Below are 138,238 nucleotides of genomic sequence, written 5' to 3'. Positions count from 1 at the left end.
TCATTGTCACTGCCTTGGGGACAGCGCCATCAGTGCCATCCCCCATTGGGGACAGTGCCACCCCCCCTTGGGGACAGTGCCATCCCCCCCGTGTCATTGTCACCCCCTTGGGGACACGGCCAACAGTGCCATCCCCCATTGGGGACAGTGCCACCCCCCCTTGGGGACAGTGCCATCCCCCCCGTGTCATTGTCACCCCCTTGGGGACACGGCCAACAGTGCCACCACCTTGGGGACAGTGCCACTGCCTTGGGGACAGCGCCACCGCCTCCGTGTCATTGTCACCCCCTTGGGGACAGGGGACAGGGCCACCCCCCCCGTGTCCTCCTTTTGGGGACATTGTCACCCCCCTGGTGTCCCCATTGCTGTCCCCTGTGCTCGTCCGTCTGTCCCGTCCCCAAGTCTGTCCCCAAGTCTGTCCCCATCCTTGTCACTGTCCCTGTCCCCATTCTCGTCCCTCTGTCCCCAAATCTGTCCCCGTCCTTCTGTCCCCTCCCTGTCGCCATCGCTGTCACTGTCACCATCCCTGCCACCATCGGTGCCACCATCGGTGCCACCATCGCTGTCACATCCCTGCCGCCATCGGTGCCACCACCATTGTCACATCAGTGCCACCATCGCTGTCACATCCGTGTCCCCATCAATGTCACCATTGGTGCCACCATCGCTGTCACATCCCTGTCCCCATCGGTGCCACACCAGTGTCACATCACTGCCACCATCGGTGTCCCCACTGCTGTCACACCAGTGCCACCATCAGTGCCACCATCGCTGCCACATCCGTGTCACATCTGTGTCCCCATCAGTGTCACATCCCTGTCACATCAGTGCCACCATTGGTGTCCCCACTGCTGTCACATCAATGCCACCATTGGTGCCACGTCCCTGTCACATCAATGTCACCATCCCTGTCACACCAGTGCCACCATCCCTGTCACATCCGTGTCCCCATCAATGTCACCATCACTGCCACCATCGCTGTCACATCCCTGTCACATCAGTGCCACCATTGGTGCCACCATCAGTGTCACATCCCTGTCACATCAGTGTCACATCCGTGTCCCCATCAGTGTCACATCCCTGTCACATCAGTGCCACCATCGCTGTCACATCCCTGTCACACCAGTGTCCCCATCAGTGTCACCACCGCTGTCCCTCTCATTGTCCCCACCACTGTCCCCAGCAGTGTCACACCAATGTCCCTCTCGTTGTCCCCATCAGTGCCACCATCCCTGTCACACCAATGTCCCCATCCCTGTCACACCAATGTCCCCATCAGTGCCACCCTCAGTGTCCCCATCCGTGTCCCCGCCGCTGTCCCCATCAGTGTCCCACCAATGTCCCTCTCGTTGTCCCCTCAGTGTCCCCATCCCTGTCCCACCAATGTCCCCATCAGTGTCCCCATCCCTGTCACACCAATGTCCCTCTCGTTGTCCCCATCAGTGCCACCATCCCTGTCCCCTCAGTGTCCCCATCCCTGTCCCACCAATGTCCCCATCAGTGTCCTCATCCCTGTCACACCAATGTCCCTCTCGTTGTCCCCATCAGTGCCACCATCCCTGTCCCCTCAGTGTCCCCGCCACTGTCACCATCCCTGTCACACCAATGTCCCCATCAGTGCCACACCAATGTCCCCATCCCTGTCCCACCAATGTCCCCATCAGTGCCACCCTCAGTGTCCCCATCCCTGTCACACCAATGTCCCCTCAGTGTCCCCATCCCTGTCCCCATCAGTGTCCCCATCCCTGTCCCCTCATTGTCCCCATCAGTGTCCCCATCCCTGTCCCCTCATTGTCCCCATCCCTGTCACACCAATGTCCCCATCAGTGCCACACCAATGTCCCATCAGTGTCCCCATCCCTGTCCCCATCCCTGTCCCACCGCTGTCCCTCTCGTTGTCCCCATCAGTGTCCCACCAATGTCCCCATCAGTGTCCCCATCCCTGTCCCCATCAGTGTCCCCATCCCTGTCCCCTCAGTGTCCCCTCATTGTCCCCATCCCTGTCCCCTCAGTGTCCCCGCCGCTGTCCCCCCCCCGCTCCAGCCGGCGCCACCCCAAGGCCACCGCGCGGCGCCGCCGCTGTCGCTGTCGCCGTCCCCCGGCGCCACCGCCCCCGAGGCCACCGCGGTGTCCGCGATGTCCCCGAGGCCACCGCGTCCCCCCCCGGGGCTGTCCCCTCCCGATGTCCCCGATGTCCCCTCCTCGTTCCCGGTGTCCCCAAGGCCACCGCGTCGTCCCCCCCCCCCCCCCGCGATGTCCCCGATGTCCCCTCCCGATGTCCCCGTCAGCGGCGACAGAGCGGCGCCACCGCCGCCACCCCCCCCCTTTGGGGACATTGCCACCCCCCCATGTCATTGTCACCCCCCCCCCCTTTGGGGACATTGTCACCCCCCCGATGTCATTGTCACCCCCCCCTTTGGGGACATTGCCACCCCCCCTCCATTTGGGGACATTGCCACCCCCCCGATGTCATTGTCACCCCCCCTTTGGGGACATTGCCACCCCCCCCTTTGGGGACATTGCCACCCCCCCGATGTCATTGTCACCCCCCCCTTTGGGGACATTGCCACCCCCCCTCCATTTGGGGACATTGCCACCCCCCCGATGTCATTGTCACCCCCCCTTTGGGGACATTGCCACCCCCCCCTTTGGGGACATTGCCACCCCCCCGATGTCATTGTCACCCCCCCCCTTTGGGGACATTGCCACCCCCCCTCCATTTGGGGACATTGCCACCCCCCCCCATGTCATTGTCACCCCCCCCCCTTTGGGGACATTGCCACCCCCCCGATGTCATTGTCACCCCCCCTTTGGGGACATTGTCACCCCCCCCTTTGGGGACATTGCCACCCCCCCCGGTGTCACCTTGCCCCCAGCGCGATGTCCCCCCGCAAATGTCCCCAAATGTCCCCAAACCCCTCAATGTCCCCAATGTCCCCCCCTTGTCCCCAATGTCCCCTCAATGTCCCCAAATCCCATTTACCCCCATTTTTCCCCAGTGTCCCCCTCAGTGTCCCCAATGTCCCCGCCTTGTCCCCTTGTTGTCCCCATTGTCTCCAAGTGTCCCCGATGCCCCCAATGTCCCCCAATGTCCCCTCAGGTCCCTGGTGTCCCTCCCGTCTCCCTGTCCCCAATGTCCCCAATGTCCCCCCCTTGTCCCCTCTGTCCCCAATGTCCCCAATGTCCCCCTCAGGTCCCCCAAGGTCCCTCCTGTCTCCCTGTCCCCAATGTCCCCAAATGTCCCCAAATGTCCCCAATGTCCCCAAACCCCTCAATGTCCCCGATGTCCCCTCCCTGTCCCCCCCGTTGCAATGCCCCCCCTTCCTTGATGTCCCCAATGTCCCCCCAATGTCCCCAAATGTCCCCAAATCCCATTTACCCCCATTTTTCCCCACTGTCCCCAATGTCCCCAGATGTCCCCCCTGTCCTCAGTGTCCCCCTCAGTGTCCCCCAAGGTCCCTCCTGTCTCCCTGTCCCCAATGTCCCCAATGTCCCCAAATGTCCCGTGTCCCCCCAATGTCCCCCCGTACTCAATGCCCCCAATGTCCCCTCCAGTGTCCCAATCCCTCCCTGTCCCCAATGTCCCCACTGTCCCAGCGTCCCCAATGTCTCCCCCTTGTCCCCAGTGTCCCCAAGCCCCTCAATGTCCCCAAATGTCCCCAGTGTCCCCCCAATGTCCCCAAATCCCATTTACCCCCATTTGTCCCCAATGTCCCCCAGTGTCCCAAAGCCCCTCAATGTCCCCAAATGTCCCCAGTGTCCCCCTCAGGTCCCCCATGTCCCTCCTGTCTCCCTGTCCCCAATGTCCCCAAATGTCCCCATGTCCCCAAACCCCTCAATGTCCCCCCTGTCCCCAATGTCCCCCTCAGTGTCCCCTCAGGTCCCCCAATGCCCCCCCTTGTCCCCCCTTGTCCCCTCTGTCCCCAAATGTCCCCAAGCCCCTCCATGTCCCTCTTGTCCCCAGTGTCCCCAAATGTCCCCCCTGTCCCCAGTGTCCCCCTCAGGTCCCCCAATGTCCCTCCTGTCTCCCTGTCCCAAATGTCCCAAATGTCCCCAAATGTCCCCAAATGTGCCCAAATGTCCCCAAATGTGCCCAAATGTCCCCATTGTCCCCAATGTTCCCAAGCCCCTCAATGTCCTCAGTGTCCCCCCAGTGTCCCCAAATCCCATTTACCCCCATTTTTCTCCAATGTCCCCAAATGTCCCCAATGTCCCCAGTGTCCCCCTCAGGTCCCCCAAGGTCCCTCCTGTCTCCCTGTCCCAAATGTCCCCAAATGTCCCCAAATGTGCCCAAATGTCCCCATTGTCCCCAATGTCCCCAAGCCCCTCAATGTCCCCAGTGTCCCCCCAGTGTCCCCAAATCCCATTTACCCCCATTTTTCTCCAATGTCCCCAAATGTCCCCAAATGTCCCCTTTGTCCCCAAGCCCCACAATGTCCCCAAAGTCCTCAATCCCCCCCTTGTCCCCTTGTTGTCCCCTCCCTGTCCCTGATGTCCCCAAATGTCCCCCAGTGTCCACTCAGGTTCCCCATGTTCCTCCTGTCTCCCTGTCCCCAAATGTCCCCAGTGTCCCCTCGTTGTCCCCAATGTCCCCAGGTGTCTCCAAATGTCCCCAATGTCCCCAGGTGTCCCCCGGTGTCCCCCAGTGTTCCCTGTCCCCCTCCCCAGGTGACCCCGGGGCCAGCGAGGGGACAGGGGGGGGATTGGGGACATTTGGGGACAATTTGGGGACATTGGGGACAACGAGGGGACGTGGGGGAAAAACGGGAGGGAAAAGGAGAAAAATGGGATTGGGGACATTTGGGGACATTTGGGGACAAGGGGGGACATTGGGGGGCGTGGGGACATTGGGGGACATTTGGAGACAGGGAGACAGGAGGGACTTTGGGGACATTTGGGGACACTTGGGGACATTGGGGGGCTTGGGGACATTTGGGGACATTTGGGGACACTTGGGGACATTGGGGGGCTTGGGGACATTTGGGGACATTTGGGGACATTGGGGACAAGAGGGACATGGAGGGGGACATTGAGACCCCCCCCTGGACACACCTGGACACACCTGGGGACCCCTGAACCCCCCTGACCCCCCCCCCCAAACCGCGAACCGGGGGGGAGGCGTGGCCTGACCGTTATGGGCGTGTCCTCATCCCTCTGTGGGCGTGTCCTCGTCCCCTTTGTGGGCGTGGCCTGACCGTTATGGGCGTGTCCTCGCCCCTCTGTGGGCGTGCCCGGCCGCGTGGGCGTGGCCCTCGGGGCCCATTAAAAGGCGCGCGGGGGCCGCGACCCCCGCAGGACGCGATGAGGCCGCGGCCCCTCCCCCACCCTCACCTGGGGCTGCCCCTCCCCCACCCTCGGCAGGTGCGGCCGCCCCTCCCCCACCTGGCGCTGCTGCTGCTGCTGCTGAGCCCCGCGGGGGGAGGGGCCGCGCACCTGGCGCAGGTGGGGGGGAACAGCTGGAGAGGGGCGGGGCCGCAGCTGGAGCCGGGGGGTGCGCACCTGGGACAGGTGAGGAGGCACAGCTGGATCGAGGCCGGAGCACAGCTGGAGCCGGGGGATGCGCACCTGGGACAGGTGAGGAGGCACAGCTGGAATGGGGGGAGGGGCTCACAGCTGGATTTTTGGGGGGTTCACACCTGGGACAGGTGCGGCACAGCTGGATTTGGAGTGAGGTTCACAGCTGGATTGGCGGGGTTTTGGGGGGTTCACACCTGGGACAGGTGAGACGGGTGAGGCACATCTGGATTAGGGCGGGATTGACACCTGGGACAGGTGAGGCACAGCTGGATCGGGGGGAGGGGCTCACAGCTGGATTTTTGGGGGTGATTCACACCTGGGACAGGTGAGACAGGTGAAGCACATCTGGATTAGGGGGGATTCACACCTGGGACAGGTGAGGCACAGCTGGATCAGGGGGAGGGGCTCACAGCTGGATTTTTGGGGGTGATTCACATCTGGGACAGGTGAGACAGGTGAGGCACATCTGGATTGGGCGGGATTGACACCTGGGACAGGTGAGGCACATCTGGATTAGGGGGGGAATTCACACCTGGGACAGGTGAAGCACAGCTGGATTTTTGGGGGGGATTCACACCTGGCACAGGTGAAGCACACCTGGATTAAACATCCCCAGGTGCATTTTTGGGGTCCCCAGGTGCATTTTGGGGTGTCCCAGGTGCATTTTGGGGTGTTCCAGGTGCATTTTGGGGCTCCCCAGGTGCCCTCACCCCCTCACCTGTCCCCTCCCCCCCCCTCCAGGTGACCCCGGAGGCGCCGCTGGAGCCAAAACCCCCGGCCCTGGTGGGGGAGGGGCAGGTGAGTCACACCTGGGGGGGGCCTCACCTGGAATTTGGGGGTCACACCTGAGATTTGGGGGTCACACCTGAGATTTGGAGGTTCCCAGGTAACCGCACCTGGGATTTGGGGTTCACAGCTGAGATTTGGGGTGTCCAGGTGAGGCCACACCTGGGATTTGGGGGTCACACCTGAGATTTGGGGGTTCCCAGGTAACCGCACCTGGGATTTGGGGTGTCCAGGTGAGGCCACACCTGGAATTTGGGGTTCACAGCTGAGATTTGGGGTGTCCAGGTAGCCACACCTGCAATTTGGGGGTTCACAGCTGGAATTTGGGGGTTCACAGCTGGAATTTGGGGTTCCCAGGTGAGGCCACACCTGGACACCCCAATTTGGGGTTCACACCTGGGATTTGGGTGTTGCCAGGTGAGGCCACACCTGAGATTTGGGGTTCACACCTGGGATTTGGGGGTTCTCAGGCAACCGCACCTGGGATTTTGGGTTCACACCTGGAATTTGGGGTTCCCAGGTAACCACACCTGGAATTTGGGGTTCACAGCTGAGATTTGGGGTGTCCAGGTGAGGCCACACCTGGAATTTGGGGTCCACACCTGAGATTTGGGGTGTCCAGGTAACCTCACCTGGAATTTGGGGTTCACACCTGGAATTTGGGGTCCTCACCTGAGATTTGGGGGTCCCAGGTGAGGCCTCACCTGGGATTTGGGGGTTCCCCAGGTGTGACCGCACCTGGCCCCGCCCCCTGAGCTGTGGCCCCGCCCCCTGACGCGTGGCCCCGCCCCTCGCCCGCAGCGCACCTGGCGGCGGCCCCGGCACAGCCCCCACTTCCCGCTCTGCTCCTTCTGCTGCAACTGCTGCAAGAACCGCGGCTGCGGCTTCTGCTGCCGCACCTGAGACACACCTGGGACACAGCTGGGACACAGCTGGGACACAGCTGGGACACACCTGAAAGACACCTGGGACACACGTGGGACACACCTGGACACACCTGGGCACAGCTGGGCACAGCTGGGACACAGCTGGACACACCTGGGACACACCTGGGCACAGCTGGGACACCTGAGACACACCTGGACACACCTGAGACACACCTGGGCACACCTGGGACACAGCTGGGGACAGCTGGGACACACCTGGATACACCTGGGACACACCTGGACACACCTGGGCACAGCTGGGGACAGCTGAGAGACACCTGGGACACACCTGGATACATCCGAGAGAACCTGAGACACACCTGGGACACACCTGGGACACAGCTGGGGACACCTGAGAGACACCTGGGCACAGCTGGGGACACACCTGGATATACCTGAGAGACCTGGGACACAGCTGGGAGAGACCTGGATATACCTGAGAGACCCCTGAGACACACCTGGATATAGCTGGGCCCACCTGGGCCCCACTTTGATCTCACCTGGGCACATCTGGACACACCTGAGCTCACCTGAACCCCACTTTGACCTCAGCTGGACACATCTGGACACACCCAGACACACCTGAGCCACACCTGGTCTCACCTGAGCCCCACTTTGACCTCAGCTGGACACATCTGGACACACCTGAGCCACACTTGGTCCCATCTGAGCCCAGCTGAACCCAACTTTGACCTCACCTGGTCCCATCTGGACACACCTGGAGTCACCTGAGCCCACCTGGTCCCCACTTTGACCTCACCTGAGCCACACCTGGTCCCACCTGAGGTCCCCTGAACCCAACTTTGACCTCACCTGGTCCCACCTGGGTCCCACTTTGACCTCACCTGAGCACATCTGGACACACCTGGGGTTACCTGAACCCCACTTTGACCTCACCTGGGCACCTCTGGACACACCCAGACACACCTGGACCTCACCTGGGCCCCACTTTGACCTCACCTGGGCACATCTGGACACACCTGGGCCCCACTTCGACCTCACCTGGACACACCTGAGCCCACCTGGTCCCACCTGAGCCACACCTGAACCCAACTTTGACCTCACCTGAGCCACACCTGGGCACATCTGGACACACCTGGAGTCACCTGAGCCCACCTGGGCCTCACTTTGACCTCACCTGGGCACATCTGAACCCACCTGAGCCTCACCTGGACCCACCTGCGCACATCTGGACACACCTGGTCCCACCTGGGTCCCACCTTGACCTCACCTGGTCCCACCTGAGCCACACCTGAACCCAACTTTGACCTCACCTGGGCACATCTGGGCACATCTGGACACACCTGGGCCCACCTGAGCTCCCCCCCCCCACCCTATTTATTACCTGTGCCCCTCCCCCGCCATTAAACTGCTGGTTTTTAAAAGCCTCGCCTGATTTTGGGGGGAATCCGGGGGAATTTGGGGCTCCCGGGTGGAATTTGGGTGGAATTTGAGGGAATTTGGGAAACTCAGGTGAACCTTGGGTGGAATTTGGGGGGTCCCAGGTGAATTTGGGGCAAATTTGGGCGAATTTGGGGCTCCCAGGTCAATTTTGGGGAGAATTTGGGGGTCCCAGGTCAATTTTGGGGCTCCCAGGTGGATTTTGAGGAGAATTTGAGGGAATTTGGGGCTCCCAGGTGGATTTTGGGGAGAATTTGGGCGAATTTGGGGCTCCCAGGGGGATTTTGGGGAGAATTTGAGGGAATTTGGGGCTCCCAGGTGGAATTTGGGTGGAATTTTGGGGCTCCCGGGTGGATTTTGGGGCGAATTTGGGGGAATTTGGGGGTCCCAGGTGGAATTTGGGGGAAATTCAGGGGAATTTGGGGCTCCCAGGTGAACTTTGAGGGGTCCCAGGTGAATTTGGGGCAAATTTGGGCGAATTTGGGGCTCCCAGGTGAATTTGGGGAGAATTTGGGGGAATCTGGGGGTCCCAGGTGGATTTTGGGGGGAATTTGGGGGTCCCAGGTGGATTTTGAGGAGAATTTGAGGGAATTTGGGGCTCCCAGGTGGATTTTGGGGAGAATTTGGGCGAATTTGGGGCTCCCAGGGGGATTTTGGGGAGAATTTGAGGGAATTTGGGGCTCCCAGGTGAACTTTGGGGGGAATTTGGGGAGAATTTGTGGGAATTTTGGGGCTCCCAGGTGAATTTGGGGAGAATTTGAGGGAATTTGGGGCTCCCAGGTGGAATTTGGGTGGAATTTTGGGGCTCCCGGGTGGATTTTGGGGCGAATTTGGGGGAATTTGGGGGTCCCAGGTGGAATTTGGGGGAAATTCAGGGGAATTTGGGGCTCCCAGGTGAACTTTGAGGGGTCCCAGGTGAATTTGGGGCAAATTTGGGCGAATTTGGGGCTCCCAGGTGAATTTGGGGAGAATTTGGGGGAATTTGGGGCTCCCAGGTGGAATTTGGGGCGAATTCAGGGGAATTTGGGGGGTCCCAGGTGGATTTTGGGGGGAATTTGGGGGTCCCAGGTGGATTTTGAGGAGAATTTGAGGGAATCTGGGGGTCCCAGGTGGATTTTGGGGGAATCTGGGGGTCCCAGGTGGATTTTGCGGCGAATTTGGGGGAATTTGGGGCTCCCAGATGGAATTTGGGGAGAATTTGGGGGAATTTGGGGCTCCCAGGTGGAATTTGGGGCTCCCAGGTGGAATTTGGGGGGTCCCAGGTGGATTTTGCGGCGAATTTGGGAAATTTGGGGCTCCCAGGTGAATTTGGGGGGTCCCGGGTGGATTTTGGGAGGAATTTGGGAAATTTGGGGCTCCCAGGTGAATTTGGGGAGAATTTGGGGGAATTTGGGCCTCCCAGGTGGATTTTGAGGGGTCCCAGGTGAATTTTTGGGGGGCTTCCCACCCCATTTTTCACCATTCCCACCCCCATTTTTTGACTGATTTTCCTCATTTTTTGATGTTTTCCACCCCCATTTTTCCACCATTTTCACCCCCATTTTTTGATTTATTTTCCTCATTTTTTCATCTTTCTCAGCCCCATTTTTTTACCATTTTTTCGCCCCATTTTTTTACCATTTTTTCACCCCATTTTTTCACCTTTCCCACCCCCATTTTTTAATTTATTTTCCTCATTTTTTGATGTTTTTCACCCCCATATTTTCACCATTTCCCACCCCATTTTTTTCCTTTTTTTACCCCATTTTTTTTACCTTTCCCACCCCCATTTTTTGGGTTATTTCGCTCATTTCTGGAGTATTTTTCCACTCCATTTTTTTTCCTTTTTTTACCCCCATTTTTCACCATTTCCACCCCATTTTTTGATTTATTTTCCTCATTTTTTGATGGTATTCACCCCAATATTTTTACCATTTTTCCACCTTTTCCAACCCCATTTTTTACCATTTTCACCCCATTTTTTCCACCCATTTTTCACCATTTCCCCCCCATTTTTCCACCATTCCCTCCCCATTTTTTTCCTTTTTTCCCCCATTTTCCACCCCATTTTTTACCATTTTTTCACCATTTTCCACCCCATTTTTCACCTTTCCCACCCCCATTTTTTGACTGATTTCCCTCATTTTTTGATGTTTTTCACCCCCATTTTTCCACCATTTCCACCCCATTTTTCCACCATTTTCCACCCCCATTTTTTACCTTTCCCACCCCATTTTTTGAGTTATTTTCCTCATTTTTTGATGTTTTTCCACTCCATTTTTTTCCTTTTTTCCCCCCATTTTTCACCATTTCCCTCCCCATTTTTCCACCATTTCCACCCCATTTTTTACCATTTTCCATCCCATTTTTTCCTTTTTTCACCCCATTTTTTACCATTTTCCACCCCATTTTTCACCATTTTCCCCCCATTTTTCACCATTTCCCCCCCCATTTTCCACCATTTTCCACCCCATTTTTTCCTTTTTTCACCCCATTTTTCACCATTTTCCCCCCCATTTTTTCACCATTTCCCCCCCCATTTTTCCACCATTCCCTCCCCATTTTTTTCCTTTTTTCCCCCATTTTCCACCATTTCCAACCCCATTTTTTACCATTTTTTCACCATTTTCCACCCCATTTTTCACCTTTCCCACCCCCATTTTTTGACTGATTTCCCTCATTTTTTGATGTTTTTCACCCCCATTTTTCCACCATTTCCAACCCATTTTTCACCATTTTCCACCCCATTTTTTTTGCTTTTTCCCCCATTTTCCACCTTTTCCACCCCATTTTTTTCCTTTTTTCCCCCCATTTTTCACCATTTTCACCCCCATTTTTACCATTTCCACCCCATTTTTCACCATTTTCCACCCCATTTTTTCCTTTTTTCACCCCATTTTTCACCATTTCCACCCCATTTTTCCACCTTTTCCACCCCATTTTTTACCATTTCCACCCCATTTTTTACCATTTTCCACCCCATATTTTTTCCTTTTTTCACCCCATTTTTCACCATTTCCACCCCATTTTTCACCATTTCCACCCCATTTTTTTCCTTTTTTTACCCCCATTTTTCACCATTTTCACCCCCATTTTTACCATTTTCCACCCCATTTTTTTCCTTTTTTCACCCCATTTTTTTTCCTTTTTTCCCCCCATTTTTTACCATTTTCCACCCCATTTTTTTTGCTTTTTTACCCCCATTTTTTCACCATTTTCCCCCCCATTTTCCACCATTCCCTCCCCATTTTTTTTCCTTTTTTCACCCCATTTTCACCCCCATTTTTCACCATTTCCACCCCATTTTTCACCATTTTTCCACCCCATTTTTCACCATTTTCCACCCCATTTTCCACCATTTCCCTCCCCATTTTTTCCCTTTTTTCCCTCATTTTTCCACCTTTTTCACCCCAATTTTTTTTATTTTCACACCGACACCCCCGGCTCTTTCCCCCCCCCCGGATTTTGGGGTTTCCCCCCAAATTTTGGGGCGATTTCGGGCGATTTTGGGGTCACTGCTCCCCCTGCCACCAATGGTAGAGCTGATCCGTCAGGATCCCGCTGTAGGTCACGGCCGCCGTCACCCCCTGCTCGTAGGCGGTTCTGGGGAAAAAAACCCCAATTTTGGGAAAAAAACCCCAATTTTGGGAAAAAAACCCCAATTTTGGGAAAAAATCCCAGTTTAGGGGAAAAAAAAACAATTTTGGGGGAAAAAATCCCGATTTTAGGGGGGTTTGGGGGGAAAAAAACCTCAATTTTGGGGGAAAAAATCGGATTTTTTTTGGGTTTTTTTTGAGGAGGTTTTGATTTTTTGGGGGTTTTTGGGGGGGTTTTTTGGGGGTTTTTTGGGTTTTTTTTTGGAGGGAAGATTTTAAAAATTTTTTATAAATTTATTTTTAATTAATTAATTTTAACTTTTTTTTTAATTAAAAAAAATAATTAATTTTTAAAGTTTTTTTTAAAATTAATTTTTTACTTAATTTTTAAAATTTCTTTTAATTTTTAAATTATTTCCAAGTTCATTTTTTAATTAAATGTTTTTAATTAATATTTTTAAAATAATTTAAATTTTTTTTAATTTTTACATTGTTTTAAAATTAATTTTTTTAATTAATTTTTAAAAATTAAATGGTTTTTAATTAATTTTTAAAATCAATTTTAAAATCAATTTTTAAATTGATTTTTAAATTAATTTTTAAATTAATTTTTAAAATTATATGGGTTTTATTAATTTTTCTAAATTAATTTTTTTCAAATTAATTTTTAACTAAATTTTTAATTAATTTTTTAAAATTAAAATTTTATATTAATTTTTTAAATTAATTTTAAAAATTAATTTTTAAAATTAATTTTTAAAATTAATTTTTAATTAATTTTTTAAATTAAATGTTTTTCTAATTAATTTTTTATATTAATTTTGAATTCATTTTTAAAATTAATTTTTAAAACTAAATCTTATTTAAATGAGATTTTTTAAAATTAGATTTTTTAAAATTAGATTTTTTAAACTTATTTTTAATCAATTAAATTAAATAAAATTAATTTTTAATTAATTAATTAAATTAATTTTTAATTAATCTTTTGAAATTAAATTTTTTAATCAATTTTTGAAATCAATTTTTTTAAAAAAAAAATCATTTTGAAATGAATTTTTTTATTAAATTAATTTTTTAAAATTAATTTCGAATCAATTTTTTAAATTAATTTCAAACCAATTTTCGAAATCAATTTTTTTTTTTTGTAAAATCATTTCGAAATGAATTTTTTTGTTAAATTTTTTTATTAAATTAATTTCTGAAATCAATTTGAAATCAATTTTTGAAATCAATTTTTTTTTTTAAATCATTTTGAAATAAATTTTTTTATTAAATTAATTTTTTAAAATTAATTTCGAATCAATTTTTTAAATTAATTTCAAATCAATTTTTAAAATCAATTTTTTAAAATCATTTTTAAATGAATTTTTTAATTAATTTTTTTATTAAATTAATTTTTAAAATGAATTTCAAATCCATTTTTTAAATTAATTTCAAACCAATTTTTAAAATTAATTTCAAATCAATTTTTGAAATAAATTTTTTTTAATAATTTTGAAATGAATTTTTTATTAAATTTTTTTATTAAATTAATTTTTTAAAATTAATTTCAAACCAATTTTTGAAATCAATTTCAAACCAATTTTTGAAATCAATTTTTTTTTAAAAAAATCATTTCGAAATGAATTTTTTTATTCAATTTTTTTTATTAAATTAAATTTTTTTAAATTAATTTTTTTAAATTAATTTCAAACCGATTTTTTAAATTAATTTCAAATCAATTTTTGAAATAAATTTTTTTTAATAATTTTGAAATGAATTTTTTATTAAATTTTTTTATTAAATTAATTTTTTTAAATTAATTTCAAATCAATTTTTAAAATCAATTTTTTAAAAATCATTTTGAAATGAATTTTTTTTATTAAATTTTTTATAAAATCTTTTTATTAAATTTTTTTATTAAATTAATTTTTTTAAATTAATTTTTTAAAAATTAATTTCGAATCGATTTTTTAAAATTAATTTCAAACCAATTTTTGAAATCAATTTCAAACCAATTTTTGAAATCAATTTTTTTTTAAAAAAATCATTTCGAAATGAATTTTTTTATTCAATTTTTTTTATTAAATTAAATTTTTTTAAATTAATTTTTTTAAATTAATTTCAAATCGATTTTTTAAATTAATTTCAAACCAATTTCTGAAATCAATTTGAAATCAATTTTTGAAATAAATTTTTTTTTTTTTGGTAAAATCATTTCGAAATGAATTTTTTATTTTTTTTTATTAAATTAATTTTTTAAAATTAATTTCGAATCAGTTTTTTAAATTAATGTCAAATCAATTTTTAAAATCAATTTTTTAAAAAAATCATTTTGAAATGAATTTTTTATTAAATTTTTTTATTAAATTATTTTTTTAAAATTAATTTCAAATCAATTTTTTAAATTAATTTCAAACCAATTTTTGAAATAATTTTTTTAAATCATTTTGAAATGAATTTTTTTATTGAATTTTTTTATTAAATTAATTTTTTTAAATAAATTTTTTAAAAAATTAATTTCAAATCGATTTTTAAGATAAATTTCAAACCAATTTTCGAAATCAATTTTTTTTTGGTAAAATCATTTCGAAATGAATTTTTTTATTAAATTTTTTTATTAAATTAATTTTTTAAATTATTTTTTTAAAATTAATTTCAAATCGATTTTTTAAATTAATTTCAAACCAATTTTTGAAATCAAATTTTTTTTAATCATTTCGAAATGAATTTTTAAATTAATTTTTTAAATTAAATTAATTTTTTAAAATTATTTTTTTAAATGAATTTCAAATCCATTTTTAAAATTAATTTCAAACCAATTTCTGAAATCAATTTGAAACCAATTTTTGAAATCAATTTTTTTTTAATAAAAACTTTTTATTAAATTTTTTTATTAAATTAATTTTTTTAATTAATTTTTTTAAATGAATTTCAAATCGATTTTTTAAATTAATTTCAAACCAATTTCTGAAATCAATTTGAAATCAATTTTTGAAATCAATTTTTTTTTTGGTAAAATCATTTGGAAATGAATTTTTTAATTCAATTTTTTTATTAAATTAATTTTTTTAAATTAATTTTTTAAAAAATTAATTTCGAATCGATTTTTTAAAATTAATTTCAAACCAATTTTTGAAATCAATTTCAAACCAATTTTTAAAATCAATTTTTTTTTTGGTAAAATCATTTCGAAATGAATTTTTTTATTCAATTTTTTTTATTAAATTAAATTTTTTTAAATTAATTTTTTTAAATTAATTTCAAACCGATTTTTTAAATTAATTTCAAATCAATTTTTGAAATAAATTTTTTTTAATAATTTTGAAATGAATTTTTTATTAAATTTTTTTATTAAATTAATTTTTTTAAATTAATTTCAAATCAATTTTTAAAATCAATTTTTTTAAAATCATTTTGAAATGAATTTTTTTTATTAAATTTTTTATAAAATCTTTTTATTAAATTTTTTTATTAAATTAATTTTTTTAAATTAATTTTTTTAAAAATTAATTTCGAATCGATTTTTTAAATTAATTTCAAACCAATTTCTGAAATCAATTTGAAATCAATTTTTGAAATAAATTTTTTTTTTTTGGTAAAATCATTTCGAAATGAATTTTTTATTTTTTTTATTAAATTAATTTTTTAAAATTAATTTCGAATCAGTTTTTTAAATTAATGTCTAATCAATTTTTAAAATCAATTTTTTAAAAAAATCATTTTGAAATGAATTTTTTATTAAATTTTTTTATTAAATTATTTTTTTAAAATTAATTTCAAATCAATTTTTTAAATTAATTTCAAACCAATTTTTGAAATAATTTTTTTAAATCATTTTGAAATGAATTTTTTTATTGAATTTTTTTATTAAATTAATTTTTTTAAATAAATTTTTTAAAAAATTAATTTCAAATCGATTTTTAAGATAAATTTCAAACCAATTTTCGAAATCAATTTTTTTTGGTAAAATCATTTCGAAATGAATTTTTTTATTAAATTTTTTTATTAAATTAATTTTTTAAAATTAATTTTTTTAAATTAATTTCAAATCGATTTTTTAAATTAATTTCAAACCAATTTCTGAAATCAACTTGAAATCAATTTTTGAAATCAATTTTTTTTATATAAAATCTTTTTATTAAATTTTTTAATTAAATTAATTTTTTTAAATTAATTTTTTTAAAAATTAATTTCAAATCAATTTTTTAAAATAATTTCAAACCAATTTTTGAAATAAATTTTTTTTAATGTAAAATCATTTCGAAATGAATTTTTTTATTAAATTTTTTATTAAATTAAATTTTTTTTATTAATTTTTAAAATTAATTTCGAATCGATTTTTTTAAATTAATTTCAAACCAATTTTTGAAATCAATTTCAAACCAATTTTCGAAATAAATTTTTTTTAATGTAAAATCATTTCGAAATGAAATTTTTTTATTCAATTTTTTTATTAAATCAAAATTTTTTTAATTAATTAATTAATTTTTTTAATAATTAATTCATTAATTTTCCATCAATCCCCCCCTCTCCCCTCACCTCAGTCTCTGCGGGGCCGCCGGCATTTGCAGCCCCCCCAGGAGGGTCCCGGCTGCCGAACCCGCCCGGCCCAGGAGCCCCCGGAGCTGCCCCAGAGCCCCCGGCCCGGGGGGGGGAGGGGCCGCCGAGGGGGGGGGAGGGGCCGAGGTCGCTGTGGGGGGAGGGGCCGAGAGTCAGGGGGGGAAAATTTGGGGTTTTTTGGGGGGAAATTTGGGGTTTTTGGGGGGGATTTGGGGCGGATATCGGCGGGGATTTGTGAGGGAAATGGGGGGGAAAATGGCGGAAACTGGGGGGTTTTTAAGGGGGGATTTTGGGGTTTTTTGAGGGGTTTGGGGGGGATATTTGGGAGGAATTGGGGGAGATTTGGGGGGAAATTGGGGGAAAATTGGGGGAAAATTGGGAGAATTTGGGGTTTTTGGGGGGGGATTTTGAGGGGTTTGGGGGGGATTTGGGGCGGATTTCGGCGGGGATTTGTGAGGGAAATGGGGGGGAAAATGGCGGAAATTGGGGGGGATTTGGGAGAGATTTGGGGTTTTTGGGGGGGATTTGGGGTTTCTAGGGGGAAATTTGGGGTTTTTGGGGGGGATTTGGGGCGGATTTCGGCGGGGATTTGTGAGGGAAATGGGGGGGGAAATGGCGGAAATTGGGGGGGATTTGGGAGAGATTTGGGGTTTTTGGGGGGGATTTGGGGTTTCTAGGGGGAAATTTGGGGTTTTTGAGGGAAATTTGGGGTTTTTGGGGGGGATTTGGGGCGGATTTCGGCGGGGATTTGTGAGGGAAATGGGGGGGAAAATGGCGGAAATTGGGGGGGATTTGGGAGAGATTTTGGGGTTTCTAGGGGGAAATTTGGGGTTTTTGAGGGGAAATTTGGGGTTTTTGGGGGAAATTTGGGGTTTTTGGGGGGGATTTGGGGCGGATTTCGGCGGGGATTTGTGAGGGAAATGGGGGGAAAATGGCGGAAATTGGGGGGGATTTGGGGGGGGATTTAGGGGGGAAATTGGGGGAGATTTGAGGGGATTTGGGGGGATTTGGGGTTTCTAAGGGGGGATTTGGGGGTTTGGGGGAGATTTGGGGGGAAATTGGGGGAGAAATTGAGGGAAAATTGGGGGGGATTTGGCGGAAAATGGGGAAATCGGGGGGGTTCGGGGGGGTTTGGGGGGGGTTTGGGGTTTTTGGGGGGAATTTTGGGGGGGAAATTGGGGGAAATTGGGGGGAATTTGGGGGGAAATTGGGGTAGATTTGAGGGGAATTTGGGGTTTTTGGGGGGGATTTGGGGGTTTTTGAGGCGTTTTGGGGGGGATTATTTGGGGGGGATTTGTGAGGGAAATGGGGGGAAAAATGGCGGAAATTGGGGGAAATTTGGGGTTTTTGGGGGGGATTTGGGGCGGATTTCGGGGGGGATTTGTGAGGGAAATGGGGGGAAAATGGCGGAAATTGGGGGGGATTTGGGGTTTTGGGGGGGATTTGTGAGGGAAATTGGGGGGGGAAATGGCGGAAATTGGGGGGGATTTGGGGTTTTGGGGGGGATTTGTGAGGGAAATGGGGGGAAAATGGCGGAAATTGGGGGGGATTTGGGGTTTTGGGGGATTTGGGGCGGATTTCGGCGGGGATTTGTGAGGGAAATGGGGGGGAAAATGGCGGAAATTGGGGGGGATTTGGGAGAGATTTGGGGTTTTTGGGGGGGATTTGGGGTTTCTAGGGGGAAATTTGGGGTTTTTGAGGGAAATTTGGGGTTTTTGGGGGGGATTTGGGGCGGATTTCGGCGGGGATTTGTGAGGGAAATGGGGGAAAATGGCGGAAATTGGGGGAAATTTGGGGTTTTTTGGGGGGGATTTGGGGCGGATTTCGGGGGGATTTGTGAGGGAAATGTGGGGGGAGAAAATGGCGGAAATTGGGGGGGATTTGGGGTTTTGGGGGGGATTTGTGAGGGAAATGGGGGGAAAATGGCGGAACTTGGGGGGAATTGGGGTTTTGGGGGGCATTTGTGAGGGAAATGGGGGGAAAATGGCGGAAATTGGGGGAAATTGGGGTTTTTGTGGGGGATTTGGGGCGGATTTCGGCGGGGATTTGTGAGGGAAATGGGGGGGAAAATGGGCGGAAATTGGGGGGTTTTTAAGGGGGGATTTGGGGGTTTTTTGAGGGGTTTGGGGGGGATATTTGGGAGGAATTGGGGAGATTTGGGGGGAAATTGGGGGGAAAATTGTGGGAAAATTTGGAGAATTTGGGGTGTTTGGGGGGGGATTTTGAGGGGTTTGGGGGGGGATTTGGGGCGGATTTCGGCGGGGATTTGTGAGGGAAATGGGGGGGGAATGGCGGAAATTGGGGGGGATTTGGGAGAGATTTGGGGGTTTTTTGGGGGGGATTTGGGGTTTCTAGGGGGAAATTTGGGGTTTTTGAGGGAAATTTGGGTTTTTGGGGGGGGATTTGGGGCGGATTTCGGCGGGGATTTGTGAGGGAAATGGGGGGAAAATGGCGGAAATGGGGGGGATTTGGGAGAGATTTGGGGTTTTTGGGGGGGGATTTGGGGTTTCTAGGGGGAAATTTGGGTTTTTGAGGGGAAATTTGAGTTTTTGGGGGAAATTTGGGGTTTTTGGGGGGGATTTGGGGCGGATTTCGGCGGGGATTTGTGAGGGAAATGGGGGGAAAATGGCGGAAATTGGGGGGATTTGGGGGGGGATTTAGGGGGGAAATTGGGGGAGATTTGAGGGATTTGGGGGGGATTTGGGGTTTCTAAGGGGGGATTTGGGGGTTTGGGGGAGATTTGGGGGGAAATTGGGGAGAAATTGAGGGAAAATTGGGGGGGATTTGGCGGAAAATGGGGAAATCGGGGGGGTTCGGGGGGTTTGGGGGGGGGTTTGGGGTTTTTGTGGGAATTTTGGGGGGAAATTGGGGGAAATTGGGGGGAATTTGGGGGGAAATTGGGGTAGATTTGAGGGGAATTTGGAGTTTTTGGGGGGGGATTTGGGGGTTTTTGAGGCGTTTTGGGGGGGATATTTGGGGGGGATTTGTGAGGGAAATGGGGGGGGAAAATGGCGGAAATTGGGGGGAAATTTGGGGTTTTTGGGGGGGATTTGGAGCGGATTTCGGGGGGGATTTGTGAGGGAAATGGGGGGAAAATGGCGGAAATTGGGGGGATTTGGAGGTTTTGGGGGGGGATTTGTGAGGGAAATGGGGGAGGAAAATGCGGAAATTGGGGGGGATTTGGGGTTTTGGGGGGATTTGTGAGGGAAAATGGGGGAAATTGGGGGGGATTTGGGGGAAATTGGGGGAGATTTGAGGGGAATTTGGGGTTTTTGGGGGGATTTGGGGGTTTTGGAGGGGTTTTGGGTGGGATATTTGGGAGGGTTTGGGAGGGATTTGGGGGAAATTGTGGAAAATTGGGGATTTTGGGGGTTTTGGGGGGAAAATGGTGGGAATTGGGGGGGGATTTGGGGGTTTTGGGGGAGGGATTTTGGGGTGATTTTGGGATTTGGGGGAGATTTGAGGGAATTCAGGGGGGATTTGGGGTTTGGAGGGCTTGGGGTGAGATTTGGGGGAAATTGGGGGGGAATTTGGGGTTCTTGGGGGAGATTTGGGTTTTTTTTGAGGGGGTTTTTGGGGGATTTGGGGGATTTTTGGGGGTTAGCGGGCATTTTGGGGGAATTTAGGGGGGAATTTGGGGGGGATTTTGGGGGGGATTTGGGATTTTGGGGGGCGATTTAGGGGGGATTTGGGACCGATTTGGGGATTTAGGGGAGTTTGGGGGTGGATTTTGGGGTTTGGGCTTGGAAATTTGGGATTTAGGGAGGGTTTGGGTTGAGATTTGGGGGTGGGGGTTTGGGTGGGATTTGAGGTTTTTTTGGGTTTTTTTGGGGTTTTTTGGGGGTTTTTGGGTGGATTTGGGGGGGCTGGGGTCAGAATCTCCCCAAAATTGGGAGAAACGACCCCAAAATTGGGGGAAAACGACCCCAAAATTGGGGCGGGGTCTCACCCGAGCTCAGCAGCAGCAGCAGCAGCAGCAGCGCCCCCATCAGCCCGGGGGGAGCCCCGGCCATGCTGCGTCCTGGGGACCCCAAAATTCCCGCATTTCACCCCAAAAAACCCCCAGGATTTCAGCCCCAAATCCCAGAATTTTCCCCCCAAAAAATTCCCGAATTTTCCCCCCAAAATTTCCAGGATTTTTCCCCAAAAATTCCTGAATTTCCCTCCCACAAAAATCCAGATTTTTCCCCCGAAAATTGCAGAATTTTCCCCCAAAATCCCAAAATTTACCCCCTCAAAATTCCCGAATTTTCCCCCAAAATTCCACAATTGTCAGCCCCCCAAAATTCGAGGATTTTCCCCAAATTCCAAAATTTCCCCCCTCAAAATCCCGGAATTTCCCGATTTTTCCCCCAAAATTTCCAGGATTTTTCCCCCAAAAATTCCTGAATTTCCCTCCCCAAAAATCCAGAATTTTCCCCCAAAATTCCAAAATTTCCCCCCTCAAAATCCCGGAATTTCCCCCCAAAATTTCCAGAGTTTTACCCAATAAAATTCCAGGATTTCACCTCCGAAAATTCCCACATTTCACCCAAAAAAGCCCCCACGATTTCAGCCCCAAAATCCCAGAATTTCCCCCCCCCAAAAAATTCCAAATTTTTCCCCCCCAAAATTGCAGAATTTTCCCCCAAAAGCCCAGGATTTCACCCCCAAAAATTCCCGAATTTCCCCCAAATTTCCAAAATTTATCCCCAAAAAATTCCAGAATTTACCCTCAAAAATTCCTGAATTTAACCCCCGAAAATTCCAGATGTTTCCCCAAAATTCCAAAATTTCCCCCCTCAAAAATCCCGGAATTTTCCCCAAATTTCCAAAATTTGTCTCCCCAAAATTCCAGAATTTACCCTCAAAAATTCCTGAATTTTCCCCCAAAATTTCCAGGATTTTTCACCCCGAAAATTCCAGGATTTTTCCCCAAAATTCCAAAATTTCCCCCTCAAAAATCCCGGAATTTCCCCCCAAAAATTCCTGAATTTTCCCAATAAAATTCCAGGATTTTACCCCTTAAAATTCCCACATTTGACCTGAAAAATCCCAGGATTTATGCTCCAAAAAATCCAGAATTTCCCCCAAAATCCCAGAATTTCACCCCCCAAAATTCCACGATTTGACCCCAAAATTTCAGGATTTCCCCCCAAAACCTTTCCCAAATTTCCCGATTTCCCCCAAATCTTTGCAGGAATCCAAAATTTGGGATTTTTCTGCCCCCCAAATTTGAATTCCCTCCCCAAAATTCGAATTTTCCCACCCAAAATTTGCATTTCCCTCCAAAATTCCGATTTTTCTCCCCAAATTTAGATTTCCCCCACACACACAAAATTTTGCTTTTCTCCCCCAAAAAAACCCCTGGGACCCCAAAATTCGGATTTTTCTCCCCAAAATTTGGATTTTTCCCCCTCAGAATTGGAATTTTCCACCCCAAATTTGGATTTTCTCCCAAGAATTAGAATTTTCCCCTCAAAATTTGAATTTTTCCCCCCAAAATTGGAATTTTTGCCCCCAAAATTCGGATTTTTCTCCCCAAAAATTTGAATTTTCCACCCAAAATTTGGACTTTTCCCCCTCAGAACTTAAAATTTCCACCCAAAATTTGGATTTTCCCCCCAAAAATTGGAATTTCCCCCCCAAAATTTGAATTTTTTCCCCTCAGAATTGGAATTTTTGCCCCCAAATTTGGATTTTCCACCCAAAATTTGGATTTTTCCCCCCAAAAATTGGAATTTTCCCCCCCAAATTTGGATTTTTTCCCCCTCAGAATTGGAATTTTGCCCCCCCCAAATTTGGATTTTTTTGTCCCCAGAATTTGAATTTTCCCCCTCAGAATTGGAATTTTTGCCCCCCCCAAATTTGGATTTTCCCCCCCGGATTCGGGGTCCCCCCCCCCCCCCCCCCCCCCCCGCACCCACCGTTGGTCGCGGCCGCTCCGTTCCCCTCCCCCCCTTGGGGCCGCACCATTTATGGGGGCGGGGGGGGGCAAAGTCCGGGCAAACAGCGCGGGGGGAGGGGCAGGGGGAGGGGAAAAGGGGAGGCGACCCCAAAATTCGGAAAATCCCCCAAAACAAACCCCCAAAAAATCCCAAAATCCCCCAAAAAATCCCCAAAAAAATCCCGAAAATCCCTCAAAAAAGTCCCCCAAAAATGCCTCAAAATTCGCTGAAAATCCCACAAAAATTCTACAAAAATTTCCCCCCAAATCCCCCAAAAATTTCAAAAAAGTGCCACAAAATTCACCGAAAAATGCCCAAAAAAGTCTCAAAAATCCCCCCCAAAAAATCCAAAAAATCCCAAAAAATCCCCCCAAAAATCCCTCAAAAAAGTCCCCCAAAAAATGCCTCAAAATTCGCTGAAAATCCCCGAAAAATTTCTACCAAAAATTCCCCCGAAAATTCATCCGAAATCCCGAAAATTTCCCACAAAAATCCCCCAAAAATTTCCCCCCAAAATCCTGAAAATTTCCCAGGAAAATCCCCCCAAAAATCCTGAAAATTTCCCACAAAAATTCCCCAAAAATTTCCCCCTCAAAATCCCGAAAATTCCCCCAAATCCCCCAAAAATTTCAAAAAAGTGCCACAAAATTCACCCCAAAATCCCCCAAAAAATCCCCAAAAATCCCTCAAAAAAGTCACCCCAAAAAGCCTCAAAATTCGCTGAAATCCCCGAAAAATTCTACAAAAATTTGCCCCAAAATTCTCAAAAAACGCCTCGAAATTCACCCCAAAATCCCGAAAATTTCCCACAAAAATTCCCCCAAAAATTCCCCCAAAATCCCAAAAATCCCTAAAAAAAATCCCCCAAAAATGCCTCAAAATTCGCTGAAAATCCCCGAAAAATTCTACCAAAAATTCCCCCCCCAAATTCTCAAAATTCATCCAAAATCCTGAAAATTTCCCACAAAAAATCCCCAAAAATTTCCCCCCAAAAAATCCTGAAAATTTCCCACAAAAATTCCCCCAAAATTCCCCGAAAATTCCCCAAAATCCCCAAAAAATTTCAAAAAAGTGCCACAAAATTCACCCAAAATCCCCCCAAAAAAGTCTCAAAAATTCCCCCAAAAAATCCCCCAAAATCCCGAAATCCCTCAAAAAAGTCCCCCAAAAATGCCTCAAAATTCGCTGAAAATCCCCGAAAATTTCTACCAAAAATTCCCCCGAAAATTCATCCAAAATCCCGAAAATTTCCCACAAAAATCCCCCAAAAATTTCTCCCCAAAATCCTGAAAATTTCCCAGGAAAATCCCCCAAAAATCCTGAAAATTTCCCACAAAAATTCCCCAAAATTCCCCGAAAATTCCCCAAAATCCCCAAAAAATTTCAAAAAAGTGCCACAAAATTCACCCAAAATCCCCCAAAAAAGTCTCAGAAATTCCCCCAAAAAATCCCCAAAAATCCCTCAAAAAAATCCCCCAAAATGCCTCAAAATTCGCTGAAAATCCCCGAAAAATTCTACAAAAATTTCCCCCCAAAATTCTCAAAAAACGCCTCAAAATTCACCCCAAAATCCCGAAAATTTCCCACAAAAATTCCCCAAAATTTCCCCTCAAAATCCTAGAAAATTCCCCAAAATCCCCAAAAAATTTCAAAAAAGTGCCACAAAATTCACCAAAAAATCCCCCAAAAAAGTCTCAAAAATTCCCCCAAAAAATCCGAAAATCCCTCAAAAAGTCCCCCAAAAATGCCTCAAAATTCGCTGAAAATCCCTGAAAAATTCTACCAAAAATTCCCCCCAAAATTCTCAAATTCATCCAAAATCCCGAAAATTTCCCACAAAAATTCCCGCAAAATTCCCAGAAAATTCCCCAAAAAATTTCAAAAAAGTGCCACAAAATTCACCCCAAAATCCCCCAAAAAGTCTCAAAAATCCCCCCAAAAAATCCCCAAAAATCCCCAAAAAATCCCGAAAATCCTTCAAAAAAGTCCCCCAAAAATGCCTCAAAATTCGCTGAAAATCCCCGAAAAAATTCTACAAAAATTCCCCCCAAAATGCTCAAAAAACGCCTCAAAATTCACCCCAAAATCCCGAAAATTTCCCTCAAAAATTCCCCAAAAATTTCCCCCCCAAAATCCCAGAAAATTCCCCAAAATCCCCAAAAAATTTCAAAAAAGTGCCACAAAATTCACCAAAAACCCCAAAAAAAGTCTCAAAAATCCCCCAAAAATTCCCTCCAATAATCCTGGAAAATTTCCCCCAAAATACCAAAAAAAATTTCCCCAAAAGCACCAAAAAATTCCCCCCAAAATCCTGAAAATTAAAAAAAAAATCCCCAAAAATCTCTGAAATTCCCTCAAAATCCCTGGAAAATTCCCCCAAAATGTCTCAAAATTCCCGGAAATTTCCCACCAAATTCCTCAAAATGTGTCCAAAATCCCCTAAAATCCCCCAAATTTCCCCTTTTTCTTCCCATATTTTGGGGGCATTTTTAAAAATTTCCAAGGATTTTGGGGAATTTCCTGGGATTTTAAAGGTTTGGGTTTTTAAAAAATTATTATTTCCTGGGATTTCGGGGCATTTCCAAGGATTTTTGGGGTGAATTTCCCATAATTTTGGGGAATTTGGACTGAATTTCCGGCATTTTCCCGGCAAATTTCCCGGAATTTTGTGGAATTTTGAGTGAATTCCCCACAATTTCGGGCGAATTTCCCGGAATTTTGGGGATTTTTGGGGGAATTTTCAACAATTTTTTAGGACTTTCCCCGGATTTCCGGTGAATTTTGTGGAATTTTGGGTAAATTTCTCGCGATTTCGGCTGAATTTCCTGGAATTTTAGGGGATTTTGAGTAAATTTCCCTCAATTTCGCTTGAATTTCAGGAATTTTGGGGATTTTTGGGCGGATTTTCGGAGTTTTCGAGCGATTTTCCCGCCATTTCCGCTCCCCGGCCGCCATTTTCCCCATCTGTGGGCGTGGCCTCCACAAACCCCACCCCCATTACATCACCCCCAATTCGGAAGCGCCACCGGAAGTGAGCTCGGCCTCGCTTTCCCATCACCCCTTGCGGCCTCACAGAACCCGGAAGAGCCACCGGAAGTGGGCGAGGCCTCGCTTTCCCATCACCCCCCGCGGCCGTCAGGCCCCGGAAGCGCCAAAAATTCCCCCCAAAAATTCAATAATCGCTAAAAATAGCCCCAAAAATTCGGGAATTTCACCTAAAATCCCCTCGGGGGGACCCCCCGGAGCGGCCATGACGCTTTTTCACTTCGGGAATTGCTTCGCGCTCGCGTATTTCCCGTATTTCATCACCTACAAATGCAGCGGCCTGTGAGCAACTGGGACAAACTGGGACGAACTGGGAGGGGACTGGGAGGGGATGGGAAAGGGTTAAAGAGGGGGTTTGGGGTTACTGGTTTGGACTGGGAGGGAGCTGGGAGGGGGTTTTGGGGGTGTACTGGTTTATACTGGTTTGTACTGGTTTTTACTGGTTTATACTGGTTTGTACTGGTGGCAGGTCCGAGTACAGCGCGTTCTGGCGCTGCGTCCAGGCTGGAGCCACCTACGTACTGGTGCAACTGGGAAAGGTGGGGGAAGGGACTGGGAGGGAACTGGAAGGGACTGGGAACCCCAAAGTGGCCAAAGTCACCCCAAAATCGAAACTGGGAACCCCCAAAACCAAACTGGGAGGGACTGGGACAAACTGGGAACCCTCAAAAGCAAACTGGGAACCCCCAAAATGCCCAAAATTCACCCCAAAACCAAACTGGGAGGGACTGGGAACCCGAAAATCCAAACTGGGAAGCCCCAAAAAATTGAACTGGGAGGGACTGGGAGGGAACTGGGAGGGACTGGGAGGGACTGGAAGCCCCAAAATTCCCCGAATTTACCCCAAAATTCCCCTCCCCCCCAGATGCTGTTCTTGGCCACTTTTTTCCCAACCTGGGAAGGACCCTCGGGAGGCTACGACCTGGTGGGGGTGAGTGACCCAAAATCGCCAAAATTCAGCCCAAAAACGACCAAAAAATGGCCCAAAATGGCCCCAAATTCACCCCAAAAATCCCTGAAAATTCGCCTCAAAAATGGCCTAAAATTGCCCCAAAATCAATCCAAAAGTGGCCCAAAAATTGCTGAAAAATTCCTCCCAAAATCCTCCAAATTCACCCCAAAAATGACTCAAAAAATGTCCCAAATTCAGCCCAAAAATAGCAAAAAAATGTCCCAAAAATACCTGCAAAAATACAAAAAAAAAAAATTCTCTAAAATTCACCCCAAAATCAGCCCAAAAATGCCCCAAAAATTCAACCCAAAAATCCCTGAAAATTCACCCCAAAATCAGCCCCAAAATGCCCAAAATCAACCTAAAAATACCCAAAAATTCCCTAAAAATCCCTCCCAAAAATCAGCCCAATTTTACCTCAAAATCAGCCCATTTTTTCCCAAATTTCTGTTTTTTCAGGAATTTCTCCGTGCCACAGTCGACGTTGCTGATCTGGGGGGGGCTGCAGTTGGTGCTGGGCCGGGGCCCAAAAATCCCCTCAAAAAATCCCCAAAAAATCTCAAAAAATCCCCAAAAAATTCCCCCAAAAAATATCCAAAAAAATTCCCCAAAATCCTCAAAAAATCCCCCAAAAAATCCTTCAAAAACTCCCCAAAAACCCCAATTTCCCCCCATTTTCTGCCATTTTGTCCCCATTTTCCGCCATTTTGTTTCCCATTTTTTCACCGTTTTTCCCCATTTTTTCACCATTTTCCCCAAATTTCTGTTGTTTCAGGAATTTCTCCATTCCACAGTCAACATTGCTGATCTGGGGGGGCTGCAGTTGGCGCTGGGCCGGGGCCCAAAAATCCCCTCAAAAAATCCCAAAAAAATCCCCCAAAAAATTTCCAAAAAGTCCCCCCAAAAATCTCCAAAAAAATTCCCCAAAATATCCCCAAAAAACTCCCCAAAAAACTCCCCAAAAACCCCAATTTCCCCCCATTTTCCGCCATTTTGTCCCCATTTTCCGCCATTTTGTCCCCATTTTCCGCCATTTTGTTTCCCATTTTTTCACCGTTTTTCGCCATTTTTTCACCGTTTTTCCCCATTTTTTCACCATTTTTTCCCAAATTTCTGTTTTTTTCAGGAATTTCTGCGGGCCACAGTCGACGTTGCTGATCTGGGGGGGCTGCAGTTGGCACTGGGTCGGGGCCCAAAAATCCCCTCAAAAAATCCCAAAAAAATCTCAAAAAATCCCCAAAAAATTCCCCCCAAATCCCCCAAAAAATCTCCAAAAAAATTCCCCAAAATCCTCAAAAAATCCCCAAAAAATCCCCAAAAAACTCCCCAAAAACCCCAATTTTCCCCCCATTTTCCGCCATTTTCCCCCCATTTTCCGCCATTTTGTTTCCCATTTTTTCACCGTTTTTCGCCATTTTTTCACCGTTCTTCCCCATTTTTTCCCCATTTTTTCCCAAATTTCTGTTTTTTCAGGAATTTCTCCATTCCACAGTCGACGTTGCTGACCTGGGGGGGCTGCAGTTGGTGCTGGGTCGGGGCCCAAAAATCCCCTCAAAAAATCCCAAAAAAATCTCAAAAAATCCCCAAAAAATTCCCCCCAAATCCCCCAAAAAATCTCCAAAAAAATTCCCCAAAATCCTCAAAAAATCCCCAAAAAATCCCCAAAAAACTCCCCAAAAACCCCAATTTTCCCCCCATTTTCCGCCATTTTCCCCCCATTTTCCGCCATTTTGTTTCCCATTTTTTCACCGTTTTTCGCCATTTTTTCACCGTTCTTCCCCATTTTTTCCCCATTTTTTCCCAAATTTCTGTTTTTTCAGGAATTTCTCCATTCCACAGTCGACGTTGCTGACCTGGGGGGGCTGCAGTTGGTGCTGGGCCGGGGTCCAAAAATCCCCTCAAAAAATCCCCAAAAAATCTCAAAAAATCCCCAAAAAATTCCCCCAAAATACCCCCAAAAATCTCCAAAAAAATTCCCCAAAATCCTCAAAAAATCCCCCAAAAAATCCCCAAAAAACTCCCCAAAAACCCCAATTTCCCCCCATTTTCCGCCATTTTGTCCCCATTTTCCGCCATTTTGTTTCCCATTTTTTCACCGTTTTCCCACTGTTTTTCGCCATTTTTTCACCGTTTTTCCCCATTTTTTCACCATTTTTCCCAAATTTCTGTTTTTTCAGGAATTTCTCCGTGCCACAGTCGACGTTGCTGATCTGGGGGGGCTGCAGTTGGCGCTGGGCCGGGGCGGGGGCCGGGGCGAGCTCCGGATCCTCGTGGCCGCTCTGGGCTGGGCCAGCGCCGAGCTCCTCACGGCCAGGTGGGAATTTGGGGCAAAAATTGGGGATTTTGGGAAAATTCGGGAATTTGGGGCAATTTCAGGGCTTCTTGGGGGGGTTTGGGGAAATTTTAGGGCAAAAAACGGGGAAAAAATTGAATTTTTTTTGAATTTTTGGGGGATTTTTCGTGGGATTTTGGGGGATTTGCTGGGGAAATTAGGGAATTTTTCGGGTTTTATTCAGGAATTTTTGGGGTAAAAAAAGGAAAAAAAAGGAATTTTTTTGGAATTTTTTTGGGGAATTTTTTTGGAATTTTGGGGGAATTTTTTGGGAATTTTTGTGGGAATTTTCAGGGGAATTTTGGGGGGATTTTTCTGACTTTTGCAGGCGATTTTCGGGGAATTTTGGGGGCAAATTTTAGGATTTTTGCGGAATTTTGATGGAATTTTTTGGGGATTTTTCTTGGAATTTTGTTGGGATTTTTGGGGGAATTTTTCTGGGAATTTTGGAGATTTTTTAAAAATTTTTTCCGAAAAAAAATCGGGGATTTTGGGAAAATTCCGGAATTTGGGGCAATTTCAGGGCTTTTGGGGGGGGGGGGTTGGGACAAAAAATGGGGAAAAATTTGAATTTTTATGGAATTTTTGGGGGATTTTTGTTCGAATTTTGGGGGGAATTTTGGGAATTTTTCAGGTTTTATTCAGGAATTTTGGGGCATTTTTTGGGTTTTGGGGTAAAAATAGGGAAAAATTTATTCAGGATTTTTTTTAAATTTTTTGGGGAATTTTTCGTGGGATTTTGGGGGGATTTGCAGGGAAATTTTGGAATTTTTTGGGTTTTATTCAGGAATTTTGGGGGAATTTTTTGGGAATTTTTTTGGCATTTTGGGGGGAATTTTCAGGGAAATTTGGGGGAATTTTTGGGGGATTTTGGGGAAATTTTCAGGGAATTTTGGGGGAATTTTTGGGGGATTTTTTTTGAGTTTTGCAGGCGATTTTCAGGGATTTTTTGGGGGAATTTTTTGGGAATTTTGGGGGAATTTTTGGGAGAATTTTCAGGGAAATTTGGGGGAATTTTGGGGGGATTTTGGGGAAATTTTCAGGGAATTTTTTTGGAATTTTGCGGGAATTTTCAGGGAATTTTGGGGTAAATTTTGGGGGATTTTTTGTTTTGTTTTGCAGGCGATTTTCGGGGAATTTGGGGGGGTTTTCAGTTAATTTTGGGGGGATTTTTTGGGAATTTTGGGGAAATTTGGGGGAATTTTTGAGAGAATTTTCAGGGAAATTTGGGGGAATTTTTGGGGGATTTTGGGAGAATTTTCAGGGAATTTGGGGAGGGTTTGGGGGATGAAAGCTTGAGGGGAAAATGAATTTTTGGGGAAATTCAAGGCGGTTTTGGGGGAGTTTTGGGATTTTTTGAGGATTTTGGAGCAAATTTTGGAAATTTTGGGAGGAAATTTGGGAACTTTTGTGGAATTTTGGGGGGAAATCTGGGATTTTTTTGGGGAGGAAAAAAATGAGGAAAAAATTGGGAATTTTGAGGAATTTTTGGGATTTTTTGGGGAATTTTGGGATTTTTTTGGGGGGAATTTTTGGGGAATTTTGGGATTTTTTGGTTTTTTTGGGGTGAATTTGGGGAATTTGGGGGAATTTGGGGATTTTTGACCCCTCCCCTCCCCCCCCTTCAGGTGTGTCCCCCTCTGGGTGGGGGCGCGGGGGGTGGAGTTCGACTGGAGGCACCTCCAGATGGGGCTGGACTCCAACATCAGCCTGGTGAGTTATACTGGTTTGTACTGGTTTGTACTGGGAGGGACTGGGAAAGGGTTAAAGGGGGATTTGGGGTTACTGGTTTATACTGGTTTGGACTGGGAGGGACTGGAGGCACCTCCAGATGGGGCTGGACTCCAACATCAGCCTGGTGAGTTATACTGGTTTGTACTGGTTTGTACTGGGAGGGACTGGGAATGGACTGGGAGGGACTGGGAAAGGGTTAAAGGGGGATTTGGGGTTACTGGTTTATACTGGTTTGGACTGGGAGGGACTGGGAGGCACCTCCAGATGGGGCTGGACTCCAACATCAGCCTGGTGAGTTATACTGGTTTGTACTGGTTTGTACTGGGAATGGACTGGGAGGGACTGGGAATGGACTGGGAGGGGATTTGGGGTTACTGGTTTGGACTGGGAGGGACTGGGAGGGGATTTGGGGTTACTGGTTTGGACTGGGAGGGACTGGGAAAGGGTTAAAGGGGGATTTGGGGTTACTGGTTTATACTGGGAGGGACTGGGAATGGACTGGGAATGGACTGGGAGGGACTGGGAGGGACTGGGAAAGGGTTAAAGGGGGATTTTGGGTTACTTGTTTATACTGGGAGGGACTGGGAGGGACTGGGAATGGACTGGGAAAGGGTTAAAGGGGGATTTGGGGTTACTGGTTTGGACTGGGAATGGACTGGGAAAGGGTTAAAGGGGGATTTGGGGTTACTGGTTTATACTGGGAGGGACTGGGAATGGACTGGGTTATACTGGGAGGGACTGGGAAAGGGTTAAAGGGGGATTTGGGGTTACTGGTTTGTACTGGTCCATACTGGTTTATACTGGTCCGTACTGGTCCATACTGGTCCGTACTGGTTCCAGGTGCGCCACGTGGCCGCGGCCGCTCTCCTTTGGGCCTCGGGGCACTGGTCCATACTGGTTTATACTGGTTTATACTGGTCTATATTAATTTCTATGGGTTTCTATGGGTCCATACTGGTCTGTACTGGTTCATACTGGTTTATACTGGTCCGTACTGGTTCCAGGTGCGCCACGTGGCCGCGGCCACTCTCCTTTGGGCCTCGGGGCACTGGTCCATACTGGTTTATACTGGTTTATACTGGTCTATATTAATTTCTATGGGTTTCTATGGGTCCGTACTGGTCCATACTGGTCCATACTGGTTTATACTGGTTTCTATTTATTTCTATGGGTTTCTATGGGTCCATACTGGTCCATACTGGTCCGTACTGGTCTGTACTGGTTTATACTGGTCCATACTGGTTTCTATTCATTTCTATGGGTTTCTATGGGTCCATACTGGTTTATACTGGTCCATACTGGTCCATACTGGTCCGTACTGGTTCCAGGTGCGCCACGTGGCCGCGGCCGCTCTCCTTTGGGCCTCGGGGCACTGGTTTATACTGGTTTATACTGGTCTATATTAATTTCTATGGGTTTCTATGGGTCCATACTGGTCCGTACTGGTCCGTACTGGTTCATACTGGTTTATACTGGTCCGTACTGGTTCCAGGTGCGCCACGTGGCCGCGGCCGCTCTCCTTTGGGCCTCGGGGCGCCACGACCTCCCCTCCCCCCTGCGGCTGCCCCTGGGGGGGCTCCTGGCGGCCGCCGCCTACGAGGGATTCCTGATCGGGTAATTAATCCATTAATAACCAATTAATCGGTTTAATTATTCATTTATCGTTAATTAATGGGGGTGGGAACGGGAGATGGAACCTGGGGGCTTTGTGGTTCGTTAATTATTCGTGAGGTAATTAAGGGATTCAAGGTGGGAAGGGGTTTGTGAAGAGTTTCTGATTGGGGTAATGAGCTAATTAATTAATTAATTAATTAGGTAATTATTGATGGGGAGGAGGCTACAAGGGGTTCCTCATTGGGTAATTAGCTAAGTAATTAATTAACTTGTTATTATTACTTCCTGTAGCTAATTAATATACAGGAATAATTTTATATATATATACAAATATATGAAATAATAATTATAATTGATTAATAATTCATTATTAATATAATTAATGCTAATATAAATAATGTTAGAATTCGAATTAATTGATTTACTAATTAATTAACTAATTGATTTACTAATTAGCTAATTAATTAGTTCATTAACATTGCTTTTATAGCTATTCATTATTATTCTTTATTTGTAGTATTAATGATTAATATTATAGTTAATTAACAAATTAATTATAGAAATAATAATAATTATTGTTCATTATTATTACTAATATTATTACTATTACTATTTTATTATTTTTTCTATTATTCTTCTTATTATTCTTCCTATTACTATTCTATTATTACTATTATTATAATTAATATTATTACTATTATTATTACTAATATTATTACTATCAGTATTTTATTATTTTTACTATTATTATTCCTATTATAATTATTATTATTCCTGTTATTATAACTATTATTATTCCTATTATTATTTCTATTGTTATAATTATTATTATTACTATTATTGTAACTATTATTATTCCTATTATTATTAATTTATCTACTTTTTATTAGCAGTATTAATACTTATAAATAATAAATAATTAATATTTTAATATATTTATATATAATATATAATTATTTATATATAATTAATAATTACTCATGTATTTATTATATTTATATATTATTATATATAATAATTAATAATAAATAATACTTAATAAATAATTAATCAGCTAATTAATTCTGGGGACGGCGCCTCCAAGGGCTTCCCGATCACAGACCTAATTAACAATCAATTAACTAATTAACCAAGGAGGCTTCCACGAGGAGGGTTCTTAATGGGGATAATTCATTAATTATTCCTTAATGAATAATTATTATTCATGAATAATAATTAAGCAATTAATGGGGCGGGAGGGGGGGTCTAGGAGGGGATTGAATTGGGTGGTTCATTAATGGGTTAATTTAGAATTAATTAATGATTAATTAAATTTCTTTTGGCTCCTCCCACAGGTGGGCGGGGCAAGCGCTGGGCCTGGGCCCCTGGGGGGCGCTGGGGCTGCGGGCGCTGGGGGCGGCGGCGCTGGGGCTGGGGGCCATGAGGCTGCTGGTGCCCCTGCTGCCGCCCCCCTGAGCCACCTGGGCACGCCTGGGGGCACGAAAACGGGGAAAGACGACGAAAATTTGGGGAAAAACGGCGAAAATTTGGTGAAAATCGGTGAAAATTTGAGCAAAAGCCGCGAAAATTTGAGGAAAATCCGCGAAAATTGGAGCGTTTGGGGGCACCTGGGCACACCTGGGAGGGGTAAAACGGTGAAAATTAAAGGGTTTGGGCACACCTGGGCACACCTGGGGGCTCCGAAATGGCGAGAAACCGAAAATTTGGGGAAATTTGGTGAAAATTTGGGGAAAATCGGTGAAAATTTGCTGAAAATCCGCGAAAATTTGAGGATTTGGGGACACCTGGGGGCAGAAAAATGGGGGAAATCGGTGAAAATTTGAGGGAAATCGGTGAAAATTGGAGAGTTTGGGGCCACCTGAGATACACCTGGGCACACCTTGGAGGGGAAAAATGGTGAAAATTTGAGGGAAATTGGTGAAAATTTGGGGAAAAACTGTGAAAATTTGAGGATTTGGGGGCACAAAAATGGGGAAAAATGGTGAAAATTTGAGGGAAATCGGTGAAAATTGGAGAGTTTGGGGGCACCTGAGCTGCACCTGGGCACACCTGGGAGGGGAAAAATGGTGAAAATTTGAGGGAAATTGGTGAAAATTTGAGGATCTGAGGGCACAAAAATGGGAGGAAATGGTGAAAATTTGAGGGAAATTGGTGAAAATTGGAGAGTTTGGAGGCACCTGGGCACACCTGGGGGCACCAAAATGGGGAAAAATGGCGAAAATTTGGGAAAAATCGGTGAAAATTTGAGGGAAATTGGTGAAAATTGGAGAGTTTGGGGGCACCTGGGCACACCTGGGGGCACCAAAATGGGGAAAAACGGCGAAAATTTGGGGGAAATCGGTGAAAATTTGGGGAAAATCGGTGAAAATTTGAGGGAAATTGGTGAAAATTGGAGAGTTTGGGTGTGATGTGGGTGTGGCCCAGGTATGCAAATGACCCCCAGGTGTGAATGGGCGTGGCCTGAGGATGTAAATTACCCCAGGTGTGAATGGGCCTGGTCCAGGTATGCAAATGATCCCGACGTGTGCAGTGGGCGTGGTCCAGGTGTGACTGGGCGTGGCCCAGGTATGTAAATGAGCAAATTACCCCCAGGTGTGCAATGGGCGTGGCCTAAGTATGTAAATGATCCCCAGGTGTGAAATGGGAGTGGTCAACGTATGTAAATGACCCCCAGGTGTGAAAATGGGCGTGGCCTATGTATGTAAATGACCCCCAGGTTTGCAGTGGGTGTGGCCCAGGTATGCAAATGATCCCCAGGTGTGCAGTGGGCGTGGCCCAGGTGTGAATGGGCGTGGCCCAGGTATGTAAATGAGCAAATGACCCCTAGGTGTGAATGGGCGTGGTCCAGGTATGCAAATAATCCCCAGGTGTGAATGGGCGTGGTCCAGGTATGCAAATAATCCCCAGGTGTGGAGTGGGCATGGTCCAGGTATGTAAATGACCCCCAGGTGTGAAAATGGGTGTGGCCTAAGTATGTAAATGACTCCCAGGTGTGAATGGGTGTGGCCTAAGTATGTAAATGAACCCCAGGTGTGAATGGGTGTGGTCCAGATATGCAAATGATCCCAACGTGTGCAGTGGGCGTGGTCCAGGTGTGAATGGGCGTGGCCCAGGTATGGAAATGACACCCAGGTCTGCAAGGGGCGTGGCCCAGATATGTAAATGACCCCAGGTGTGCAGTGGGCGTGCACCAGGTATGCAAATGATCCCAACGTGTGCAGTGGGCGTGGCCCAGGTATGCAAATGACCCTCAGGTGTTCAGTGGGCGTGTCCCAGTTGTGAATGGGCGTGGCCTAGGTATGTAAATGACCCCAGGTGTGCAGTGGGCGTGGCCCGGATATGCAAATGTGGCCCCTCCCCCTTCCCCGAGCAATAAACACACCTGGACACCCCGGAATGAGTCGCCTGTGCCTTTATTTCCTCTTTTAATTTAATTTGAATTTTAAATTTTATTTAAATTTCATTTTCTCCTCCCCAATTCCTCAGAATTCCCCAAAAATTTTGCCACAAAATTCCCAATTTTCCCCCCCAAAATTCCCAATTTTTCCCCCCAAAATTTCCAATTTTTCCCCCTAAAATTCCCAATTTCCCCCCCCAAAATTCCCCAAATTTTCCCCCAAATTCCCAAATTTTTCTTCTGAAAATTCCCTCCCAAATTTCCCAATTTCCTGCCCCAAAATTCCCAAGTTTTTCCCCGAAAATTTCCTTTTCTCCTCCAAATTTTCCGCCCCAAAAATTCCTTTTAGTCCCCAAAATTTCCCAGATTTTCCCCCTGAAATTCCCAATTTCCTGCCCCCAAATTCCCAAAAATTTTCCCCCAAAATTTTCCCCAAAATTCCCCAAAATTTTCCCCCCAAAAAATTCCAACTTTTCCCCTCAAATTTCTGCTTTTTTTCCCCAAAATTTCCCAATTTTTCCCCCAAAAATTCCCAAATTTTCTACCAAAATTTCTAAATTTCCCCTCCATTAATCTCCCATTAATCACTAATGAATCATTAATTAATGCTGGCATTAATCAGTCGTTAATGCTGTAATTAAACATTAATTGTTAATTAATGCCATCATCAATGTCCCATTCACTGCTCATTAATCATTAATAAAGCCGGCATTAATCGCCCATTAATTGCTAATTAACAATTCATTAATGTTGTCATTAACCGCTAATTAATCATTAACGCTGTAATCAATTGCTAATAAATCAGCAATTAACGCCTTTGTTAATTGCTACTTAATCCTTAATTAACGCCATTAATCCCTAATTAATCACCAATTAACGCCGCTATTAATCACTAATAAATCACCAATTAATGTTGCCATTAATCGCTAATAAATCACCAATTAACGCCGCCATTAATATCTAAATAATCATTAATTAATGCCGCCATCAATCGCTAATTAATCCTTCATTAACGCTGCCATTAATCACTAATAAATCACCAAGTTATGCGGCCATTAATCTCTAAATAATCCTTAATTAACGCTGCTATTAATCGCTAATTAATCTTTAATTAACGCCGCTATTAATCGCTAAAAAAACATTAATTAACGCTGCTATTAATCGCTAATAAATCTCCAATTAACGCCGCCATTAATCCCTAATAAATCACCCATTATCGCCTTCGTTAATCGCTAATTAATCCTTAATTAACGCCGCCATTAATAGCTAATAAATCACCAATTAACGCCGCCATCAATCCCTAATAAATCTTTAATTAACGCCGCTATTAATCGCTAATTAATCACCAATTAACGCCGCTAATAATCGCTAATAAATCCTTAAATTACGCCGCTATTAATAGCTAATAAATCACCAATTAACGCCGCCATTAATCACTTATAAATCACCAATTAACGCCGCCATTAATCGCTAATTAATCGTTAATTAACGCTGCCATTAATCGCTAATAACCGGGACCGGCCTCACCAAAGCTGCGGCCAAAGCAACGAGGAGGGGATGGCGGCGGGGCCGCGCAGATCGAACTGCGCATGCGCATTGCTGATCCCGGAAACGGCGCTGCGGGTTGTAGCAACCGCGCATGCGCGGTTGCGTCGAGGCGTCATCATGGCGGGGGGCGCATGGCGGGCGGGCAGCGCGGGAGGCGGCGGAGCTGCGGGAACGGGCGCCGGGGCCGCGGCTGCGGCCGTGGAAGGGAACGCCGCGCCGTCCAGCGGCTCTGAAGCGGGAGGGCCGCGGGGGGAAAGGCGCGGCTCGGCCGCCATGGAGCGGCGGCGGCGGCAGGAGCGGGGAAGCGACCACGGGCGGCGGCGGCGGCGGCGGGGCGGCCGCGTCAGCGGGAGATGATCCCGGAAGGGTGGCGGGAGGCGGGAGGAGCGGCGGGAGGGGCCGCAGCCGCCGATGCGGACGCCGCGGTGCCGGCACGGGGTGGCTGGGCGGGCTGGAGCACCCCGGTGCTGTGGCGAAACGGCGGCAGGGACGGGGTTAACTGGGGCCGTCTGCCCTGCCCGGGGCCCGTGGGCAGCTCGGAATGCCCGGGTTGGGGGGGCGGCAACGCGCACAGGGGGCGCCGGGGACGCGGCGCGGCCGCGCTAGGCGCGCTCGGCGCCGCAGAGCCGGGAGCCGCAGGGAACTGCAAAGACGCAGCAGCAGCGGCGGGACCGGGGCCGGCACCGGCGCCGCTGGGTCCGCAAAGGGGGCGAGGGGGACGGGGGGGGCGGCAGGAGCGGCCGCAATCGCGGGGAGCGGGGGGAATGGGCGGGGCCGCGGGTACAGAAGCCGCGCGGTGCCAAGAGGAGGTGGGGGCGGGGCCGCGGCTACGGAAGCCGCGCGGTGCCAAGGGGAGGTGGGGGCGGGTCCCGCTGCAGACTCACGGCAGGGGCGAGGGCGGAGTCGCGGGAGGGGCGGGGCGGCGGCTGCGGGCAGCGCCCGTGCAGCAAACGGGGCTCGAGCAGCGCCCGGGGGCTGGGAGCAGCCCCGCGGCAGCCACGGCCCGGCGGGAGAGGCCATTAAAGTGCTTTAAACACCCGTGTCCAAACGCTCTGATAAACACGGCTGAACGGCGGCGCTGGGGAAATGCAATAAAATCCATTGCGGGAGGCTGAGCGGCCATTTTGCAACAGTCGCGATATGCGAGCCCTTTTACGGCAGTCGCGCTTTACGGCACCTTTTGCGACAGTCGCGCTTTACACCCCCCTTTACGACAGTCGCGATTTACGGTAGTTTTGCGACAGTCGCGCATCACGGCACCTTTTACGACAGTCGCGCTTTACGGCCCCTTTTACGTCAGTCGCGCTTTATGGCACCTTTACGACAGTCGCGCTTTACGGCCGCATTCGCGACAGTGGCGTTTTACGGCAGTCGCGCTTTACGGCCCCTTTTACGACAGTCGCGCTTTACGGCACCTTTTACGGCAGTCGCCCTTTACGGCCCCTTTTACGACAGTCGCGCTTTACGGCACCTTTTACGACAGTCGCGCTTTACGGCCGTAATCGCGACAGTCGCGCTTTACGGCACCTTTTACGACAGTCGCGCTTTACGGCCGCTTTTACGACAGTCGCGATTTACGGCCATTTTTGCGACAGTTGCGCTTTACGGCCGCATTCACGACAGTCGCGCTTTACGGCCCCGTTTGCGACAGTCGTGCTTTACGGCCGTTTTGCGACCGTCGCGCTTTACGGCACCATTTGCGGCAGTCGCGCTTTACGGCCCCGTTTGCGACAGTGGCGCTTTCCGGCCCCCTTTACGGCAGTCGCGCTTTACGGCCCCTTTTGCGACAGTCGCCATTTTCGGCCATTTTGCGACAGTCGCCATTTTCGGCTTTTTTGGGGCTTTTTGCGCTTTTTGTGTTTTGGGGAATTTCTTTTGGGTTTTTTGGGATTTTTCGCGCCATTTTTTGGGGAGATTTTTAAAATATTTTGAGCGGATTTGGGGATTTTTTTTGTGCATTTTTTTTACTTTTTTGGATTTTTGGGGGTTTTTTTAAGTTTTTCGGTTTTCTGGGGGATTTTTTTTAAATTATTAGGGGATTTTTTTAGGATTTCGGGGTATTTTTTTTAAATTTTTTGGTTTTGTTGGGATTTTGGGAGGGATTTTTTGGGGTATTTTGTGCAAATTTTTGGGGTTTTTTTTAATTTTTGGCGGGATTTTTTTGTAATTTTTTTGGGTTTTTTAGGAATTTGGGGTATTTTTTGGTTGAAATTTTTTTAAATGTTTTGCGATTTTGAGGGGATTTTTTTTTTTATTTTTAGGGTATTTTTTCCAATTTTTCGGGGTATTTTTTTTTAATTTTCGGTGGGATTTCTTTTTATTTTTATATTTTTTTTTTTAGGAATTTGGGGCATTTTTTTGTTGAATTTTTTATCTATTTTTGGGGATTTTGGGTGGGGTTTTTTTTGGATTTTTAGGGTATTTTGTCCAATTTTTGGGGGGTATTTTTTTATTTTTGGCGGGATTTTTTTTTTTTTTTTTAGGAATTTGGGGTATTTTTTCGTTAAATTTTTTTTTAATTTTTTGGGATTTTGGGGGGATTTCGTGCAAATTTTTTGGGTTTTTTTTTTTCATTTTTGGCGGAATTTTTTTTTTTTTTTTTTTTTTTTTTTAGGAATTTGGGGTATTTTTTCGTTGAATTTTTTTTTACTTTTTTGGGATTTTGGGGGGATTTTTGGGGTATTTTGTGCAATTTTTGTTTTTTTTTTAATTTTTGGTGGGATTTTTTATTTTTATTTTTATTTATTTAAGTTTTGCCAGCATTTTTTGTCCAAATTTTTAAAAATTTTTGGGGTGTTTTTTTTTATTTTGCGAGACTTTTTGGGATTTTTTGGGGGATTTTGTGCAATTTTTTGTGGTTTTTTGGGGGGATTTTTTTTAATTTTTCACAGAATTTTTAAAAAATTTTTTTACGTTTTGTGGGCATTTTTTGTCCAAATTTTTAAAAAATTTTGGGGTGTTTTTTTTATTTTGGGAGATTTTTTGGGATTTTTTTTTGGGGGGGGCGGTTTGCATTTTTTGGGTTTTGTTGAGGGGATTTTTGGGGGGATTTTGTGCAATTTTTTGGGGGTATTTTTTTTTAATTTTTTTTTTTTTTTAAGTTTTGGGGGCATTTTTTGTGCGATATTCAAAAGATTTTTTTGGTTTTTTTTTATTTTGGGGTATGGTTTTGGATTTTTTTAGGGATTTTGGCGATTTTTTGGTGCAATTTTTTTTTTATTTTTTTGGGTGACTTTTTTATTTTGGGAGATACTTTTGGGGATTTTTTTATTTTTATTTTGGGGGGGTTTTGCATTTCTTTGGGTTTTGTTTGGGGGATTCTTTTGGGGGGGATTTTTTTGGGGTATTTTGTGCAATTTTTTGGTTTTTTTTTTTAATTTTTGGCGGGATTTTTAAAAATTTTTTTAAAGTTTTGGGGGCATTTTTTTGTTCAATTTTTTAAAATTTTTTTGGGTGGTTTTTTATTTTGGGAGATTTTTTTGGATTTTTTGGGTTTTTTTTTTTATTTTGGGGTATGTTTTTGCATTTTTTGGGGATTTTGGCAATTTTTGGGTGCAATTTTTTTAATAAAATTTTTGGGGTTTTTTTTATTTTGGGAGATTTTTTGGGGTATTTTAGGGGGGTTTTGCATTTCTTTGGGTTTTGTTGGGGAGATTCTTTTGGGGGGGATTTTTGGGGTATTTTGTGCAATTTTATGGGTTTTTTTTTTTTTTAATTTTTGGAGGGATTTTTTTTTTTTTTTAAGATTTGGGGGCATTTTTTGTGTAATTTTTTAAAAATTTTTTTTTGTCCTTTTTTTTTATTTTGGGAGATTTTTGGGGGAGATTTTTTTTTTTTTTTTTTTGGGGGGGGTTTTGCATTTTTTTGGGTTTTGTTGGGGGCATTTTTTGGGGGGGGGATTTTTTTTGTGCAATGTTTTTTGTAATATTTTTTGGATTTTTAAATTTTTCGGGGGAGGGTTTTGGGAGGATTTTCCTGAACTTTCTTTCAAAATTTTTGGAGATTTTTTTTTTTTTTATTTCAGGGGTTTTTTTGGGGAAGATTCTGTTGGGGCGGGGCTTGTGCAATTTTTGTGGATTTTTTTTTATTTTTTGGAGATGATTTTGGGGGCGTTTCTCCAAGCAATAAACGCACCTGAACACACCTGAACACACCTGAACAACACCCAAACACACCTGAACACAACTGAATGCACACGAACACACCTGAACAGAACTGAATGCACACGAACACACCTGAACACATCTGAACACACCTGAACACACCTGAACAACACCCAAACACACCTGAACACACCTGAATGCACCTGAACGCAGCTGAACACACCTGAACGCACCTGAACACACCTGAACAGCCCTGAACACACCTGAACGCACCTGAACACACCCAAACACGCCTGAATGCACCTGAACGAACCTGAACGCACCCGAACACAACTGAACACACCTGAACAGCCCTGAACACACCTGAACGCACCCGAACACAACCGAACACACCTGAACACACCTGAACACACCTGAGCAGCCCTGAACACACCTGAACACACCTGAAAGCACCCGAACACACCTGAACACAGCTGAACACACCTGAACGCGCCTGAATACACCTGAACGCACCCGAACACAACTGAACACACCTGAACGCGCCTGAACAGCCCTGAGCACACCTGAATGCACCTGAATACACCTGAACACAACTGAATGCACATGAACACACCTGAACGCGCCTGAACACACCTGAACACAACTGAACACACCTGAATGCACCTGAATACACCCAAACACGCCTGAACACACCTGAACGCACCCAAACATGCCTGAACGCACCTGAATGCACATGAACACACCTGAACGCACCTGAACACAACCGAACACACCTGAACACACCTGAACACAACTGAATGCACACGAACACACCTGAACACACCTGAACGCACCTGAACACAGCTGAACACACCCGAACACGCCTGAACACACCTTAATGCACCTGAACACACCTGAACGCACCTGAACACAACTGAACACACCTGAACACACCTGGCGGGGTCACCTGTGCCTTTATTGGGGGGGAAAGGGGGGAAGGGAGGGGATCGAGTGCAGGGGGGGGCTGGGCCTGCTCCAGGGGCTGGGCCTGGGCTGTCCCTGTGCTCACCTGGGCAGGTGAGGCTCTCCCCTGTGTCTCCCCTGTCCCACCTGTGCTCACTGGGGCTGTACCTGGACAGGTGAGGAGCTCACCTGGGCTGTCCCTGGGTTGTACCTGTGCTCACCTGGGCTGTCCCTGTGCTGTCCCTGTGCTCACCTGGGCTGTACCTGGGCTGTCCCTGTGCTCACCTGGGCATTACCTGGGTGTTCCCTGTGCTCACCTGGGCTGTCCCTGTGCTGTCCCTGTGCTCACCTGGGCTGTCCCTGGGCTGTACCTGTGTTCCCCTGTGCTCACCTGGGCAGTACCTGGGTGTTCCCTGTGCTCACCTGGGCAGGTGAGGCTCTCCCCTGTGTCTCCCCTGTCCCACCAGGTGCTCACCTGGGCGTTACCTGCTCCAGGGGCAGGTGAGGGTCTCACCTGTGCTCCCCTGTGCCCACCTGGGTTCTACCTGTGCCCACCTGGGTTCTACCTGTCCTCACTTGGACTGTACCTGGACAGGTGAGGTTCTCACCTGGGTGTTCCCTGTGCTCACCTGGGCAGGTGAGGCTCTCACCTGTGCCCACCTGGGCGTTACCTGTGTTTACCTGGGCTGTACCTGTGCCCACCTGGGCAGGTGAGGCTCTAACCTGGGCTGTACGTGTCCCACCAGGTGCTCACTTGGGCTGTACCTGGACAGGTGAGGTGCTCACCTGGACATTACCTGGGCTCACCTGTGCTGTCCCTGTGCTCACCTGTGCTGTCCCTGGGCTGTCCCTGTGCTCACCTGGGCTCCCCTGTGCTCACCTGTGCTCACCTGTGCTGTCCCTGGGCTGTCCCTAGGCTGTCCCTGTGCTCACCTGTGCTGTCCCTGTGCTCACCTGTGCTCACCTGTGCTGTCCCTGTGCTCACCTGTGCTCACCTGTGCTCACCTGTGCTGTCCCTGGGTTGTACCTGTGCTCACCTGTGCTCACCTGTGCTCACCTGGGCTGTCCCTGGGCTGTCCCTGTGCTCACCTGTGCTCACCTGTGCTGTCCCTGTGCTCACCTGTGCTCACCTGGGCTGTCCCTGCCCCACGATGCCCTCGGCCGTCACCCGGTGGTCACCGGTCCCCATTGATCACCTGGGGACGGTGACGGGGGGGGGGACGGGACACACCTGGATCACCTGCAGGACTCACCTGAAAGCCCCGGAATTGTCCCCAAATCGCCCCAAATGTCCCCAAATTCTCATTCTCACCAATGGCCCCAAATCGCCCCAAATGTCCCCAAATTCTCCTGGTCCCAAATGACCCCAAATCACCCCAAATGTCCTCGAATTCTCATTGTCACCAAGATCCTCGTTGTCCTCAAATTGTCCCCAAATGGCCCCAAATCCCGCCCAATTTGGGATTTGGGAACATTTTGGGGGTCCCAAGGGGGATTTGGAGGGGATTCAGGGACATTGAAGGGATGGGGGAGGGGATTTGGGGACATTGGGGAGATTTGGGGACATTTTGGGGGGATTTGGGGACATTTCGGGGGGGGTCTCAAGAGGGATTTGTGGACATTTGGGGGGATCTTGGGACATTTTTGGGGAGATTTTGGGGACATTTGGGGGGATCTGGGAACATTTTTGGGGAGATTTTGGGGTCCCTGAGGGGATTTGGGGGTACATGGGACGCATCCCCGTGCTCCCAGTTTGATCCCAGTCACTCCCAGTTTGATCCTAAGGATTCCCAGCCCCTCCCAGTGCAGTTGGGGCGTGGCCTGAGCTGGGGGCGGGGCCTGAGCTGGGGGCGTGGCTGGGCCGGGGCCGTTTGGGTCCAGCCCCCCCCCCCCCCCCCCCCCCGAGGGCTCCGAGGCTGTGGAGAGAAAAGAGAAAAAATTGGGGTGAATTTGGGGTTTAAGGGGTTAATTTGGGGTTAATTTGGGGATTTTTGGGGATAATTTGGGGTTTAAGGGGTTAATTTGGGGTTCCAGGGTAAATTATTGGGGTTTTCGGGGTGGATTTTTGGGAATTTTGGGGTTTTTGGGGTAGATTTTGAGGTTTTTGGGGGTGGATTTTTGGCGTTCGGAATGGATTTTTGGGGGGATTTCTGGGGTGAATTTTGGGGTCCCAAAGGTGATTCTTGTGGTTTTGGGAGTGGATTTTTGGGGTTTTTTGAGGTTTTGGGGGGGAGGGGCTCTCCTGCAGCCGTGCTTGATCCGGGGGGACCCCTGGGAAATTATTTGGGGCAATTTTTGGGAGTTTTTGGGAGTCAGGGGCACCCCCAGAGCCCCAAACCCCCCCCCAAAAAAATCCCCAAATTCCTGTGAAAATGCAGAGCCTGAAATGAGCCCAAATCCCACCCAAAATCCCTCCCCCCAAAAAACCCTCAAAATTCCCCCCAAAATCCCCTCAGGACCCCCTAAATCCCCCCCCCCAGTTCCCCTCAGGATCCCCCAAATCCCCTCAGGACCCTCCAGACTCCCCCAAAACCTCCTCAGGACCCCCAAAATCCCCTCAGGACCCTCCAATTCCACCCTCACCCCCTCAGGACCCCCAAAATCCCCCCCAAATCCCCTCAGAATCCCCCAAAACCCCTCAGGATCCCCCCAAATTCCCCCCAAAATTCACCTCAGGACCCCCCAAATCCTCTCAGAACCCCCCAAAATCCCCCCAAAACCCCCCAAATCCCCCTAAATCCCCTCAGGACCCCCCAAAACCTCCTCAGGAACCTGCAAAATCCCCCAAATCCTCTCAGAACCCCCCTAAATTCCCCCCAAATCTCCTCAGGACCCCCCAAAATCCCCTCAGAACCCCCCTAAATTCCCCCCAGTTCCCCTCAGGATCCCCCAAACTCCCCCAAATCCTCTCAGGACCCTCCAGACTCCCCCAAAATATCCTCAAACTCCCGCAAATCCCCTCAGGACCCCCAAAATCCCCCCCAAATCCCCTCAGGACCCCCCAAATCCCCCCCAAATCCCCTCAGGACCCCCCAAATCCCCCTAAATCCCCTCAGAACCCCTCAAATCCCCTCAGGACCCTCCAATTCCACCCTCACCCCCTCAGGACCCCCAAAATCCCCCCAAAACCCCTCAGGATCCCCCCAAATTCCCCCCAAAATTCACCTCAGGACCCCCCAAATCCTCTCAGAACCCCCCAAAATCCCCCCAAAACCCCCCAAATCCCCCTAAATCCCCTCAGGACCCCCCAAAACCTCCTCAGGAACCTGCAAAATCCCCCAAAATCCCCTCAGAACCCCCCTAAATTCCCCCCAAATCTCCTCAGGACCCCCCACTTCCCCTCAGCATCCCCCAAACTCCCCCAAATCCTCTCAGAACCCCCCAGATCCCCTCAGGACCCTCCAGACTCCCCCAAAATCTCCTCAAACTCCCCCAAATCCCCTCAGGACCCCCAAAACCTCCTCAGGACCCCCCAAATCCCCCTAAATCCCCTCAGGACCCCCCAAATCCCCTCAGGACCCTCCAATTCCACCCTCACCCCCTCAGGACCCCCAAAATCCCCCCCAAATCCCCTCAGAATCCCCCAAAACCCCTCAGGATCCCCCCAAATTCCCCCCAAAATTCACCTCAGGACCCCCCAAATCCTCTCAGAACCCCCCAAAATCCCCTCAAAACCCCCCAAATCCCCTCAGGACCCCCCAAAACCCCTCAGGAACCTCCAAAATCCCCTCAAAACCCCCCAAAATTCCCCCAAATCCCCTCAGGACCCCCCCAAATCCCCCCAGTTTCAGGGGATCTGGAGTGGATTTTGGGGGGAATTTTGGGTTAATTTTGTGGAATTTCGTGTAAATTTGGGGGAATTTCGGGGGGAGGGGGGATTTCGGGTAAAATTTCGTCGAATTTTGGGGAATTTAGGGTGAACTTGAGGGGATTTGGGGGGGATTTGAGGGAATTTTGGGGGGGATTTTTGAGAATTTGGGGTGAATTTCGGGGGGACTTGTGTGGAATTTTGGGATGGATTTTGGGGGGATTTGGGGGAATTTCGGGTAATTTGGGGGAAAATTTTGGTGGAATTTCGGCTGAATTTGGGTAATGCAGGTGAATTAGTGGGGATTTGGGGGGATTTTGGGGAATTTCGGGTGAATTTTGTGGATTTCTGGTGATTTTGGGGGGCATTTTGTGAGATTTTTGGTGAATTTTGGGGCATTTTGTGCCATTTCTGGTGAATTTTGGGGCATTTTGTGCCATTTTTCATTGATTTTGGGGCGTTTTGTGCCATTTTTCGTGGATTTTGGGGCGTTTTGTGCCATTTTTGGTGAATTTTGGGGCATTTTGTGAGATTTTTGGTGGATTTTGGGGCATTTTGTGCCATTTTTGGTTGATTTTGGGGCGTTTTGTGCCATTTTTGGTGGATTTTGGGGCGTTTTGTGCCATTTCGGGGAATTCCGGGGGGGGGGGTTCCCGTCCCGCCCCTCCCCCCCCCCCCGGCCCCGCCCCTCCCCCGCATTCCCCAAATTCCCGATCCCGGCTCCGCCAATGGGAGCGCGCGGAGGGGGCGTGGCCAAGCCTGGGGGGGCGTGGTCTCAGGCCCCGCCCCCCTCGCTCCAAAAAGGGGTCCCGGGGCCCCTCCCCCCCCCAAAGGCCGCGGGGCGCGAGCGGGGATGGGGGAGGGGCTGGGCTGGGTGAGTGGGGGAGGGGCTGGGGGGGGGAATTTGGGGGAATTTTGGGGGGTCCCGGGCGGGATTTGGGGGATTTGGGGACAACCTGGGGGGTCCTGAGGGGATTTTGGGGGGGGGGCGAGAGGTTTTGGGGGGGTTTGGGGGGTCCTGGGTGGGTTTGGGGGAGTTTTGGGGGGGATCTGGGGGGTCCCGAGGTGTTTTAGGGGGATTTTGGGGGTCCTGGAAGAATTTGGGGGGTCCTGGGGGAGGGTTTAGTGGAATTTAGGGGGATTTTTGGTTATTTTGGGGGAATTTGGGGGGATTTTGGGGACATTGGGGGGGTCCTGAGGGGAATTTCGGGGGATTTGGGGGAAGTTTGGGGGGTCCTGGGGGGAATTTGGGGGAATTTTGGGGGTCCCGGGAAGAATTTGGGGGAATTTGGGGAGATCCTGAAGGAATTTAGGGGGGATTTGGGGGGAATTTTGGGGGGTCCCGGTGGGAATTTGGGGAAATTTTGGGGGATCCCGAGAGATTTTAGGGGAATTTTGGGGGGGTCCCAATGGGTTTGGAGGGAATTTTTTGGGGGGTCCCGAGAGGTTTTAGGGGAATTTGGGGGGGGTCCCGGTGGGAATTTGGGAGAATTTTGGGGGGTCCTGAAATTATTTGGGAGGAATTTTGGGGGGAATTGGGGGGGTCCTGAGGGGGATTTGAGGGAATTTTGGGGGGTCCCGAGAGGTTTTAGAGGAATTTTGGGGGGAATTTAGGGGGATTTGGGGGCTCCCGAGGTGTTTTAGGGGGATTTTGGGGGGGTCCCAAAAGGTTTTGGGGGGGGATTTGGGGGCTCTGGAGGGAATTTGGGGAGTCCTGAGGGGTTTCTAGGAGAATTTTGGGGGGGTCCTGGGGAAATTTGGGATAATTTTGGGGGGGTCCTGGGGATATTTAGGGGAATTTGGGGTAATTTTGGGGGGTCCTGAAAGAATTTGGGGGGTTCTGGGGGAATTTTGGGGGATTTTGGGGTGTCCTGAGGGGATTTTTTGGGGAATTTTGGGGGGTTCTGGGTGGGTTTTATGGGGGGGGGTCCTAGAGGGGTTTGGGGGGAATTTTTTGGGGAAAATTTTCACGATTTTGGGGGGGGGGGAATTTTGGGGATTTTAGGATCGATTTTGGGGAAAACATTGGGGGGGAATTTGGGGAATTTTGGGGTGGAATTCTTGGGGTTTGACCTCTGACCTTTGACCCCCGGGCAGGCGGTGCTGGCGCTGGCGGCCATCGGGAGCTGCGGGGTCAAAGGTCAGGCAGGGGTCACACCGGGGTCACGCAGGGGTCAGAGGTCACTCAGGGGTCACTCAGAGGCCGCTCCCTCTCCCCCCTCAGGCTCCGCCCCCTTGGCCCCGCCCTTCCTGGAGGAACCGGCCAATCACAGCGTGGTTCTGGGTCAGGGGGTGGAGCTTCGCTGCAGGGCCAGGGTGGGCGTGGCCGTGCAGTGGTCGAGGGGCGGGCTCATGCTCGGGGCCACGCCCACTCGGGCCCATCCTCGCTACCGATTGGTCGGAGACCCTGCCAAAGGTGGGCGGGGCTTAAATGGGGTGAAGGCATAAATGGGCGTGTCTTAGTGGGCGGGGCTAAAGGGGGAGGGGCTAAGGGGCAAAAAGGGGGCGTGGGTAAAGGAATGTCTTAAAGGGGTGGGGTCATAAATGGGCGTGGCTAAAGGGACTCAAAGGGGTGTGGTTAAATGGGCGGGGCTAAAGGGGTGTGGTCACAATGGGGCAGGGCTAAAGGTAAGGTTTGGGAATGGGCGTGGCTAAAGGGGTGGGGTCAGAGGGGGTGTGGCTAAATGGGGATTAAGTGGGTGTGGTCACAAATGGGCGGAGCTAAGGGGGTGAGCCCACAAAGGGGCGTGGCCAAAAGGGCTGCGTTAAAGGGGTGTGGCTAAATATTGGGATTGGAATGGGCGTGGCTAAAAGGGGTGGAGTTTCTGGGGTGTGGTCACAAATGGGCGTGGTTAAATAGGTGGAGCACAAAGGGGGCGTGGTTAAAGGGGCGGAGCAAAAAGGGTGTGGTTAAAGGGGCGGGGCACAAAGGGGCTGTGGTTTAAGGGGTGGGGGCAGAAAAGGGGCGTGGTTAAAGGGCGGGGCACAAAGGGGCGTGGCCAATTTGGGGCAATTTTGGGGTTCATTTGCAGCTGATTTTAGAGTGAATTGTTTGGGTTGAATTTGGAGCAATTTGGGGTTGGTTTTGGGGTGATGTCGAGCGAATTTTGGGGTTCATTTTGGGATAATTTTGGGGTTGATTTTGGGGTAATTTTGGAGTTATTTATGGTTCATTTTTGGGTAATTTTGGGTTCATTTTGTGGTGATTTTGGGGCAATATTGGGGTTCATTTTAGGGTAATTTGGGTTGATTTTGGACTTATTTTGTGGTTCATTTTGGGGTAATATTTGGGTTAATTTTGGGGTAATTTTGGAGTTATTTTGGGGTCCATTTTGGGGTAAATTTGGGGTTGATTTTGAGGTAATTTTGGGGTCCATTTTGAGGTAATTTTGGGGTGATTTTGAGCGAACTTCGGGGTTCATTTTGGGGTAATTTTGGAGTTATTTTGGGTTCATTTTGGGGTAATTTTGGGGTTGCTTTTTGGGTAATCTTGGGTTGATTTTGGAGTTATTTATGGTTCATTTTTGGGTAATTTTGGGTTCATTTTGTGGTGATTTTGGGGTAATATTTGGGTTCATTTTGGTGTAATTTTGGGGTAATTTTGGAATTATTTTGGAGTTATTTTGGGGTTGATTTTGGAGTTATTTTGGGTTCATTTTGGGGTTGATTTTGGAGTTATTTGGGGTCCATTTTGGGTTAATTTTGGGGTTCATTTGGGGTAATTTTGGGTTGATTTGGGAGTTATTTTGGGGTTGATTTTGGGTTAATTTCGATCAATCTGGAGCTAACTTCGAATTCCGTTTCGGGTCGATTGGGGGAGATTTTTTTGCCCCATTTTCACCCAGTTTGGGGCCGTTTTGCCGCTACACGAAACGGGCGTGGCCGGGGGTGGGGTGTGGCATCTGGTGGGTGTGGCCTGAGGTGGGCGTGGCTTGAGGTGGGCGTGTCCAGGTGAGCACCACCTGCGGATCCGCCCGGTGACCCTGGAGGACGACGACGTCTTCACCTGCCAGGCGGGGGAGGGGAACGAGACCCGAGCGTCCCGGCCCGCCCAGCTCAGCGTACTGGGTAAACTGGGAGGGACTGGGATAAACTGGGAGGGACTGGGAGGGACTGGGAGGGACTGGGAGGGAACTGGGAGGGACTGGGAGAGACTGGGAGGAACTGGGATAAACTGGGAGGGACTGGGATCAAACTGGGAGGGACTGGGATCAAACTGGGAGGGACTGGGATAAACTGGGAGGGGATTTGGTATTACTGGTTTATACTGATTCGGGGATTTTCATTACTGGTTTAGGGTTAGGGGTTACTGGGATGAACTGGGAGGGACTGGGAGGGAACTGGGAATATCTCCCAGTATCTCCCAAAATCCCCCAGATTCCCCCTAAAGCTGCTCCAGGACCTCCCAGTTCCTTCCCAGTATAAACCAGTAACCTCCCAATCCCCTCCCAGTTCCCTCCCAGTTTGATCCCAGTTTATCCCAGTCCCTCCCAGTTCCCTCCCAGTTTCCTCCCAGTCACTCCCAGTCCCTCCCAGTTTGTCCCAGTTTGATCCCAGTTTATCCCAGTTTGTCCCAGTCCCTCCCAGTTTGTCCCAGTTTGTCCCAGTTTGATCCCAGTTCCCTCCCAGTTTGTCCCAGTTTGTCCCAATCCCCTCCCAGTCTCTCCCAGTTTATCCCAGTTTGTCCCAGTTTGATCCCAATTCCCTCCCAGTTTGTCCCAGTTTGTCCCAGTTCTCTCCCAGTTTGTCCCAGTTTGTCCCAGTTTGATCCCAGTTCCCTCCCAGTCACTCCCAGTCTCTCCCAGTCCCTCCCAGTTCCCCCAAGCTGGAGCTGCTGGAGGGGGCGGAGCTTCCCCTGGTGGGCGGGGCCGAGGTTCGGATTCGCTGCCGCGCCCACGACGCTCGCCCCGCCCCCACCCTGGAGCTGCGCCTGGGTGAGAATTTGGGGCCGTTTGGGGCCATTTTGGGCAATTTTGGGTGATTTGGGGCCATTTTGGGCGATTTTGGGCGATTTTGGGCGATATTGGGCGATATTGGGGTGATTTTGAGTTTATTTGGGTCATTTTAGGGCAATTTGGGACAATTTTGGGGCAATTTCGGGTGATTTTTGGGCTGATTTTTGGGGGTATTTTTGGCGATTTTTGGGGCTGATTTTGGGCTGATTTAAAGAAATTTTTCGGCAATTTTGGGGACAATCTGGGGTGGTTTTGGGTGATTTTCGGTTGATTTGGGGCATTTGAGGTGATTTTGGGGCATTTTGGGGCAATTTTGGGTGATTTTTGGGCTGATTTTGGGCTGACTTGGGCGATTTTGGGTCATTTTTGGGGGGTGATTTGGGGGAAATCTTGGCCGATTTTGGGGTTGATTTTTGGGGCTGATTTGGGGTGATTTTGGTGCAATTCGGGTGATTTTGGGGTGAATTTTGCTGATTTTGGGGTGATTTTTGCTGATTTTTGCTGATTTTGGCTGATTTTGGGCTGATTTTGGGGGTATTTTTGGTGATTTTTGGTGATTTTTGGCTGCAGGGGAGGAGCCCCTGCCCGACGTCTCCTCCCGGGTGTTCGAGGGGTCCCACCCCAAACTGAGCTCCAGCGAGGCCACGGCCAGGTCAGCACCAGTACGGACCAGTACAGACCAGTACAGACCAGTACGGACCAGTACGGACCAGTACAGACCAGTATAGACCAGTATAAACCAGTACAGACCAGTACAGACCCCAACAAACCAGTAGAAACCAGTAGGGACCAGTAGAAACCAACCTGGGGGAGCCCAAACCAGTCCCAGTTCCCTCCCCAGTGCTCTCCCAGTATAAACCAGTAACATCCCAGTATAACCCAGTCCCCTCCCAGTTCCCTCCCAATCCCCCCCAGTTCCCTCCCAGTCCCATCCCAGTCCATCCCAGTATAAACCAGTAACTCCCAGTCCCCCCAAATCTCTCCCAGTCCCTCCCAATCCCTTCCCAGTACCTCCCAGTTCAAACCAGTACAAACCAGTAAGTCCAGTTCCCCTCCCAGTCCCTCCCAGTACAAACCAGTAACCTCCCAGTCCCTCCCAAATCCCTCCCAGTGTCCCCCAGTCCAAACCAGTACAAACCAGTAACCCCATTTCCCCTCCCAGTCCCTCCCATTCCCCCCCCAAATCCCTCCCAGTTTCCTCCCAGTACAAACCAGTAACATCCCAGTCCCTCCCAGTCCATCCCAGTTCCCTCCCAGTCCCTCCCAGTCCCTCCCAGTCCCTCCCAGTCCCTCCCAGTCCCTCCCAGTCCATCCCAGTTTCCCGTTCCAGGCTCGCCCCCAGCCCGGCTCTCCAGGGCCTCCTCCTGCTCTGCTCGGCCTCGAACGCGGCCGGGGCGGCTCCGGGCACGGCCGGGATGCGGCTGGACCTGGCCGGTGAGTGACGGGCATCCCATAATATCCCCCAAAATATCCCAAAAAACCCCAAATTAACCCCAAACTGCGGCTGGACCTGGCCGGTGAGTGACGGGCATCCCATAATAACCACCAAAAAACCCCAAATTAACCCCAAATTAACCCCAAATTAACCCCAAACTGCGGCTGGACCTGCCCAGTGAGTGACGGGCATCCCATAATAACCACCAAAATATCCCAAAAAACCCCAAATTAACCCCAAAAAACCCCAAACTGCGGCTGGACATGGCCGGTGAGTGGGGACATCCCATAATAACCACCAAAAAACCCCAAATTAACCCCAAATTAACCCCAAATTAACCCCAAACTGCGGCTGGACCTGGCCGGTGAGTGACGGGCATCCCATAATAACCACCAAAAAACCCCAAATTAACCCCAAATTAACCCCAAATTAACCCCAAACTGTGGCTGGACCTGCCCAGTGAGTGACGGGCATCCCATAATAACCACCAAAATATCCCAAAAAACCCCAAATTAACCCCAAAAAACCCCAAACTGCGGCTGGACATGGCCGGTGAGTGGGGACATCCCATAATAACCACCAAAAAACCCCAAATTAACCCCAAATTAACCCCAAATTAACCCCAAACTGCGGCTGGACCTGGCCGGTGAGTGACGGGCATCCCATAATAACCACCAAAACATCCCAAAAAACCCCAAATTAACCCCAAATTAACCCCAAATTAACCCCAAATTAACCCCAAACTGCGGCTGGACCTGGCCGGTGAGTCAGGACATCCCATAATATCCCCGAAAACATCCCCAAAAAACCCCAAATTAACCCCAAAAAACCCCAAATTAACCCCAAACTGCGGCTGGACATGGCCGGTAAGCGGGGACATCCCATAATATCCCCCAAAACATCCCCAAAAAACCCCAAATTAACCCCAAAAAACCCCAAATTAACCCCAAACTGCGGCTGGACCTGGCTGGTGAGTGACGGGCATCCCATAATAACCCCCAAAATATCCCAAAAAACCCCAAATTAACCCCAAAAAACCCCAAATTAACCCCAAACTGCGGATGGACATGGCCGGTAAGCGGGGACATCCCATAATATCCCCCAAAACATCCCCAAAAAACCCCAAATTAACCCCAAAAAACCCCAAATTAACCCCAAACTGCGGCTGGACCTGGCTGGTGAGTGACGGGCATCCCATAATAACCCCCAAAATATCCCAAAAAACCCCAAATTAACCCCAAAAAACCCCAAATTAACCCCAAACTGCGGATGGACATGGCTGGTGAGTCAGGACATCCCATAATATCCCCCAAAACATCCCCAAAAAACCCCAAATTAACCCCAAAAAACCCCAAATTAACCCCAAACTGCGGCTGGGCCTGGCCGGTGAGTCAGGACATCCCATAATATCCCCCAAAATATCCCAAAAAACACAAAAATATCCCCAAAATAACCCAAAATGTCCCAAAATTCACCCCAAAAAAATCCTAAAATTCAACCAAAAAACCCCAAAAGGTCCCAAAATTGTCCCAAATCTCCCCTAAAATCTCCCTGAAATGCCCCCAAAGCTGCTCCAGTCCCTCCCAGTATAAACCAGTAACCTCCCAGTAACCTCCCAGTCCCTCCCAGTATAAACCAGTAACCTCCCAATCCCTCCCAGTTTGATCCCAGTCTATCCCAGTCAATCCCAGTCCCCTCCAGTCTCTCCCAGTATAAACCAGTCCCTCCCAGTTTATCCCAGTTCCCTCCCAGTTTATTCCAGTTTATCCCAGTCCCTCCCAGTTTATCCCAGTTCCCTCCCAGTCCCTCCCAGTTTATTCCAGTCCCTCCCAGTTTATCCCAGTTTATCCCAGTCCCTCCCAGTTTATCCCAGTCCCTCCCAGTTTATCCCAGTTCCCTCCCAGTCCCTCCCAGTTTGATCCCAGTCCCTCCCAGTTTGATCCCAGTCCCTCCGAGTATAAACCAGTCCCTCCCAGTTTATCCCTGTTCCCTCCCAGTTTATCCCAGTTTGATCCCAGTTTATCCCAGTTTATCCCAGTCCCTTCCAGTTTGACCCCAGTCCCTCCCAGTCCCTCCCAGTTTGATCCCAGTCCCTCCCAGTTTATCCCAGTCCCTCCCAGTGACCCCCGCTGCCCTCCCAGTCCCTCCCAGTGCTCCCAGTATCGAGGGCCTGCCCGCACTGGTCCGGGCGGGGGAGGAGCTGCAGCTGCTCTGTGTGAGCCGGGGGGGGCGGCCCCCGCCCAGTCTGCACTGGGACAAGGTACTGGTTATACTGGGAGGGACTGGGATCAAACTGGGAGGGACTGGGAGGGACTGGGATAAACTGGGAGCGACTGGGATGAAATGTGAGGGGATTGGGAGGGACTGGTTTATACTGGGAGGGACTAGGAGAAACTGGGATCAAACTGGGAGGGAACTGGGAGGGACTGGGAGGGAATTGGGAGTTACTGGGATAAACTGGGATTTACTGGGATCAAACTGGGAGTTACTGGGACGGAAGTGGGAGAGACTGGGGTGAAATGTGAGGGGATTGTGAGGGACTGGTTTATACTGGGAGGGACTGGGATGGACTGGGATAAACCGGGAGGGAACTGGGATATACTGGGAGGGACTGGGAGGGCACTGGGAGGGACTGGGATCAAACTGGGAGTTACTGGGAGGGAAGTGGGAGGGACTGGGAGGGGAACGAGGGTTACTGGAAGGGATTGGGAGGAACTGGGCGGGACTGGGAGGGACTGGGAGGGAATTGGGAGTTACTGGGATAAACTGGGATTTACTGGGATCAAACTGGGAGTTACTGGGAGGGAAGTGGGAGGGTCTGGGATGCACCAGGATCAAACTGGGATCATACTGGGAGGCACTGGGAGTTACTGGGAGGGACTGGAAGCAAACTGGGAGATACTGGGATCATATTGGGGTCATACTGGGAGTTACTGGGATCAGACTGGGAGTCACTGGGAGTTACTGCGAGGTTACTGGGAGCTACTGGGAATCACTGGAATCAAACTGGGAGCTACTGGGATCATACTGGGAGCTACTGGGAAGGACTGGGAGTCACCAGGATCAAACTGGGATCATACTGGGAGGCACTGGGATGGATTGGGATGGACTGGGAGGCACTGGCATCAAACTGGGATCAAACTGGGAGTTACTGGGAGCTACTGGGAGGCACTGGGGAGTTACTGGGAGGAACTGGAATCAAACTGGGAGGCACTGGGACTTACTGGGAGCCACTGGGATCAAACTGGGAGGTTACTGGGATCAAACTGGGAAGTATTGTGACCATACTGGGAGGTGCTGGGAATTACTGGGAGTTACTGGGGTCATACTGGGATGGACTGGGATGGACTGGGAGGCACTGGGATCAAACTGGGATCAAACTGGGATCATACTGGGATGGACTGGGAGGGACTGGAAGGGAACTGGGATCAAACTGGGATCATACTGGGATCATACTGGGATGGACTGGGAGGGACTGGAAGGGAACTGGGATCAAACTGGGATCATACTGGGAGTTTCTGGGAATCATTGGGATCAAACTGGAAGGCACTGGGAACCATTTATGGGCGTGGCCTCGCTTTAACCCCGCCCCTTTCCCCGATCCCGTCCCATTCTCTGGCCCCACCCCTTTCTCTGGCCCCGCCCCCTCAGGACGGGCTCCCCCTGGCGGGGGCGTGGTCAGAGGACGAAGGGGGCGTGGCCAGGACGCGGCTCGTGCTCCGCCCCGCCCCCGAGGACGATGGCGCCACCCTGCGGTGCCGCGCCGTGACGTCACTTCCGGGGGGCGGGGCCAGCTCCAGCGTCAAACTGCGAGTGGCGTGTGAGGAACTGGGAGGGAACTGGGATAAACTGGGATGAACTGGGAGGAACTGGGAGGGACTGGGAGGGACTGGGAGGGACTGGAGATGGACCTGGTTTATACTGGTCCATACTGGTTTATACTGGTTTATACTGGCCCATACTGGTTTATAATGGTTTATACTGGTCCATACTGGTCCATACTGGTCCATACTGGTCCATACTGTTTTATAATAATTTCTATTGGTTTATACTGGTCCCTACCAGTCCATACTGGTTTGTACTAGCCCATACTGGTCCATACTGGTCCATACTACTCCATAGTGGTCCATACTGCTTCGTACTGGTTTATAATGGTTTATACTGGTCCATACTGCTCCATACTGGTTTATAATGGTTTATACTGGTCCATACTGGTTTATAGTGGTTTTTAATGGTTTATACTGGTCCCTACCAGTTCATACTGGTCCATACTGGTCCTTACTGGTCCTTACTGGTGTGTACTGGCAGACGGCCCCTCGGAGCTGACGGTGCTGGGCTCGGGGGCGGTGCCCGAGGGCGGGGAGGCGGAGCTGAGCTGCACCAGTGCTCCCAGTAACCCCCCAGTACGGCTGCGCTGGTGGCTGGGGGGGACCCGGCTGAGCCCCAGCAGCGAGGGACCCGCGCCAGTGAGGGACTGGGATGGACTGGGATATACTGGGATATACTGGGAGGGGATTGGGGGGGACTGGGATGGACTGGGATATACTGGGAGGGGATTGGAGGGGACTGGGATGGACTGGGATATACTGGGAGGGGACTGGGGGGGACTGGGATGGACTGGGATATACTGGGATATACTGGGAAGGGACTGGGATGGAGCTGGGATATACTGGGATAGAACTGGGATATACTGGGATATACTGGGAGGGGACTGGGATGGAACTGGGTTATACTGGGAGGGGACTGGGGGGGGACTGGGATATACTGGGATATACTGGGATATACTGGGAGGGGACTGGGATATACTGGGATATACTGGGATGGAACAGGGATATACTGGGATATACTGGGAAGGGACTGGGGGGAATGGGATATACTGGGAGGGTACTGGGATGGAACTGGGTTATACTGGGATATACTGGGATGGACTGGGAGGGGCTTGAGAGGGGATTGGGGGGACTGGGATATACTGGGATATACTGGGAGGGGACTGGGGGGGACTGGGATATACTGGGAGGGACTGGGATGGAACTGCTTTATACTGGGATATACTGGGAGGGGATTGGGGGGGACTGGGAGGGAACTAGGAGGAACTGGTTTATACTGGGATAAACTGGGAGCGACCAATGAGTGACCCCTGAACCCGAGTGACCCCGCGACCTCCCAATGACCCCCAGGGGGGCGGGGCCTATTCCAATTTGACGCTGCGGGGGCGGAGCCAGGACCACGGGGCCCCCCTGGTGTGCGAGGCCGAGACCCCCGGGGTGGGGACCCGGAGCGTGACGGTGACGGTCAGCGTGAGCCGTGAGACACTGGGACATACTGGGACATACTGGGATATACTGGGAGGGACTGGGAGGGACTGGGAGGGACTGGGAGAGATGGGGAATGGGGCTGGTTATACTGGGACATACTGGGATATACTGGGAGGGACTGGGAGGGACTGGGAGGGACTGGGAGAGATGGGGAATGGGGCTGGTTATACTGGGACATACTGGGATATACTGGGATATACTGGGAGGGACTGGGAGGGACTGGGAGAGACAGGGAATGGGGCTGGTTATACTGGGACATACTGGGATATACTGGGATATACTGGGAGGGACTGGGAGGGACTGGGAGGGACTGGGAGAGATGGGGAAGGGGGCTGGTTATACTGGGATGTACTGGGAATGGGGCTGGGGGGGACTGGGAGGGGATTGGGGTGGATGGGGATGGACTGGAATAAACTGGGAGGGACTGGGAGGGACTGGGATCAAACTGGGAGGGACTGGGATAAACTGCGAGGGACTGGGATGAAATGTGAGGGTATTGTGAGGAACTGGTTTATACTGGGAGGGACTGGAAGGGACTGGGATATACTGGGAGGTTATTGATTTATACTGGGAGGGACTGGGAGGGGATTGGAGGGGACTGGGACAAACTGGGAGGGACTGGTTTATACTGGGAGAGACCGGAGGGGACTGGGAAGGGACTGGGAGGGAACTGAGGGGTTGCTGGTTTATACTGGGAGGGACTGGGAAGGAACTGGAAGGGACTGGGATAAACTGGGATAAACTGGGAGAGACTGGGAGGGAACTGGGAGGTTACTGGGAGGTTACTGGTTTATACTGGGAGGGACTGGGAGAGGATTGGGAAGGAGTGGGAGGGGAATGGGATAAACTGGGAGGGACTGGGATAAACTGGGATCAAACTGGGAGGGACTGGGATGGACTGGAGGGGACTGGGAGGGGATGGGGAGGGACTGGTTTATACTGGGAGGGACTGGGTTATACTGGGAAGAACTGGGAGGGATTGGGGAAGTGCCCCTTTAAAAGGGGGCGTGTCCTCTTAAAACGAGGCGTGTCCCTTTAAGAAAGGGGCATGTCCCTTTAAAGAAAGGGGCGTGTCCCTCTAAAAGGGGGCGTGTCCCTGTCTGGCCCCGCCCCCAGACCCGCCCCAGGCTCTCTGGGTCGAGGCCCCGCCCCCCAACACCACCTTCCGGGTGGGGGAGGGGCTGCGGCTGCTGTGCCACGCCCGGGGGGGGCACCCGGCCCCCAAACTCACCTGGAGCAAGGTGAGAACGGCCCCCAAAATGGCCCCAAAAAATCCCAAAATGTCCCCAAAAACGTTCCCAAACCTTTCCTCGAAATATTCCCAGAGCGTTCCCAAAATTTCCCTGAAATATCCGAAAAAATTGACGAAATAACCCCCAAAAATCCTAAATGTTCTCCCCAAAATATCCAGAAAATATTTCCAAACGTCTCCTGGAAAAAAAATCTAAAAATATTTCCAAAAAAATCCCACAATTTTCCCCCTAAAAAATCCCAAAAATCCCCCCCAAAAATCCCAAAATATTCAAAAAAATCCCCCAAAAAATCCTAAAACTGTCCCAAAAATTTGCCTCCAAAAATCTCCCCCAAAAATTCCAAAAAATCCCAAAAATTCCAAAAAATCACAACTTGAAAATTCCAAAAACGTCCTAAAAAGTCTCCCAAAAAATCTGAAATATTCTCAAACAATCCCCCCAAAAACTCCTAAAATTCCCCCCCAAAACCCCTCCCAGTCCCTCCCAGTTTCCTCCCAGTTTATCCCAGTCCCTTCCCAGTCCCTCCCAGTATAGCCCAATCCCCTCCCAATTCCCTCCCAGTATAAACCAGTATAACACAATCCCTTCCCAGTTGCACCCAGTCCCCTCCCAGTTGCTCCCAGTCCATCCCAGTCCCCTCCCAGTTTATCCCACTTCCTCCCAGTCCTCTTGCAGTCCCTCCCAGTATAAACCAGTGTAAACCAGTATAACCCAGTCCCTCCCAGTCTCTCCCAGTATAACCCAGTCCCCTCAGAGTCCCTCCCAAACCCCTCCCAGTTCCCTCCCAGTTTATCCCAGTCCCTCCCAGTCCCTCCCAATCCCCTCGCTGTCCCTCCCAGTCCCTCCCAGTTTATCCCAGTCTCTCCCAATCCCCTCCCAGTCCATCCCAGTCCCTCCCAGTTTATCCCAGTCTCTCCCAATCAGTTTATCCCAGTTTATCCCAGTTTATCCCAGTCCCTCCCAATCCCTCCCAGTTTATCCCAGTCTCTCCCAATCCCCTCCCAGTCCCTCCCAGTTTATCCCAGTCTCTCCCAATCTCCTCCCAGTCCCTCCCAGTTTATCCCAGTTTATCCCAGTCCCTCCCAATCCCCTCCCAGTCCATCCCAGTCCCTCCCAGTTTACCCAAGCCCCTCCCCCCCAGGACGGCCGCCCCCTTTCGGAAGCCCCGCCCCAGAGCCGCTCGGGTCACGTGACCTCGCGCGCGCTGCACGTGACGCTGGCGCCCGGCGACAACGGCGCCAACTTCCGGTGCGAGGCCGCGCCCGCCCGCCAGGGGGCGCCGCCCACCCGCAGCGCCCCCGTGCGGCTGAGAGTGATCTGTGAGACTGGACTGGGGATACTGGGAGCGACCGGGGGGGACTGGGTTATACTGGGATATACTGGGAGGGGGCTGGGAGGGACTGGGAGGGACTGGGATAAACTGGGAGGGACTGGGAGGGCACTGGGGGGAAACTGGGAGGGGATTGGGAGGGACTCTGAGGGGACTGGGTTATACTGGGAGCGACTGGGAGAGACTGGGGGGGGATTGGAGGGACTGGGAGGGGACTGGGTTAGACTGGGAGGGGCTGGGAGGGCTCTGTGAGGGACTGGGTTATACTGGTTTACACTGGTTTATACTGGGAGGGACTGGGAGGAAGTGGGATAAACTGGGAGGGGACTGGGATGGACTGGGAGCGACTGGGAAGGGATTGTGTTATACTGGTTTACACTGGGAGGGAATTGGGAGGGGATTGGGTTATACTGGGATAAACTGGGAAGGACTGAGAGGGACTGGGATATACTGGGTTGTACTGGGAGGGGACTGGGAGGGGACTGCAACGGAACTGGTTTATACTGGGAGGGACTGGGATAAACTGGGAGGGACTGGGCAAGAACTGGGACAGACTGGGAGTTACTGGTTTGGACTGGTAGGGACTGGTTTGGATCCCCTCCCAGTCCCTCCCAGTCCCTCCCAGTCCATCCCAGTTTGTCCCAGTTCCAGCCCAGTCCGTCTCCATCTCGGTGTCCCCGCGGGAGCCCCGCCCTGGCCACGCCCTCTCGCTCACGTGCCGTGCTGGCCCCGCCCACCCGGCCCCGGAGCTCACCTGGATCCGGCCCGGCCACGCCCCGTGAGCACCAGTACAAACCAGTATAGACCAGTATAGACCAGTCCCCTCCCAGTAACACCAGTGACCCCTGAGAGCCTGCCCAGTAACCTCCCAGTAACCCCTCAGTAACACCAGTAACTCCCAGTATAAACCTGTATAGACCAGTATACACCAGTGACGTCCCAGTAACACCTGTAACTTCCCAGTACAAACCAGTAACCCCTGAAACCCTTTCCAGTAACACCAGCGACTCCCCCAGTGCTCCCAGTCCCTCCCAGTATAAACCAGTAACCCCGGTTCCCCTCCCAGGATATCCCAGTGACTCCCAGTCCCTCCCAGTAACTCCCAGTTCCCCTCCCAGTCCATCCCAGTAACTCCCAGTCCCCTCCCAGTCCCTCCCAGTCCAAACCAGTAACTCCCAGTTCCCCGCAGGGATCCGGGGCTGCCCCTCCCCCCCAGCCCCGCCCCCCACGGCGGGGTCACGGCGGGGTCACGGCTGCACCTGCAGGGGGCGCTGGAGCTCCAGGATCAGCCAATCACGTGCCGGGCCTGGAGCGCGCGGCTGGGCGTGGCCGTTAGCTCCGCCCACATCCTGCGCATGCGGCGTGAGAGCCTGGGATGGACTGGGTTATACTGGGATAAACTGGGAGGGACTGGGAGGGACTGGGTTATACTGGGAGGCAACTGGGAGGGAACTGGGAGGGTCATAAAGTGTTACTGGTTTGTACTGGGAGTATACTGGGAGTGACTGGTTTATAGTGGGATAAACTGGGAGGGACTGGTTTATACTGGGATCTGCTGGGAGGCAACTGGGAGGGAACAGGGAGGGAACTGGGAGGTGACTAGGATGTACTGGTTTATACTGGGATGTACTGGGAAGGGTTACTGGTTCATACTGGGATATATTGGGAGGGACTGGTAGTTACTGATTTATACTGGGATAAACTGGGAGGAACTGGGAGGGGTTAAAGAGGGGATTTGGGGTTACTGGTTTATACTGGGTTATACTGGGAGGGACTGGGATGGACTGGGAGGGTTATAAAAGGTTACTGGTTTATACTGGGATAGACTGGGAGGGACTGGGAGAGGACTGGGAGCTGACGGGTGCCGTACTGGTTCGTACTGGTTCTTACTGGTTCATACTGGTCCGTACTGGTTCTTACTGGTTCGTACTGGTTCATACTGGTTCGTACTGGTGTGTGCTGGTGCAGACGCGCCGCTGGTGAGCGCGGGCCCCTCCCCCGTGCTGGTTCCGGAAGGTTCCGAGGCCGTTCTGGGGCTGTCGGTGCGAGCCCATCCCCCACCCCAGGGGTGCACCTGGAGCGTCCGGGGGAGGGGCATCAACCCCGGTACTGGGAGGGACTGGGATGGACTGGGAGGGAACTGGGAGGGACTGGGAGGGAACTGGGATAAACTGGGAGGGGACTGGGAGGGACTGGGATGGACTGGGAGGGACTGGGAGGAACTGGGAGGGGACTGGGAGGGGACTGGGATAAACTGGGAGGGGACTGGGAGGGAACTGGGATAAACTGGGATAAACTGGGAGGGGATTGGAGGGGACTGGGAGGTTACTGGGAGCACTGGGAGGGTTCCCGGACGTTACTGGGAGCACTGGGATGGCCCGCGGGCGTTACTGGGAGGTTACTGGGAGCACTGGGAGGGTTCCCGGACGTTACTGGGAGCACTGGGATGGCCCGCGGGCGTTACTGGAAGGTTACTGGGAGCACTGGGAGGGTTCCAGGGCTTTACTGGGAGCACTGGGAACGCCCCAGGCTCTCACGGTGGGCGTGGCCTCTCCCTGAGCCCCTCCCCATTGGTTAACCCCACCCTTTTTGTTAACCACGCCCTTTTTGTTAACTCCACCCTTTTTTGTAACCCCTCCCCCTTTGTTAACCCCTCCCCCTTTGTTAACCCCTCCCCCTTTTCAACCCCACCCCCTTTGTTAACCCCTCCCCCTTTGTTAACCCCTCCCCTTTGTCAACCCCACCCCCTTCCTTAACCCCTCCCCCTTTGTTAACCCCTCCTCTTTTGATGACCCCTCCCCCTTTGTCAACCCCACCCCCTTTGTTAACCCCGCCCTCTTTGTTCACCCTTCCCCCTTTTTAAACCCCTCCCCATTTTTAACCCCTCCATCTTTGTTAACCCCTCCCCTTTTTTAAACCCCTCCCCTTTTAAAAAATCCGCCCCGCGTGGCCCCGCCCCCTTTTGTGGCCCCGCCCCGTGCGTGGCCCCGCCCCCAGAGGGCTCCCCGCGGTTCCGGCTGTCGCCCGGGGGCGCTCTCGTCATCGCCAACGTCACGCGCGGCGACAGCGCCGCCTACCGGGTGTGGTGCGTCAATGCCGAGGGCGGGGCCGGCGCTGACGTCACCCTGCAGGTCCAGGGTACGGGACACCCCCAAAGCCGGCCCAAAACAGCCCCGAATTCACCCGGAATGAGCACAAAATTACCCTAAAAGAACCCGGGACACCACCCCCGAATTCACATGGAATGGACCCAAAATTATCCTAAAAGAACCCCCGAAACCACCCCCGAATTCACCCGGAATGGACCCAAAATTATCCTAAAAGAACCCCCGAAACCACCCCCAAATTCACCCAGAATGGACCCAAAATTATCCTAAAAGAACCCCGAAATCACCCCCAAATTCACCCGGAATGGACCCAAAATTATCCTAAAAGAACCCCGAAATCACCCCCAAATTCACCCAGAATGGACCCAAAATTCTCCCGGAATGGACCTAAAATTATCCTAAAAGAACCCCAAAAACCACCCCCGAATTGACACGGAATGGACCCAAAATTCACCCGGAATGAGCTCAAAATTCACCCCCGAATTCACCTGGAATGGACCCAAAATTCACCCGGAATGAACACAAAATTCACACGGAATGAAACCAAAATTCACCCGGAATGGACCCAAAATTATCCTAAAAGAACCCCCAAAACCACCCCCGAATTCACCCGGAATGGACCCAAAATTCACCCGGAATGAACAAAAAATTCAGCCCCAAACTCACCTGGGATGGACCTAAAGTTACCCCAAAATTCCCCTGGAATGGACCTAAAATTAACTCCCGGAATGGACCCAAAATTACCCCAAAATTCAGCCCCGAATTCACCCGGAATGGACCCAAAATTATCCTAAAAGAACCCCAGAAACCACCCCCAAATTCACCCGGAATGAACCCAAAATTACCCCAAATCCCCCCCAAAACTTCTCAAATCTCCCCCAAATCCCCCTCAAATTACGCCGGGACCCCTCAAATTCCCCTCCAATATCCACGGGACCCCCCAAAATTTCCACCAAATCCCCCCCAAACGCCCCCCAAACCTCTCGGGACCCCCAAGCTCCCCCAGTACCCCCCAAATCCCCCCCCAAATCCCCCCCCAGTACCCCCAAATCCCCCCCAAATCCCCCCAAAACTCCCCCAAATCCCCCCCAGTTCCCCCTGAGACCCCCAAATCCCCCCTAATCCCCCCTAATCCCCCCGGACCCCCCAAATCCCCCCCAAATCTCTCCCAAATCCCTTCAGGACCCCCCCAACCCCCCGTCCAATTCCCCCTGGGACCCCCAAATCCCCTCCAAATCTCCCCCAAATCCCCTCAGATCCCCCCCAAAACTCCCCCAATTCCCCCTGGGACCCCCAAATCCCCCCCAAATCACCACGGGACCTCCAAATCCCCCCCAATTCTTTCCTGGGACCCCCAAATCCCCCCTGACCCCCCCGTTTTCGCCCCCCCAGTGCCCCCCAGCATCGTCCGCGCCCCCGACCCGGTGGTGGTGGACGAGGGGGGGGAGGGGCAGCTGCTGTGCGAGGCCCAGGGGAGCCCCCTCCCCCCCGGGAGCGTCCGGTGGGCGCGGCTGGTGAGGGGCAAAGGGGACTGGGGGGGATTTGGGGGGTCCTGAGGGGATTTGGGGGGTCCTGAGGGGATTTGGGGGAGATTTGGGGGATCCTGGGGGGATTTGGGCAGGTTTGGGGAGGATCTCGGGGGTCCTGAGAGGATCTGGGAGGGATTTGGGGGGTCCGGGGGGGATTTGAGGGGGATTTGGGGGATCCTGGGGGCTATTTCGGGGGTCCTGAGTGGATATGGGAGGGATTTGGGGGGTTTAGGGGGGATCTGGGGAGGGTCTGGGGGGGATTTGGGGGGTCCGGGTGGGATTTGGGGAGGATTTGGGGGGGGTTTGGGGGGTCCTGGGGAGGATTTAGGGACGATTTGGGGGGTCCCGAGGGGTCCTGGGGCGATTTGGGGAGGTTCTGGGGGGGATTTGGGGCGTCCCGAGGGGATATGGGGGGGATTTGGGGGGTTTAGGGGGGATCTGGGGAGGATTTGGGGGGTCCCGAGGGGATATGGGAGGGATGTGGGGGGTCCTGGGGCGATTTGGGGAGGATCTGGGGGGTCCTGAGGGGATATGGGAGGGATTTGGGGGGTTTAGGGGGGATTTGGGGGAGATTTGGGGATGGTTTGGGGGCTCCTGGGAGATTTGTGGGGGGATTTTGGGGAAGATTTGGGGGGGATTTGGGGGAGTTTTGGAGGCTTAGGGGGATTTTTTTGGGGGGGGGGGGTTATTTTTGGGCTATTTTTGGTGCCATTTTTGGGTTGTTTTGAGGTTATTTTGGTGCCGTTTTTTGGGTTATATTTGGGCTATTTTGGGGCTATTCCAGGGCTACTTTTGATCTATTTTTGGTCCATTTCAGGGCTAATTTTGGGCTATTTTTTGGTGCCATTTTGGGGCTATTTTGGGGTTATTTTGGTGCCATTTTTGGGTTATTTTTAGGTTGTTTCTGTGCTGGTTTTGGGCTATTTTTGGGGTTATTTTTGGTCCTATTTTTGGGTTATTTCTGGGCTATTTTAGGTCTATTTCGGGTTATATTCAGGACCATTTTTGGGATATTTCGGGGCTGTTTTCGGAATATTTTTTATTATTTCAGGGCGCTTTTTTTTGGCTATTTTTGGGGCTATTTTGGGGCTATTTTTGGGGCTATTTTAGGGCTATTTTTAGGGCTATTTCAGTGCTGGTTTTAGACTATTTTGGGTTAATTTCAGTGTCATTTTTGGGTTATTTTTGGGCTATTTTTGGTCTATTTCGGGGCTATTTTGGTGCTTATTTTTTGCTATTTTCAGGCAATTTTGTGACAACTTTTGGGCTATTTTTTGGCCAATTTCAGGTGTATTTCAGTGCAGCTTTTGGGCTATTTTGGGTCAATTTCGGAGCCGTTTTTTTTTTAGTTATTTTGGGGGTATTTTGTGCTATTTTTCGGCCGTTTTGCTTCAATTCCAGCTCCATTTCCAGCCCCTTTTCCCTCTCTCTGCACCCCCAGGGCGACTCGGGGTCCCCCCTGGATCTCCCCGCGGGGCTGGAGCCGCTGCCGGGGGGTCCCGGGGGGGCCCTGAGGGTCTCGGGGGCGCGGCGGGACCTGGGGGGTCCCTACGAGTGCAGGGTGGACTCGGGGGTGCCGCCCCCCGCCCGCGCCATCGTCCGGCTGCTCGTCAGATGTGAGACCGGGGGGCGGGGCTAAACCGGCCTGGGGGCGGGGCTAAATGGGGTGGGGGAGGAGCCAAAGGGGTGTGGGAGGGGCTAAAGGGGGTGGGATTAATGGGGGAGGGATTAAATGTGCCGCCCCCAGCCCGCGCCATCGTCCGGCTGCTCGTCAGATGTGAGACCGGGGGGGCGGGGCTAAACCGGCCTGGGGGCGGGGCTAAATGGGGTGGGGTCAATGGGGGAGGGGTTAAACAAGGAGTGGGAGGGGTTAAATGAGGAATGGGAGGAGTTAAATGAGGAGTGGGAGGGGTTAAATGTGCACTTGGGGGTGCCGCTCTCCACCCGCGCCATCGTCAGATGTGACACCGGGGGGCGGGGTTAAATCGGTCTGGGGGCGGGGCTAAACCGGGCTGGGGGAGGAGCCAAAGGGGTTGGGTTAATGGGGGAGGGGTTACATGTGGAGTGGGAGGGGTTAAATGCGGAGTGGACGGGGTTAAAAGCAAACTCAGGGGTTCCGCCCCCTGCCTGCACCATCGTCATATGTGAGAGGTGGGCGGGGCCAAACCAGGCTGGAGGCGGAGCTAAAAGGGCTGGGGGAGGGGCTAAAGGGGGTGGAGTTAATGGGGAGGGGTTAAATGGGGAAGGGGAGGGGTTAAAAGGAGCCAAGAAGGGGTTAAATGAGTGGGGGAGGAGCTAAATGGGGCGTGGTTAAGGGGAGAAAGGGAGGGGCTAAAAAGGGTGGGGCAAAGGGGAGGAACCAAATGTGGGCGTGGCCACAATCAGCAAATAGGAGCCACCCTCCTCCTGACCCCACCCCCTTCTTTTTCAGACGGTCCCGAGATGGAGGCGGAGCCAGAGGAGGGGCCGGGGGCGGGGCCGGGGGTGGTGCTGGTGCCCGAGGGGGCGGAGTCAGCGACGCTGCGGTGCCGGGCCCAGGGAGTGCCGGGGGTGGAGCTAAACTGGGAGAGCAGTGGGCGGAGCCTGAGAACTGGGGAGCCAGGGTGAGGAACTGGGTTATACTGGGAGGGACTGGGAGGAGATTTGGGGTTACTGGTTTATACTGGTTCTGGGTTTTGGTTACTGGTTTAAGGTTAGGGGTTATTGGGACAAACTGGGAGGGACTGGGACAAACTGGGAGGGATTGGGAGGGAACTGGGAGGGACTGGGAGGGGATTTGGGGTTACTGGTTAATACTGGTTCTGGGTTTCTTGTTACTGGTTTAGGGTTAGGGGGTTACTGGGAGACAACTGGGAGGGACTGGGACGAACTGGGAAGGACTGGGAATATCCCCCCAAAATCACCCCAGAGCTACTCCAGGACCTCCCAGTTCCCTCCCAGTATAAACCAGTAACCCCAAATCCCCTTTTTACCCATTCCAGTCCCCCCCAATCCCCTCCCAGTTCCTCCCAGTGCTCTTCCAGTCCCTCCCACTAACCGCAAACCAGTAGAAACCAGTAACCCCAAATCCCATTTTAACCCCTCCCAGTCCCTCCCAGTCCCATCCCAGTCCCTCCCAATGCCTCCCAATCCCCTCCCAGTTCCTCCCAGTCCCTTCCCAGTTTATCCCAATCTCCTCCCAGTCCCTCCCAGTGCCCCCCACTGACCCCAGTCTCCCCCATACTGGTCCCAGTTCGCCCTTCCAGGAGCTCCAGTGGCGGGAGGGGCCCTGGACCAGCTCCGTGCTCAGCGTCACCAACGTCACCGGGGCCCGGGCGCGCCTGCGCCGCCGCTTCCTCCAGTCCCACCAGTCCTCCCAGTCCTCCCAGTCCCACCAGTACCCCCGGCCCCGCTACCGCTACCAGAACGTGCCCCCGGCACCACCAGACTGGGAGCACTGGGAGCACTGGGAGCACTGGGAGGGGGCCAACGGCACCGTGGGCGTCTTCGACTGCGTGGCCACCAACGAGAGGGGAACGGCCAGGAGGAGGCTGAGGCTGCAGCTGGGGGGTGGGCATGGACTGGGAGGGACTGGGAGGGACTGGGATGGGATTGGAGGGGAGTGGGATAAACTGGGAGGGACTGGGAAGGGACTGGGAGGGGTTTAGGGGAGAGTTGGAAAGGATTGGCAGGGACTGGGCGGTTACTGGTTTATACTGGGAAGGGACTGGGAGGGACTGGGATAAACTGGGGGGCAACTGGGAAGGACTGGGATGTACTGAGAGGGGATTGGGAGGGACTGGGATATACTGGGAGGGACTGGGAGGGGTTAAAAGGGGCCTGGGATTTACTGGTTTATACTGGGGAGCACTGGGAGGGGAATTGAGGGTACTGGGATCAAACTGGGATCATACTGGGAGTTTACTGGGAGCCCTGGGCCCATACTGGGAGGTTACTGGAAGCACTGGGATCGCACTGCGAGGTTACTGGGAGTTACTGGGATCACACCAGTTCCTTTCCCCGCCCCCCCCAGACCGTCCGGACCCGCCCCGGGCCCTGCGGCTCTCGGGGCTCTCGGGGACCTCCCTGAGCCTGGCCTGGGATCCCGGCTGGGATGGGGGCCTGGCCCAGCACTTCCTGCTCCGGTAGGGGGCGCCCTGACCCTCCCCGAGCCACTTCCGGTTTCTCTGACGTCACTCCCGTTCCACCCAGACTGACTTCCGGTCATTTCGAGCGGTCTTTGGGTCACTTCCGGGCTTTCCAGCCCAATTTCCGGTTGTGTTGCATCACTTCTGGTTTGCCCATACTGTGTTCTGGCTGATTACTTCTTTCTCTGTGCCCGGTGTCCCCAGCCGAACTTCCGGTTCTGTAGCCTCACTTCCGGTCCACCCCTACAAGCTTCCGGCCGCTTCCTTTGTTCTCTGTGTTGCTTTCGATTCCCCACAAGGAACTTCCGGTTCTGGTGTGTCACTTCCGGTCCGCCCATACTAACTTCCGGCCCCTTTTTTCCTGCTCTTTGTAACTTCCGGTCGCACGACCCCAACTTCTGGTAATCCAGCATCACTTCCGGTCCGCCTACCTAAATTTAACTTCTTTTAATGGTTCCCGTCTTGTCCCCGCCCCCTTTTCTTCTTGTCACGGGGTTTCCCGGCCGCTCCCCGCTCCGACTTCCGGCCACGGCCTTTCCTCAGTTTCTCTCTGCCCCTCCCCCACAGCGCAGACGGGCCAGACGCTCCTCCCCCACCCGCCCATCTCGTCACTTCCGGTTTCTCCCTCACGCTGGGCGGGCTCCGTCCGGACACGCCCTATGACGTCACCGTGCACGCGCGCAATGCCCGCGGGGACAGCGCCCCCGTGCGGCTGAGAGCCGTCACTTCCGGTAGGAAAATGGCGCCGAAAAACCCAAAATTAAGGTGAGGGGGGAGGGGGCGGGGCCTGGAGGTGACGGCAGAAGAGGAGCGGGAGCAAAAATAGCCGCCGGAAGTTGTATGAGGGGACTTCCGGTTCTTACCCGGAAGTTGGGGCTTGCCGGGGGTGGGAATTTTGTTAAGGGAATGATGCCGGGGCGGAACCGGAAATGGATGTGGAGAAAAGAGGAAGTTGGTGGGAGAACCGGAAGCCGCTTCTTTGGGTGGTAAAAATTGAGGGGAAAATGAAAACCGGAACCGGAAATCACAGTAGCACCGGAAGTGAGGGGGATAAACCCGGAAGCTGCTGTGAGGAATGACTGAAATGAGTGGGCGTGGCTATAATGGGACCCGAAAGTAAACCGGAAGTGGCATACATTGGACCGGAAGTGCATATTTTTCACTTTCTATTTGCTTTCAGCTCTTCCGGAGGCCCGGCCCCCAGTGTGGGAGGCACCAGAAGCGCCCCCGGGCGGCGGGGAGGACCCGGCCGTGCCCGTCCTGCAGGGGGCGCTCGGAGCCATGGCTGGGACCCTCCTGGCTGTGCTGGGGGCGGGGCTTGGCTGCTGCTACTTCCGGTTGGGGCGGGGCCGGCACCACCGTGCGGGCACACAGGGGGAGGAGACGGTGAGGGGGGAGGGGCGGGATGGGGGAGGGGCGGGGGCAGTTTTGAATGGGGGAGGGGCAATTGGAGGGTGGGGGAGGGGCTTATTCAGGAGTGGAGGAAGAGTGGGTTCGACAGGTGGGGGAGGGGCGGTTTTGGGGTGGGGGAGGGGCCATTTTACAGGTGGGGGAGGGGCAATATTAAGGGTGGGGGAGGGGCGGTTTTAGACACAGAAGAGATGCAGGTTTTGAATGGGGGAGGGGCGGTTTCAGGGTGGGGGAGGGGCCAATTGTGACCCCGCCCCTCCCATCCCCCCACCCCCAGCCCAGCTCTGAAGGCTCCCAGGGCCCCCCCAGCTCTGGCTCCGCCCCCTGGGACCCCCACAAAGGTGAGTGGGGGGAGGGGCGGGGGAGGGGGGAGGGGCCGGTGCCCAACCCTCACCCCTCACCTGGCACCCCTTCCCCCCTCTTTAGGGGCGTGGCCTCACCTGTACGAGGAGGTGGAGCCGTGGGGGGGCTACGAGGAGGTGAGGGGGGAGGGGATTGAGGGGTGGGGGAGGGGCCTGAGGTGGGGGAGGGGCTGAGGGAGGGGTTATGGGGTGGGGGAGGGGCCTCAGTTAGGGGCGGGGCTGAGGAGGAAAATTAAGAATGGGGGAGGGGCTGGGGAGGGGATTTATGTGTGGGGGAGGGACCTGACATGGGGGAGGGGCCTCAGAGGGGATTTAGTGTGGGGGAGGAGCCTGAGGTGGGGGAGGGGCAGAGGAAGCATCCGGGGTGGGGGGGAGGGGCCACAGGAGGTGTTTTGGGATGGGGGAGGGGCAAAGGGACGGTTCAGGGGTGGGGGAGGGGCAAAGAGCAGCTCTGGCCCCTCCCCCTTCATTCCCCTCCCCCCCCCCAGGTGCCCCCGGAGCCGCTCGTGACCCCCCAGGGGGAGCTGGTCTGAGGGGGCGGAGCCTCGGTGGGACCACGCCCACAAACAAACCACGCCCACAAATAAACCACGCCCATTCCCAGTTCAAACCAGGGCAATGTGCTTCCTTCCCAGTTCAAACCAGTCCGGCCCAGTTCCTTCCCCGTCTAAATCAGTTCTTTCCCAGTTTAAACCAGTAAAGCCTGGTTCTTGCCCAGTTCAAACCAGTCTGGCCCAGTTCTTTCCCAGTTTAAACCAGTCCAACCCAGTTCAAACCGGTCCAGCCCAGTTCCTTCCCAGGTTAAACCAGTCCAACCCGGTTCATCCCAGTTTAAACCACTCCGGTCTGGTTCTTTCCCAGTTCAAACCAGTCCAATCTCGTTCCTTCCCAGTTTAAACCAGTCCTGTCTGGTTCTTCCCCAGATCAGACCAGTCCAGTCCAGTTTCTTCCCAGTTCAAGCCACTCCAGACCAGTTCAAACCTGTCTGGCCCAGTTGCTCCCAGTTAAACCAGTCCAATCTGGTTCCTTCCCAGTTCAAACCAGTCCCTCCCAGATTGTCTCAGTTCGCTCCCAGTCTCTCCCAGTCCATCCCAGTCTGTCCCAGTTGGGTTTATCTCAGTCCCAGTCCATCCCAGTTTGTCCCAGTCCATCCCAGTTTGTCCCAGTCCCTCCCAGTACTCCCAGTCTGTCCCAGTTTGGGCTATCTCAGCTCCAGTTTCTTCTCGTGCTGTTTGCGCCTCACCACCTCCAGGTTCCCAGTTTGTCCCAGTCCATCCCAGTTTGTCCCAGTCCATCCCAGTCCCTCCCAATCCCCTCCCAGTCCCTCCCAGTTCCCTCCCAGTCTGTCCCAGTTGGGTTTATCTCAGTCCCAGTCCCTCCCAGTTTGGTTTATCTCAGTCCCAGTCCCTCCCAGTTTGTCCCAGTTTGGTTTATCTCAGTCCCAGTCCCTCCCAGTTTGTCCCAGTTGGGTTTATCTCAGTCCCAGTCCATCCCAGTCCGTCCCAGTTCCCTCCCAGTTTGTCCCAGTTGGGTTTATCTCAGTCCCAGTCCATCCCAGTCCCTCCCAGTTCCCTCCCAGTCTGTCCCAGTTGGGTTTATCTCAGTCCCAGTCCCTCCCAGTTTGTCCCAGTCCGTCCCAGTCCATCCCAGTTTGTCCCAGTCCCTCCCAGTCCCACACCAACGCTCCGGTACAGCTCTACCATCACCTTTATTGCCGTCCCAGTCCCTCCCAGTTTGTCCCAGTCCCTCCCAGTCTGTTTCACTTGGGTTTATCTCATTCCCGGTCCCTCCCAGTGCTCCCAGTTTGTCCCAGTCTGTCCCAGTTTGGGCTATCTCAGCCCCAGTTTCTTCTTCTCGCGCTGTTTGCGCCTCACCACCTCCAGGTTCCGATCCTTCCATTGGCTCTTGCGCAGCTTGATGGGCCGGCTGCCCACGTACTTCCCTGGGGGGAGCCAAACTGGGCTTACTGGGAGCACTGGGAGGGACTGGGAGGGGATTGGGTGGGACTGGGATAAACTGGGATAAACTGGGAGGGACTGGGAGAGAATTGGAGGGGATTGGGAGGAAATTGGGAGGGGACTGGGGTGGACTGGGAGGGGATTGGGAGGGACTGGGGTGGACTGGGAGGGGATTGGGAGGGACTGGGAAGAAACTGGATGGAACTGGGAGGGGATTAGGAAAGGATTTGGGGGGGACTTGGATATACTGGGAGGGACTGGGAGGGGCTGGGAGGGATTGGGAGGGACTTGGGGGGGATTGGGTGGGACTGGGGTAAACTGGGATAAACTGGGAGGGACTGGGAGAGAATTGGAGGGGATTGAGAGGGACTGGGATGGACTGGGATAAACTGGGAGGGGATTGGGAGGGACTGGGATGGAACTGGGAGGGGGATGAGGAAAGGATTGGGGGGGACTGGGAGGGACTGGGATGGAACTGGGAGGGGGATGAGGAAAGGATTGGGGGGGACTGGGAGGGACTGGGATAAACTGGGAGGGACTGGGAGGGGACTCGGAGGTTGGGGATCCCCAAGGTTCCCACCGTGTCCTCAATGTTCCCAATCCCCCCAATGTCCCCAATGATGTCCCCAGTGTCCCCTCTCACCGTTCATCTCCCGCGTGGCCCTGGTGCACCCCAATGTCCCCAATACCCGCAATGTCCCTGATGTCCCCAGCCCTTCCAATGTCCCCAACGTCCCTGATGTCCCCTGGGTGTCCCTAACGTCCCCTGGGTGTCCCCAGTGTCCCCTTTGGTGTCCCCAGTGTCCCCTGGGTGTCCCCAACATCCCCAATGTCCCCTGGGTGTCCCCAGTGTCCCCTTTGGTGTCCCCTTCGGTGTCCCCTGTCACCGTTCATCTCGCCCATGGCCCTGACATACCCCAATGTCCCCAATCCCCCCATTGTCCCTGATGTCTCCTGGGTGTCCCCAGTGATGTCCCCAGCGATGTCCCCAATGTCCCCAGGGCTGTCCCCAATGTCCCCAGGGCTGTCCCCAGTGTCCCCAACGGTGTCCCCAGTGTCCCCTGTCACCGTTCATCGCGTGCATGGCCCTGGCGCAGTCGTTGGGGTCCTTGAAGGACACGAAGCTGTAGCCCCAATGTCCCCAATGTCCCTGATGTCCCCAATGTCCCCAATCCCCCCAATGTCCCCAACATCCCTGATGTCCCCAATGTCCCCTGGGTGTCCCCAGTGTCCCCTTCGGTGTCCCCTCTCACCGTTCACCGCGCGCATGGCCCTGACGCAGTCGTTGGGGTCCTTGAAGGACACGAAATGTCCCCAGTGTCCCCAAACCACCCAATGTCCCCAATGTCCCCAGGGCTGTCCCCACCATCCCCAATGTCCCCAATGTCCCCTGGGTGTCCCCAGTGTCCCCTTCGGTGTCCCCTCTCACCGTTCATCTCGCGCATGGCCCTGACGTAGTCGTTGGGGTCCTTGAAGGACACGAAGCCGTAGCCCTTGGTCTTGCCCGAGCGCTTGTCCCGGATCACTTTGGCCTTCAGGAAGGACGGGAAGCGCCCGAAGGCGCGGCCCAGCGTCTCGTCGTTCACCTCGTTCCCCAGGTCCCCGCAGAAAATACGGAAATCGTCTGGAATTGGGGCGAAAAACGGCGGTTTTGGGTCGTTTTGGGGTCATCGGGAAGTTACGGGATTGTCCTGAAGTTTTGGGGTCATTGTGAAGCTCTGGGGTCAAGGAAAGGCTTTGGGGTTGTGGCCCAGTCCAAGGTCTCATCACTGACCTCATTCCCCAAATCCCCACAAAAGTTCTGAAAATCGCCTGAATTTGGGGTGAAAAACGGCGATTTTGGGTCGTTTTGGGGTCATCGGGAAGTTACGGGATTGTCCTGAAGTTTTGGGGTCATCACAAAGTTCTGGGGTCATGGGGAGACCTCGGGGCCATGACCTGGTCCAGAATCTCATCATAAATCTCATTCCCCAAATCCCCACAGAAGTTCTGAAAATCGCCTGAATTTGGGGCGAAAAACGGCGATTTTGGGTCGTGTTGGGGTTATGGGGTCATCAATGAAGTTATGGGATCATTATGGGGTCGTCCAGTGCTATTTTCCTCTACAAATCCCGTTTTTAGCTCTAAAATCCCCATTTTTCCTTCCAAAATTCCCAATTTTCACCCTAAAACTGCCAGCATTTTTCCTCCCAGTATAAACCAGTATAAACCAGTATAACCCAGTCCCTCCCAGTACATCCCAGTCCCACCTTCTCCTCTAAAATTCCTCTTTATTTCCCTGAAAATTCCCATTTTTCACCCTAAAATCCCCATTTTCCCCCCTAAACCCCTCAGGTTCTTTGCTCCCAGTCCATCCCAGTCCCTCCCAGTATAAACCAGTTCCCTCCGAATCCCTCCCAGTTCCCTCCCAGTCCCCTCCCAGTCCCTCCCAGTCCATCCCAGTTCATCCCAGTCCCTCCCAGTCCCCTCCAATCCCCTCCCAGTCCATCCCAGTCCCTCCCAGTTCCCTCCCAGTCCATTCCCAGTCCATCCCAGTCCCTCCCAGTCCATTCCCAGTCCATCCCAGTCCCTCCCAGTCCCCTCCAATCCCCTCCCAGTCCATCCCAGTCCCTCCCAGTTCCCTCCCAGTCCCTCCCAGTCCATTCCCAGTCCATCCCAGTTCCCTCCCAGTCCCTCCCAGTTTATCACAGTCCATCCCAGTCCATTCCCAGTCCCTCCCAGTCGATCCCAGTTCATCCCAGTCCATTCCCAGTCCCTCCCAGTATATCCCAGTATGTCCCAGTCCGTCCGTACCAGCGTCCCACTCCAGCAGGCTGGGATCCTCCCAGCTGCTCCCGGCCGCCGTTCGGATGCAGCGTTTCAGGCGCTCGCCCCGCCCCTTCCGCTTGTCCTCGGCCGCAGGCTCCGCCCCCACCTGATGGGCAGCTGTCAATCACCCCCAGGACACGCCCACCCCGCCGGGAGACGCCCACCCTGAAGGGAAACCCTGGGTTTGGAAGCTCCACCCCTTTTTAGATAGCCCCACCCTATCGTTATGGAAAGCTGTCAATCACCTGGACACGCCCACTCAACCAAGGACACGCCCACCCTGAGGGAAACCCAATGGTTTTAGGCTCCACCCACTTTTAGGTAGCCCCACCCCATCTTTAAGGAAAGGTGTCAATCACCCAGACACGCCCACCCCACAACGGACACGCCCACCCCACTCTGGCCACGCCCACACAGCAGGAAATTGTTGATTTTGGGGCTCCTCCCACTTTTGGACATCCCAGCTGCAGCCTGACTGGCAGCTGTCAATCACCTCGGACACTCCCACATGTAGCCATACCCACTCCCATCTGGCCACGCCCACCCAGAGGTAAAATCCTGGATTTGGAGGCTCCGCCCCCTTTCCTGCAGCCCCTGCCCAGGCTGACGAATACCTGTCAATCATTTAAGCCACACCCACTTCCCCTCCAGCACCTCACTCCCAGCACTGAAACCCCGCCCCCTTTAGCCCCACCCATTCCTTAAGCTCCACCCCCTCGTGTTTAGCCCCACCCACCCATTTCCCACCGAAGCCCCGCCCCTCTTAAGCCACGCCCACCTCAGGCACCGGGAAGGGCGGGTCCTGTGGGCGGGTCCTGCGCAGGGGGCGTGGCACTGGCGCGATGTGGGCGGGGCCAGGCCGTGGCTCCGGAGGGGGTGTGGCCATGGCAGGGGGTGGAGCCGGGAGGCTGGGACCAATCCTGGGCTCCTCAGGGGGCGGGGCCCGAGGGGGCGGGGTCTCCTCCTTTGGGCGTGGGGGTCAGAGAGAGGTTAAAGGGGCGGAGCCACTTGTGGGAGGGGTTAAAGGGCAGGGGCAAAGGGGGTGGGGCTAAAGGGGGTGGGGCTAAAGGGGGAGGGGCTAGAAGAGAGTTAATTAAAGGGGAGGAGCTAATGGGGTGGGGTTGGAGTGGGAGGGGCTAAAAGAATTTAAGGGGAGGGGTTAAACAGGGTGTGGTTAAAGGGGAGGAGCCAAAGAAGGGGCAAATAAAGGGGCGGGGCTAAAGGGGGTGGAGTTAAAAGGGGAGGAGCTTAAGCAGAAGCAATTGAAGGGAAGGGCTAAAGGGGATGTGGCTAAAGAGGGAGGGGCTTAAACTGAATCAATTGAAGGGGAGGGGCTAAAGGGGGTGTGGCTGAAAGGGGAGGGGCTTAAACAGAATCAATTGAAGCAGAGGGGCTAAGCAGGATGGGGTTAAATGGGGCGTGGCTGAATGGGGCGGGGCTAAAGGGGGGGCGTGGCCTGGAGGGGTGGGGCCTCCTCTTTGGGGAAATGGGCGCTGGAGAGGGCGGAGCCTCCTGTGGGGGAGGGGTGAAGGGGGAGGGGTTTAAAAGGGGGCGGGGCCAAAGCGGGGGGGACACTGAGGTGACAATGGGGGTTTCCTGGGGACATTTGGGGACACTGAGGTGACACTGGAGGGGTCACAGGGACATTTGGGGACACCAAGGTGACCCTGGGGACATTTGGGGACATTGGGGGCCTCCTGGGGACATTTGGGGACACCCAGGTGACACTGGGGTGCCCCTGGGGACATTTTGGGACATTGGGGGGGGGTCACATGAACATTTGGGGACACTGAGGTGACACTGGGAGGCCCCTGGGGACATTTGGGGACATCTGGGGACACTGGGGGGCTCCTGGGGACATTGGGGTGGCCCTGGGGACATTTGGTGACACTGGGGGGCCCCTGGGGACATTTGGGGACATCTGGGGACACTGGGGGGCTCCTGGGGACATTTGGGGACATTGGGGGTCCCTGGGGACATTTGGGGACACCGAGGTGACCCTGGGGGGCCCCTGGGGACACCGAGGTGACCCTGGGGGCCTCCTGGGGACATTTGAGGGCATTTGGGGACACTGGGGGTTCCTGGGGACACTTGGGGACATCTGGGGACACTTGGGGACATCTGGGGACACTGGGCCGCTCCTGGGGACACTTGGGGACACCGGGGACACTTGGGGACATTTGGTGACACCGAGGTGACCCTGGGGGGACACTTGGGGACACTTGGTGACATTGGGGTGCCCCTGGGGACATTTGGGGACATTTGGTGACACCGAGGTGACCCTGGGGGGACACTTGGGGACACTTGGTGACATTGGGGTGCCCCTGGGGACATTTGGGGACATTTGGTGACACCGAGGTGACCCTGGGGGGACACTTGGGGACACTTGGGGACAGCCGTGTCCGCTCACCGGGGCGCGGCGGGGCGGGGCCGGGTACACGGTGGGCGCGGCCTGGATGACGGGCGGGGTCGGTTTGGGGGGGCCCGGGGGGGGGCCCGGGGGGGGCACTCGGGGTCCCCCCGCGGCCACCGGGGGCAGGGGGGGCACGGGCGCCCCTCCCCCCCCGGCCTGAGGGGACAAACGGGGTCAGGAAAGTGAAAAAAAAAAAAAAAACAAAAAACGGCAAAAAATGCAAATTCTGACCCCCAAAAAAACCCCCAAATTCTACCCAAAAAATTTCCAAAATTCTGCACTAAAAAAACCCCAAATTCTACCCAAAAATTTCCAAAATTCTGCACTAAAAAACCCCCAAATTCTACCCAAAAATTTCCAAAATTCTGCACTAAAAAACCCCAAATTCTACCCAAAAAATTCCAAAATTCTGACCCAAAAAACCCCCAAATTCTACCCAAAAATTTCCAAAATTCTGCACTAAAAAACCCCAAATTCTACCCAAAAAATTCCAAAATTCTGACCCAAAAAAACCCCCAAATTCTACCCAAAAAAATTCTAAAATTCTGACCCAAAAAAAACCCCAAATTCTACCAAAATATTCCAAAATTCTGACCCAAAAACCCCCCAAATTCTACCAAAAAATTTCCAAAACTCTGCTCTAAAAAACCCCCAAATTCTACCCAAAAAATTCCAAAATTCTGACCCCAAAAAACCCCCAAATTCTACCAAAAATTTCCAAAATTCTGCAATAAAAAACCCCCAAATTCTACCCAAACAATTCCAAAATTCTGCACTAAAAAAACCCCAAATTCTACCCAAAAATTTCCAAAATTCTGCACTAAAAAACCCCCAAATTCTACCCAAAAATTTCCAAAATTCTGCACTAAAAAACCCCAAATTCTACCCAAAAAATTCCAAAATTCTGACCCAAAAAAACCCCCAAATTCTACCCAAAAAAATTCTAAAATTCTGACCCAAAAAAAACCCCAAATTCTACCAAAATATTCCAAAATTCTGACCCAAAAACCCCCCAAATTCTACCAAAAAATTTCCAAAACTCTGCTCTAAAAAACCCCCAAATTCTACCCAAAAAATTCCAAAATTCTGACCCCAAAAAACCCCCAAATTCTACCAAAAATTTCCAAAATTCTGCAATAAAAAACCCCCAAATTATACCCAAACAATTCCAAAATTCTGCACTAAAAAAACCCCAAATTCTACCCAAAAAATTCCAAAATTCTGACCCAAAAAAACCCCCAAATTCTACCCAAAATTACCAAAATTCTGACCCCAAAAAACCTCCAAATTCTACCAAAAATTTCCAAAATTCTGACCCAAAAAAACTCCCAAATTCTACCAAAAAATTCTAAAATTCTGACCCAAAAAAACCCCCAAATTCTACCAAAAAAATTCCAAAATTCTGCACTAAAAAAACCCCAAATTCTACCAAAAAATTCCAAAATTCTGCACTAAAAAACCCCCAAATTCTACCAAAAAATTCCAAAATTCTGACCCAACCCCCCCCAAAATTCTACCAAAAAATTCCAAAATTCTGACCCAAAAACCCCCAAATTCTACCCAAAAAATTCCAAAATTCTGCACTAAAAAACCCCCAAATTCTACCAAACAATTTCCAAAATTCTGCACTAAAAAAACTCCCAAATTCTACCAAAAAATTCCAAAATTCTGCACTAAAAAAACCCCAAATTCTACCAAAAAATTCCAAAATTCTGACCCAACCCCCCCCCAAAATTCTACCAAAAAATTCCAAAATTCTGACCCAAAAAACCCCAAATTCTACCCAAAAAATTCCAAAATTCTGACCCAAAAAAACCCCAAATTCTACCAAAAATTTCCAAAATTCTGCACTAAAAAAACTCCCAAATTCTACCAAAAAATTCCAAAATTCTGCACTAAAAAAACCCCAAATTCTACCCAAAAAATTCTAAAATTCTGACCCAAAAAAACCCCAAATTCTACCCAAAATTACCAAAATTCTGACCCAAAAAAACTCCAAATTCTACCAAAAATTTCCAAAATTCTGACCCAAAAAACCCCCCAAATTCTACCAAAAAATTTCCAAAATTCTGCACTAAAAAACCCCCCAAATTCTACCAAAAAATTCCAAAATTCTGCACTAAAAAACCCCCAAATTATACCCAAACAATTCCAAAATTCTGCACTAAAAAAACCCCAAATTCTACCAAAAAATTCCAAAATTCTGACCCAAAAAAAACCCCAAATTCTACCCAAAATTACCAAAATTCTGACCCCAAAAAACCTCCAAATTCTACCAAAAATTTCCAAAATTCTGACCCAAAAAAACTCCCAAATTCTACCAAAAAATTCTAAAATTCTGACCCAAAAAAACCCCCAAATTCTACCAAAAAAATTCCAAAATTCTGCACTAAAAAAACCCCAACTTCTACCAAAAAATTCCAAAATTCTGCACTAAAAAACCCCAAATTCTACCAAAAAATTCCAAAATTCTGACCCAACCCCCCCCCAAAATTCTACCAAAAAATTCCAAAATTCTGACCCAAAAACCCCCAAATTCTACCCAAAAAATTCCAAAATTCTGCACTAAAAAACCCCCAAATTCTACCAAACAATTTCCAAAATTCTGCACTAAAAAAACTCCCAAATTCTACCAAAAAATTCCAAAATTCTGCACTAAAAAAACCCCAAATTCTACCCAAAAAATTCCAAAATTCTGACCCCAAAAAAACCCCAAATTCTACCCAAACAATTCCAAAATTCTGACCCAAAAAACCCCCAAATTCTACCAAAAATTTCCAAAATTCTGCACTAAAAAAACTCCCAAATTCTACCAAAAAATTCCAAAATTCTGCACTAAAAAAACCCCAAATTCTACCCAAAAAATTCTAAAATTCTGACCCAAAAAAACCCCAAATTCTACCCAAAATTACCAAAATTCTGACCCAAAAAAACTCCAAATTCTACCAAAAATTTCCAAAATTCTGCACTAAAAAACCCCCCAAATTCTACCAAAAAAAATTCCAAAATTCTGCACTAAAAAAACCCCAAATTCTACCCAAAAATTTCCAAAATTCTGCACTAAAAAACCCCAAATTCTACCCAAAAATTTCCAAAATTCTGCACTAAAAAAACCCAAATTCTACCCAAAAAATTCCAAAATTCTGACCCAAAAAAAAACCCCAAATTCTACCCAAAATTACCAAAATTCTGACCCAAAAAAACTCCAAATTCTACCAAAAATTTCCAAAATTCTGACCCAAAAAACCCCCCAAATTCTACCAAAAAATTCCAAAATTCTGACCCAAAAAAACTCCCAAATTCTACCAAAATATTCCAAAATTCTGACCCAAAAAACCCCCAAATTCTACCCAAAAAATTCCAAAATTCTGACCCAAAAACCCCCGAAATTCTACCCAAAATTTCCAAAATTCTGCACTAAAAAAACCCCAAATTCTACCCAAAAAATTCCAAAATTCTGACCCAAAAAAACCCCCAAATTCTACCAAAAAAATTTCCAAAATTCTGCACTAAAAAACCCCAAATTCTACCCAAAAATTTCCAAAATTCTGCACTAAAAAAACCCACATTCTACCCAAAAAATTCCAAAATTCTGACCCAAAAAAACCCCCAAATTCTACCAAAAAAATTTCCAAAATTCTGCACTAAAAAACCCCAAATTCTACCCAAAAATTTCCAAAATTCTGCACTAAAAAAACCCAAATTCTACCCAAAAAATTCCAAAATTCTGACCCAAAAAAAACCCCAAATTCTACCCAAAATTACCAAAATTCTGACCCAAAAAAACTCCAAATTCTACCAAAAATTTCCAAAATTCTGACCCAAAAAAACTCCCAAATTCTACCAAAAAATTCTAAAATTCTGACCCAAAAAAACTCCCAAATTCTACCAAAAAATTCCAAAATTCTGCACTAAAAAAACCCCAAATTTTCTACCATAAAAACCCCAAATTCTGCCTCGAAAAAATCAAATTCTGCACAAAAAAAAGGCCCAAATTCTGCCCCAAAAAATCCAAAATTCCACCCAAACCCCCCCCCCCCCAAGTTCTTCACTAAAAAATCAGAAATTACGGAAAAATTCAAAATTTTGCAATTAAAAAACCCAAATTCGGCACAAATTCATCCAGTCCCTCCCATTTCCCTCCCAGTCTCTCCCAGTATATCCCAGTACGTCCCAGTCTATCCCAGTTTATCCCAATTTGATCCCAGTTCCCTCCCAGTCTCTCCCAGTCCGTCCCAGTCCCTCCCAGTCTATCCCAGTATATCCCAGTTTGATCCCAGTCCCTCCCAGTTTGATCGCAGTCCATTCGAGTCCCTCCCAGTCCCCTCCCAGTTCCCTCCCAGTTTGGTCCCAGTCTATCCCAGTTTGGTCCCAGTCCCTCCCAGTTTGTCCCAGTCCATCCCAGTCTATCCCAGTCCCCTCCCAGTCCCTCCCAGTTTGATCCCAGTCTATCCCAGTCCCTCCCAGTCTATCCCAGTCTCTCCCAGTCCCCTCCCAGTACATCCCAGTCTATCCCAGTCCCTCCCAGTTTGGTCCCAGTCTATCCCAGTCCCTCCCAGTCCATCCCAGTCCATCCCAGTCTATCCCAGTCCCTCCCAGTCCATCCCAGTCCCTCCCAGTTTGATCCCAGTCCCTCCCAGTCCATCCCAGTCCATCCCAGTCCCTCCCAGTTTGGTCCCAGTCTATCCCAGTCCATCCCAGTCTATCCCAGTCTCTCCCAGTCCCCTCCCAGTACATCCCAGTCTATCCCAGTCCCTCCCAGTTTGGTCCCAGTCCCTCCCAGTCCATCCCAGTCCCTCCCAGTCCATCCCAGTTCCATCACTCACCGCTCCGGCCGCTCTCAGGGCCCCTCCGGCGCCCATGGGTGCCCCCAGGGGGGGGGTGGGGGGGGGTCTCTGCAGTGGGGGAGGGGCGAGCAGCAGGGGCGGGGCGGGGGGGGCCCCCAGGGGAGGCCCCACCCCCACCATGGCCCCGGGGGGGGGGCGCAGGGCCAGGGGACCCCGGGGACCCGCTGGGGACACAAAGAGGGGAGGGGACAGGAGAGGACGGGGCGGGGTCACCAGAGGGGTCACGGGGACACCGCGGTGACAGCAGCGCCCTCCAATGTCCCCAAACGTCCCCAAACCGCCAAAAAATGGACCCGGAAATGCCCCCAAATCCTCCCAAATGTCACTCCAAAATTGTACCCGAAAATGGCCCCAAATCCCCCCAAGGTCACCCCAAAAACGTACCCGAAAATGGCCCCAAATCCCCCCAAAAATGTACCCGAAAATGGCCCCAAATCCCCCCAAAGTCACCCCAAAAATGTCCCCAAAAATGGCCCCAAATCCCCAAAAAATGTACCCGAAAATGGCCCCAAATCCCTTCAAAAAATGTACCTGAAAATGGCACCAAATCGCCAAAAAATGTACCCGAAAAAGGCCCCAAATCCCCCCAAAAATGTACCCGAAAATGTCCCCAAATCCCCAAAAAATGTACCCGAAAATGGCCCCAAATTCCCCCAAAGTCACCCCAAAAATGTACCCGAAAATGTCCCCAAATCCCCAAAAAATGTACCTGAAAATGGCCCCAAATCCCCCCAAAAATGTACCCGGAAATGGCCCCAAATCCCCCCACAAAGTCACCCCAAAAATGGCCCCAAATCCCCCCAAAGTCACCCCAAAAATGTCCCCGAAAATGTCCCCAAATCCCCAAAAAATGTACCCGAAAATGGCACCAAATCCCCTCAAATGTCACCCCAAAAATGTCCCCAAATCCCCCCAAAGTCACCCCAAAAATGTCCCCAAAAATGTCCCCAAACCCCCCCAAAGTCACCCCAAAAATGTACCCGAAAATGGCCCCAAATCCCCCCAAAAATGTCCCCAAAAATGTCCCCAAATCCCCCCAAATGTCACCCCAAAAATGTCCCAAAAAATGTCCCAAATGTCCCCAAACCCCCCCAAAGTCATCCCAAAAATGTCCCCGAAAATGTCCCCAAACCACCCTCTCTGTGCCCAATATCTCCAAACCCCCCAATGTCCCCAATCCCTTCAATGTCCCCAATGTCCCCCCAAAAATGTCCTCAATGTCCCCAACGCTCCCAAAAATGTCCCCAAAAATGTCCCCAAACCACCCAATGTCCCCAATGTCCCCAGTGTCCCCAACCCCCCCAATGTCCCCCCAAAAATGTCCCCAAACCCCTCAATGTTCCCAATGTCCCCAAACCCCCTGAAGTCCCCAAACCATAAAACGTCCCCAAAAATGTCCCCAAACCCCAATGTCCCCCAATGTCCCCAACCCCCTCAATGTCCCCCAATGTCCCCAATGTCCCCCAATGTCCCCAACCCCCTCAATGTCCCCAATGTCCCCAACCCCCACAATGTCCCCAATGTCCCCCAATGTCCCCCAATGTCCCCCAATGTCCCCAACCCCCTCAACGTCCCCCAATGTCCCCCAATGTCCCCTGGCTGTCCCCCAATGTCCCCAACCCCCACAATGTCCACAATATCCCCAACCCCCCAATGTCCCCAAATGTCCCCAGTGTCCCCGCGCCCCCTCGATGTCCCCAGATGTCCCCAAATGTCCCCAGTGTCCCCGTACCCGGTCTCTGCAGCACGTGTGGCACGAAGGCCGGGCGCAGGATCGGCGGCCGCTGCGGTGACACTGCTGGGGACAGAGGGGACATTGGGGACACTGGGGACAGCCAGGGGACATTGGGGACAGCGGGGACACTGGGGACATTGGGGGACAGCCAGGGAGAGCCAGGGGACATTGGGGACAGTGGGGACAGGCAGGGGACAGTGGGGGACACTGGGGTTGGGGACAGCCAGGGGACAGCAGTGACACTGCTGGGGACAGCGGGCTGGGGACACTGGGGACAGCAGGGGACAGCAGAGGACTTTGGGGACATCAGGAAACACCAGAGGACATTGGGGACAGCAGGGGACAGCCAGGGGACAGAGGGGACATTGGGGACATCAGGAAACACCAGGGGACACTGGGGACAGTGGGGACAGCAGTGACACTGCTGGGGACAGTGGGGACAGCAGTGACACCGCTGGAGACAGCCAGAGGACATTGGTGACACCGGGGGACATTGGGGACAGTGGTGACACCACTGGGGACAGCCAGGGGACATTGGGGACAGCAGGGGACAATGGGGACAGCAGTGACAGCCAGGGGACAGCAGGGGACAATGGGGACACTGAGGGGACAGCCAGGGGACAGCAGTGACACCACTGGGGACAGCTAGGGGACATTGGGGACAGCAGGGGACAATGGGGACAGCAGTGACAGCCAGGGGACAGCAGTGACACCGCTGGGGACAGCAGGGGACAATGGGGACACTGAGGGGACACTGAGGGGACACTGAGGGGACACTGCTGGCACTGACCTGGCCCCACGAAGGGCACCGGGGGTGTCCCCAAGGGGGGGACGGTGGCGGCGGCGGCGGCGCGAGCCTCGAGAGACTGCTGGACCTGGGGACAGCAAGGGGACACTGAGGGGACAATGGGGACAGCGAGGGGACACTGAGGGGACAGCCAGGGGACACTGGGGGATTGGGGACACTGAGGGGACAATGGGGACACTGAGGGGACAATGGGGACACTGGGGGGACAGTGGGGACACTGAGGGGACAGCGGGGGGACACTGTGGGGATTGGGGACAGTGGGGACACTGAGGGGACACTGGGGACAGTGGGGGATTGAGGATTTTGGGGACCTTGGGTGTGTTGGGGACATTGGGGTCACTAAGGGGACATTGAGGGGATTGGGGACATTGGGGACATTGGGGGGATTTGGGGGATCGGGGACATTGGGGGGACATTGGGGATATCAGGGGGACATCGGGGGGATTGGGGACATTGGGGATTTGGGGACAATGAGAGGACATTGGGAACATTGGTGACATGAGGGGGACATTGAGGGGACTTTGGGGACACTGAAAGGCCAGTGGGGACATTGACAGGGGTTGGGGACATTGGGGACACTGGGGACATTTGGGGGCACTGGGGACATCGGGAGCACATTGGGGACACTGAGGGGACATCGGGGACATTTGGGGACATTTGAGGACACTGGAGACATTTGGGGACACTGAGGGGACATTGGGGACACTGGGGACAGTTGGGGACAGTTTTGGGGACACACCTGCTGGTAGGTGTTGGTGGCGATGATCGGGCGCAGGACGGGGGGCGGGGCCAAAGGGTCCCCGGGGGCGGGGCCTGGAGCCCCCAGCACCTCCTGCTCAAACCTGCACCAGTACAGACCAGTAAGGACCAGTACGGACCAGTATAAGCTAGTATGGACCAGTATAAGCCAGTACAGACCAGTACAGACCGGTATAAATGGGTAGGAACTGGTATAAACCAGTAAAACCCGGTATGGACCAGTATAAACCAGTATAGACCAGTTTGGATCAGTAACAACCAGTACAAACCAATACGAACCAATACGAACCAGTATAAACCAGTATGGACCAATATAAACCAGTACGGACCACTATGGGCCAACATAAATCAGTAAGGACCAGTACAGACCAGTATGGATCCATATGAACTTGCCTGGACCAATACGGGCCAGTATAAACCAGTCTGGACCAGTCTGCACCAGTACAAACCAGTAAGGATCAGTATAGACCAGTATAAACCAGTACAAACCAATACGGGCCAAATGGACCGATATGGACCAGTAAAAACCAGTGTAAAACCAGTACGGACCAGTATGAACTAGTATAAACCAGCATGGACCAATACGGACCAGTAAAGACCAGTATGGTCTAGTATAAACTAATATAGATGAGTAAAGGCCGCTATAAACCAGTATAAAACCAGTATGGACCTGAACAGACCAGTAGAGACTGGTATGGACCAGTAGAAACCAGTATGGACCAGTATGGACCAATATGGACCGGTATGGATGAGTATGGACCAGTAGAAACCAGCACAGACCGGTATGGACTGGTATGGAAGAGTATGAACCAGTACAAACCAGCACAGACCAGTATGGACTGGTATGGAACAGTATGAACCAGTGCAAACCAGTACAGACCAGTATGAACCAGTATGTTCCAGCACAAGCCAGTATAAACCAGTAAGGACCAGTATGGACTGGTACGAACCAGTATAGACTTATATGGGCTGATACGGACCAATATAAACCAGTATAAACCAGTATAAACCAGTTCGGACTGGGGACCGCCCACTGACCTCCCAGTAACCCCCCCAGACCCTCCCAGTACCCCCAAACCCCGCCCCCGTTACCCCGGCAACGACAGGCCCCGCCCCTCCCTCCCTCAAGCCACGCCCGCGTTACCAAGCAACCTCTAGACCCCGCCCCTCTCTCCATCAAACCCCGCCCCCGTTGCCATGGCAGCGCTCAGACCACGCCCGTCTATTAAGCTCCGCCCCGTTACCATGGTACCCGCCAAGCCCCGCCCCCTCCCGTCCGCCATGACAGCCCCGCCGCTCCCTTTCCCTCACAGCGCCATCTCCGCCTCCATCTCCTTCAGCCGCTCCTCGCCGCTCTTCACCGAGGCCCCGCCGCCTCCCGCCACCGCTCCGGGCCCCGCCGCCACCACCGCGGCACCGGGTCCGGCTCCCGCCGCCATTCCCGGCCCCGCCGCTCCGGGAGCCGCCGCCGCCATGGCTGGAACCGCCACAGCCACTTCCGCCCGCCTGAGGGGCACTTCCGGCGCGGCGCAGTGACGTCACTCAGCGCGACAACACTTCCCCATTTTTAATAAACAAAGGCGGATTTGGGGCGAAATCACCGAAAAACGGACAAAAATGGCTGCGGAAGGGGCAGAAAGCGCTTTAATGGAGGCAGCGGAGGGCGGAGGCCGCGGGGGAGGCGGCGCTCAGCGCTTGAGCTCGCTGTAGATGTCCCCGCGCGCGCCCTGCAGCTCCTGGTAGTGCGAGTCCTGCTCCGGGGGGTGGGGCTTGGGCGGGGCTGTGGGGAAAGGAGGCGTGGTCAGAGTGGAGACACGCCTACTTTGATCGAAGCCACGCCCTCCGCCTGGTTGTGGTGGGGGTGATTATTGGTTGGCCACGGCCCCATTTGGGTTTTGGCTCCGCCTATTAATGGGTTTGGTCACGCCCCTGATTCATCCCATTTACTCCCAATGCTCCCAGTAACTTCCAATAAATTCCAGTAACCCCCAGTAACCCCCAGTGCCTTCCCAGTAACTCCCTGTGCCTCCCAGTGCTCCCAGTATCCCCCCAGTAATTCCCAGTAACCCCCAGTAACTCCCAGTGCCCTCCCAGTTCTCCCAGTAATGCCCCAGACCCTTCCCAGTGCTCCCAGTTCATTCCCAGTGCATTCCCAGTCCCTCCCAGTAATGCCCTGGAACCTTCCCAGTGCTCCCAGTAAGCCCCTGAAACCCCGCCCACTGTTCCCAGTGCCCTCCCAGTAACTCCCAGTGTACTCCCAGTAACCCACAAATGGCTCCTCCCCTTTGGCCACACCCACAATTTCTCCCTCCTTTTAAGCCACGCCCACATCAGCCCCTCCCTCTTTAGCCACCCCCCAAATGCCCTCGCCCCATTGGTCACGCCCACAAATGCTCCCTCCCCGTTGGCCACGCCCACAAACACCTCCTCCCCATTGCCCCGCCCACCTCTGTGGCCCCGCCCTGCCAGCCAATAGGCTCCGCCTGCGATCAGGAGCGTCAGGATGATGTCACCAACAACGAGCGCTGTGATTGGTCCAGGCCCCAGGAGGCACCCGGAACAATCTGGAAAAGGGAGGGGGAGGGGACACCTCGTGACCCCGCTGTGACCTTTGACTCCTCCCGTGACCCCGGGGTGGGGGAGGGGCCTCACCTCGCTCCGCCGTGGCCAATCCTGAGGCTGGGAATTAATGAAGGGGGTGGGGCTTGTGAGCCGCTCCCACTTTGGCCACACCCACAGATCCGGGAGGGGGAGGGGCCAAAGGGTGGGGGAGGGGCAAAATGGGAGGGGCAAAAGGGATGGGGGGGCAGAAATGGGTGGGGGAGGGGCTAAAGGGTGGGGGAGGAGCTAAAATGGTGGGAGAGGGGCAAAAGGGAGGGGGTGGGGGAAAATGGGTGGGGAGGGGCTTAATAATGTGGGAGGAGCTAAAATGGTGGGGGAGGGGCAAAAGGGAGGGGGTGGGGGAAGTTAGAAATGAATGTGGGAGGGGCTTAAAGGTGGGGCAGGGTTAAAAGTGGGAGAGTGGCAAAAATGGGAGGGGCTAAAGGGAGTGGTAGGGGCAAATACAGGTGGGGGAGGGGCTAAAGGGTGGGGGAGGGGCACCGTGGGAACTTCCGGGTGGGGGAGGGGTCTTCAAAGTGTAGGGGAGGGGCTTAGAGGGGTCCCTCGGGATGGGGGAGGGGCACAGGCGTCCCCAAGGAGTGGGGGAGGGGCTCGGGGGCTCCCCAGAGTGTGGGGGAGGGGCCGATCCCCCCCCATTTCTCCGCCATTCCCTTCCCCCACCCTGGCCCGGCCACTTCTGCTTTTGGAGGAGGGGCAAAGGGGGGGGGGCACAGGGGGTGGTGGAGGGGCAGAGAGGGTCCCTCGGGGTGGGGGAGGGGCTGGGGAGGGTCACAGGGTGGGGGAGGGGCCCTTGGGGTGGGGGAGGGGCCTCACCGAGCAGCAGCAGGACCAGGCCGAGGGTCCCCGGGGGGGCCATGGTGGCGGTGGGGGAAGGGAAAGGGGCGGGGCCTGGTGTGGCAACACAGGCCACGCCCCCTTTCTGCCCTCAGCGTCTGATTGGGCGGCACCGTGACCCCACCCAAAACTCCTGACCCCCTCGGTGCCCAAAACTTCCCCTTTTTGGGGTCCCTGCGGTGGCCACGCCCATTCCCAGCGAGCCCCGCCCATTCGCCAGCAAGTTCTGTGTTTAATAAGCTCCACCCCGCCTTTAAACCCCGCCCCCTTTTAAATGAGCGCGGGCCCTTTAAGGCTCCGTGGGCCGAGCCGCTAGAACCCCTTAAACCCCGCCCTCCTTGCTCTCTGATTGGCTGAATAAGAGGCGGACTTCCGGCGCGCCGATTGGCTCGGGTAGCGTGACTAAACCCGGAAGTTGCGCTCTGATTGGTTCGATTTGACGAGGCGGGAGTAAGACGGGAAAAAAAGGCGCTGATTGGTCCGCGCCTTGCCGGGGTGGGCGTGGCCTGAGCGCGCGCAAGGCAGGGCGGGAAAGGAGCGGCCTGAGGGGGCCCCGGGAGGGCGCGACCACTGCAGGTACGGGGGGGGGGGAAATTGGGGGGTCCGGAGGGGATTTGGGGATTCTTGAGGGAAACTGGGGGGTCCTGAGGGGATTTCGGGGAGTCCGGGGGGAATTTGGGGGGTTCTGGGGAGGGTTGGAGGGGTTTGGGGGGTCCTGAGGGGGTTTTGGGGGGCTCCTGTGAGGGTTTTGGGGGGTTTGGGAGGGACCATTGGGTGCGGGGGCGGGGGGGATTTGGGGGGTCCTGAAGGGCTTTGGGGGGTCCGTGGGAAATTTGGGGAGTCCGTAGGAAATTTGGGGTGGATTTGGGGGGTCCTGGGGGGGATTTTTGGGGTCCTGGGAGGGATTAGGGGGGGTTCTAGGGGAATTTGGGGTGTTCTGAGGTGGTCCGGGAGGATTTGGGGGGGGGTTCAGGGGTTCCTGTGGGGGTTTGGGGCGTCCTGAGGGGATTTGGGGGGCTCTGTTGGGGTTTGGAGGTGTCTGGAAGGGATTTGGGACGCCCGGGGTGGGGGTTGGGGGGCCTGGGGGGAATTTTGGGGGGTTTTGGTTGGGTTTGGGGGAGTTTTAGGGGGATCTGGGGGATCCCGAGGTGTTTTAGGGGGATTTTGGGGGGTCCCAAACCATTTGGGGGGGATTTTGGGAGTCCTGAAAGAATTTGGGGGGTCCTGGGGGGGATTTAGTGGAATTTTGGGTTATTTTGGGGGTATTTTGGGGGATCTGGAGAGAATTTGGGGGGATTTTGGGGGGAATTTGGGGGATCTGGAGAGAATTTGGGGGGTCCTGGGAGGAACCATGTGGGGTTTTGGGGGGGGGGGATTTTGGGCGTCTGAGGGGATTTGGGGGGTGTGGGAGGGACCATTTTGGGGTTTTGGGGGTTTCTGAGGGATTTTGGGGGTCTGAGGGGGAATCGGGGTTTGCTGAGTGAATTTCTGGGGTTCCCGGCTGGGATTTGGGGTCTCCCGAGTGGATTTTGGGCGACTCTGGGGGAAATTCAGGAGATTCCAGGTGGGATTTTGGGGTTCCCAGGTGGATTTTGGGCTCTCATGAGAAGATTTGGGGAGGTCCTAGGGTTTTCTGAGTGGATTTTGGGGTTTTCAGAGTGGATTTTGGGTGTCTTTAGGAGATCCCAGGTGGGATTTGGGATTTCTGAGTGGACTTTGGGTGATTCCAGGTGGAATTTGGGGGTTCCCAGGTGGGATTTTGGGGGTTCCCAGGTGGGTCCCGGGTGCTTTTGGCCAATCTCAGATGCATTTTGGGCTATCCCAGGTGGGATTTGAGCTCCCCAGGTGAAACTTTGGTCCATCCCGGGTGGGATTTCGGGGGTTCCCATGCGGATTTTGGGGTTCCCAGGTGGGTTCTGGGTGCCTTTGGTCGATCCCGGGTGGGATTTCGGGGGTTCCCATGCGGATTTTGGGGTTCCCAGGTGGGTTCTGGGTGCCTTTGGTCGATCCCGGGTGGGATTTCGGGGGTTCCCATGCGGATTTTGGGGTTCCCAGGTGGGTTCTGGGTGTCTTTGGTCGATCCCGGGTGGGATTTTGCCGTTTTCCGAGCGACTTTCAGCCGCTTTCATTCAGCCTTAAACGCGATTTCCCCCCTTCTTTTTCACGGTTCCGCCCCAAACTTGGCGAATTTCGTTCTTTTTCCTCTTTCCCCTCCCCAACCCCGAATTTTTTCTGCCCTTTCCAGGCCATGCCCCGCCCGCGCTGCAGCCGCTGCGCGCTGCCCTCGGTGCTGCTGCGCTCGCGCTCGCTGCTGCCCTTCTGCCGCCGCTGCTTCCTCAGCGCCTTCGAGGCCGAGGCCCTGCAGGCGCTGCTGCAGCCGGGGCCAGCGCTCCCGCCCCGAAATCCTGGGGTTTCGCCCCAAAATCCCGCGGTTTCGCCCCAAAATCCCGGGGTTTCACCTCAAAATCCTGGGGTTTCACCTCAAAATCCTGGGGTTTCGCCCCAAAATCCTGGGGTTTCGCCCCAAAATCCCGGGGTTTCACCTCAAAATCCCGGCGTTTCGCCCCAAAATCCCGGGGTTTCACCTCAAAATCCCGGCGTTTCGCCCCAAAATCCTGGCGTTTCACCCCAAAATCCCGGCCTTTCAACCCAAAATCCCAGCCTTTTGCCCCAAAATCCCGGGGTTTCACCCCAAAATCCCGGCCTTTCAACCCAAAATCCCGGCCTTTCAACCCAAAACCCCGGGGTTTCACCCCAAAATCCTGGGGTTTCACCCCAAAATCCTGGCCTTTCACCCCAAAATCCCGGGCTCCTGCCTCAAAGCCCAAAAAACCCCAGGGTTCCATGTCTAAAACCCGAAGTTTCACCCCAAAAACCCGAGGTTTCAGCCCAAAAATCCGAGGTTCCGTCTCAAAATCCTGGGGTTTCACCTCAAAATCCCGGGGTTTCACCCCAAAATCCCGAGGTTTCACCCCAAAATTCCGGCCTTTCGCCCCAAAAACCTGGGATTCCACCCCAAGACCTCCAAAATTCCGGGGTTTCGTCTCAAAATTCTGAGGTTCCACCCCAAAACCCTGGGCTTCCATCCCCAAACCCTCCAAACCCTGAGGTTTCACCCCAAAATTCTGCGCTTCCAGCCCAAAACCCGGGAATTTCTCCCCAAAACTCCAGAACCAGCCCTGAAAACGTGGGAATTTCACCCCAAAACCCGGGAATTTCACCCCTAAACCCGGGAATTTTTCCCCAAAACTCGGGAGTTTCCCCCCAAAACGCGGGAATATCACCCCAAAACCCGGGAATTTCACCCCAAAACTCCAGAACTGGCCCTGTAAACCCGGGAATTTCCCCCCAAAACGCGGGAATATCACCCCAAAACCCGGGAATTTCACCCCAAAACTCCAGAACTGGCCCTGTAAACCCGGGAATTTCTCCCCAAAACCCGGGAGTTTCACCCCAAAATTTGGGAATTTCTCCCCAAAACCCGGGAGTTTCACCCCAAAATTTGGGAATTTCGCCCCAAAACCCGGGAGTTTCGCCCCAAACCCCGGGAGTTTCGCCCCAAAACCCCCGGGAGTGCCGCCCCCGGCGCTGCTGGCCGTGTCCCCGGGCGGGGGACGCGGTGGCCGTGGCCGCCTCGGGCGGCAAGGACAGCACGGTCCTGGCTCACCTGCTGGCGCACCTGAACCTGCGGCGGCGCCTGGGGCTGCGCCTGGCGCTGCTGGGCGTGGACGAGGGCATCGAGGGCTACCGGGACCACGCCCTGGGCGTGCTCCGAGGCGTGGGGGCGGGGCTGCCCCTCCCCCTCCTGCTGGTCTCCCACCGGGAGCTCTTCGGGTGGGGCGTGGACGAGCTGGGCGCGGTCCTGGGCGGGCGCAGCCGCTGCACCGTGTGCGGGGTGTTCCGGAGACACGCGCTGGACAGGGCGGCCCGGGAGATGGGCGCCGACTGGATCGCCACTGGTGAGCACTGGGATATACTGGGAGGGACTGGGAGGGCCTTGGGAGGGACTGGGTTATACTGGGATGGACTGGGCGGGGCTGGACAGGGCGGCCCGGGAGATGGGCGCCGACTGGATCGCCACTGGTGAGCACTGGGATATACTGGGAGGGACTGGGAGGGCCTTGGGAGGGACTGGGTTATACTGGGATGGACTGGGAGGGGGTTGGGAGGGGCTGGGTTATACTGGGATGGACTGGGAGGGCGTTGGGAGGGACTGGGTTATACTGGGATGGACTGGGAGGGGCTGGAGAGGGCGGCCCGGGAGATGGGCGCCGACTGGATCGCCACTGGTGAGCACTGGGATATACTGGGAGGGACTGGGAGGGCCTTGGGAGGGACTGGGTTATACTGGGATGGACTGGGAGGGGGTTGGGAGGGGCTGGGTTATACTGGGATGGACTGGGAGGGGGCTAGGAATCACTGGGATGGACTGGGAGGGGCTGGAGAGGGCGGCCCGGGAGATGGGCGCGGACTGGATCGCCACTGGTGAGCACTGGGTTATACTGGGATATACTGGGAGGGCGTTGGGAGGGACTGGGTTATACTGGGATGGACTGGGAGGGCGTTGGGAGGGACTGGGTTATACTGGGATGGACTGGGAGGGCGTTGGGAGGGGCTGGGTTATACTGGGATGGACTGGGAGGGGCTGGACAGGGCGGCCCGGGAGATGGGCGCCGACTGGATCGCCACTGGTGAGCACTGGGTTATACTGGGAGGGCGTTGGGAGGGACTGGGTTATACTGGGATGGACTGGGAGGGACTGGGAGGGGGCTAGGAGTCACTGGGATGGGACTGGGAGGGGATTGGGACAGGTTAAAGGGGGACTGGTTTGTACTGGGAGGGACTGGGAGGGGGTTAAGAGTCACTGGGATGGACTGGGATGGACTGGGAAGGGGTTTGGAGTCATTGCTATGGACTGGTTTATACTGGGAGGGCACTGGGAGGGATTGAGTTATACTGGGAGGGGGTTAAGAGTCGCTGGGATGGACTGGGAGGGGCTGGGAGGGCATTGGGACAGGTTAAAGGGGGACTGGTTTGTACTGGGAGGGACTGGGAGGGGGTTGGGAGTCACTGGGATGTACTGGGAGGGGCTGGAGAGAGCAGCGTGGGAGATGGGAGCCGATACTGGTGAGCACTGGGTTATACTGGTTTGTACTGGGAGGGACTGGGAGGGGGTTCGGAGTCATTGCAATGGACTGGTTTATACTGGGAGGGCACTGGGAGGGACTGGGAGGGATTGGTTTGTACTGGGAGGGACTGGGAGAGCACTGGTCTTTACTGGGAGGTCACTGGTTTGTACTGGGCAGGTCACTGCTGGTCACTGGTAGTGACTGGTGGTCATTGGTGGTCACTCGTGGTCACTGGTGGTCACTCATGGTCATTGATGGTCATTGGTGGTCATTGGTGGTCACTCATGGTTACTGGTGGTCACTCATGGTCATTGGTGGTCACTGGTGGTCACTCGTGGTCACTGGTGGTCATTCGTGGTCATTGGTGGTCACCAGTGGTCACTCGTGGTCATTGGTGGTCACTGGTGGTCACTGGTGGTCATTGGTGGTCACTCATGGTCACTGACAGTCATTGGTGGTCACTTGTGGTCACTGGTCATTTGTGGTCACTTCTGGCCACTTCTGGTCATTGTTGGCCACTGATGGTCACTCACGGTCACTCGTGGTCATTGGTGGTCACTGGTGGTCATTGGTGGTCACTCATGGTCACTGACAGTCATTGGTGGTCACTCGTGGTCATTGGTGGTCACTTGTGGTCACTGGTCATTTGTGGTCACTTCTGGCCACTTCTGGTCATTGTTGGCCACTGGTGGTCACTCACGGTCACTCGTGGTCATTGTTGGTCACCAGTGGTCACTGGTGGTCATTGGTGGTCACTCATGGTCACTCATAGTCACTGGTGCTCCCTGGTGGTCACTGCCGGTCACTGCTGGTCACTTGTGGTTATTGGTGGCCACTTGTGGTCACTGCTGGTCACTGTTGGCCACTTCTGGTCACCACGGTGGTGGTCACTCGTGGTCACTGCTGGTCACTCATGGCCACCGGTGGTCACTGTTGGTCACTGCTGGTCCCTCCTGTCCCCAGGCCACAACGCCGATGACGTGGCCGAGACGGTGCTGATGAATTTCCTGCGCGGCGACGTGGCGCGGCTGCGGCGCGCGGCCAACGAGGCCACCATGGCCACCAACCTCAACATGGCCACCACCAACGTCACCACGGAGACCAACGGGGCCACCATGGCCACCAACCTCACCATGGCCACCACCAACGTCACCACGGAGACCAACGAGGCCACCATGGCCACCAACCTCACCATGGACACCAACGAGGCCACCCTGGCCACCAACCTCACCATGGAGACCAACGGAGCCACCAATGTCACCATGGAGACCAACGAGGCCACCCTGGCCACCAACGTCACCATGGCCACCACCAACGTCACCACGGACACCAACGAGGCCACCCTGGCCACCAACCTCACCATGGAGACCAACAGAGCCACCAACGTCACCGGTGGGGCCACCAACATCACCATGGAGACCAACGAGGCCACCATGGCCACCAACCTCACCATGGCCACCACCAACGTCACCATGGCCACCAACGGGGCCACCAACGGGGCCACCAACGTCACCACGGAGACCAACGGAGCCACCAACGTCACCGGTGGGGCCACCAACCTGACCATGGAGAAAAACGAGGCCACCATGGCCACCAACCTGACCATGGCCACCACCAAGGTCACCAACGTCACCAGTGGGGCCACCAATGTCACCATGGAGACCAACGAGGCCACCATGGCCACCAACGTCACCAATGGGGCCACCAAGGTCACCAACGAGGCCACCCCGGTCACCAATGAGGTCACTGTGGCCACCGATGAGGTCAACATGGCCACCAACAGGACGGTGGCCACCAATGAGGTCTCAGGGGCCACCAGCGAGGTCACTGTGGCCACCAATGAGGTCGGTGCAGCCAATGACAACAACGAGGTCACCGTGGCCACCAATGAGGTCTCAGGGGCCACCAACAAGAACCAAACAAAACCCAACGAGGACCCAAGGAAATTTGGTGAGAACTCAACGGAACCCAACGAGGAACCAACAAAACTCAACGAGAACTCAACAAAACACAACAGGAGCCCAATAAAATTCAACGAGGACCCAACGAAAATCAACCACAACCCAACAAAACTCAACGAGAGCTCAACGGAACCCGACGAGAACTCAACCAAACTCAACGTGAACCCATTAAAACCCAACAAGAACTCAACACAACTCAAAGAGAACCCAACGGAACCCAACGAGAACCCAACGGAACCCAAGAGGAACTCGACGAAACCCAACGACAACTCAACGAAACCCAACAAGAACCCAATGAAACTCAAAGACAACTCAACGAAACCCAACAAGAACCCAACGAAACCCAACAAGAACCCAACGCAACCCACCAACCCCGCCAAGAGCCCCAACGCGGCCGCCCCCTGGCCCACGGTGCCGCGGCTGAAGCCGCTGCGCCACGCGTCGCAGAAGGAGATCGTGCTCTACGCCCACTTCCTGGGGCTGCCCTACGCCAGCGCCGAGTGCCGCCACGCGCCGCTGGCGTTCCGCGGGCACCCGCGGGCGCTGCTGAAGGAGCTGGAGGCGGCGCGGCCGGCGGCGGTGGCGGCGCTGGCGCACTCGGGGCGGCGCCTGGCGCTGGGGGCGGCGCCGGGCGCGGGGGCGGCGCCGGGGGCGTGCGGGCGCTGCGGCGCCGCGGCCAGCGGGGAGCTGTGCATGGCCTGCGTCCTCCTGGCCGCGCTCGACAGAGGGAGGCCCAAGCTGGCGCTGGGCAAGAGAGGCGTCAGGGTGGCCAGAGACGGGGACGGGGGCGGTCATTGGGGTCATCAGGATGGACCTGGTGGGCTGTGGGGTGGTGGGCAAGGGGTTGGTGGTCATCAGGATGGGGTTGGTGGTCACCGGGATGGGGTTGGTGGTCACTGGGGTGAATGTGGGCAAGGGAGTTGTGGCTGCAGGGGTGGTGGTCAAGGGGGCAGTGGTCATTGGGAGGGTGGTCAAGGGGTTGGTGGCCACCAGGATGGGGTTGGTGGTCACTGGGAGGGTGATGGTCAGTGGGGTGATGGTCAGTGGGGTGATGGTCAGTGGGGTGGTGGTCAAGGGGGTTGTGGGTGTAGGGGTGGTGGTCAAGGGGGCAGTGGTCACCAGGATGGGGTTGGTGGTCACTGGGGTGGTGGTCAAGGGGGTTGTGGCTGCAGGACCGCTGGTCAAGCAGCCAGCGGTCACTTCAGGGCTGGTGAGGGGGAGTGTGGTGGCCACGGTGACCACCAGGGTTTTGGTGGCCCTGCTGTCCCTGTTGGTGACCCTGGTGTCCCTCAGAGGTTTGGTGGCCCTGATGGCCCTGGTGTCCATGGTGGTGGCCCTGGTGTTCCTCAAAGTTCTGGTGACCCTGGTGTCCATGGTGGTGTCCATGGTGGTGACCCTGGTGTCCATGGTGGTGTCCATGGTGTCCATGGTGTCCATGGTGTCCATGGTGGTGTCCATGGTGTCCATGGTGGCCCTGGTGTCCATGGTGGTGTCCATGGTGGTGACCCTGGTGGTGTCCATGGTGGTGACCCTGGTGACCCTGGTGTCCATGGTGGTGTCCATGGTGTCCATGGTGTCCATGGTGTCCATGGTGGTGGCCCTGGTGTCCATGGTGGTGGCCATGGTGGTGTCCATGGTGGTGTCCATGGTGTCCATGGTGTCCATGGTGGTGGCCCTGGTGGTGTCCATGGTGGTGACCCTGGTGACCCTGGTGTCCATGGTGGTGTCCATGGTGTCCATGGTGGTGTCCATGGTGGTGTCCATGGTGGTGACCCTGGTGTCCATGGTGTCCATGGTGGTGTCCATGGTGGTGTCCATGGTGTCCATGGTGTCCATGGTGGTGTCCATGGTGTCCATGGTGTCCATGGTGGTGTCCATGGTGTCCATGGTGGTGTCCATGGTGGTGTCCATGGTGGTGACCCTGGTGGTGTCCATGGTGGTGACCCTGGTGTCCATGGTGTCCATGGTGGTGTCCATGGTGGTGGCCATGGTGGTGTCCATGGTGGTGGCCCTGGTGTCCCCGTTGGTGTCCCCGGTGCCCGGCCGGTGGCCGCCCCGGTGGCCGTGGAGCTGCAGGGCCCAGGTGGTGTCCATGGTGTCCATGGTGGTGTCCATGGTGTCCATGGTGGTGTCCATGGTGGTGTCCATGGTGGTGTCCATGGTGGTGGCCCTGGTGTCCCCGTTGGTGTCCCCGGTGCCCGGCCGGTGGCCGCCCCGGTGGCCGTGGAGCTGCAGGGCCGGGCCGGGCGCTCGGAGCGGCGCCGCCTCAGCGCCTTCGGCCACGGCCGGAGAGACCCGGGGGGGACACGGGCGGGGCTGGGGGACATCTGGGACTTCTGAGGGGACACCTGGGGACACCTGGGGACACACCTGGGGACACCTGAGGGGACATCTGGGACTTCTGAGGGGACACCTGGGGACACACCTGGGGACACCTGGGACAGCTGGGAACATCTGGGACTTCTGAGGGGACACCTGGGGACACCTGAGGGGACATCTGGGGCTTCTGAGGGGACACCTGGGGACACCTGAGGGGACATCTGGGGCTTCTGAGGGGACACCTGGGACTTCTGAGGGGACACACCTGGGGACACACCTGGGGACACCTGGGACAGCTGGGAACATCTGGGACTTCTGAGGGGACACCTGGGGACACCTGAGGGGACATCTGGGGCTTCTGAGGGGACACCTGGGACTTCTGAGGGGACACACCTGGGGACAGCCCTGGGGACACACCTGGGGACACCTGGGGACACACCTGGGGACACCTGGGGACACACCTGGGGACACCTGGGACTTCTGAGGGGACACCTCTGGGGATATCCAAAATGCACCTGGGGACACCAACGGGGACACCTGGGGAAACCTGGGGACACCTGAGGGGACACCTGGGGGCATCTGGCACTTCTGAGGGGACACCTGGGACAGCTGGGACTTCTGAGGGGACACCTGGGGACATCCAAAATGCACCTGGGGACACCTGGGGGCATCTGGGACTTCTGAGGGCACACCTGGAGCGGACACACCTGGGGACACTTTGGGGACATCTGGGACTTCTGAGGGGACACCTGGGGACACTTCTGGGGTGATTTTTGGGGTCCCCTGGGGACGTTTTTGGGGACATTTTTGGGGTCCTGGGATCAATTTTTTGGGTCTTTGGGGACATTTTTGGGGTCTTTAGGGACATTTTGGGGGTCCCAGGTGACTTTTGGGAGATTTTTGGGGTCATTTTTTGGGTCCCTTGGGGACATTTTTGGGGATACTTTTGGGATCCTTTGGGGACATTTTGGGATATTTGAGGGCTTTTTGGGGTTCCTCGGGGACATTTTAGGGACATTTTGGGTCCTTGAAGGGACATGTTTGGGGACATTTTTGGGGTGATTTTTGGGACATTTTGGGGTCTCTGGGATCATTTGGGGTCCCTGGGGACATTTTTGGGGACATTTTTGTGGGTTTGGGGATTTTTTGGGGACATTTTCGGGACATTTTTTATTTTTTTGGGGACATTTTCGATGGTTTTGGGACATTTTGCGTCCCCGGGGCCGTCGAAGGGGGCGTGGCTAGCGGGGTTTATGCAAATGAGCTGCTGCTGTGGGGGGAGCCGTGTCTGTACAAACCAATAAAGCGCGATTAAATCATTAATTATGCAAATGAGGCGCGTTTGTCAGCGGGGGGCTCATTAAACAGCAGGGAGGGGGCGGGTGATTATGCAAATTAAGGGGGTATTTATGGAAATTAACAGGGCGGTTATGCAAATGAGGCGCGGCGAACGCGGAAGCGCGGCGGGGCTATGCAAGTGAGCGATATTCAAATGAGATATATGCAAATGAGCAATATGCAAATAACAATGTGGGGCGGATAAAAGGCGCGGCCTGATTTCCATATAAGGAGAGGAGTCAACCCTGCGGGCCAATCAGCGCGCGGGATGCAAATGAGGCCGCGGTGGCGAAGTGGGGGGGGCGCGAGGCGGGGCGGCGCGGGGCATGTGACGTCACTTCCGTCGCGCGGCGCGTGACGTCACGGCAGCAATGGCGGCGCCGCGGGTGTCGCTGGGGGCGCTGAAGGAGCCGCTGGGGCTGAGCCGGGGCCTGCAGTGGGTGAGGGACTGGGGGATACTGGGGGATACTGGTTTGTACTGGTTTGTACTGGTTTGGACTGGGATGGACTGGTTTGTACTGGGATGGACTGGTTTGTACTGGTTTGGACTGGGATGGACTGGGAACGGGACTGGGAGGGGATCGGGGGGTGCTGGGATGAACTGGGGGGAACTGGGAGCCGAACTGGGAGGGAACTGGGGCCGGTTTGGGGCTACTGGTTTGTACTGGTTTGTACTGGGATGGACTGGGAGGGGACTGGGATCGGAACTGGGATTGGAACTGGGACAAACTGGGAGCGACTGGGAGGGGATCGGGGGGTGCTGGGATGAACTGGGAGCGACTGGGAGCCGAACTGGGAGGGGACTGGGGCGGATCGGGGGAGATTTGGGGTTACTGGTTTGTACTGGTTTGTACTGGTTTGGGGCTTGGGGTTACTGGGAGGGAACTGGGAAAGGATTGGGAGGGACTGGGACAGACTGGGAGGGACTGGGAGGGGTCTGGGCGTGACCGGGATCCAAACTGGGGGAACTGGGAAGGGACTGGGAGGGAATTGGATGAAAATTTTGGGGATTTTTGGGAATTTTGGGGTTGGATTTTGTTTAGTTATTATTATTATTATTATTATTATTATTATTATTATTATTATTATTATTATTATTATTATTATTATTATTATCCCAATTCTTGTTGCATTTTCCCCAATTTCCCCATTTTTTACCAAATTTTAGAGCCAAAAATTCGAAATTTTCCCAAGCTTTCCTGAATTTTCCCTTTTTTTTTGTAACCAAATTTTGCCCTTAAAAATTTCAAATTTCCCCGATTTTTCCCATTTTTACAAAATTTTGCCCCCCAAAATTCCATATTTGTCTAAGTTTTCCAAATTTTCCCAATTTTTACCATATCTTGTTCTCAATAACCCCAAATTTTCCCAAATTCCCCAGTTTTTAACCCAATTTTGCCCTTAAAAATCCCACAAAAAAAAAAATTCCCAAAACTTCCCCATTTTTAACCAAATTTCCATCCAAAAAAATCCCCAATTTTCCCAAAATTATCATCTCAAAAATCCCAAATTTTCCCAAATTTCCCAGTTTTTCCCCATTTTCTGTTGGATTTTCCCCATTTCTACACAAATTTTGTGCTCAAAAATCCAAAATTTTCCCCCAAATTTTCCCATTTTTTACCAAATCTTGACTTCAAAAATCCCAGATTTTCCCTATTTTTACCAAATTTTTACCTCAAAAATACCAAATTTCCCCTAAATTTTCCCCAAATTTCCCCGTTTTTATCCAAATCTTGGCCTCAAAAATCTCAATTTCCCCAAATTTTCCCCTTTTTAACAAAATTTTAACCTAAAAAATCCTAAATTTTCCTGAAATTCTCCCATTTTCATCCAAATCTTGACCTTAAAAATCCCAAATTTCACCAAACTTTTCCCATTTTAACCAAATTTTCCCTTCCAAAATCCCAGTTTTCCCCCCAAATTTTTACCGTTTTTCCCCCAAATTTTGACCTCAAAACTCCCAAATGTTCCCAATTTCCCCAAATGTTCCCAATTTCCCCCAAATTTTGCCTCCCAAAATCCCAAATTTTCAGCTCAAAAATCCCAAATTCTCCTAAAATTTTCCCGAAATTTCCCCATTCTTATCCAAATCTTGGCCTCAAAAATCTCAATTTCCCCAAATTTTCCCATTTTTAACAAAATTTTGCCCTAAAAAATCCTGAATTCTCCCAAAATTTTCCCAAAATTCCCCATTTTCCTCCAAATCTTGACCTCAAAAATCCCAAATTTCCCCAAACTGTTTCCATTTTAACCAAATTTTCACTTCCAGTGAAATCCCAGTTTTTCCCCCAAATTTTTACCGTTTTTCCCCCAAATTTTGACCTCAAAACCCCCAAATTTTCCCAATTTCCCCCAAATTTTGCCCCCCAAAATCCAAAATTTTCCCCAAATTTTCATCTCAAAAATCCCGAATTTCCCCAAAATTTCCCCAAATTTCCCCATTTTCCTCCAAATCTTGACCTCAAAAATCCCAAATTTTCCCAAACTTTTTCCATTTTAACCAAATTTTCCCTTCCAAAATCCCAGTTTTTCCCCCAAATTTTTACCGTTTTCCCCCAAATTTTGACCTCAAAAGCCCCAAATTTTCCCAAAAATCCCAAATTCTCCTAAAGTTTCCCCAAATTTCCCCGAGGTTTTTCCTTTCCTTTTATTCCCCCCGAAATCCCGAATTTCAATTTTTTTCCCTTTTTTTCCCCAAAATCCCCGCTTTTCCCCCCAGTTTTTCTCCATCTTCGCCTTCGCCACCTGCGGCGGCTTCGAGGGCTCCGTCACCGTCAGGGTCACCTGCCCAGGTGGGGACAACGGCACCGAGGCGCGGGTGACGAACGTGACGGCCGCCTACGGGTACCCCTTCAGGTGAGCGGGGACACCTGGGGACAGGTGAGGGACACTTGGGACATTGGGGACACACCTGGGGACACCTGGGGACAGGTGAGGGACATTGGGGACACACCTGGGGACACACCTGGGGACAGGTGACAAACATGACGGCCGCCTACGGGTACCCCTTCAGGTGAGCGGGGACACCTGGGGACACCTGGGGACAGGTGAGGGACATTGGGGACACACCTGGGGACATTGGGGACACACCTGGGACAGGTGAGGGACAGTGGGGACACACCTGGGGACACACCTGGGACAGGTGAGGGACACACCTGGGGACAGCTGGGACAGGTGAGGGACAGGTGAGACACCTGGGGACACTTGGAACATTGGGGACACCTGGGACACACCTGGGGACACACCTGGGACAGGTGACGAACGTGACGGCCGCCTACGGGTACCCCTTCAGGTGAGCGGGGACACACCTGGGACAGGTGAGGGACACACCTGGGGACACCTGGGGACATTGGGGACACACCTGGGGACAGGTGAGGGACACACCCGGGACACCTGGGGACACCTAGGGACAGGTGAGGGACACACCTGGGGACAGCTGGGACAGGTGAGGGACATTGGGGACACACCTGGGGACAGGTGAGGGACACACCTGGGGACAGCTGGGGACAGGTGACGAACATGACGGCCGCCTACGGGTACCCCTTCAGGTGAGCGGGGACACCTGGGGACACCTGGGGACAGGTGAGGGACACCTGGAGACAGCTGGGGACATTGGGGACACCTGGGGCAGGTGAGGGACACACCTGGGGACATTGGGGACACCTGGGGCAGGTGAGGGACACCTGGGGACAGCTGGGGACATTGGGGACACACCTGGGGACACCTGGGACAGGTGAGGGACACACCTGGGGACAGCTGGGGACATTGGGGACACCTGGGGCAGGTGAGGGACACCTGGGGACATTGGGGACACCTGGGGCAGGTGAGGGACACACCTGGGGACAGCTGGGACAGGTGAGGGACAGGTGAGACACCTGGGGACACTTGGAACATTGGGGACACTTGGGACACACCTGGGGACACACCTGGGACAGGTGACGAACGTGACGGCCGCCTACGGGTACCCCTTCAGGTGAGCGGGGACACACCTGGGGACACCTGGGACACACCCGGGGACATTGGGGACACCTGGGACACACCTGAGACACCCGGGGACAGGTGGGGACACCTGGGACAGGTGAGGGACACACCTGGGGACATTGGGGACACCTGGGGCAGGTGAGGGACAGGTGAGGGACACTTGGGACAGGTGAGGGACACTTGGGACACACCTGGGACAGGTGAGGGACATGGGGACACTTGGGGACAGCTGGGACACACCTGGGGACACCTGGGGGACACCTGGGACACACCCGGGGACATTGGGGACACACCTGGGGACACCTGGACAGGTGAGATGAGTGAGGGACACACCTGGGACAGGTGAGGGACACCTGGGACACACCTGGGGACACCTGGGGATGCTTGGACAGGTGAGATGGGTGGGACAGGTGAGGGACACACCTGGGGACACTTGGGACACACCTGCACCTTCTGAAGGTGCAGAACGTTCCAAAGTTGTCCCAGGTGTGCCCAGTCCCTCCCAGGTGTCCCCAGGTGTGTCCAGATGACCCCAAGTGTGCTCAGGTGACCCTCAGGTGATCCCAGGTGTGCTCAGGTGACCCCAGGTGTGCTCAGGTGACTCCAGGTGACCCCAGGTGTCCCTCAGGTGACCTTAGATCCCTCTGAGGTGATCTTCAGGTCCCTCTCAGCTGTGCTCAGGTGACCCCAGGTGACCTTAGATCCCCCTCAGATGACCCCAGGTGTGCTCAGTCCCTCCCAGGTGTCCCCAGGTGTGCTCAGGTGACCCTCAGGTGATTTCAGGTGTGCCCAGGTGACCCTCAGGTCCCTCTCAGGTGTGCTCAGGTGACCTCCAGGTGATTCCAGGTGACCCTCAGATGACCCCAGGTCCCTCTCAGGTGACCCCAGGTGATTCCAGGTGACCCCAGATGATTCCAGCTGTGCCCAGGTGTGCTCAGGTGACCCTCAGGCGACTCCAGGTGACTCCAGCTGTGCCCAGGTGATTCCAGCTGTGCCCAGGTGTTCCTCTCCTCCCCACAGGTTGAACCAGGCCGTGTTCCAGCCCTCCCTGACTCACCTGTGCAACCACACCTGGCCCCACGACGTTCACCTGGTCGGGGATTTCTCCTCGGCCTCCAGGTTCTTCGTGGGCGTGGCCGTGGGCGCCTTCCTCTACAGCCTGGGGGCGCTGGGGCTGTACCTGGGCTACCTGCACCTGTACAGGTGCGCGGGGTCGCGCCTGCCCCTCCTGGTGAGTGAGATTCACCTGCACAGGTGGGGTTTGGGAACTCAGAACCAGTGGGCCCAGGTGGGCTCAGGTGGGATTGACCTGTTCAGGTGTGCCCAGGTGGGGTTTGGGAACTCAGAACCAGTGGGCCCAGGTGGGCTCAGGTGGGGTTCACCTGCTCAGGTGGGGTTTAGGAACTCAATTCAGGTGTGCCCAGGTGAGCTCAGGTGGGATTGACCTGCTCAGGTGTGTCCAGGTGGGGTTTGGGAACTCAGAACCAGTGGGCCCAGGTGGGGTTCGGGAGCTCAGAACAGGTGGGCTCAGGTGTGCTCAGGTGGGGTTTGGGAACCCAATCCAGGTCAGTTCAGGTGTGCTCAGGTGGGGTTGACCTGCTCAGGTGAGCTCAGGTGTGTCCAGGTGGGGTTTGGGAGCTCAGAACAGGTGGGCCCACGTGGGCTCAGGTGTGTCCAGGTGGGGTTTGGGAACTCCATTCAGGTGAGCTCAGGTGGGACTTACCTGCTCAGGTGTGCTCAGGTGGGGTTTAGGAACTGAATTCAGGTGAGCTCAGGTGGGATTTAGGAACTCACCTGTACAGGGGTGCTCAGGTGAGCTCAGGTGGGGTTTAGGAACTCACCTGTACAGGGGTGCTCAGGTGTGCTCAGGTGGGGTTTAGGAACTCACCTGTACAGGGGTGCTCAGGTGTGCTCAGGTGGGGTTTGGGGACTCAATTCAGCTTGGTTTGGGTGGGATTGACCCGCTCAGGTGTGACCAGGTGGGGTTTAGGAACTCAGAACAGGTGGGCTCAGGTGGGCCCAGGTGAGCTCAGGTGGGATTTGGGAACCCAATCCAGGTCAGTTCAGGTGTGCTCAGGTGGGGTTGACCTGCTCAGGTGAGCTCAGGTGTGCTCAGGTGGGGTTTGGGAGCTCAGGTTTGTCCAGGTGTGCTCAGGTGGGATTTAGGAGCTCAGTCCAGGTGAGCTCAGGTGTGTCCAGGTGGGATTTGGGAGCTCAGGTGTGCCCAGGTGGGCTCAGGTGGGATTTAGGAGCTCAGTCCAGGTGGGCTCAGGTGGGATTTGGGAGTTCAGGTGTGTCCATGTGGGATTTAGGAACTCACCTGTACATGTGGGCTCAGGTGGGGTTTGGGAGCTCAGGTGTGCCCAGGTGGGTGCAGGTGGGATTTGGGAGCTCAGTTCAGGTGAGCTCAGGTGTGTCCAGGTGTGCCCATGTGGGATTTAGGAACTCACCTGTACATGTGGGCTCAGGTGGGATTTAGGAGCTCAGGTGGGCTCAGGTGTGCTCAGGTGGGATTTAGGAACTCACCTGTACATGTGGGCTCAGGTGGGGTTTGGGAGCTCAGTCCAGGTGTGCTCAGGTGGGATTTAGGAACTCAATTCAGGTGGGCTCAGGTGGGATTTTTGGGCTTCCCCAGTGGGAATTCCAATGGAAATGTGACAAAATTGTGACGGAATTTTGGGAATTTCGATGGAATTTCGATGGAATTTTGGGAATTTCGATGGAATTTTGGGGAATTTCGATGGAATTTTGGGAGGATTTTGGTGGAATTTTTACGAATTTCGACGGAATTCTGCGGATTTTAAGACAAAATTCGGGGGAATTTTGACAGAATTTGGGCAATTCTGAGGAAATTTCGGTGGGGTTTTGATGAAATTCGGGGATTTTTATGAAATTATGGGGAACTTGGGGATTTTTAGGGGATTTCTGAGGGACTTTTGATGAAATTTGGGAAAACTGTGATGAAATTTGGGGGGATTTTGATGGAATTTCGGGAACTTTAGCCAGGATTTTTTTTTCTGAATTTTAATGGAATTTAGGGGAATTTTTTGGGGGGATTTTTTTTTTTTTTATTTTTAGGAATTTCCTATGAAATTTGGGCAACTCTGAGAAAATTTTGGAGAATTTTGACGGAATTTCGACAAAATTTTGACAGAATTTGAGGATTTTGATGGAATTTTTGAAGGAACTTTCAATTAAATTTGGGAGAATTTTGATGGAATTTTTAGGAATTTTGGGGGGGATTTTGATGGAATTTTTAGGAATTCAGGAGAATTTTTCCCCAAATTTCCAAATTTTGGTGCAAACTTTGCCGTTCCCGGGGGGAATTTTGGGGTTCCCGATGGAATTTTGGGGTTCCCGATGGAATTTTGGTCGATTTTGGGGGGTTTAACCCTTTGTGCCCCTTCTCTCTCTCTCTGCTGCCTCTGAAGGACCCCAGGTAAGTCCTGACCCCAAAATTCCCATTTTTTCCCTCAAAATTCCCATTTTTCCTCTTAAAATCCCCATTTTCCCCTCAAACTTTCCCTTTTTCCCCCTAAAATTCTTTTTTTTTCCCCAAAAAATCTCCCATTTTCTCCCCAAAATCCTCATTCTTCCACAAGAATTCCCATTTTTCACCCCAAAATTCCCATTTCCCCTCCAAAATTCACATTTTTCCCTCCAATTCCCGTTTTTCTCCCCAAAATTCCCATTTTCCTCTCAAAACTCTGCAGGAATTTGGGGACCCTCCCCACTTTTTTCCTCCCCCAAGTTTTTATGGATTTTTTTACCTTTTTATCCCAATTTTTTTTCCTTTTTTTTCCCAGTTTTTTGTCTCTTTCACTCCTTTTATATTTTTCTCTTTTTCCCCTTTTTTTCCCCTCCATTTTTGGGTCATTTTCCTGCATTTTTAGATCATTTCTTGTCCATTTTTGGGTCATTTTTGTGCTATTTTTAGGTCATTTTCCTGCTATTTTTGGGCCACTTTTGTGCCATTTCTTTTCCATTTTTAGGCCATTTTGGGGCCACTTTTGGGCCATTTTCTCTCTGTTTTTTCACCTTTTATGGCCATTTTTCCTCCATTTTTGTGCCATTTTTAATCCATTTTTTCTCCCTTTTTTGTGCCATTTTTAATCAATTTTTGTGTCATTTTCCTCCATTATTGAGCCATTTTTTGCAATTTTTGAGCCATTTTTTAATCCTTTTTTGGGCCATTTTTTCTTTATTTTTGGGCCATTTTTTCTCCATTTTTGGGCCATTTTTTGCCATTTTTGAGCCATTTTTTAATCCTTTTTTTTGGGCCATTTTCACTCGGTTTTTGGGCGATTTCTTCTCTATTTTTGGGTTATTTTCCTTTTATTTTTGGGTCATTTTGTGCCATTTTTTCTCCATTTTTTGGCCACTTTTTCTCCATTTTTGGGTCATTTTCTCTCTCATTTTTGAGTTGTTTTCCCGCCATTTTTGGGTTATTTTCTAACCATTTTTGGCTCATTTCTTATCCATTTTTAGACCATTTTTAGGACATTTTACTCCATTTTTGAGCCATTTTCTGGCATTTTTCACTCAATTTTTGGGCCATTTTTTTCCTTTTTTTTTAGAGCATTTTCCCCATTTTTGGGTCATTTTCCCACCATTTCTTCTTCTTTTCTATCAACTTTTGGGTCATTTTCTCTCCATTTTTGGGCCATTTCTCTGCATTTTTGTGCCCTTTTTTTTTTTTCCATTTTTGGGTCATTTTCCCACCATTTTTTCTTTTTTTCTCTCCATTTTTGGGTCATTTTTTCTCCATTTTTGGGTCATTTTCTCTCTTATTTTTGAGTTGTTTTTTGGGTTTTTTTTGCATTTTTCCACCATTTTTGGGTCATTTTCTCTCTATTTCTGGGCCATTTTTTTCTCTCATTTTGGGTCATTTTCTCTCCATTTTGGGGTCATTTTCTCTCCATTTTTCTGCCATTTTTTCTCCATTTTTTGGCCATTTTGCGCCATTTCTGGGTCATTTTCTCTCCATTTTTGGGTCATTTTTTCTCCATTTTTGGGTCATTTTTTCTCCATTTATGTGTCATTTTCTCTCTTATTTTTGAGTTGTTTTCCCCCCATTTTTGGGTCATTTTCTGACCATTTTTGGCTCATTTCTTATCCATTTTTACACCATTTTTAAGGCATTTCTTATCCATTTTCCCCCTCAATTCCTGTGCCCCGCCCTCATTTTCCCCTCCCCCTGCTCCTCCTCCATTTTCGCCTCCTTTCCCCCTCATTTTTTCCCCTTTTTCCCCCCATTTTTCCCAGATTTTTGGGGGTTTTTTTGCGTTTTTTTGTGGTTTTTTCCCGTTTTTTCCCGTTTTCCTGACTTTTCTCCCCGTTTCCGTGCCCAGGACCTGCTCTTCTCGTGCCTCGGTGCCGCTCTCTGGCTCGGCGCCTCCTCGGCCTGGGCCCAGGGCCTGCGCCACGTGCGGGCGGCCGTGACCGCGCCCCTCCCCCACTGCCCCTCCCCCACCGTCACCTGCGATCCCGCCGCGGCCACGCCCATGGGGGGGCTGGGGGCGTCCGTGGTGAGAAACAATGGGGGGAAACTGAGGCACGGAGGGGCGGGGCAAGGGGCGGGGCTGGGGGCGTCCGTGGTGAGAAATTGGGGGGAAACTGAGGCACGGGGGGGCGGGGCAAGGGGTGGGGCTGGGGGAATCCGTGGTGAGAAACGGGGGGAAACTGAGGCACGGAGGGGCGGGGCTGGGGGCCTCCGTGGTGAGAAACAATGGGGGAAACTGAGGCACGGGGGGGGGCGGGGCAAGGGGCGGGGCCATGGCCATGATGGGGCTGGGGTAATCTGTGGTGAGAAATGGGGGAAACTGAGGCACGGAGGGGGCGGGGCAAGGGGCGGGGCTGGGGGAATCTGTGGTGAGAAACGGGGGGAAACTGAGGCACGGGGGGGCGGGGCTGGGGGCCTCCGTGGTGAGAAACAATGGGGGGAAACTGAGGCACGGGGGGGCGGGGCAAGGGGCGGGGCTGGGGGCGTCGGTGGTGAGAAGCAATGGGAGAAACTGAGGCACGGAGGGGGCGGGGCCATGGTCATGGGCGGGGCTGGGCTGGGGGCCTCCATGGTGAGAAATGGGGGAAACTGAGGCACAGAGGGGGCGGGGCCACAGCCACGGGGGGGCTGGGGGCGTCCGTGGTGAGAAACGGGGGGAAACTGAGGCACAGAGGGGGAAACTGAGGCACGATGGGGGGGTGGGAGGGGATTTGGGGGGGAAATCAAGCAGGGAAACTGAGGCACGGATGGGGGAGGGGATTTTGGGGGAAATCGAGTGGGGGAAACTGAGGCACGGGGTGGGGGAGGGGCTTTAAAGGGATCATGGGGGAAACTGAGGCAGGGGCGGGGGAGGGGAATCGGCCATTTTGGGCCACACCCAGACCACGTTGGGGGCGGGGCTTGGATGGAGACAGTGGGTGGGGGGAGGGGCTTGGAAGCCTGGCCCCGCCCCCACCCCGCGTCTCTTCCAGGCCTTCGGGTTCCTCAATCTCCTGCTCTGGGCCGGCGGCTCCTGGTTCGTCTACAAGGAGACCCCTCTGCACCGCCCGGCCCCGCCCCCTGACCCTGCCCCCATGTGACCCCGCCCCTCCCCCACACTTTTCTAGCTGTGCCGATTTGGGGGGCGGGGCTGAAACTTGGGGGGCGGGGCCGGGCGTTGGGGGAGGGGCTTTGTGCGCTGAGCTCTGGGGGCGGGGGAGGGGAAGGGTGGGGGAGGGGTGGGTGGGGCTGAGCGTTGGGTGGGCGACGGTGACACCTTGGAGGGCCTTGGGTTGACCTTTGGGTGACCTCGCTTGGCCTTCGGTGGGTGTGGTCTTGACCTTGGCTTGGCCTTGGGTTGGCCTTGGGTTGGTTGGGCTTGGCCTTGGGTTGGCCTTGGGTTGGGCTTGACCTTGGGTTGGTTTTTGGGTTGGTCTTGGCCATGGGCTGATCTTGACTTAGGGTTGATCTTCAGTTTGGGTTGGTCCTGACTTTAGGTTGGTCTTGACTTTGGGTTGCTGTTGACCATTTGTTAGTCTTGACTTTGGGTTGGTCTTGACTTTGTTGGTTTTGACTTCAGGTTGGTCTTGACCTTGGCTTGGTGTTGACTTTAGGTTGGTCTTTGGTTTGGTCTTGGCCATTGGTTGGTCTTGACTTTGGGTTGGCTTTGACTTTGGGCTGGTCTTGACTCTGGGTTCGTTGGTCTTGGCCATGGTTGGGTCTTAACTTGGGCTTGATCTTAATCATGAGTTGGTCTTGGCCTTGGTTGGTCTTGGCCTTGGGTTGGTCTTGGCCTTGGGTTGATGGATCCTGACCTTGAGTTGGTCTTGACTTTGGGCTGGTCTTGGCCATGGGTTGGTTGGTCTTGACTTTGGGTTGGTTGGTCTTGGCCCTGGGTTTGGTCTTGAGCTTGAGTTGGTCTTGACTTTAGGTTGGTCTTGACCATTGGTCAGTCTCAGCTTGACCATTGGTCGGTTGACCTTGACTGGGCGTGGCCTTGACCTGGGCTGACCATCAGTGGAGGTGACCGTTGGGTTGGCCTTGGTTTCGTTAACGGTTAATTGGGCCGACCATTGGGTTGGTCTTGACTTTGACCATCGATTGTCCGGTCTTGACTCGCGTTGGTCGTTGGGTTGAGTTTTGCTGACCATTGCTTGGGTTGACCAAGGGTTGGGTTGAGTTGATCTTGAGTTTGGCTTTTGATTGAGTTGGGTTGGGTTGGGTTGGGTTGACTTTGGGTTGGGTTGGGTTGGGTTGAGTTGATTTTGGGGTGGGTTGGGTTGAGTTGACCTTGGCTGACCTTGAGTTGGATTTGGTCGACCTTGACTTGAATCGGGATCAGTTGACGTTGAGTTGGGTTGGGTTGGCCTTGGGTTGGGTTGGGTTGACTTGGGTTGACCTTTGGGTTGGGTTGACCTTGGGTTGGGTGGACCTTGGATGACCTTGGCTTGAGTTGGGTTGGGTTTGGTTGACGTTGGTTGACCTTGGGTTGGGTTTGGTTGATTTTGGGTTGAGTTGGGTTGACCTTGGTTGACCTTGGGTTGGGTTTGGTTGATTTTGGGGTTGGTTGGGTTGACCTTGGGTTGGGTTTGGTTGATGTTGGGTTGGGTAGGGTTGGGTTGACCTTGGTTGACCTTGGGTTGGGTTTGGTTGATTTTGGGTTGGGTTGGGTTGACCTTGACCTTGGTTGACCTTGGTTGACCTTGGGTTGGGTTTGGTTGACCTTGGTTGACCATTGGTTGGGTTTGGTTGATTTTGGGTTGAGTTGGGTTGACCTTGGGTTGAGTTGGGTTGACCTTGGTTGACCTTGGGTTGGGTTTGGTTGATTTTGGGGTTGGTTGGGTTGACCATTGGTTGGGTTTGGTTGATTTTGGGTTGGGTTGGGTTGACCTTGTCTGACCTTTGCTTGACCCCGCTCGGGATTCGCGGCCCCTGATTGGCCCCACCCCCTCTGCCCTCCTCCCATTGGCTCCTCCCCTTGGTGGGCGTGGCCAAACACTCCGGGCTCTCCTCCCCTCCCCCCCCCGCTCCGCAAGTGCCTCAATAAACGAAATTCTGGGAAAAAGCCCCAAAATCGACGCCGGGAGCGGGGGAGGGGCCACGCCCGCCCCTCCCCCGCCCAGGGGACCCTTGGGGACATCGCGGGGGGGGAGGGGAGGGGGGGCTGGGGACACCAGAGATGGACCCGAGGCCGCGTTTGCCCCAAATTTATTGATTCTGAGCCCAAATCCGCGTCCCCTCCGTCACCGCCCGGGGGTGGCCCAAGGTGGCCTTGGTGACACCGAGATGGCACCAAGAGGGCACCAAGGTGGCCTTGGTGACACCAAGGTGGCCCAGGTGTGCCCCAGGTCCCATCACCGTGTCCCTTGTCCCACCCTGTGCTGGCCCAGCTCCGTGTGCCCACCACGTCCCCAGAGCGTCCCCGTGCCACCACCGTGTGTCCCTGTGATGTCCCCAAGGTGTCCCCAAGGTGTCCCCAGGTCAGTTCCTGTCCATGGTGTCCAGGATCCACGGGATGAACCTGCAGACCCTGGTGTGACCCATCCCCGTGTCCCCACCTTATCCCTGTGTCCCCAGGCTGTCCCCATGATGTCACCATGATGTCACCATGTCCCCAAGGTGTCCCCAAGGTGTCCCCAAGGTGTCCCCAAGGTGTCCCCAGGTCAGTTCCTGTCCATGGTGTCCAGGATCCACGGGATGAACCTGCAGACCCTGGTGTGACCCATCCCTGTGTCCCCACGTCCCCAGGCTGTCCCCACGATGTCACCATGTCCCCAAGGTGTCCCCAAGGTGTCCCCAAGGTGTCCCCATGGTGTCCCCAAGGTGTCCCCAGGTCAGTTCCTGTCCATGGTGTCCAGGATCCACGGGATGAACCTGCAGACCCTGGTGTGACCCATCCCCGTGTCCCCATGTCCCCAGGCTGTCTCCATTATGTCCCCACGATGTCCCCATGATCTCCATGATGTCCCCATGATGTCCCCACGATGTCCCCATGTCCCCAGGTCAGTTCCTGTCCATGGTGTCCAGGATCCACGGGATGAACCTGCAGACCCTGGTGTGACCCATCCCCATGTCCCCATGTCCCCAGGGCTGTCCCCAGGCTGTCCCCAGGCTGTCCCCACGATGTCCCCATGATGTCCCCATGTCCCCATGATGTCACCATGTCCCCAAGGTGTCCCCACGATGTCCCCAAGGTGTCCCCAAGGTGTCCCCAGGTCAGTTCCTGTCCATGGTGTCCAGGATCCACGGGATGAACCTGCAGACCCTGGTGTAGACCCCGGGGTGGCCGGGCAGGGCGCAGGTCTGGAGCCCCCAGGAGACCACGCCCTGCAGGGTCCCATTGCAGGACAGGGGACCCCCGGAGTCACCCTGGGGACACACACAGGGGGCAAAGGTCACCCGGGGGTCACTCGGGGTCATTTGGGGGCATTTGGGGGATTTTTTTTGAGATTTTTGGGGGATTTTTTTGAATTTTTGGGGATTTTTTGGGGGGGGATTTTTGGGGTTCTGGTCACTCAGGGGTCACTCAGGGACATCTTGGGGCATTTTGGGGATTTTTTTGAGGTTTTTTTGGGTCTTTTTTTAATTTTGGGGGATTTTTTTGGTGATTTTTGGGGTTGTGGTCACTCAGGGGTCACTCAGGGTCATTTGGGGATTTTTTTTGGTTTTTTTTCTTAATTTTTGGGGATTTTTTGGGGCATTTTTGGGGTTGTCACTCAGGGTCATTTTGGGGCATTTTAGGATTTTTTTGAGATTTTTGGGGTTTTTTTTAATTTTTGGGGATTTTTTGGGGGGGGATTTTTGGGGTTGTCATGGATCACTCAGGGGTCACTCAGGGTAATTTCGGGGCATTTTTGGGATTTTTTTTTGAGTTTTTGGGGATTTTGGGGGTTGGGGTCACTCAGGGATGTTTTGGGGCGTTTTTTGGATTTTTTTGAGATTTTTTGGGGGCCTTTTTTTGAATTTTAGGGGATTTTTTTGGGGATTTTTGGGGTTGTGGTCACTCAGGGGTCACTCAGGGGTCAGCAGATTTTGGGCAGATTTTGTGCTAATTTTGGGCAGATTTTGATCAGATTTTGGGCAGATTTAGGGTGTATTTTGTTCAGATTTTAGGCAGATTTTGGGCAGAATTTGAGCAGATTTTGGTCGGATTTGGGGCAGGATTTTAGGTGGATTTTGGGTGGAATTTGGTCATGATTTGGTCAGATTTGGAGCAGATTTTGGGCAGATTTGGGGCAGATTCTGGGCATAATTAGGGTGGATTTTGGGCAGATTTTGGGTGGAATTTGGGGCAGATTTTGGATGTATTTTGTTCAGATTTTAGGCAGAATTTGGGCAGATTCTGGGTGGATTTGGGGTGTATTTTGGTGAGATTTTGGTCAGCTTTGGGTGAGATTTTAGGTGGATTTTGGGTGGAATTTGGTCGTACTTTGGGCAGATTTGGGGCAGATTTTTTGTCTGATTTTGGTCTGATTTAAGGCAGATTTTAGGTGGATTTTGGGTGGAATTTGGTCGTACTTTGGGCAGATTTGGGACAGATTTTTGTCAGATTTTGGTCCAATTTGGGGCAGATTTTTGTCAGATTTGGGGCAGATTTTTGTCAGATTTTGGTCAGGTTTGGGGCAGATTTTATCTGGAATTTGGTCAGATTTGGGGCAGATTTTCGGTGGATTTTGGGCAGATTTTGGGTGTAATCCGGTCATAACTTCCTGAGGTTTGGGGCAGATTCTGGGCGGGTTTTGTTCAGCCTTTAGGCCGATTTTGGGGCAGAATCTGCCCGGATTTTGGGCACGTTCAGGGAGGATTTTGGGCGGGTTTGGGGCGCGTTTTGGGCGGGTTTGGGGCGCGTTTTGGGCGCTGACCTGGCAGGAGTCGACGCGGCGGTTGCTGACGCCGGCGCAGAGCATGCTGGGCGTGATGCGCCGCGGGTACGCCCGGCGACAGGCGGCGTCCGACAGCAGCTGCACGTAGGCGCACATCAGCCGGTCCGGGAGCGTCACTGCCGGGTACTCGCGCGTTACTCGGGGCTTACTCGGGGGTCAGCGGGGTGGGGACACCCCCAGGATGATCCTGGAGGGCCCCAGGGACTACTCATGTTTTACTCATAGGTTACTCAGGGGTTACTCAGGGGTTACTCAGGGGTCAGCGGGGTGGGGACACCCCCAGGATGGTCCTGGTGGGCCCCAGGGGCTACTCATGTTTTACTCATAGGTTACTCAGGGGTTACTCAGGGGTTACTCAGGGGTTACTCGGGGCTTACTCGGGGGTCAGCGGGGTGGGGACACCCCCAGGATGGTCCTGGAGGGCCCCAGGGGCTACTCATGTTTTACTCATGGGTTACTCAGGGGTTACTCAGGGGTTACTCAGGGGTTACTCGGGGGTCAGCGGGGTGGGGACACCCCCAGGATGGTCCTGGGGGGCTCCAGGGGCTACTCAGGGGATACTCAGGGGTTACTCAGGGGTAACGGATGCTGTGGCTGATGCTGGCCTGGGGAGCCCCAAATTTCCCCCAAATTTCACCCCAATTTCCCCTTCAATTTTCCCCAAATTTCAGCCCAATTTCACCCCAATTTCCCCTTCAATTTTCCCCAAATTTCACTCAAATTTCAACCCAATTTCCCCTTCAATTTTCCCCAAATTTCACCCCAATTTCCCCTTCAATTTTCCCCAAATTTCACTCAAATTCCACCCCAATTTCCCCCAAATTCCCCCAATTTCCCCCAATTTCTGGTGTCACTGACCCTGCCGAGTGGTGACGGTGCCCCAGCCCGACAGCAGGCAGGACTCCCCAGGCCAGCCGCACACTCTGGCCGATGGTGGCCCCGGGAGCCCCAAATTCACCCAAATTTCACCCAAATTTCCCCCAAATTCCCCCAATTTCCCCCCAGTTTTTTTACCCTGAGGCGTGGTGACGGTGCCCCAGCCCGACAGCAGGCAGGCCTCGCCGGGCCGGCCGCACTCCCGGGGCAGGGCCAGTGGCCGCACGCCCCGGCCGATGGCCGCCGGCCGGTCCAGGCGCAGCAGGGCCAGGTCCGAGTCCAGGGTGACGGGGTCGAAGCTGGGGTGGGGCAGGGCCAGCGTCACCCGGCGCTCCTGCTCCGTCCCCTCGCGCCGCCGGAGGTCATCCTCGCCCAGCCGGACACGGAGACCCCTGCGGGCACAGCGGGGACAATGGCGGCGTTGGGGACAGCGGGGACAGCGGGGACAGTGAGGGTGTTGGGGACAGCGGGGACAGTGACGGGGTTGGGGACAGGGGGCACAGCGGGGACAATGGCGGCGTTGGGGACAGCGGGGACAGTGAGGGCGTTGGGGACATTTGGGACAGTGAGGGTGTTGGGGACAGTGGGGACAATGAGGGCGTTGGGGACAGCGGGGACAATGGCGGGGTTGGGGACAGCGGGGACAATGGCGGCATTGGGGACACTTTGGGGACAGTGGAGACAATGATGGGGTTGGGGACAGCGGGGACAGCGGGGACAATGATGGGGTTGGGGACAGTGGGGACAATGATGGGGTTGGGGACAGCGGGGACAGCGGGGACAGTGACGGGGTTGGGGACATGGAGGGGCCTGGGGATGTTGGGGACCTTGGAGGGTTTGGGGACGTTGAGGGGTTTGGGGACTTTCTGGGGACTTTTTGGGGACATTGGGGGGGTTGGGGACATTGGGGGGGTTGGGGACGTTGGAGATGTTGAGGACATGGGAGGGGTTGGGGACATTGGAGACAATGGGGACATTGGGGACATGGGGGATGTTGGGAACATTGGGAATCCTGAGTGGCTTGGGGACATTGAGGACATCTGTCCCCTGTCCCTGGGGATGTCCCCTGTCCCTGTCATTGTCCCCTGTCCCGTGTCCCCTGTCCCTGTGAGCTGTTCCCTGTCCCCAAGGGCTGTCCCCATGTCCCTGTCCCCGTCACCTCCGGACGCAGTGCGCCGCCGTCAGCACCCAGAGGGGCCGCAGCTCTCCCTGTCCCTGTGAGCTGTCCCCTGTCCCTGTCCCTGTCCCTGTGAGCTGTCCCCTGTCCCTGTGAGCTGTCCCCTGTCCCTGTCCCTGTCCCTGTGAGCTGTCCCCTGTCCCTGTGAGCTGTCCCCTGTCCCTGTCCCCTGTCGCTGTCCCCTGTCCCTGTCCCTGTCCCCAAGGTGTGTCATTGTCCCCAGGGATGTCCCCGTCACCTCCGGACGCAGTGCGCCGCCGTCAGCACCCAGAGGGGCCGCAGCTCTCCCTGTCCCTGTGAGCTGTCCCCTGTCCCTGTCCCTGTCCCCTGTCCCTGTGAGCTGTCCCCTGTCCCCTGTCCCTGTCCCTGTGAGCTGTCCCCTGTCCCTGTCCCTGTCCCCAAGGTGTGTCATTGTCCCCAGGGATGTCCCCGTCACCTCCGGACGCAGTGCGCCGCCGTCAGCACCCAGAGGGGCCGCACCAGGACGCCCCCGCACTGCAGGGGGCCGTAGACCAGCGCCTGCCAGGGCTGGGACAGGGGCAGGCACGGGTACCCCCCGATGATCCTGTCCTCGTCCCCGTCGGGCGGCACCGGCACGCAGGCGGCACCGGCGCCCTCGCCCTCGGCGCGCTGGCCCTGGGGACACGGCGGAGGCTGGCACACGGTGGCACCTGCGGGGACAAAGGGACACACGGCGGGTGGGGCTTTGTGGGGTGGTGGCGGCAGGGGTGGCGCCTGGGCCGCCAGGTGTGGCACCTCCATGGGGACATGGGGACACGTGTGTCACCTGCCTTGGGCCGCCAGGTGTGGCACCTCCATGGGGACATGGGGACACGTGTGTCACCTGCCTTGGGCCACCAGGTGTGGCACCTCCATGGGGACATGGGGACACGTGTGTCACCTGCCTTGGGCCACCAGGTGTGGCACCTCCATGGGGACATGGGGACACGTGTGTCACCTGCCTTGGGCCACCAGGTGTGGCACCTCCATGGGGACATGGGGACAAGTGTGTCACCTCCATGGGGACAGGTGTGGCACCTCCACGGGGACGCTGCCACCCAGAGTGTCACCTGGGCCACCAGGTGTGGCACCTCGTGAGGAGAACACATGTGGCACCTCCCTGGGCCACCAGAATTGTCACCTGGGCCACCAAGTGCCACCTGGATTGTCACCTGGGCCACCAGGTGTGGCACCTCCATGCGGACGCTGGCATCAGGTGTGGCACCTTTATGGGGACATTGGGGACAAGTGTGTCACTTCATGGGGACAGCAGGGTGGCACCTCCGTGGGGACAGTGCCACCAGGTGTGGCGCCTGGGTCGCCAGGTGTGGCACCTCCACGGGGACATGGGGACAAGCGTGTCACCTCCATGGGGACAGTGCCACCGGGGTGACACCTGGGTCACCAAATTGTCCCCATGGAGGTGCCACCCACAGTGTCCCCTGGGCCACCAGGTGTGTCACTTCATGGGGACATGGGGACAGGTGTGGCACCTCCATGGGGACAGGTGTGGCACCTCCATGGGGACATGGGGACAAGCGTGTCAGCTCCATGGGGACAGGTGTGGCACCTCCATGGGGACAGTGCCACCAGGAGTGTCCCCTCATGGGGACAACAGGTGTGGCACTGTCACAGGGACAGTGCCACCAGGTGTGGCACCTGGGTCGCCAGGTGTGGCACCTCCATGGAGACATGGGGACAAGCGTGGCACCTCCATGGGGACAGGTGTGGCACTGTCACAGGGACAGTGCCACCTGGAGTGTCACCTGGGCCACCAGGTGTGGCACCTCGTGAGAACACATGTGGCACCTCCCTGGGCCACCAGAATTGTCACCTGGGCCACCAAGTGCCACCAGGATTGTCACCTGAGTCACCACCAGGTGTGGCACCTTCACAAGGCCACCAAGAGTTGTCCCCTGGGCCGCCAGGTGTGGCACCTCCATGGGGACAACAGGTGTGGCACCTTCACAGGGACATGGGGACAAGCGTGTCACCTCCATGGGGACAGTGCCACCAGGAGTGTCACCCGGGCCACCAAATGCCACCAGGAATGGCACTTGGGTCACCAGGTGTGGCACCTCCATGGGGACATGAGGACAAGCGTGTCACTTCATGGGGACAGGTGTGGCACCTCCATGGGGACAGTGCCACCCAGAGTGTCCCCTGGGCCACCAGAGAGGTCCCCAGCTGTCCCCAGGTGTGTCCCAGGTGTCCCCAGGTGTGTCCCAGGTGTCCCCCAGGTGTGTCCCCAGCTGTCCCAGGTGTCCCCAGGTGTCCCCAGGTACCTGAGAGCAGCAGCACCAGCAGCAGCAGCGGCTCCACGGCCCTGAGGGGACACGGGAGGGGACACGGGAGGGGACACAGGTGACCCGGCTGCCCCTCCCCCACGGCCTGGCCCCTCCCTCCCTCCCTTCCCCCTCCTTTTGTTCCCATTTCCCCTCATTTTCCCCCAATTTCTTCCCCGTTACTCCCCGGTTTTCTCCATTTCCCCCATTTTCTCCATTTCCATTTCCCCCATTTACCCCATTTTTCCCATTTCCCCCATTTCCATTTCCCCCATTTCCCCATTTCCCCCATTTCCCATTTCCCCATTTCCCCTATTTTTCCCATTTCCCATTCCCCCAGTTTCCCCAATTTTCCCCATTTCCCCCATTTCCCACTTCCCCCATTTCTCATTCCCCCATTTTCCCCATTTCCAATCTTCCCCATTTCCCATCAATTTTCCCACCTTTTCCTTCATTTTGCCCATTTCTCCCATTTCCCCCATTTTCCTCATTTCCCCCATTCCCATTTCCCTCATTTCCCTCATTTCCCTCATTTCCCCCATATTTCCCCCCATATTTCCCATTTATTCTATTTCCCCTATTCCCCATTTTCCCATTTTCCCCCATTCCCCATTTTCCCCATTTTCCCAATTTTCCCAATTCCTATTCCCCATTTTCCCCCCATTTCCCCCATTTTCTCTATTTCCCCCCATTTCTCATTTCCCCCATTTCCCCATTTCATATTTTCCAATTCCCCATTTCATATTTCCCCATTTCCCCCTCATTTCCCATTTTCCCACTTCCCCCTATTTTCCCCATTTCCCCCCATTTCCCATCCCATTTTCCCCCAGTATTTCCCCCAGTTTTCCTCTTTCCCCATTTCCCCCATATTTCCCCCACTTTTCCCCATTCCCCATTCCCCCCCACATTTCCCATTTTCCCGATTTCCTCTTTTCCCATTTCCCCCATCTTCCCCCATATTTCCCATTTCCATTTCCCCCCATTCTTCCCCATTTCCCCCCTTTCCCATTTCCCCCATTTTCCACCATTTCCATTTCCCCCATATTTTCCCCATATTTCCCCCATTTCCATTCCCTCCCATATTTCCCCCCATATTTCCATATCCTCCATTCCCCATTTCTCTCCATATTTCCCCCACATTTCCGCCCATATTTCCCCCCATATTTCCACCCATTTCCCCCACATTTCCCCCATATTTCCACCCATATTTCCCCCCTATTCCCCCCACATTTCCCCCCATATTTCCACCCATTTCCCCCACATTTCCCCCACATTTCCCCCATTTTCCCCCCATATTTTCCCCCTATTCCCCCCACATTTCCCCCCACATTTCCCCCGTATTTCCTCTCATATTTCCCCAATATTCCCCCCACTTTTCCCCCACATTTCCCCCCATATTCCCCCTATATTTCCGCCATGTTTCCGCCCATATTCCCCCCATATTTCCCCCACATTTCCCACATATTTCCCCACATTTCCGCCCACATTTCCCCCATATTCCCCGCCCATTTCCCCCCATACTTCCCCCACATTTCCGCCCATATTTCCCCCCACATTTCCCCCACATTCTCCCCACATTGCCCCCAATTCCCCCCCATATTTTCCCCCATATTTCCATCTTTCTCCCCATATTTCCCCCATATTTCCACCCATACTTCCCCCCATATTTCCGCCCATATTCTCCCAAACTTCCGCCATATTTTCCCCACATTTCCCCCCATATTCCCCCCACATTTCCCCCCCATATTTCCCCCCAATTCCCCCCATATTTCCCCTCATATATCCCCCCACATTTCCCCCATATTTCCCCCACATTTCCCCCCCATTCCCCCCCATATTCCCCCCATATTTCCCACACATTTCCCCCCCATATTTCCCCCCAATTCCCCCCATATTTCCTCTCATATATCCCTCACATTTCCGCCCATATTTCCCCCATATTTCCCCCACATTTCCGCCCATATTTCCCCCATATTCTCCCCACATTCCCCCCCATATTTTCCCCCCATATTTCCATCTTTCTCCCCATATTTCCCCCCTATTTCCACCCATACTTCCCCCCATATTTCCCCCCATATTCTCCCAAATTTCCGCCATATTTGCCCCACATTTCCCCCCATATTTCCCCCACATTTCCCCCCATTTTCCCCCATATTTCCTCTCATATATCCCTCACATTTCCGCCCATATTTCCCCCATATTTCCCCCCACATTTCCCCCACATTTCCCCCATTTTCCCCCCCATATTTCCCACACATTTCCCCCATTTCCCCCCATATTTCCCTCCATATTCCCCCCCCATTCCCCCCATATTTCCCCCCCATTCCCCCCATATTCCCCCCCCATTTCCGCCCCCATTTCCGCCCCCATTTCCTCACCGCTGTCCCATTCTGTCCCCGCTGTCGCCTCTGTCCCCCCCCCCCCCCGCGCTGTCCCCGCGCTTTTGTGGCCGCGCCTGCCCTGGGGGAGGGGCGGGGGCCGCTCCTGCCTCAGTTTCCCCGGATCTCGTTAATCCCGGGACGCTCTGACTCAGCCGCTCCCGCCCCGCTCTGCCCCACTTCGGCCCAGTTAAGCCCAGTTTAGCCCAGTTTAGCCCAGTCCGGAGCCCGCCCAGCCCCGCTTTTCCTGTTCCCCCCCCTTTTCTCCCGATTTTTCCTCATTTTCCCCTGATTTTCCCCATTTTTACCTCATTTTCTCCCGAATTTCCCCATTTCTGGATAATTTTCCCCTGATTTTCCCCATTTCTGGATAATTTTCCCCTGATTTTCCCCATTTTTTATCATTTCCCCTGATTTTTCCCTTTTTTATAATTTCCCCCGATTTTCCCCATTTTTTATCATTTTCCCCTGATCTTCCCCATTTTTATCTCATTTTCTCCTGAATTTCACCATTCCTGGATAATTTTCCCCTGATTTTCCCTATTTTTTATCATTTTCCCCTGATTTTCCCCATTTTTATCTCATTTTCTCCTGAATTTCACCATTTCTGGATATTTCCCCCCTGAATTTCACAATTTCTGCATAATTTTCCCCTGATTTTCCCTATTCCTGGATAATTTTCCCTTGATTTTCCCCATTTTTTTATCTTTTCCCCTGATTTCCCCCATTTTTTATCATTTCCCCTGATTTTCCCCATTTTAACCTCATTTCCCCCTGATTTTCCCAAGTTTTTACCCTGATTTTCCCCAGTTTCGCCTCATTTTCCCCCGGTTTTCCCCATTTTTTGGATATTTTCCCCGTTTTTCCTACTTCCTGCCCATTTTTGCCTCATTTTCCCGGGATTTTGTCCCTTTCCACCCCTTTTTGCCCCTTTTCTCCCCCATTTTCCCTCCCCGATCCCGGTCCCGCAAATGTCCCCAAATGTCCCCCCAAATGTCCCCAAATCCCTCTTGGGACCCCCAAAATGTCCCCAAATCCCCCAAATGTCCCCAGATCCCTCTTGGGATCCCCCAAAATGTCCCCAAATCCCCCTGATTGTCCCCAGATCGCCTCAAAATGTCCCCAAATCCCCCTTGGGACCCCTCAAAATGTCCCCAGATCCCCCTGATTGTCCCCAGATCCCCTCAAATGGCCCCAAATGTCCCCAAATCCCTCTTGGGACCCCCCAAAATGTCCCCAAATCCCCTCAAATGTCCCCAAATCCCTCTTGGGACCCCCAAAATGTCCCCAAATCCCCCAAAATGTCCCCAAATCCCTCTTGGGACCCCCAAAATGTCCCCAAATCCCCCTGATTGTCCCCAGATCCCTCTTGGGACCCCCAAAATGTCCCCAGATCCCCTCAGGTGTCCCCAAATCCCTCTTGGGACCCCCAAAATGTCCCCAAATCCCTCTTGGGACCTCCAAAATGTCCCCAAATCCCCTCCCCCACCCTGCAAATGTTCCCTAAATGTCCCCAGAATGTCCCCAAATCCCCCTCGGGACCCCTCCCTCACCCCCAGGTCTGGCCCCGCCCCCTCCCAGGCGAGGCCCCGCCCCCTCCCCCCCTCAGCCACCTGGGCCCCACACGGGGACAGAGGGACAGGGACGGGGGGAGGGGATTTGGGGACATTTGGGGGGATTTTTGGGAGGTTTGGGGACATTTGGGGGAGGGGGGAGGGGATTTAGGGACATTTGAGGGGGTTTGGGGACATTTTTGGGGAGATTTGGGGGTGTTTCCGTGGGATTTGGGGACATTTTTGCGGTGTGGGAGGGGATTTGGGGACATTTTAGGGGGGATTTAGGGATGGGAGAGGGGATTTGGGGACACTGGGGGGATTTGGGACATTGGGGACATTTGGGGTGGTTTTGGGGACATTCGGGGGATTGGGGACATTCGAGATGATTTGGGGACATTTGGGACATCGGGGACATTTGGGGTGATTTGGGATATTGGGGAGATTTGGGGGCATTTGAGAGGATTTGGGGCCATTTGGGGACAATTTGAGGACAACGAGGATCTTGGTGACAATGAGAATTTGGGGACATTTGGGGCAATTTGGGGACATTGGGGACAATGAGAATTTGGGGACATTTGGGGCGATTTGGGGTCATTTGGGGTCATTTGGGACAAGGAGAATTTGGGGACATTTGGGGCGATTTGGGGACATTGGGGGCAATGAGAATTTGGGGACATTTGGGGCAATTTGGGGACATTTGGGACAAGGAGAATTTGGGGACATTTGGGGCGATTTGGGGACATTGGGGACAATGAGAATTTGGGGACATTTGGGGTCATTTGGGGCCATTGGGGAGAATGAGAATTTGGGGACATTTGGGGCGATTTGGGGTCATTTGGGACAAGGAGAATTTGGGGACATTTGGGGTCATTTGGGAGAATGAGAATTTGGGGACATTTGGGGCAATTTGGGGACAATTCCGGGGCTTTCAGGTGAGTCCTGCAGGTGATCCAGGTGTGTCCCGTCCCCCCCCATCACCGTCCCCAGGTGATCAATGGGGACCGGTGACCACCGGGTGACGACCGAGGGCATCGTGGGGCAGGGACAGCCCAGGTGAGCACAGGTGAGCACAGGGACAGCCCAGGTGAGCACAGGTGAGCACAGGTGAGCACAGGGACAGCCCAGGGACAGCCCAGGTGAGCACAGGGACAGCACAGGGACAGCCCAGGTGAGCACAGGTGAGCACAGGGACAGCCCAGGTGAGCACAGGTACAACCCAGGGACAGCCCAGGTGAGCACAGGGACAGCCCAGGTGAGCAGAGGTGAGCACCTCACCTGTCCACCTGTACAGCCCAAGTGAGCACCTGGTGGGACACGTACAGCCCAGGTTAGAGCGTCACCTGCCCAGGTGGGCACAGGTACAGCCCAGGTAAACACAGGTAACGCCCAAGTGAGCACAGGTGAGAGCCTCACCTGCCCAGGTGAGCACAGGGAACACCCAGGTGAGAACCTCACCTGTCCAGGTACAGTCCAAGTGAGGACAGGTAGAACCCAGGTGGGCACAGGTAGAACCCAGGTGGGCACAGGGGAGCACAGGTGAGAGCCTCACCTGCCCCTGGAGCAGGTAACGCCCAGGTGAGCACCTGGTGGGACAGGGGAGACACAGGGGAGAGCCTCACCTGCCCAGGTGAGCACAGGTAGAGCCCAGGCCCAGCCCCTGGAGCAGGCCCAGCCCCTCCCTGCACTCGATCCCCTCCTTTCCCCCCTTTCCCCCCCAATAAAGGCACAGGTGACCCCGCCAGGTGCGTTCAGGTGTGTTCAGGGCTGTTCAGGTGTGTTCATGTGCATTCAGGTGTGTTCAGTTGTGTTCAGGTGCGTTCAGGCGTGTTCAGCTGTGTTCAGGTGTGTTCAGTTGTGTTCAGGTGTGTTCAGGTGCATTCAGGTGCATTCAGGTGTGTTCAGCTGTGTTTGGGTATTGTTCAGCTGTGTTCAGGTGTGTTCAGGTGTGTTCAGGTGCATTCAGGTGCATTCAGGTGTGTTCAGTTGCGTTCAGGTGCATTCAGTTGTGTTCAGGTGTGTTTGGGTGTTGTTCAGGTGTGTTCAGGTGTGTTCAGGTGTGTTTATTGCTTGGAGAAACGCCCCCAAAATCATCTCCAAAAAATAAAAAAAAAATCCACAAAAATTGCACAAGCCCTGCCCCAAAATATCCCCCCCCCAAAATTAAAAAAATGCCCCAAAAAATTTGAAAAAAAATTCACAAAAAATCCCCCAAAATGCTCCCCCCTCAAGAAAAGCTAAAAAATTAAAAAACACATTGCGCAAAAAAATTCCCCCCAAAAGAATCCCCCCAACAAAACCCAAAAAATGCAAACCCCCCAAAAAATCCCAAAAAATCTCCCAAAATAAAAAAAAACACCCAAAAAACTTTTTTAAAATTGCACAAAAAATTTGCCAAAATCCCAAAAAACTCCCCCCAAAATACCCCAAAATAATAAAAAAAAATCTTTTAAAAATCGCACAAAAAATTCCCCCAAAACTTAAAAAAAAAAAAAATCCCTCCAAAAATTAAAAAAAATAATCCCCAAAAATTTCACAAAATACCCCAAAAAAATCCCCCCCAAAAAGAATCCCCCCAACAAAACCCAAAGAAATGCAAACCCCCCCAAAATCCCAAAAAAAATCCCAAAAAAATCTCCCAGAATAAAAAAAACACCCTGAAAAACTTTAAAAAAATTGCACAAAAAAATTGCCAAAATCAAAAAAAAATCCCAAAAAATCTCCCAAAATAAAAAAAACAGAAATTTTTTTTGAATTTTTTTTTAATTTGCACAAAAAATGCCCCCAAAAGTTAAAAATTTAAAAAAATCCTGCAAAAAATTAAAAAAAACCCCCAAAAAATTGCACAAAATAACCAAAAATCCCAAAATAATCCCCCCCAAAATCCCAAAAAATTAAAAAGAATTCAACAAAAAATACCCTTAATTCCTAAAAAAAATCCCCCCAAAACACCAAAAAAATGACACAAAAACCCCCCAAAAATCCAAAAAAAGTTAAAAAAAAGCACAAAAAATTTCCAAAATCCCCTCTAAATAATTTTTCAAATCTCTCCAAAAATTGCACGAAAAATCCCAAAAGACCCAAAAGAAATTCCCCAAAACACAAAAAGCATAAAAAGCCCCAAAAAAGCCGAAAATGGCGACTGTCGCAAAATGGCCGAAAATGGCGACTGTCGCAAAATGGCCGTAAAGCGCGGATGACGTAAAAGGTGCCGTAAAGCGCGACTGTCGCAAACGGGGCCGTAAAGCGCGACTGTCGCAAAAATGGCCGTAAAGCGCGAATGTCGCAAAAGGGGCCGTAAAGCGCGACTGACGCAAAAGGGGCCGTAAAGTGCGACTGCCGTAAAGTGCGACTGTCGCAAACGGGGCCGTAAAGCGCGACTGTCGCAAAAGGAGCCGTAAAGCGCGACTGTCGCAAAATGGCCGTAAAGCGCCACTGTCGCAAACGGGGCCGCAAAGCGCGACTGTCGCAAAAGGGGCCGTAAAGCGCGACTGTCGCAAAAGGGGCCGTAAAGCGCGATTGTCGCAGGGGGGGGGGGGGTCCTAAAGCGCGACTGTCGCAAAAGGTGCCGTAAAGCGCGACTGTCGCAAAATGGCCGCTCAGCCTCCCGGAATGGATTTTATTGCATTTCCCCAGCGCGGCCGTTCAGCCGTGTTTATCAGAGCGTTTGGACACGGGTGTTTAAAGCACTTTAATGGCCTCTCCCGCCGGGCCGTGGCTGCCGCGGGGCCGCTCCGAGCCCTCGGGCGCTGCTCGAGCCCCGTTTGCTGCACGGGCGCTGCCCACAGCCGCCGCCCCGCAAAGCTCCGCCCCTCGCAACCGCCGTCAGTCTGCAGTGGGACCCGCCCCCACCTCCCCTTGGCACCGCGCGGCTTCCGTAGCCGCGGCCCCGCCCCCCGCCTCCTCTTGGCACCGCGCGGCTTCTGTACCCGCGGCCCCGCCCCTTCCCGCCGCTCCCCCCCGCTCCCCGCGATTGCGGCCGCTCCTGCCGCCCCCCCCGTCCCCCTCGCCCCCTTTGCGGACCCAGCGGCGCCGGTGCCGGCCCCGGTCCCGCCGCTGCTGCTGCGTCTTTGCAGTTGCCTGCGGCTCCCGGCTCTGCGGTGCCGAGCGCGCCTGGCGCGGCCGCGCCGCGTCCCCAGCGCCCCCTGTGCGCGCTGCCGCCCCCCCAACCAGGGCGTTCCGAGCTGCCCACGGGCCCCGGGCCGGGCAGACGCCCCCGGTTCACCCCGTCCCTGCCGCCGTTTCGCCGCCATCCCCCGGTCCCGCCACAGCACCGGGGCGCCCCAGCCTGCCCGGCCACCCCGTGCCGGCACCGCGGCGTCCGCACCGGCGGCTGCGGCCCCTCCCGCCGCTCCTCCCGCAACCCCTCCGGGATCGTCTCCCGCTGACGCGGCCGCCCCGCCGCCGCCGCCGCCCGTGGTCGCTTCCCCGCTCCTGCCGCCGCTGCCGCTCCATGGCGGCCGAGCCGCGCCTTCCCCCCCGCACCCCCCCGCATGCGCAGTTCTATCCCCATGGCCCCGTCGCCACCCCTCCCGCACTGTTTTGGCCGCAGCCGCCGGTGCAGCGCCTCGCGTGTATCCTTCCGCCATCTCTGCCTCTGCCGGAACTTGAGGAGCCGGGCAGGGCCGCACCACCGAGAGATCCCTCCGCAGCGCGGGACGCTGCACAACCCACACCTGGTATCCCTCCGCGTTTTCCCCTTCCGCGCTCCCGGCACCGAGAGTGGGACTACTTTGTGTCACGATTCGTGCGCACAGCCGCATCCGCGCACACAAACCGGGCAACGAGGCTGGAATGTGACAGCTGCCTTAATAAATCCAGCACAGACAGAGAATTATTTCGCCCCTGCAAGTGCCGACCCTTTGATCCCAATGCAAAAGAATTTTCGAAAAAGAACTGTTCCCAAATAGCTCCAGAATCCTCCCCGCAGTGTCTGGGACAGATTTCTCGACCCAAAATGAAACACCAAACCCTGAAAATTCGCCTGGATTAATGCCAAAATTAGAAAACTCACGAAAATCTTTGGATAATTTTCAACTGAGAGACTGGCATGAAGTCAGAGGGCAGATTTGCAAAGAAGAAAATCTAAATCCTTTCACTGTGCCTGTGCCATTCAGCCAGCGAGCCGCTGGTCCCAGAACACGGGTGAAAAATGTGAAAAATGCGTGTATTTTATGATTGGCTTTTGGCAAATATTCAAATGAATGTTATATGTGTTGTGTAAGAAAGTAATGCTGTATTAATTATCTTAAATGCTGTGTTAAATATAGTTTTAGGTTATAAAAATTGTTAAAATAGAAACGATGCTATGGAGGAGACTTTTATTAAAAAGAAAGGAGTCGCAGCGAGACGGCAGCCAGAGGACACCTGAATCTTGGCCTAATTCAAATTATCCAAATTATTATTACTCTAATTGTGTTACTATTTTTATAACGAATTTTATTACTATTAAACTTTTAAAAATTTTGAAAATGAGTGATTGGCGTTTTTAACAGGAAAAAAGTGGGAACTGTGAGGGGGAAAATGGAGGGAAACATGAGGAGAAAAAGGGCAGAAATATGAGGGGAAAATGGAGGGAAATGTGAGGGGAAAAAAGTGGGAAGCACGAGGGAGAAAGGTGGAAACTGTGAGGGGAAAATGGAGGGAAATGTGAGGGGAAAATGGAAGAAACTACGAGTGGAAAAAGTGGGAACTTGGAGGGAGAAAATGGTGGGAAACCTTGAGGGAAAAATGGAGGGAAACGCGAGGGAAAATTGAGGGGGAAAGGCGGGAAACGTGAGCGAGAAAGGGCAATAAACATGAGGAGAAAATGGTGGAAATGTGAGAGAAAAAGGGCAGGAAATGTGAGGGGGGGAAAGTGGAAAATGTGAGGGGGGAAAGGGCAGGAAAATGAGGGAAAATGAAGGGAAACATGAGGGGGAAAAAGGCGGGAAATGTGAGGGGGAAAAGTGAAAAATGTGGGGGAAATGGCAGAAACTTTGTGAGGGGAAAAAAGTGGGAACTGTGAGGGGAAAATGGAGGGAAAGATGAGGGAAAAATAGAGGGGAAAATGGAGAAAAACAAGAGGGGGAAATGGCAGGAAATGTGAGGGGTAAAGGGTGGAAAACATGAGGGGAAAATGGCTGAAACTTTGAGGGGAAAAAATTGGGAAATGTGAGGGGGAAAATGGCAGGAACTGTGAGGGGAAAAAGGCAGGAAATGTGAGGGGAAAATGGCGGGAAATCGAGGGAAACGTGAGGGGAAAAGGTGGAAAACATGAGGGGAAAAAATCGGGAAATATGAGGGGGAAATAGCAGGAACTGTGAGGGGAAAAAAGGCAGGAAATATGAGGGGAAAAGGGCAGGAAACATGAGGGGAAAATGGCAGCAATTACGAGGGGAAAAAAGTGGGAACTGTGAGGAGGAAAATGGAGAGAAATGTGAGGGAAACGTGAGGGGAAAATGGCAGAAACTACGAGGGGAGAAAAGTGAGAACTGTGAGGGGGAAAATGTGAGAACTGTGAGGGGGAAAAAAGGCAGGAAATATGGGGGGAAAATGGCGGGAACTGTGAGGGGGAAAAAGGCGGGAAATGTGAGGGGAAAATGGCGGGAAATGGAGGGAAACGTGAGGGGGAAAAGGGTGGAAAACATGAGGGGAAAATGGCAGAAACTTTGAGGGGAAAAAATTGGGAAATATGAGGGGGAAATAGCAGGAAATGTGAGGGGAAAAAAGGCAGGAAATGTGAGGGGATAAGGGCAGGAAACATGAGGGGAAAAAAGTGGGAAATGTGAGGGGGAAAATGGCGGGAACTGTGAGGGGGAAAATGGAGGAAACTGTGAGGGGAAAAGGGCAGGAAATATGAGGGGGAAATGGAGAGAAACATGAGGGGAAAATGGCAGAAATTACGAGGGGAAAAAAGTGGGAGCTGTGAGGGGGAAAATGGAGGGAAACGTGAGGGGAAAAGTGCAGGAAATGTGAGGGGAAAATGGCAGAAAATATGACGGGAAAAGGGCAGGAAATGTGAGGGGAAAATGGCAGAAATTACGAGGGGAAAAAAGTGGGAAATGTGAGGGGGAAAATGGAGAGAAACGTGAGGGAAACGTGAGGGGAAAATGGCAGAAACTACAAGGGAGAAAAAGGGGGAACTGTGAGGAGGAAAATGGAGGGAACTGTGAGGGGAAAAAGGCAGGAAATGTGAGGGGAAAATGGCAGGAAATGGAGGGAAACGTGAGGGGAAAGGGTGGAAAACATGAGGGGAAAATGGCAGAAACTTTGAGGGGAAAAAATTGGGAAATATGAGGGGGAAATAGCAGGAACTGTGAGGGGAAAAAAGGCAGGAAACATGAGGGGAAATGATGGGAAACGTGAGGGGAAAATGGAGGGGGAAAGGGTGGGAAATTTGAGGACAAAAAGGGGAAATGTGAGGCAAAAAAAGGGGAAACCTGAGGGGAGAAGGCTCCCAGTTGGCTCCCAGTGCTCCCAGTTCATCTCTGGGCTGCCCCCAGTGTCACCAATGACCTCACCCCCCTCCCCAGCCAATCAGATGAAGGAGGCGGAGCCAGATGCACTCTCAGCTGTGATTGGTCTTCATTGTTGAGCAGAGGGCGTGGCCTCGGCTGGCTCCGCCCCTGGGGCAGGCATCGCTGTTTGATAGATCACCACGGGCTGGGGGCGGGACAGGGGGCGTGGTCAGTGTATGCCACGCCCACAAACCCCGCCCCAATGCCCATATAAGGCAGCAGGACTCTTATAAACCACACCCTCTCATTAATCACCCCTGGCCACGCCCCCTCCTGTCACTCACCATTGGCGTTGTCTTGGGGCGCCCCCTGGTGGCCGCCACGCAGCCAATCACAGCCAGCACCGCCCCCGCTGCCGATGACGTCAGCAGCAGCACGTGTGTGCCCAGCAGCATCCCCTGGTGGGTGGGAAAATGGGGGAAAATGAGGGGAAATCGGCTCAAAACGACAGAAAATTGACACTGAAATTGACCTGAAATTGACCCCAAAGCTGACCAAAATGCGACCCCATGTCGGACCTAAATCCAGTCCTAAAATGGCCCAGATATGACCCAAAATTTGATCCAGAACTGACCCAAAATTAATGCCGAACTGACCAAAAGTTGATTAAAAAGTGTCCCTAAATTAATTCCAAATTGTTCAAAAGTTTCTTAAAAACTGACCCAAAATTTATGCAGAAATTATCCAAAATTGGCCCAAAATTGACCCCAAATTGACCCAAAATGACCTGAAATTGACCCAAAAGTGATAAAAAATGACCAGAAAATGACCCAAAACTGACCTGGAAGTGACCATTAACTGACCATAAACTGACCCATGAGTGACCAATAACTGACCCATGAGTGACCAATAAATGACCCATGGGTGACCAATAAATGACCAATAAATGACCCATGGGTGACCAATAAATGACCATAAACTGACCCATGAGTGACCAATAACTGACCCATGGGTGACCAATAACTGACCATAAACTGACCCATGAGTGACCAATAACTGACCAATAACTGACCCATGAGTGACCAATAACTGACCCATGAGTGACCAATAAATGACCATAAACTGACCCATGAGTGACCAATAACTGACCATAAACTGACCCATAAGTGACCAATAACTGACCATAAACTGACCCATGAGTGACCAATAAGTGACCATAAACTGACCCAAAACTGACCAATAAATGTCCCAGAACTGACCCATGAGTGACCAATAACTGCCCCATAACTGCCCCAAACTGCCCCAGAATGACCCAGAGTGACCAGCATTGACCAGCAGTGACCAGCACTGACCAGTAGTGCCGAGTGCCCAGCACTGCCCAGCACTGACCAGTAGTGACCCAAACTGCTCCAGAGTGACCAGCACTGACCAGCACTGACCAGCATTGACCAGCACTGACCAGTAGTGACCAGTAGTGACCAGTAGTGACTAGCACTGACCAGCACTGACCAGCAGTGCCCAGTACTGACCATGAGTGACCAGCACTGACCAGCACTGACCAGCAGTGCCCAGTACTGACCAGTAGTGCCCAGCACTGCCCATGAGTGACCAGCAGTGCCCAGCAGTGCCCAGCAGTGACCAGCACTGCCCATGAGTGACCAGCACTGACCATGAGTGACCAGCAGTGACCAGCAGTGCCCAGCACTGACCAGTAGTGCCCAGCACTGACCAGCAGTGACCATGAGTGACCAGCAGTGACCAGCACTGACCAGTAGTGACCAGCACTGACCATGAGTGACCAGCAGTGCCCAGCACTGACCATGAGTGACCAGCACTGACCATGAGTGACCAGCACTGACCAGCCCTGACCAGCACTGACCATGAGTGACCAGCACTGACCAGTAGTGACCAGCACTGACCATGAGTGACCAGCAGTGCCCAGCAGTGACCAGTAGTGCCCAGCACTGACCATGAGTGACCAGCACTGACCAGTAGTGCCCAGCACTGACCATGAGTGACCAGCAGTGACCAGCAGTGCCCAGCACTGACCAGTAGTGCCCAGCAGTGACCAGCACTGACCATGAGTGCCCAGCACTGCCCAGCAGTGACCAGCACTGACCATGAGTGACCAGCAGTGCCCAGCACTGACCATGAGTGACCAGCCCTGACCAGCAGTGACCAGCACTGACCAGCACTGACCAGTAGTGCCCAGCACTGACCATGAGTGACCAGCACTGACCAGTAGTGACCAGCAGTGACCATGAGTGACCAGCACTGACCATGAGTGACCATGAGTGACCATGAGTGACCAGCAGTGACCGCTGGCGCTCACCTGCGCGGCCGGGCCCAGGTTGTAGCACCAGGGGCAGCTGTGGGGGAGGAGCAGCCCCTGCACGCCCAGGGCCAGGAAGGACACGATGGCCGCCACGATGTCCAGCGCCAGCGCGGCCCGAGCCTGCGGCCAGAGTGACCAGTGAGTGACCAGTGAGTGACCAGTGAGTGACCAATGAGTGACCAGCAGCAACCCACCCCAAAAAACCCCAAAAATGCCCAAAATCTGACCCAAAAGTGACCCAAAACAGACCCAAAATGTCAGCATGGCCGGACCATTGAGTGACCACTGAGTGACCAGTGAGTGACCAATGAGTGACCAATGAGTGACCACTGAGTGACCAGCAGCAACCCACACCAAAAAAACCCAAAAATGTCCAAATCTGACCCAAAAGTGACCTTAATGTGACCCACGATGTCAGCATGGCCTGACCATTGAGTGACCACTGAGTGACCAATGAGTGACCAATGAGGGACCAATGAGTGACCAATGAGTGACCATTGAGGGACCAATGAGTGACCAATGAGTGACCAATGAGTGACCATTGAGGGACCACTGAGTGACCATTGAGTGACCACTGAGTGACCACTGAGTGACCATTGAGGGACCAATGAGTGACCACAGAGTGACCAAGGAGTGACCACTGAGTGACCAATGAGTGACCAATGAGTGACCACTGAGTGACCACTGAGTGACCACTGAGTGACCAATGAGTGACCAATGAGTGACCATTGAGGGACCAATGAGTGACCAATGAGTGACCAATGAGTGACCATTGAGGGACCATTGAGGGACCACAGAGTGACCAAGGAGTGACCACTGAGTGACCACTGAGTGACCAATGAGTGACCATTGAGTGACCATTGAGTGACCACTGAGTGACTGCAAATTACCCAATAGTGACCAATAAATTACCCCAAAATGTCCCAAAATGTCCCCAAATTGACTCCAATTGGACCCAAAATGTCCCCAGGTGTGTCCCAGGTGTCCCCAAATGTCCCCAGGTGTGTCCCAGGTGTGTCCCCAGGTGTCCCCAGTCTCACCCGTCCGGCCGAGGGTCCCTTGGCCATGGCCGCCAGCGCCGCCCCTGCCACCATCAGCTGTGGAACCAGTACGGACCAGTATAAACCAGTATGGACCAGTATGGACCAGTGCGGACCAGTATGGACCAGTACGGACCAGTAACCCCAAATCCCCTTTTTACCCCTCCCAGTCCCTCCCAGTACAAACCAGTTCCCTCCCAGTTTGTCCCAATCCCCCCAAACCCCACACCAGTATAAACCAGTAACCCCAAATCGCCTCCCAGTCCCTCCCAGTCCCTCCCAGTCCATCCCAGTTTATCCCAGTCCCTCCTAGTTTGTCCCAGTTTGTCCCAGTCCCTCCCAGTTTATCCCAGTCCCTCCCAGTTTGATCCCAGTTTGTCCCAGTTTGTCCCAGTCCCTCCCAGTTTATCCCAGTCTGTCCCAGTTTGTCCCAGTCCCTCCCAGTTTATCCCAGTCCATCCCAGTTTGATCCCAGTTTGTCCCAGTCTGTCCCAGTCTGTCCCAGTTTATCCCAGTTTGTCCCAGTCCATCCCAGTTTATCCCAGTCTGTCCCAGTCCCTCCCAATTTGTCCCAGTCCATCCCAGTTTGTCCCAGTCCATCCCAGTCCATCCCAGTCCCCCCCAGTTTATCCCAGTTTGTCCCAGTCCGTCCCAGTCCCTCCCAGTCCATCCCAGTTTGATCCCAGTCCCTCCCAGTCCCTCCCAGTCCCTCCCAGTCCATCCCAGTTTATCCCAGTCCCTCCCAGTCCATCCCAGTCCCTCCCAGTCCCTCCCAGTCCCTCCCAGTCCCTCCCAGTCCCCCCCAGTCCCTCCCAGTCCATCCCAGTCCCCCCCAGTTTATCCCAGTCCGTCCCAGTCCCTCCCAGTCCCTCCCAGTCCCTCCCAGTCCCTCCCAGTCCGTCCCAGTCCGTCCCAGTCCGTCCCAGTCCCTCCCAGTTTATCCCAGTTTATCCCAGTCCCTCCCAGTCCCTCCCAGTCCCTCCCAGTTTATCCCAGTTTATCCCAGTCCCTCCCAGTCCCTCCCAGTTTATCCCAGTCCCTCCCAGTTTATCCCAGTCCCTCCCAGTTTATCCCAGTTTATCCCAGTCCATCCCAGTCCCTCCCAGTCCCTCCCAGTCCCTCCCAGTCCCTCCCAGTCCCCCCCAGTCCCTCCCAGTCCATCCCAGTCCCCCCCAGTTTATCCCAGTCCGTCCCAGTCCCTCCCAGTCCCTCCCAGTCCCTCCCAGTCCCTCCCAGTCCGTCCCAGTCCGTCCCAGTCCGTCCCAGTCCCTCCCAGTTTATCCCAGTCCCTCCCAGTCCCTCCCAGTTTATCCCAGTTTATCCCAGTCCGTCCCAGTCTCACCGCGGGGCCGCTCCCCAGGGCCGTTCCCAGCTGCGCCCCCAGGGGTTCCCGGAGCGCGGCCAGGAGGGACCCCCCGAGGGCCACCTGGAGGCTCCCGAGCAGCACCTGCGACACCTGGGGGGGGAGGGGCGGGTGAGGGGGGGGGGGGGAGGGGCTGCCCCTCCCCCACCCCCAAAAAACTACCTAAAAAATCCCCGGAAAAATCACCCAAAAATCAAAAAAAATATCCCCAAAAAATCCCCAAAAAATCCCCAAAAATCACACAAAGAATCCCCAAAAAATCACCCAAAAATTAAAAAAAAATCCCCCAAAAAATCACCAAAAAAAATCCACAAAAAATCCCCAAAAATCCCACAAAAATCCACAAAAAATCCACAAAAAATCCCAAAAAATCCCCCCAAAAATCCCCCAAAAATCCACAAAAAATCCCTAAAAAATCCTTTAAAAATCCCAAAAAAATCACCCCAAAATCCCCAAAACATCCCCAAAAATTCGCAAAAAATCCCCAAAAAATCACCCAAAAAATCTCCAAAAAATCACCCAAAATATCTCCAAAATCCCCAAAAAACACCCAAAAAATCACCAAAAAATCACCCAAAAAATCTCCCAAAGAATCCCCCAAAAATCCCCCGAAAAATCCCCGAAAAATCCCCCAAAAAATCCTCAAAAAATCCACAAAAAATCCCCCAAAATCACCTAAAAATCACCAAAAAAAATCAACCAAAAAATCACCCAAAAAATAAAAAAAAATCCCCCAAAAATCCCCAAAAAATCACCCAAAAAAATCCACAAAAAATCACCCAAAAAATCACCCAAAAAATTCCCAAAAAAAATCCCAAAAAAATCACCAAAAAATCACCCAAAAATCACCCAAAAAATCACCCAAAAATCACCCAAAAAATCACCCAAAAATCACCCAAAAAATAAAAAAAATCACCAAAAAAATCCCCAAAATCACCCAAAAATCACCCAAAAAATCCTCAAATATCCCCAAAAAATCACCCCAAAAATCACCCAAAAAATTCCCCAAAAATTCCCTAAAAAATCCCAAAAAATCAGTCAAAAATCACCCAAAAATCCCCAAAAAATCACCCAAAAATCCCTAAAAAAACCCCAAAAAATAAAAAAAAAATCCCCCAAAAAATCCCCAAAAAATCACCCAAAATAAAAAAAAAATCCCACAAAAAATCACCCAAAAATCCTCACAAATCCTCAAAAAATCCCCCAAAAAATCACCCAAAAATTCCCCAAAAAATCCCAAATTAAACAGGGGCCAAACCCGCCCCTCCCCCCACCCTAAAAAGAGACAAAATTGGATTTGGCCCCTCCCCCACCCTATAAAAGGACCCGGATTTTGCCCCTCCCCCAACCCCAAAAAACCCCAAAAATTCCAATCCTAAAAAGGACCCGGATTTTGCCCCTCCCCCACCCTAAAAAGGACCCGGATTTTGCCCCTCCCCCACCCCAAAAAGGACCCAAATTTGGCCCCTCCCCCACCCCCAAAAGGACCCAAATTTGGCCCCTCCCCCAATCCCCAAATCGCCCCTCCCCCACCGCTCAAAGGAGCCCAAATTTTCCCCTCCCCCACCCCAAAATTGCCCCTCCCCCACCCTAAAAATGACCCCAAACCCGCCCCTCCCCCACCCCCAAAATTTCTCCTCCCCCACCCCAAAAAGGACCCGGATTTGCCCCTCCCCCACCCCGGAAAGGAGCCAAAATTGGCCCCTCCCCCCCCAGCCCCGCCCCTCCCCCATTCCAAAGTCCCCACAATGTCCCCAGAGCCGCCCCTCCCCCACCGCCGGGGCCTCCCAGTTCATCCCAGTAGAAACCAGTAACGGCAAAACCAGTGTGAACCAGTGTGAACCAGTATAGACCAGTATAAACCAGTGTGAACCAGTATGAACCAGTGTAAACCAGTATAAACCAGTGTGAACCAGTATAGACCAGTATAGACCAGTATGAACC

The 138,238-nt window shown here is 52.3% G+C and overlaps 7 protein-coding genes and 1 long non-coding RNA gene across 11 annotated transcripts; 6 read left to right on the top strand and 2 right to left on the bottom strand.

The window, feature by feature from the left end:
* The first annotated feature begins 5,301 nt into the window (after positions 1–5,301).
* HAMP (hepcidin antimicrobial peptide) lies at positions 5,302–8,571 on the top strand. Its single transcript, XM_066570826.1, has 3 exons — positions 5,302–5,574; positions 6,259–6,315; positions 7,105–8,571. The coding sequence occupies exons 1-3, from the start codon at positions 5,302–5,304 to the stop codon at positions 7,204–7,206; spliced, it is 432 nt and encodes a 143-aa protein (XP_066426923.1). The 3' UTR covers positions 7,207–8,571.
* Positions 8,572–25,765: 17,194 nt separating this feature from the next.
* Positions 25,766–35,748, top strand: TMEM147 (transmembrane protein 147). 4 transcript variants are annotated; one of them, XR_010785513.1, is made up of 8 exons: positions 25,766–26,001; positions 26,189–26,258; positions 26,585–26,650; positions 28,849–28,985; positions 30,632–30,716; positions 32,230–32,351; positions 33,686–34,895; positions 35,281–35,748. XR_010785513.1 is itself a non-coding variant. In XM_066570717.1 (7 exons), exons 1-7 carry the CDS (start codon positions 25,925–25,927, stop codon positions 33,804–33,806), a joined length of 678 nt encoding a protein of 225 aa, XP_066426814.1. In that variant the 5' UTR covers positions 25,766–25,924; the 3' UTR covers positions 33,807–35,748. The 4 variants fall into 4 exon arrangements, 2 of the variants coding, with proteins under 2 accessions (XP_066426814.1, XP_066426813.1); XR_010785512.1 differs by having other exon boundaries at positions 33,686–35,025; positions 35,068–35,748; XM_066570717.1 differs by having other exon boundaries at positions 33,686–35,748.
* A 7,744-nt stretch (positions 35,749–43,492) lies between these two features.
* NPHS1 (NPHS1 adhesion molecule, nephrin) lies at positions 43,493–70,767 on the top strand. The gene is made up of 26 exons (XM_066570825.1): positions 43,493–43,546; positions 48,247–48,289; positions 48,374–48,565; positions 50,101–50,217; positions 50,955–51,083; positions 51,675–51,816; positions 52,435–52,538; positions 54,681–54,799; positions 56,191–56,359; positions 56,848–56,988; positions 57,688–57,843; positions 58,971–59,095; positions 60,249–60,426; positions 61,083–61,215; positions 61,627–61,799; positions 62,406–62,543; positions 63,435–63,575; positions 64,937–65,058; positions 66,515–66,689; positions 67,505–67,670; positions 68,306–68,622; positions 69,086–69,197; positions 69,269–69,601; positions 69,768–69,931; positions 70,381–70,586; positions 70,747–70,767. Exons 1-26 carry the CDS (start codon positions 43,493–43,495, stop codon positions 70,765–70,767), a joined length of 3,870 nt encoding a protein of 1,289 aa, XP_066426922.1.
* Positions 70,768–70,870: 103 nt separating this feature from the next.
* LOC136570284 (uncharacterized) lies at positions 70,871–71,696 on the top strand. Its single transcript, XR_010785525.1, has 3 exons — positions 70,871–70,951; positions 71,037–71,089; positions 71,461–71,696. It is a non-coding gene; the product is annotated as an uncharacterized lncRNA (long non-coding RNA).
* A 965-nt stretch (positions 71,697–72,661) lies between these two features.
* On the bottom strand, positions 72,662–87,784 carry RBM42 (RNA binding motif protein 42). The gene is made up of 10 exons (XM_066570823.1): positions 87,612–87,784; positions 86,281–86,383; positions 85,524–85,608; positions 84,731–84,796; positions 82,978–83,162; positions 78,149–78,307; positions 76,517–76,702; positions 75,724–75,844; positions 74,360–74,554; positions 72,662–72,914 (listed from the first exon to the last, which is right to left on the bottom strand). Exons 1-10 carry the CDS (start codon positions 87,773–87,775, stop codon positions 72,802–72,804), a joined length of 1,377 nt encoding a protein of 458 aa, XP_066426920.1. The 5' UTR covers positions 87,776–87,784; the 3' UTR covers positions 72,662–72,801.
* Positions 87,785–87,922: 138 nt separating this feature from the next.
* On the bottom strand, positions 87,923–89,796 carry TYROBP (transmembrane immune signaling adaptor TYROBP). The gene is made up of 4 exons (XM_066570771.1): positions 89,736–89,796; positions 88,953–88,979; positions 88,748–88,864; positions 87,923–88,080 (listed from the first exon to the last, which is right to left on the bottom strand). Exons 1-4 carry the CDS (start codon positions 89,776–89,778, stop codon positions 87,989–87,991), a joined length of 279 nt encoding a protein of 92 aa, XP_066426868.1. The 5' UTR covers positions 89,779–89,796; the 3' UTR covers positions 87,923–87,988.
* Positions 89,777–99,186, top strand: CTU1 (cytosolic thiouridylase subunit 1). Its single transcript, XM_066570822.1, has 7 exons — positions 89,777–89,785; positions 92,002–92,166; positions 93,331–93,715; positions 94,358–94,447; positions 95,849–97,663; positions 97,779–99,031; positions 99,082–99,186. Exons 1-7 carry the CDS (start codon positions 89,777–89,779, stop codon positions 99,184–99,186), a joined length of 3,822 nt encoding a protein of 1,273 aa, XP_066426919.1.
* A 1,650-nt stretch (positions 99,187–100,836) lies between these two features.
* On the top strand, positions 100,837–111,066 carry LOC136570319 (synaptophysin-like protein 1). Its single transcript, XM_066570821.1, has 5 exons — positions 100,837–100,943; positions 103,223–103,359; positions 105,505–105,715; positions 109,836–110,012; positions 110,959–111,066. Exons 1-5 carry the CDS (start codon positions 100,875–100,877, stop codon positions 111,064–111,066), a joined length of 702 nt encoding a protein of 233 aa, XP_066426918.1. The 5' UTR covers positions 100,837–100,874.
* Positions 111,067–138,238: the final 27,172 nt, after the last annotated feature.

The sequence above is a fragment of the Molothrus aeneus genome, unplaced genomic scaffold, assembly GCF_037042795.1.
Source record: "Molothrus aeneus isolate 106 unplaced genomic scaffold, BPBGC_Maene_1.0 scaffold_30, whole genome shotgun sequence".
In the NCBI taxonomy this organism is placed as follows: domain Eukaryota; kingdom Metazoa; phylum Chordata; class Aves; order Passeriformes; family Icteridae; genus Molothrus; species Molothrus aeneus.
Note: the sequence above shows the minus strand (reverse complement) of the source record. Positions and strands in the feature narration are given on the sequence as shown.

Excerpts from the sequence above, each read along its gene's own strand:
- HAMP (XM_066570826.1), top strand. The coding sequence starts at position 5,302 with ATGAGGCCGCGGCCCCTCCCCCACCCTCACCTGGGGCTGCCCCTCCCC. Across the intron at positions 5,575-6,258 it reads GGGATGCGCACCTGGGACAG|GTGACCCCGGAGGCGCCGCT; the intron begins GTGAGGAGGCAC and ends CCCCCCCTCCAG. Across the intron at positions 6,316-7,104 it reads CCCTGGTGGGGGAGGGGCAG|CGCACCTGGCGGCGGCCCCG; the intron begins GTGAGTCACACC and ends CCTCGCCCGCAG.
- TMEM147 (XM_066570716.1), top strand. The coding sequence starts at position 25,925 with ATGACGCTTTTTCACTTCGGGAATTGCTTCGCGCTCGCGTATTTCCCG. Across the intron at positions 26,002-26,188 it reads ACCTACAAATGCAGCGGCCT|GTCCGAGTACAGCGCGTTCT; the intron begins GTGAGCAACTGG and ends TACTGGTGGCAG. Across the intron at positions 26,651-27,797 it reads GAGGCTACGACCTGGTGGGG|GAATTTCTGCGGGCCACAGT; the intron begins GTGAGTGACCCA and ends TGTTTTTTTCAG.
- NPHS1 (XM_066570825.1), top strand. The coding sequence starts at position 43,493 with ATGCCCTCGGCCGTCACCCGGTGGTCACCGGTCCCCATTGATCACCTG. Across the intron at positions 59,096-60,248 it reads CCAAACTCACCTGGAGCAAG|GACGGCCGCCCCCTTTCGGA; the intron begins GTGAGAACGGCC and ends CCTCCCCCCCAG. Across the intron at positions 69,602-69,767 it reads TCGCACGACCCCAACTTCTG|CGCAGACGGGCCAGACGCTC; the intron begins GTAATCCAGCAT and ends CCTCCCCCACAG.
- RBM42 (XM_066570823.1), bottom strand. The coding sequence starts at position 87,775 with ATGGCGGCGGCGGCTCCCGGAGCGGCGGGGCCGGGAATGGCGGCGGGA. Across the intron at positions 85,609-86,280 it reads CCACCAACACCTACCAGCAG|GTCCAGCAGTCTCTCGAGGC; the intron begins GTGTGTCCCCAA and ends TGCTGTCCCCAG. Across the intron at positions 74,555-75,723 it reads CCTGCTGGAGTGGGACGCTG|ACGATTTCCGTATTTTCTGC; the intron begins GTACGGACGGAC and ends CCCCAATTCCAG.
- CTU1 (XM_066570822.1), top strand. Across the intron at positions 93,716-94,357 it reads CGCCGACTGGATCGCCACTG|GGCGTTGGGAGGGGCTGGGT; the intron begins GTGAGCACTGGG and ends ATGGACTGGGAG. Across the intron at positions 97,664-97,778 it reads GGGTCATCAGGATGGACCTG|GGGTGGTGGTCAAGGGGGCA; the intron begins GTGGGCTGTGGG and ends TTGTGGCTGCAG.
- TYROBP (XM_066570771.1), bottom strand. The coding sequence starts at position 89,778 with ATGGCCCCCCCGGGGACCCTCGGCCTGGTCCTGCTGCTGCTCG. Across the intron at positions 88,980-89,735 it reads CCTGGTCCTGCTGCTGCTCG|CCTCAGGATTGGCCACGGCG; the intron begins GTGAGGCCCCTC and ends ATTAATTCCCAG. Across the intron at positions 88,081-88,747 it reads GGCAGGGCGGGGCCACAGAG|CCCCGCCCAAGCCCCACCCC; the intron begins GTGGGCGGGGCA and ends CTTTCCCCACAG.
- LOC136570319 (XM_066570821.1), top strand. The coding sequence starts at position 100,875 with ATGGCGGCGCCGCGGGTGTCGCTGGGGGCGCTGAAGGAGCCGCTGGGG. Across the intron at positions 100,944-103,222 it reads TGAGCCGGGGCCTGCAGTGG|TTTTTCTCCATCTTCGCCTT; the intron begins GTGAGGGACTGG and ends TTTTCCCCCCAG. Across the intron at positions 103,360-105,504 it reads GCCTACGGGTACCCCTTCAG|GTTGAACCAGGCCGTGTTCC; the intron begins GTGAGCGGGGAC and ends TCCTCCCCACAG.